The 121,896-nt window shown below is 38.7% G+C and overlaps 2 protein-coding genes across 10 annotated transcripts; one reads left to right on the top strand and one right to left on the bottom strand.

The window, feature by feature from the left end:
* The first annotated feature begins 1,595 nt into the window (after window positions 1-1,595).
* On the top strand, window positions 1,596-64,866 carry gbf1 (golgi brefeldin A resistant guanine nucleotide exchange factor 1). 7 transcript variants are annotated; one of them, XM_053232997.1, is made up of 41 exons: window positions 1,596-1,770; window positions 5,376-5,515; window positions 6,638-6,704; window positions 37,697-37,828; window positions 41,448-41,566; window positions 42,139-42,247; window positions 42,581-42,641; window positions 44,351-44,405; window positions 45,783-45,818; window positions 46,280-46,424; window positions 47,168-47,385; window positions 47,646-47,814; window positions 47,908-48,119; window positions 48,217-48,315; window positions 48,446-48,640; window positions 48,758-48,950; window positions 49,045-49,185; window positions 49,510-49,598; window positions 50,020-50,222; window positions 50,646-50,769; window positions 51,457-51,582; window positions 52,789-52,871; window positions 53,039-53,275; window positions 53,401-53,494; window positions 53,580-53,756; window positions 53,945-54,009; window positions 54,595-54,721; window positions 54,840-54,911; window positions 55,087-55,181; window positions 55,357-55,510; window positions 56,184-56,409; window positions 56,540-56,688; window positions 57,257-57,503; window positions 58,576-58,778; window positions 59,312-59,462; window positions 60,093-60,223; window positions 60,310-60,411; window positions 60,518-60,631; window positions 61,257-61,434; window positions 61,569-61,733; window positions 61,853-64,866. In XM_053232997.1, exons 1-41 carry the CDS (start codon window positions 1,611-1,613, stop codon window positions 62,107-62,109), a joined length of 5,820 nt encoding a protein of 1,939 aa, XP_053088972.1. In that variant the 5' UTR covers window positions 1,596-1,610; the 3' UTR covers window positions 62,110-64,866. The 7 variants fall into 7 exon arrangements, with proteins under 7 accessions (XP_053088972.1, XP_053088971.1, XP_053088970.1 ...); XM_053232996.1 differs by lacking the exon at window positions 45,783-45,818 and adding an exon at window positions 44,776-44,856 and having other exon boundaries at window positions 58,576-58,766; XM_053232995.1 differs by lacking the exon at window positions 45,783-45,818 and adding an exon at window positions 44,776-44,856.
* A 204-nt stretch (window positions 64,867-65,070) lies between these two features.
* On the bottom strand, window positions 65,071-74,026 carry LOC113545539 (core histone macro-H2A.2). 3 transcript variants are annotated; one of them, XM_026944932.3, is made up of 10 exons: window positions 73,874-74,026; window positions 72,787-72,823; window positions 72,507-72,679; window positions 70,821-70,927; window positions 69,622-69,813; window positions 69,339-69,443; window positions 67,802-67,901; window positions 67,169-67,258; window positions 66,875-67,049; window positions 65,071-65,715 (listed from the first exon to the last, which is right to left on the bottom strand). In XM_026944932.3, the coding sequence occupies exons 3-10, from the start codon at window positions 72,676-72,678 to the stop codon at window positions 65,550-65,552; spliced, it is 1,107 nt and encodes a 368-aa protein (XP_026800733.1). In that variant the 5' UTR covers window position 72,679; window positions 72,787-72,823; window positions 73,874-74,026; the 3' UTR covers window positions 65,071-65,549. The 3 variants fall into 3 exon arrangements, with proteins under 3 accessions (XP_026800733.1, XP_026800739.1, XP_026800746.1); XM_026944938.3 differs by having other exon boundaries at window positions 72,787-72,820; window positions 73,874-74,002; XM_026944945.3 differs by lacking the exon at window positions 73,874-74,026 and adding an exon at window positions 73,275-73,749 and having other exon boundaries at window positions 72,787-72,820.
* Window positions 74,027-121,896: the final 47,870 nt, after the last annotated feature.

Raw genomic sequence — 121,896 nt, 5'->3', positions numbered from 1 at the left:
ATATATGGGTTCCCACAACCATTTCTGTGTCAAATTGTTTGAAACAATAATTGCTTAAACAATCAATGTTTTGTGGTCTGAATTTAAGTGGGCAGTCCACATGCACAAACCTAAGAATATACACATCACACCCATATGTGGGCCTTCCTCAAACTGTTGCCACAAAGTTGTTAGCGCACAATTGTGTGTAGTGTCTTTGTATCCTGTAGCATTAAGATTTCTCTTCACTGGAACTAAAGGGACCAAACATGTTTCATCATGACAGTTCCCTTGTGCACATAACGTGGTCCATAAAGACATGGTTTGCCAAGGTTGATGTGGAAGAACTCCAGTCACCCAAGCCTTGACCTCAACCCCACTGAACTTTTGGGACGAAATGGTCACCAGACTGCTCCTGACTGCTCACCAGGCCCTCTCACTTGAGATCAGTGCCTGACCTCACTAATACTACTACTGGCTGAATGAGCACTAATCCCTACAGCCATGTTCCAAAATCTAGTGGAAAGCCTTCCCAGAAGAGTGGAGGCTGTAACAACAGCAAAGTGGGGACCAACTCTGCGTTAATGCCCATGGTTTTGGAATGGGCATATATGGGAGTGATGGTCAGGTGTACACATACTTTTGGCCAAATAGTGTAGGTTTATATATAATGTATATATGCTGTAGATAGTGTTGCTGCCTCACAGCCCCAGGGTCCAATCCTGAACTCAGGTTACTGTTTGTGCCGAGCTGCTCTGCATGTTCTCCCTGTGTCAATGTGGGTTTCCTCTGGGTTCTCTGGTTTCCTCTGACCTCCCAAAGCACTAGACTGGCTATACTAGCTATACTAAATTGCCCCTAAGTGTTGTGAATGTTTGAATGTATGTGTGCATGATGCCCTGCGATGGACTGGTGCCCCATCCAAGTTGTATTCCTGCCTCACATAAAGCCTTTCTGGGATGGTCCCTCGGTTCACCTCAACCTTGACCAGGATAAAGTAGTTATTGAAGATGAATGAAATGAGGCAAAAGATTTTATTAAGGTTTTGAATTTTGAAGTAGTTGATTATATAGCATGGTTTCATTGCTGTCACAGAGTATCCCAGTACACCTATGTGTATTTAGTCATGTGGCATTGCTCTAATAAAGAGCTAATTACAAAACTAGCTAGAGATACTAAGAGAATTTGCAAGCATTCATAACCTGAAAGACTAGTGACTAAAGGTGGTTTTGGTTATTTGGAAAAAGCAGTGCACTGGCTTACTTTTCGTCAGGAGTTTACAATTGGTTCTACAGGTTATTAATCTCATATTAGCCAAATAACAGGCCCCAAGCTAACCCACACACCGGCCCCTGACAGGACCGCAACCGTGACGTCAGAGTGAGTCCCTGCCGCGACCCAACTTCGTCACTGACGTTCAACCGAACTTAATGGTTCCGTGGCACGTTGCAGTAACCCGCCTTAAATTTGTCAAATAAAATAACTCTCCGTTATCGGTTCATTCATGTATAAACATTAATGTTCTTACGGGTTTGAGTTATACACATACATTCTTTAGGAATGTACATGTTTAAGCGCTCTGTTATAAATATCGGATAAGGAACGAATCGGTGCATGCGATTGGCTGAAAAATGGATCACGTCAAAAAACATCAAGCTAGTTTGCACTTCACGCTTTTCCACGTCAGTAAGTTTACTTGCACGACCGGCTTGCTAACCGTAGCGACGTTAAATAACGTTACAGCTTCAAATACAGAGGAACAACCTGGGCATGACGTGAAACTGCTTACACGTAAGACTGTATTTTAATCAGTTTGGCCAATGTCATTACTTTAATGTGCGTCGGAGCGACAAATATTTACATTTACATTCGTCAGGCAGTTAGCTAGTTAGCTTGCTAGCCACTGAACGCCATTTTGGATTCGCATCTGTACAGGTAATGTATATTTTGTGTCCAGTTTGACAGTTAGACATGTACATAATTGTTGGACACCGTGTGTCTCTTAGAACTCTTGGGTTTTGTGGAAAAGTGCTGTTCTGTACTGATATTGTTAAGTAGCTCAATTGCTACAGCTAAACACCTAGCATGCTAAATAGCTAGCTCATTAGAGAGCCAGCAGGAACTCTATCAAGCTACACTATTAATTTTGTATTCACACAGCTTGTAAGCAGGTAGGATTATTAAACGACAGAAGTATGTTTATGCTCCTGAAGTAAACTTGTCCATACTGAGCTGTAGGTGTCAGCTGGCAGAATAGGCTGAGCTGTAGCTGTAGCTGGAGAAACTTTCTGTTAGCACTGCAGAATTTCCTCACAGATTCAGGTCACTAACACAGCTGGCTTCTTTCTAACCCGTGAGGTGGGAACATTGACCGACATATTAAATGCTACATAGAGCTCTTAATATAAATAAGGTTATTCGTTTATTTTTCTCCTTACACTCTCAGAAATAATAGTACCAAACTGTACTTTTTCCTTGTCACTGATAGCATCAAGAGTGCAGCTTTTTGTACCTTTAGTGTGTATCTTTGACCTGTATAAAAGGTCCACATGTGGTGTACCTATTAATTCGCTTTCCCAGTAAAGCTTTTAAGGTGCATGAGTAATCCTAAAAGTCCAATTATGCATTTTAAATCCTTTTAAAAGTTCACTATGTTCAGGTTTACAGGTGAAGGATACATCAAAGTTACAACAGATGTACCAAAGGAAAAGTCCAAATCCATCATTGATGGTGTTTAGTTTCGAGTTTATTCTGAGTTGCTAGAATGGATAATATGGATGCTTCCTATAGCATTTCACTCTCCACGTATTTTGCTCATTCTGGAAAGGTATTAATGCTGTGTCATGTCTGATGATGTGACTGTGTAGCTCTAGAGTTTGAACACTGATGACTGTTTTATAGAGCTTTTCTAGTTAAAGCTGATACAGCATTAAAATCCAGGACTATCCGTACCCTGGTTCAGTTACGTGTGTCCATTTCTCATTGCATCCTACAAAATTTTGTGGGTTGATGACTAGTACTGGGAACACTTGTTGCATAGTCACCTAATATGCAGGTTGTTAACCCTCGTTCCAGAGTTCCCTGTCCCTGTGCTTTATGTTTTAGTGTTTTTCCTGCTCCTTTGACACCTGACTCGACTAATCATCTAATTAACAGCCCTTCCTGAGTTGACATGGGTGTTTTATAGGGATAACATTAAAATGTGCAGGACAGAGGGTACTTCAGGACTACGGTTGGGAACCTGTGATCTAATCAATTATAAAATACTACTTTTAATTTTTCAAATTGATTATCTGTCACAACAAAAGGCATAATGCTTATTTTATGTTAGACTGTGCCTGATGCTGACGGATGTCACTCTCCCAGCACAGTTACTTGAGTACACTATGGCTCACTTGGTAATGGAAACAACAGTATAATGTGGGAGCGTGGATTTGGTAGTGTGCTGTCCAGTGGGAAAGGGCAGGTTTTTGTGAAGTAAAAGAATAAAACTAAGATAAATCATGTCAGATCTTTTCTCACTTTTAATGTGCAATTACAAAGTATACAAATAAAGTGAAAAACAACCAGAAACTTTTATAGGGGAAAGAAGGGAAAAATAAAAAACATACAGTAACCTAGCTGAATAAGTATGCACACCCCAAACTAATATTTTGTTGAAGCACCTTCTGATTTAATTACACCACTCAGTCTTTTTGAGTAAGAGTCTATCAGTGTGGCACATCTTGACTTGGCAAGATTTTCCCACTCTTTCTTGCACAAACATTCTAGATCCATCAAATCGTAAGGGCATCTCCTGTACACAGCAAGCTTCAGGTCACCCCACAGATGTTTAGTTGGATTCAGGTCTGGACTCTGGCTAGGCCATTCAGAAACATTGATCTTTTGGTTAAGCCATTTCTTTGTTGATTTGGATGTATGCTTTGGGTCACTGTCATGCTGAAAGGTGAAATTCCTTCATCTTCAGTTCACTAGCAGACACCTGAATGTTTTGCACTAAAATAGACTGGTATTTGTAGCTATTCATGATTCCTTCACCCTGATAAAAGCTCCAGTTCTGGCTGAAGAAAAGCAGCCCAAAGCATAATGCTGCCACCACCATGCTCCATGTGTATGGTGTTCTTCTGTTGATCTGTATGATAATTACTTTTGAACATGAGATTGAATGGTTCATTCTGAACACAGCCACATCCCCAATTGTGAAAGAAGTGTGCTGCATACTTGTGCAATTGGGTTATTGTAACTTTTTTAAAAATTTTCCTAAAATGTTTCTGATTGTTTTTCCACTTAATTTTTATATGTTGTTAGTTTCTTAGTTTCATTTTTTTAAATCACAATACTCTTCATTTTAACAGGGTTTGTAGACTTTTTATATCTGCTGTAAATAGCAATGGTGTCACTAGTGTATTTGTGACCAAATATCTGGCCAATTCTGACCTGATTCCCCTGCAACAGCGCTGACTTTGGATTATGCTGCATTCAGCTTACCTCAGAAGTGGGTAGTCGGAGCTCAGAAGGATGTAATTTTCGACCTCAGTGCATTCAAGCTACAAAGTGGGAAAAAAATGGACGCCTCCATGTTCATCTTTTGTTAGCAACAATCTAGCCAACTGTGTTGCGTGGTGTTTATTTACCTCAGAACAGCAAACTATGTAGTCAATGTTATAGATTTAATAAGCGAACATGTCTGTGTTGACTGATCTTAAGCAAATACTTGTATATACAGCATCACTCATTTAAAGGTAAAATGTGCTACTTTCTTGAATTCTGAAGCTGTGAGCAGCCATGTTGACTTGACGTCACTTGCTGAACTTGGAGGAACTCGGAGTTGAGGTGACCATCTCGAGTTCAAGAATAGGAATTCTGAGTTGAAAGGGTGATTTCTTTGTTTCTTAGTGATCAGAGTTTGAGAATTACGAGTTGTGACCTCTAGTCAAATGCATCAGTACTGTTACAGGATTGTCAGGCGTCTCAGCGGCTCAGGAACCTCTGACTCAATAATCATGTAACACTGTAGCTTTAGTAAGAGTGCAAACTTGTCTCTGATCTCTGGACACACCTTTATGCCTCTTTTGCTTTATGTTAAATATGTTACTAAAGTATTATGTGCATGACATTTCTGTAGACAGACTCTGAGGAGGACACTTATGGATTATGGAATCTCTGCTGCCTCAGTCCAGCACCATGAGGCTAATCCAGAAATCTTTAGTTATCTGACATAACCCTTCCTCAAATATTAAATAGAAGTTCAGCTGGTGTGGTTCAGTTGCTTACATTACCTATGATGAACAAATTGTAGATGTACAAGTGACATTGTTTGACCTTCAGACTAAAAGATATATGAAAACGGTTTAAATCTTGAGTAAACACACACCTTTCTGCTTTTCAATCCTCAGTGCATGGCCTAACTACGTTCTCCTGTTTCATCTTCAGATTTGCAGTGATGGACAAGAATATATACATCATCCAAGGGGAGATTGCAACAGTGGTTGGTGCTATCAAGAGAAACTCCAGATGGAGTACACACACACAGCTGGTAAAGTGACTTTATAATGTTTAACTCATTTATGTTTTAATTTGATTTAAGTTTCACAAGGGGCGGTTTGACGTGCTAAAGAGCCAATACACCCTTTTCATTTTCAAAGTAAACATTGAAGCATTTGTACCCAGACTTTCTAGATTGGATAGAATGATACACAACGAGATTTAGGGATGCACAATTAATAATATTTCAATTGTGATCATGGCATTTTGGCTTCTTTAATTAATTCAGTATAATTGGCTGTGATATAGATGAGCTAGCTAGCTAATTGGCTAATGTCCTTTGGGTTTCATTTTTCATTAAATTCTTTTTCATCCCAGCTCCAACGTTAGAAACAGATACCCTGTCTTAATGTTTATTGAATAAAAGCAAGAATCCCTGACACCTCTTTCTTCAATTAAGCACTGAGTGTTGTCTTCAAAAAAGGCTAAACACAGGCATCAAACAATCAGTGTCTTTTGCCCTGCTGCTTCTGATTGGATATCTCTGAATCTATGAATGAATATCTATGAATAATAAGGATGTCTATGAATGAAGATACCAGAGAGCAACGTTACATATTAACACAATCTGTAATAGATATGATATGATATGATTGATGTGATTGACATTTTAAATGATCAAAAATGATCACGCATCACTAAAGAGAGTAGTCACACTGATATGCTATGTTATTCAGCTGTTTCTGAAAGATATGTTCATTCATGCTAATCAGGATTGCCTGCTCACTTAGATAAGTGCACTTATTTCAGGCAGAATCTGTGACCTTTTGGTTTCTTTCCTTTATGCCAAAGACATTCAGAGTGAAAAAATGTCATGCATCTATGTTTGGAATAAATTTTACTATCAGTGATGACGGCCCCTTTTTATGATAATGGCTAGAGTTAAACTTTGATGCCTTGCTTAAATTCTTTTCAAGCAAATGTTTTTAAACTTAATAAATAAATTGTTGAGACATATGTGCAGTTTCCCTTATTGGTTATATGGTATTCTGGTTATATGGAATTGCCTGCATTTAGTGCCATACTATGTTATAGTGCCTCCTTTTTTTTTGGCTTATGAAGTTCTCAGAAGTATTGTATGAAAAGATAACTGATTTTGCCCATCTTCTTACAGGATGAAGAGCAGGACCCACTTCTCAGCAGTTTCAGTCACCTTAAGGAGACCCTCAACAACATCAAAGGTTATACATAATCACACACTCGATTTCTTTCGTTAGATAGTGTTGATAATTTTTTTTTAATTATTTTAATTTTTTTATATTAGTAACAGATTCAAAAGCTTTTCAATTCTTTTTCAAAATTTTCCCTGCTATACAATTACAGGTAGCGTAATCCATTCAATACAGTCTTATACAGACGAGCCACTTGTCAGCTAGCACTGAGATAAGTGTATGTCTGCCTATTTAGCATTCACTAATGTACGGCCCTGCTACAAGCATATTTAATCAGGTGTGCAAAATGTCCACTGAGAAAAGAGATGGCATTTTCAAGTTAGTCAATATTATCTTCTCATTGTCTTATTGTTGGATTTTTATTTCACCTCATGATTTTAGGGTGTCCCATGGAAACTATGTCAGTGTTTGTTCATTTAGTTATCTAAATGATTCATAATTATCCTGACTGCCAAAGTAAATGTTATGCAGTCTTGTGCAAGTGTTCCTCTATTTAATATAGTGAAAATGATCTCCTAAATTCATTGGTGAGAAAAGTCTGTGCTAGGTTTGAGTGGTGTCCACGTTTCTCAAGCCATTAAACAATCCTCAAATATTGCCCCAATATCAAGTATTACAGGGGAAGCCTAATCCCCCACCAATAGAAATAAAATTTCTGTATCCAGAGTTTTAATCTCTGTCACACAATTCATGCTAAATTAGTCTGAATACACCGTTGCCTAATAGCCCCTACACACCAAAACTGTCAAACATTTTGCTCTGGTAGTCTGCTAATACATATGAAAGTCAATTATTCAGAAGTTTTATTTAAAAAGTCAGAAGACAATAGACCTACACTATTTCACGTTTACTTGTGATGCGGTTCTAATACAAGAGGCCTATAGACTGTGTGAAAATGAATAAACCGAGTTAAATTTGTGTGCCAATAATAGGTGTAATTATTATGGCTTTTATAAAAAATATAGAAGTTCTGAAACTGTATTTTCTTTAGGACTACTGCTGATAAACAAGTAAATGGAAACAGCCTGTCATAGCCAGTAGACCTGTGTATATATGTATGTGTAATAAAGAAATATGTCTGCAACCAAACTGAGCTACTGTATATTGAAACAAGATTTTAGTCCTACGTCAAGGTGCTCTGTAAGAAAACTACGGTAAGGTTCACATTACCAGGTTGAAGTGACACAAATCCAATTTTCTGCCTTAATCTGACACAGATGTGATTTTTTTAGGACTGTGTGGACACAAGAATCCAATCTTTTCAAATCTGACATATGCCACCTTTGCATGTGGTGCGATTTCAGATACATATCTGATGTGTGGCCATGTGACATGAATGAGTAGGGATGGGAATTCTGATGAGAATCCTGTTGGGAATTCATGTGGCTTTTTCCCTGTGCGCATATTGCTGTTGTCATCATCAACGAGTGTCAGCAGCATGTCAAAACAATAGTAGAAAACAATAACAGTGGTGACTGTATTCAATGGGAGGATGGGGAAATCGGTTATTTACTTGATATTTAGGGAAGTGAATCGATTACTACCCAAACTGAGTAGTGTTTGAAACAGTTACCCAAGAAATGGCAAAGCACAGCCAAAAATGAACTCTCCTGTATGTATACTCTGTGAATCCCTCCACACCATGGCCCTGCTTCTCCCTTATTCACACATCAGTCAGTGCCAGCCATAGTTGTTAAAGCTAGCCATCTGCCCTTTTTTCCTCCTTCTTTACCTGATCACATACAGCTGATGAGCTGTTTGCTGACCTCCAGAACAAAATGCGGCACAGTCTTTGGCTACTAGTGCATTCATTTGTTGCTTCTACTATGGTTGAGTGTATCACAAATAAGAATAATTTTTGTTGTTTGTGACGCATGCTAGTCATGAAAATTGATATCGATGTGTGCAAGTGGGGTGTTTCGGTGTGCGTCTGCATTAAAGATGGATATAGGTCACTTAGTGTTACCAAGGGGAACCGTGAAGATAGACAATCTGAGCAAAAAATCTGAATTGCTCAATAAAGCTTGTAAAGACCGTAGCTTAAGAGTGTTTTCAGACTTGCACTGCTGTTTGCATGGTATGTTTGGCCAAGTTTGAACGCTGTTATTGAACCTGGGTGCAATCCAGGCACCCGATCTCTGGTCCACCTGAAAACAGTGGTCTGGGGTTTGCTTGTAGTGAACATGAGGGTACCATGTGTGGAAGAGATCCATTCCTGAGCACTGCCACTAAATAATGTTATTGATTGAGCTGGTCATATTACTTCCTATTTCAAGTTTTACAATGTCTTGCTGATATATGAAGCAAATATGGCACTCAGAATTCATCCTGGATTCTGACAGAGCAAATATTAACAAAACAAACATTTCCTGCTGTGTTGAACATTCACTATGATGGCAAACTCAGGCTTGTAAAAAGAACAGAAATCACTGATATTGTTGGCTTCTCAAATGCCATGTCAGCCAGGCCCAATGACAGCTGTATTTTTTCCTGCAGGTGACTGCTCAAAGTCACTTAGGAAGTCCAGCCTGTCTGTCTCTCTCCTCCTCTTATTTTCAGTGCATCTGCTGCTAGTTCCCAACTACCTCCTCAGTGTTCTCATCTCATCCCTTAATCAAGCCTTTATCTCTTTTGAAGAGATGTTGTCAGATTCATATCCTCAGTGGTACTGAAAGCAGAGGACTTCATCACTTCTTCCAGCTTGGTGACTGTTCCACCTTTTGTGCCTTTGGTTAACAAAACTAAACAAAAGCAGTTTTTTTTGCAGGCAGTGTATTTTTGCTGCACAGCTAAGGTATGGGGTGTATAAGGAAACTGGAGATGTAAAATGTAAGTAGATGTACTAGTGCACTAATGCCACACTGATAGTGGGCAGAAGACTGCTTTGTATTTTGTCAGTCAATGTGGCTGAAAGCCTGTGTCTGCTTAAACCCTAGTAATACAGCTACAGTTATCAATAAGTTAATTGATTAATTATACAAGCTGTTTGAATGATTTGCTTCTAGCCAGCTAGTACTGAGGATCAAGTGGATCATGTTTTTAAAGGAAAGTTTTTCCTCTGTGTGGAATACTGTTTCTTTGGCTAGATATGTTGCTAGTGTACACATCTACCATTGCACACTGTCCCTTGTGTATTTTGAGGACATGGTTTTGTGATGACCATGTTGTGGATTGTTTAGTAGCAACGGAGGGGTTCTCTGAGGTCGATGTCAGGTGCACCCATGAAACAATTTTAAGGTGGTACATTTTTTACATGGCAGTGCATGTTAGAGGTGTTTCCATCTCTGGATTTATGTTGCAAGAGCATCTACAGTTGGGGTCATAAGTTTACATACGAGTTGCAGAATCAGCAAAATGTTAATAATTAAAAAAAAGAAGGATCATAAAAATTGCATTTTGTTTTTTATTTAGTACTGCCCTGAGTAAGCTACAGTCACGTCCATAAGTATTTGGAAAGTGACACAATTTCCGTAATTTTTGCCTCTGTACACTCCCACGGTGGATTTGAAATGAAGCAATCAAGATGTGATTAAAGTGTAGACCTTCAGCTTTAATTCAAGGGGTTTAACAAAATATTGAATTAACTATTTAGGAATTACAGTCATTTTTTACGTAGTCCCTCCATTTTCAGAGGCTCAAAAGTACTTGGACAAACTAACATAAATATTAGGATTATTTTTATTACTTGGATGCAAATCCTTTGCAGTCAGTGACTGCCTGAAATCTGGAACCCATGGACATCACTAAATGCTGATTTTCCTCCCTTGAGATGATTTGCCAGGTCTTTACTGCAGCCAGCTTCAGTTGCTGCTTGTTTGTGGATCCTTCTGCCTTCAGTTTTGTCTTCAGTAAGTGAAAAGCGTGTTCAATTGGGTTGAGGTCATCGGACATTTAAGAACATTTAATTTCTTTGCCTTAAAAAGCTCTTGGGTTGCTTTGGGTCATTGTCCATCTGGACTGTGAAGCACTGTCCTATCAGTTTTGCAAGATTTGATTGAATCTGAGCAGAAAGCTCTATACACTTCAGAATTCATCCTGCTATTTCCATCAGCAGTCACATCATCAGTAAACACCGGTGACCCAGTTCCTTTGGCAGCCAAATATGCCTATTCCATAACACTGCCTCCACATGTTTCACAGATGATGTGGTATGCTTTGGAACATGAGCTCTTCCTTTCCTTCTCCATGGCCTTTCCTTTCTTGAGTGTTACCAGTGGTTTGCATCTTGAAGTGAACCGTCTATATTTACATTCATAAAGGCGTCTCTAGGTTGTAGACTTTGACAATGATACACCTACCTCCTCCAGAGTGTTCTTGACTTAGCTAGATGTTGTGAAGGAGTTTTTCTTCACTAAGGAGAGAATTGTGATCATCCACAGTAGTCGTCTTCCGTGGTCTTCCAGGTCTTTTGGTGGTGGCTCGCCAGTGCATTCCTTCTTTTTAAGAATATATCAAATTGTTGATTTGGCCACTCCTAAAGTTCCTGCTATCTCTTTGATAAGTCTGTGGATCACAGATTGAGATTTTCCATGAACACCAAATGCAAATTTAACGCTTGGAATTAACTCCAGACCATCTATCTCCTTAATTTGTCATGAAATAACAAGGAAACAGGCCACACCTGACCATGAAACTTTTTTTTTTTTTTTTTTTTAACTTTTGAGCCTGTAAAAATGGAGGGACTATGAAAAAAATGGCTGTAATTCCTAAACGGTTACTGCAATTTTTTTGTTAAATCCCTTGAATTAAAGCTGAAAGTCTATACTTCAATCACATTTTGATTGCTTCATGGTGGTATACAGAGGCAAAATTATGAAAATTGTGTCATTGTCAAAATACTTATGGACCTGACTGTATTTCACATAGCAGATATTTACATATATCTGTATATATTAACATATGAATATGAATATTAACATATATATATATATATATAAACATATAACATATATTACATATATGCCTTGCAGAATCTGCAAATAATTTTTAAAAAAGTAAGGGAGATCATAAAATTGCATTTTGTTTTTTATTTAGTACTGCCCTGAATAAGCTATTTCACATACCAGATGTTTACATATAGTCCTCAAGACACAATAATAACTGAATTTACATAAATGAATCAGTTCAAAAGTTTACATACTCTTAATTCTTAATACTGTGTGTTGTTACCTGAATGATCAGCGACTGTTTTTATGTTTTGTGATAGTTGTTCATGAGTCACTTGTTTGTCCTGAACAGTTAAACTGACCACTGTTCTTAAGAAAAATCCTCAAGGTACTGCACATAATTTGGTTATTATTATTATTATTATTATTATTATTATTATTATTATTATTATTATTATTATTATTTTATTGTAATTATTTTGTTTTCTGGGAAATATGTAAATATCTTATGTAGCTTCTGAAAGGTAGTACTAAATGATAATTACACCCCCCCGGCTCTTAATGTATCGTGTTGCCTTCTTGAGCATCAGTGAATGTTTGCACCGTTTGTAATAGTAGTGTATGAGTCCCTGAGTTGTCCTCAGTGTGAGAAGATGGATCTCAACATCATATAGCCACTGTTGGAAAGGGGTCAAATATGCAGATGATGTTGGAAAAGCAAAGAATGTGCAGGACCTGGAGGATTTTTTTGAAGAGCAGTGGGCAGTTTAACTGCTCAGGACAAACAAGTGACTCATGAAGAACTATCACAAAACATAAAAACAGTCAATCATCCAGGTAACAACACGCAGTATCAAGTGTATGTCAAGTGTATGTAAACTTTTGAACTGTTCATTTATGTAAATTCAGTTATTATTGTGTCTTGTGGACTATATGTAAATATCTGGTATGTGAAATAGCTTATTCAGGGCAGTACTAAATAAAAAACAAAATGCAATCTTATGATCTCTCTCACTTTTTAAAATTTTTTTAACATTTTGCAGATTCTGCAAGGCATATGTAAAACGTAAACTGTCGAAGTGCTTTTGAACTATTTTGATAACATAATGTTATTTGAACATCCGGTGTGGCACACTGCCATAAAATTTGGCAGCTTATTAAACTGATGTGGAATTGTCGTGATTTTTAAATATCAAGTACTATGCCCTGTTACTAAAGCTATTTCTTATTCAATACCTTATTGCTGTTGTACTGTACCTTCCAACATTTGCTTTTGGCAGTGAAGAAGAATTTTGATATTGAGAGTTATGAAACTACACAGAATCCTCTTTTTTTGTATCCATTTTTTTTTCTTTGCTGATCACCGCCACATCACTTACTCTACTACGCCTTGATTATTTTGCACTATTTTACTTAACTAAAAGTTTGGAAAACACCTTATCTTAGCATAACTGAGCTGAATTCAAATGTTAGCTAAATTCACTTGGGCAGCAGAAACGTTCTGCGCAAATAAGTGGGTTTAACATGAGCTGCATTGGGCTCGGCTTATATAAATTTGACAACATCCACTCTGTATAACAAGACACTGCCTTTGTCAACACATTTCTATCCAGAGTTTCAAATTTGCCAAATTGTCATCATGCCCTCTCTGGTCCATCCTGTGGAATTTCATTGTATGTATTTTATTCCACTGATGGCTCATGATTAATGTGTCCTCTGAACTGAGACAGCCCAGTGGCCAGCCTCGATTCCAAGCTGCAGTGAGAGAGAAAGAATGAGAGAGTTAGGGGAATGGAATCTGTGGGAGTCTGTGGGATGTGAAGAGTGTGCATGGGAAGTTCTCTCAGTCTCTCCCCCCTCCCTCCCTCCCCCTCCCCCCTTTCTGTCATCTCTTGGGAGTACTGGTAGATGGACAGGAGCGCCTGCGTCTGGGGCCTGGGAGGAATCCACCATGCTTTTTCACCCTGAACCCCACCACAACCCCCTTTCTTTGCCAAGCTGGAGCTCAAACCCCAGTCTCACATACTGCTTTATAGTTTGAGGTAGGAAAGTCATCAGTAATTGGGGTTTCTGGAACAGTAACGGTCTGATGGGCTATAAATCATAGCTTATCCATATATGTTGGATGTTATAAGTAGTGTACAATGCATATTACATGCATATTACTTACCTGTAGTAAGATGCTGGTATGTTGAGGACACTCCAGGGCATTGGTATAGCTGCATGGCAGTTTCATCCTGATTTGAGGGCTGAAAACATACTTTATAGCCAGTACTCCAACATCCTCTCTCTTAAATTTCAATTTACTGATTTTGTTTTCAATTGTATTATGTTAAATATTGTCATTAAATATGTGTTAAGCTCAATATTTTGTTTTTTAACCAACTCTTGAGTCACAAGGCAGGTTGAGGGCTTAAGGTATGAGCCATTTACATTTGAACCATTCTTTTAGTAAAATGAGGTTGACTCTGTTTCTTTAAGGAACACTTGATTAGCTCATCTTATTAGTAATTTCCTTCAGTGTAGTGTTAATTTTTATGGTGGTGTATCTCTGATGATTAGCGTTGCATGGACTATAGTTGTCTGCTCGACAAAACCTCATTAATTGCATTCCTGCTGTGTATATATTATCTTCTCCACAAACTAAGGGCTCAGTACTTTCTTCAGCTTGATACAGGTCCTGTTCTCCTCTACCAGCCGTATGATTGGCAGGAGCATGTGCCGTACGGCGGCAGCGTGCAGCTGTAAGTATATCATCTGCAGCTTTGGTTGGGTAAATATAGCAGAGGGACTTGTCAGACTGGGAGATGGATTGTTCTGGGAAAGGAAGTGTTGTCTCTTCTTCCACTTGTGGAACAGGAACTTTTTTGTGTGTGTTTCTGAAACAAAGAGTAGTCTGTACAGTTGTGGGTGTTGAGCATCAGTTGCATGTTTGTGTCTACTTTCTACATCCTAGTACCTGGTCTTCCCTTGGGCTTGTTAACAGTGAGATGTTGAACACTATTTTTTCCAAGCTTTTTTTTTCTGTTGGGTCAAGTATTTGGATTTCCATGAATTCAGTATTGTAACTGTAACTGGATACTGCTAAAATGCCTAGTATCTTCTCTAATTAACGTATCTTCTCTAATTTCTAATTAACGTTATTTACACACACACGCACAGACACACATATATTTATATATGTACACACACACACACACACACACAGAGTGATGCTTGAAAGTTTGTGAACCCTTTATAATTTTCTATATTTCTGCATAAATATGACGTAAAACATTTTGAACTTTTCAATTTTAGCCCATTCCTCTGTACAGAACAGCTTCAACTATGGGATGTTGGTGGGTTTCCTCACATGAATTGCTTTCTTCAGGTCCTTCCACAACATTTCTATTGGATTAAGGTCAGGACTTTGACTTGACCATTTCAAAACATTAACTTTATTCTCCTTTAACCATTCTTTGGTAGAACAACTTGTGTGCTTAGGGTCATTGTGTTGCTGCATGACCCACTTTCTCTTGAGATTCTGTTCATGGACAGATGTCCTTTAGAATTCCCTGGTATAATTCAGAATTCATTGCTCCATCAATGATGGGAAGCTGTCCTGGCCCAGATGCAGCAAAATAGGCCCAAACCATTATACTACCACCACCATGTTTCACAGATGGGATAAGGTTCTTATGCTGGAATGCAGTATTTTTCTTTCTCCAAACATAATGCTTCTCATTTAAACGAAAACGTTCTATGTTGGTCTCATTTGTCCACAAAACTTTTTTCCAGTATCCTTGGTTCCTTCGTGACCTCATGGACTATTACCCCTCTTGCTCTTGGAGTGATTTTTGTTGATTGATCACTTCTGGGGAGGGTACCAATGGTCTTGAATTTCCTCCATTTGTACACAATCTGTCTGACTCTGGATTGGTGGAGTCCAGACTCTTTAGAGATGGTTTTCTAACCTTTTCCAGGAACCTCCTTTGTTTGTGCCACAATACACTTCCACAAACATGTGTTATGAAGATCAGACTTTGATAGATCCCTGTTCTTTAAATAAAACAGGGCACTCACTCACACCTGATTGTCATCCCATTGATTGAAAACACCTGACTCTAATTTCACCTTCAAAGTAGCTGCTAGTCTTAGAGTTCACATGCTTTTGCCACTCACAGATATGTAAGATTGGATCATTTTCCTCAGTACATAAATGAGCAAGTATAATATATTTGTCTCATTTGTTTAATTGGGTTCTCTTTGTGTACTTTTAGGACTTGTTTGAAAATCTGATGATGTTGTTGGTAATATTTACGTGATGGACTTTAAAAGGAAACATGGCAAGCACATCACACATGACACTGTTGCCAAACTTATTAACAAATTCAAAAAGACTGGAAGTGTTGTGGACCAACTCAGAAGCGGACATCCATGAACATCCCCTGATGAAGGCACAGCTGACGTGGTGCTGGCATACATAGTCCCCTTTGTGTGGAGACTTTTGGGACACCCTGTGTGTGTGTGTGTGTGTGTGTGTATAAGAGAGAAAGAACAACAACAAGGAGTTGTTCTCTGAAGGGGAACAACAGTGTTCCTCAGAAGGTTGAAGTAAATATATGCATTAACTGTTGGCAGTTTTCTTCTCTTCTTGCAGAGCAAAGGCATTGATACTTTTATGTCAGTTATATTTCTATATATAAAGTTGTCACAGTGTTTTTATATTTTTTATGTTGCTTTTTTAGTTTTGATATTTTGTGGAGGGAATTTGTATAAACTGTATAAACACACTGGATGGAGCTTGTATAAACTGTATAAACACACTGGTCTGGATCTAATAAGATAAAAGCTTGGTGTATAGTTGTCGCAAGTTTTCATCATTCAGATTCTGTGGCACATATTATTTTTCACTGTCGACAGGGGTAGCCACTCAGACATGCGTTTGCTAATCCAGAGCCTCTCTGGAAGCACAAACAAGTGTGTTAAGGTGACAAATGGATGTTTGAAGATGGGGTGTTATTTTTCAGGAAACAGTTCTTAGGATCTGTAAAGCACAGGCATAGACTTTGGCACCTTTGTCCACTTATCTAGCGTTCAGGTCAAAGTCAGACTGCTCAGTAGATCCCTAGCATTTGTTGTGAAACGTTCTGGATTTGAGGGATGGATAAACTGTGAAATCACATTCGGTGTCGAGTTGAATAATTTCTGTGAACCACTTCTGCAGTGGAGCAGTATAACAGTGAAGAGGATTGGGGGGTTGAAAGTGGTGTATTGATTGACAGAAAAACGTTGGTCTCTCCTTCTCCTGCTCACATGATTTCTCTCTGCTTTTTATGCACCAGCCAGCCTCAACCTTAGCCCGCTAAATCTTTAAATCTTTCTGCTGTCTCCTCCTCCCTGTCTGATACATTGAGCGTCAGGTTTTTGAAAAATCTGTTGAGGAAAGTGAAGGGCTAAATCCCCTTATTTTTATTCATACAAATACAGGTTTCATCTGATTGACAGCTTTGCTTTTCTCTTCCCCCACCTTTATTCCCTTGCCCATTTATAACACTGGGAAAATTTACAAGCCACCCCAATTGACTAGAAACACCTGAACCTTATGGCTGATTAGGATGTAATTGAACTGTAGAGCGCAGCTCGGGTGATGCTTTCATCACTGACCTTTATTTTGAATTATCTCCTGTCCTCTGAACAAAGGACAGAGCAGAGACCGCTTAGCAAGGTCCTCAGCTTGATCAAATTAGTTGGCTCGCCTTTTATCTGTGCTTTTCTTATTCAGAGCACAGTGTATGCCCTCTGACGCTAGTGAACAGCTGACTACTACTAGCCTCAGTGTGTATGAAGTACTGACTCTCGATTCCATGCAAGAAAATTAAGTTTGCTTGGCAGTTAATTTGTTTTAAGTACGAGTATAAGCCCATGTTGTACCCACCTTTTATCTTAAATTATGATGGTAATAAAACAAGATTAGAACTGTCCGCTGTCTTAGAATCTCTGCGGTATAGTCTGTGATCTTAGGTCTCTCTCTCTCTCTCTCTTTCTTTTTCGGTCTCTGCCAGTGTCTCGCATTCTGCTGTGAAGCCCAAGGTCAAGTGCAAGCCGTCTTAGATTCACAGCTGTGCCTAAGTGCCAGTGTCCCAATGTGGCCTTCACTCAGTATGTGGGTATATCCTGCACTCTGGAGGCCTCATGCTGCTCATTTGCCATTTGATATCTGCACATATATCTTTCCCAAATGAACAGCAAGAATGCAATTTGGCAGACACAGTGTAAGAAGAAGAGCCATAACTCAAATCAGGCAACCGCATATGCAAATATGTTTACTCATGGTGGCATATGCTGGTGTGGAATGCCCTTGTGTGAATCTTTTGAAGAGGTCGGTAATTTATGTAACGTGATGGAGTTATAAATTGTGAATGCTCATTCCATGTATGTATGTTTTTTTTTTCTTTTTTTTTTTATACTCTCTGCTATGATTAGGATTTGAGGTCCCTTTTTTAAAAGTATCATTGTTAATGCTAGAGAGACGAGATAGAGGCCTTGACTTGTTGAGTAACGAGAGTTTAACTAGAAGGAATTTACAACTACTCTCCCCTGAGGAGGGAGGTCTCCTATCCATTGGGCCATAACCAGAGACCAGGGTTTCTGTTACACTACAGTTCTCAACTGCTGCATGTGAGCAACCGAACTCTGCTGGTGCACATTTGGAAATATAGGGTTTAAACTGTCTGGTTTAATTGTAGTGTAAATCATTAATATGATAAATAAGTAGTTATAAATGTGTTCTACATGGATAATATTCAATGAAAGGGCTTCCATTTAACTGAAATGCTAACAATATTAAACAAAAATGTTATATATTATATTGAAACATTTTAGTATTCCTTTTTCTGCCATAGACTAATCTTAAATTGTTTATTTACTCTGTTAATTCAGAGTTTTTCTATATTTGACTCATCAGTCCATCAGGTAGATTTATCACCGACTTGAGCTCAGTGCAGCAGTGAAACACTCCATCAGTAATGATGAATGCTTGTCCCCTATCTGCCAGGCAGCCACCCAGCGCTAGTTAGTAGCTGTAAATCTGGCCAGTTAACAGTCCACTAACCGGCGACTGACAGGCGGGACTTAGGTTTGGTGTGAGGATGGGATGCAACTGTTGTTCTGTTTCAGAGCCTCTCAACAATGTGCTGAGTGCATGGAGAGGCCCGGCACAACCATTAATCACGGACTTGGTCTGCCGGTGTAGCAAGCGAGCAGAGTGCGAGCTAGAGGTGGGAGTTTTATAGGATGGTGGGAGGTCCGGATGTGCTGATGGGAAGGTAGAGAGATGTGTGCCTGCTGCAAGGTTAAAACCGATGCACTTCCCGCTCTTAGGGTTCCTAAAAGGTCCCAAAGCACTTGCCTCGCAAATTGCATTAAAACTCTTACTGAGCAGCCCGCAATATTTCAGCATAAATGCTTTTCTTTAGTGGAGAGAATTTTACAATCTGTGTTGAACATTAGGAACCATTAGGGACAGAATATGATTGTTGTGTTCAGAAGCTCATTGTGGAATTAAACAAGCACTGAGAGAGAAATAAGTCTGAATTCATTATAATATGGGATTTCCAAAGTATTTCTTTGGATTGTCACTGTTGTGATTTGGAATACTTGTGTTTTTTTTAATTTTTTTATTGGTGAACAGATAGAACTTGCTGGGTTCTGTTTTACCAGCATATTAATATACACTGCTAGTTGAATGCATTGGTTTGAGGGGGAAAAATATTTGTACCTCTTGGCTTAACATGCTCTCAAAATAGTTGAGCTGTTTATGTAGAGCGCATATAAGATATGCAAATTTCTTCAAGTTACACTCAGCTTTTGTTGTGAGGGCTGTTCTAATCCCTCATCAACACACCAAATGATTTTGAGCAAACAGAGCTGCTTAATTGCTTTCTGCTTTCTGAATTAATATTACACTAATGTAAATATAAAGTCTCCTCTCTTGAAGTTCAGTTAAACATGAGGTAATGAATAAAGGACCATAGTATCCTTTACAAAGCCCAATAAGAAGAAAGAGTCCTCGAAGACTAAAGACCAAGAAGTCTGACTGAATCTTTGTTAATACTAGCTTAGCCATGAGGAGCGCATCGGTACTGGGATCCCGTGGGACCCAACAAAAAAGTTGCAGGAGCAGGAGGTTTTATGCCCGGTGGGAGTGGGTGGTTAGATGTAAAGGATGCAGTACAAAAAAAGGCCACGTTTATTAACTTATTTTATGTGGCATTGCACAATGTGTTTACTGCATCCAATCATTCGTCTTCTGTATCTTCTTTGCCCTGGTCAGGGTTGCTGTGGTTTAAATGACTCATTTCTGTATATTTTGGATTAGTCAAATTTTCTAGGGGGAGTGGGCGGGATTGGGATTTTGTTCACTGTGTTGTTGGTAATACAGTCTGCTGATCCACTGTGGCTCTACCTGGCTCTATTGTTAGATCAGATCTGCAGGTCTGGCTGATTTACAGCCAGATACGGCTCGTTCATGCTTCAAGAAGCACCTGGACATTCTAAACCATTTCAGGTGGTGTATAATGTGCTGCATCTCAGGAAGGAAATGCATTGAAAGATTAGAAATATTGCAAAATGAGAGCTACGTGTTTCTGTGCACAAATCCTTAACGCAGTGTTGCATCAGAGCTTCCAATACCTTTGTGCTGACAGTTAGGAGCTGTGAGGTGCAGAGGTTGTGATGTGAATCTGGGCTCAATAGCAGGCTAATCCTGAACAGATGGGGAATGGAGAGGAGTTGGGGTTTGCAGAAATAAGGGCTAATATTAGTATTGCAGAGGCAGTGCCTTGTGTGACGTTGAGATCTTAAGCCTAGGGCGTCCTAGTGTGAATCCCAGACTGCCTTTATAGATAGGGCTAATAAACCTCACTCTACACACACAGTGCACACAGCTGCTTGTTATTTCATGCCCCATAAGGACCCTGTGACCATGAACATTCTAATACACATATCTAATTGTGCATTAGATTGTTAGTCTTGGTTTGCCACTCTCACACTTTTTTACACACAAACACAATGCCTGACCATCATATTGGCATATACAGTTTGAACAGTGCTGTAATTATGTCAGTGCCATAAAGATGTTGATGTTTCCTCTGTTGTTTTCGTATACACAAGTTAATTTCTTCTGCTCTACATGTCCCAATCGTTCCAATCTGATCTATTCAGTCTAATGTAGACAAAGCCTGAAGACTTTCCTGTGGAGTAAAACTTAAAGGGATGGCTTTACTTTTGACTGTTAAAGCGCTGATACTGGAGACTCATCCATAATTGATAAATAGAGGTTTTCTTTCAGAAAGTCTCTGCATATCAATACCTTCTGACCAGTAAGAATCAAGAAATCAACAGCACTGTGGTAAAAGCTACCTTTAGTTAATGTAAGTTACATCATGATAAACATATACATAACATAATTCACAATCAAAATAATCCACAAAATTATTTTCCTGAACTTGGCTGTATACCAACTATTATGAACATTGATTAAGAAACATGATACTAGCTAACCTAAAAATAAGATAGGAATTGTCAAATTAAAAATAAGCTAAAAATAATATAACAAAATCATAGTAAACAATAGTCACCTACAGTTGCAATCGGAGATATTTAGTCCCCCTCACCTTAAAAGGTATTATGGTGATGTGTATAGAATTAATTGAAAATACACTAGTCTCAGTAAACAAATAAAGAATATGTATTGGTACATACAAATGATTTTGATAACGTAAGTTGACAGAATTTTGAGTTTAAATGAAAAACATCTAGTTCTCTTGGCAAACGTCCATGTGCACTATTATTCAACCCCCAACCTCAGTACTTGGCGGAGCATCCTTTTGCCTTGATATCCATGATGCCCATCACAAGGCCAAGATTACCAGTTACTGCAACAGAAGAACATCTCCACATCATTACTGACCCACCTCCATGCTTGATCATGGGGATAGTATTCTTCTGGTCATAAACCTTGCCTTTCTTGCGCCAGACAAACCGCTGATCCATATGGCCAAATAATTCCAGTGTTGTTTCGTCACTCCATATAACTGTGTCCCAGAACTCTGCAGGCCTATCCAAATTCCTGCTGCCATATTCCAGTTGACCCTTCTTGTGCTTCTTGCTCAAGAGTGGCGTGCGTCGTGGAGTCCAGCCATACAGTCCTTGGTTGTTAAGTGATCATCTTACTGTTGCCACTGACACATTTGTCCTAGCCTTTATCGGGTCATCCTGTAAGTCTTTTCCAGTAACACAGGGATTTTTCTTTGTTGTTCTGATGAGATGGCTAAGACATCTTGACAAAGATTTGGGCTTTCTCCCATGGCCAGGCAGGTTTGCTGCTGTGCCATTAGTTTTGAACTTTCATACAGTGCTCCCAATGGTGTCTCTAGGAATGTTCAAGGTCTTGGAAATCTTCTTATACCCATTGCCCTTTTGGTGCAATGAAATTATCTCCTCTCTCAGCTTTTGTGACAGCTCCTTAGTCTTCACAATAGTTGCAGCACACCTTAAACACATCCCTGGCTGGTATTATATAAACACATCACATCTGAAGCAAATTAAGGGTCATTATTGAGTTCCCAATGGATAATCCTTATTTTCTTTGGGGGTTTGAATATTTCTGATTGCAGCTGTAGCTTAACTTAACTCCTGTATAAATCCCTTATAAAAGAAAAATGGTGTCATCACTTTCACTTGTGATTAATGATTCCTTGGTCTTTTCCCTTGAGGTGATGTTGTTTGTTACAATTAAATATTACGACATATGCCAGCATTATTGGAGAAAACTTTACTTGAAGCTCCTAACTCAGTTGAACTTAATGATTTTGCAAAGTTGCTCCTAAAAGAGGGCAGTACTATTGATGTATCTGGTTTACTCTAATGAGACATCTAACTTTTTATATCTATATATTTATTGTTAGGAGTGTTTTAATTTTTAGATGAGCATAAGAAATACCTATGCCAGCAAAACGATCAACTTTTTTTTTTTTTTTTTTTTTTAATAATTTTATCTATCATTTCTCAGTTAATAAATTAATCTGTTAATTAAATAATCAATTTTAGCTAACAGTAAAAATATTTCTTAACTATTATGTGCTTTCTGTTCAGCACAAATTTATTGACTGGCCTATTTATTGTAGTGTGTGGGATTTTCCTCTTTGGCAAGCAAGGAAGCAGGTAAATTAAACGTCACTGATCAGCGGTTGATGCATAATGCACTGTGTTTATTGGTTGCTCTCTTTGGCTTCTTCATTAGTGGTTGTCCTTATAATCAGGGCGAATCAACACCCACCATCCCGTTCTATGTAACATTAGATGTTGGTGAAACGTCATTAAGGTAGTTATCTCTTCACTGTCAGTGAAGTGGTAATAGGCCACCTGTGTATGAGAATATTCACTAGTGATTCAGGTGTTTAGGTGGTGTTGTCTCTGTGCTCATCACCTTCTTCATTGAACATGTCCAGCTCACTCTCAATTACTCTCCAGTGAATCCTATGACAAAATTAGCCTGTACAGCCAAAAGCCTTTGAAGTCCTCTCTGCCTACAGTTGGCACGTAACAGACCTCTGGCAAAGGCAACAGCATTCAAGTGGTGGCCTGGCATTAAAAAAAAAAAAAAAAAGTTGTTCCTATTTTTGGGCAGCAGCTGGTTTTGAAGCAGAGTGCCATTGTAAAGGTGACATGGTTCAAAACTTTCTTGTTGGCGTCAGGGGCATGGAAGAGGAACAGGCGCTCTCAGATGATTAAACAACTGCCAGCCATTCGGGGCACACATATTAATATTCAAGCGAGAAGGGTGACACATGTGGTCAGCCTTTTAAACCTGTTGACGAGTTTTTCTTAAATAGAATGGGATCAGCACTGCTGATTACATATTTTAACAAAAGCCACTATGCTGACATAGATGGGAGGCTGGCAGAGAGGAGGCCCCCACAGCTGACCAGGGGACATGCTAACAACCTAGGACAACAAGGAGGTGATGACTGCTCTGAAAGCAAAATAGACCTGCCGATATACAGTTACGGCAACCCCCCCTTTCCCTTAACGGCTGCTCACACTTTTTTATTGCTTCATGTGGTGCCATGCTAGCTGGGTAATTTACTGCCAGTCAAAATGAGTGGGTTATGATTCTTTGCTGTTTAAAGATCTTAACTGGATTTTGTAGTTGCTCTGTGTCATTTTGATGACTCTCTTAAGAGATACTGGCTAATTAAATGGCTTAAAGGTTGTTTTTACCAGCGTCAGTCAGCTCATTACATTACTTGCTTTATTTATTCTTTAGCAGACATGTAGTGGTGTATATTATATAATAAATCCCACCAGCAACTAGTTTTGTTTATATGAAATCTGTTCTTTGAGCGTGTCTGTTTGTGTGCATGTTTGTGTTCTGGTGTCTTTTGTTATGGTGGTTTTGGAAGGCTGTACTACCCTGACTTTTTTTGTTAAGCAATTTTTGTATGCACTCTACAAATTCTAGCCATCTCAGTTATGCACATAAGCCTGTGTTGGTTTTAAACTGTAAAAATTCCTGCTATACTGACACGGTGGTAGTAGCCATGAGTGATGAAATCTTGTCCCAGAATTTATGACCTGGGAGCACTTGCTGAGTAACAGCGTGGATCTTACTCTTTAAGGAGTGAAGCACAAGGTCACAGCATACTGAAGCTCTAAGCCAGCACACGGCACTGTTACTGATTGTTCCAGTATAGATGTGCGGATTAAAACATAGGTTCTTCCTTATTCAGCATTAGATGTGTATAGATCTGCTCTTAAACCATCTCACAATTGTTTTTTTTTTCAAAGAAAAAAGCAGACCTCTTCACAGCCACACACCACACTGTGTTTGTGATGGACTTCTTTTTAATACGTGGATAACGTTTGATGTTATCTTACATGGTCCTTCTTGCGCTTCTTGTGAAATAGAATTCTTGTGCGTATTTTTAAAGGGAATTTAGTTTTCTGTATTTTAACTCTGTCCATTTAAAATGCATTTAGTGCATAAACATAAGCAGAGGTTTGAATTCATCTCGGGTCACTTAAGGCCAAAGACAGCTCAGCCCTGACCTTAGCACGGCCTCTCCTAACCCCACATGAATGCTCCAGAGACCTGCTTTAATTTAATATTCCACCATTGCCTACCTTCCGAACTTTTAACCTGCCTCATGAACTTCTAACCTGCCCTATTCTCATTGTCAACATTCCTTATAACATTCAGTATTTAAACAATTTACTATTGATTTCATCTGACTTTGCTCCACTCACAAATTACCCCAGTGCCTTCACATGCTTAATCCCTGTGTCCTTTTCCTACTACTTGAACATCACATGTCACTGAGGTGAGAATTTGAGTGTTTGTCAATGTTAAAAATTTTCTGTATGTGATCTTTGGAGATCTTTTCCTTTATCATTTTTCCTTATGTGCTCTCGCTCATTAAGGTTCTTGAACCATATCATTATACAAATAAAGCGTGATTGGAATTGAAATTGCCAGGTTCATTGTGTGATAATGTCTTTTTTAATTTAATTTAAAAAAGGTTGAAAATCAGTTAACTACTTAATTTTTATTTATTTATTTATTTTTAGGTTATCTACGTCTGTTTTGTAACTAGTTTGCGTATATTTATTTAACTTTCAAGAACCATATCTAATATAGTGGTTATAACACTGTATTATTGGCTGTTTGTTAATGGTAAAATGATAGATATGCATGCTCTTTTTGTACACCTCTTTCTCATAAACAATGAACTATTTTCTTTAAAGGTGACAAAAAGGGTAGTCAGTTGTTTTCTGTTTATCCGAGGTGACATGACCAGTGGCGCAAGTGTGTGAGGAGACGCGCTGTTGCCATAGCTAAATATACATCCCTGACAGCTTCATAATGGGTTCCAGGAAGTTCAGTCAAAAAATAAAAACAAAGCAACATTTCTAGCTGATTGGTTTTGAAAGGGCGTTTTTCCTTGCTGAATGGGAAAAATGTGGACTTCAGCATTCCATGGCTGTGATGCCAGTTGGATTGGATAGGCGCAGCCTTGCGTGTGCTGAACGAACAGAGAGCGGTGGAGACGCAACAGACGGCAAAAACCTGAATTATGGGAAAGTTTCTGTTCGAAACGAGAGCATGAATAACAAATAAGCTATAATGTATAGCAAAATGTTTTAGGAGTATAAATATAAAATTATTTTATAAATATCTGCTTCTTGTTTTTCTTTAGCTGTAAATAAAGTTGTTTTTCATATTAACAATCACATTGATAAACCTGTTAATGGTGTCCAAGTCAAAATTCAGGTTTTGTGACAAACCTATAGGCAGCAGAGATGTGTGAGCCGACAAGGCAACACATTAGCTTGTTTAGTTTCATTAAAGGCCTGATGTGCTGCTGTGTTTTCCTCATGTACAACGGCTTACCAGTGCAAGTTTGTAGGCTGGCCAGCTGAGCGTGTACATGGAGTTTTTGAAGTTAGATACTCATTGTCAGAACGAGTTTTGTGTTTGGACCATGGTAGGAAGCTGCACTCGTGTGCAATGGAACTGGAGGGTGAGTCTGTGAGTCTCAGTGACCTGGCTGTATACAGCACACTCCAGTAGGAATGTTTCAGCATTTAACACACATACTTTCTAACACGTTGAAATGCTTTCAAAACTCAAGAGAGCTTTAATTATTAACGTTGTATCACCTGTTATTAAAATAACTAAAAAACCTTTAAAATTTTTTTTTTCTTTAGCTTTCCCTTGTTTGTGGAGGGATAGGAATATTTCGTTTGTTTGTCTTATTGCTTTCTTCATATTTGCACATATAAACTCTGGTCAAGTCTGTGTTGGTCTGTAGACAGCAAAGAATTATACAAACACTGTACTTTTATTGAATGCTGGCACTTAGTAAAAGGTTGTGTATTGGCAGAATGCTAGAGGAGCAAAAAAGATTTCTTCAAAATAAGTAACGCTATGTTAGAACTCCATCTGTACGAGACATTCTCATGTGAAAGGAGCATGAATGTTTACAAACACCTATCTGGCGTTTGCTGCCTAAAAAGAATTTTGTCATGAATTCATAAAGATAATGCACTCCCTGGCGCAGGGCCCATGTGCTCAGCTGTCCCACATTACCAAACAATATGGTGGAGGAGCCACTTAGTGCTGCACGGTTTAAAGTTACCACACTGCTGGCAAACGGCTGTAGAGTTTTACTCCTCCGCCACTTCTGGAAATTGTGTTTGTATTTCTTTTTTTGACTCTCCAGTTTTGGGTAAATTGTGTGCTGAGAGATGTTTTATGACAAACAGCAAACCCCAGGGAAGTGCACTTAGACATCACTCGAAAGGACCGGGATGGGATGTGAATTCAGCTCAAGTACTTTAGTGTTAGATCTTCAGATTCTTAAACTCTTAGGCACAATTGAGGCTGGCCATGTCCAACTTAATTAGTGGGTTTATTTATTTATTTTGCCTCCCCCACTGGAACTGTATTTAAGTAGAGGGACTGAAGAAGGCCTCTGTGAGCCTCTGTGAGTGTGGAGGGTACACTGCGCTCTCTCAGATCTCCTTTCCCTCACACGCTGGGCCGGTTACTATATTGTAGACATGCCGGCACTCAGGGGAGTCATTTTTGACATTTGTCGCCTTGGTCTGCTAAGCTGCACAGGGCATCGCCTGCCACTCTCAGAGTTACGTTTCAGTGCCCCACTGGGTTTAAACCCGATCTGCTCTTGTGTTTGCCCACTGCAGTGATCCTGCGGCATCAGCGCCCAGAAATGTTGTCCCTCAGCGTGTGTTGTCCAAAGTCATCAGCTGTTGCTATGGAGAGCGAGATTGACACTTGATAGCACAACCCTTTTGTCCTGGCCATATTATTACCCTGCAAAACCTGTTGAGATCTTGCCTGAGTGTTTTAGTACACCTTACAGAGTTTTAAGTGGGACTTTTGTTCTCTCAACATTAATGTTAACGTTAAATTAGCAGTTAATGTTAACAATAGGTTTGAGCAGGATTCATATAATGAAATTGAGAAATAATTATAATGTCTCACCATTGATCCTGCATTAACACTCTTTTACACTGTTTGGGCCATTTTTCTGCTGCTTTCTAGCCCTATCACACATTCATAGCAAAATGAAACAGCTCAGATTAAGATTAATCCTCGTTAATGCGCCTGCTCATAACACATTCATTAGGTGACTTGATCCTAATACAGCCCACCAAACTGCTGTGCTTAATAAAACACACACACAGGATTTACTGACAGTGCTGAGAGACTTAGACATATGTTTTTATGTATAAAATATGGGACAGATTACTACTGATTAAGGCAGTGTGAAATGGTACTATGGTTCTGGAGCTGGAAGCTGGAGGCATTAGGTCAAAAACATACTGCAGGCTACTTTAATAAACTCTCACTGCTCTAATCATCATCCTGTTTAATCACTCATTTTTAATTCATTCTGGAGGTATAGAAGTGCTCGTGATAGATCGATGGACAGATAGATTGATTGATCATCCAACAATATTAAAATAATACAGCATGTTCCTTATCTCTTTATTATCAAAATGGTGAAGAAATTTAGTATTGTTTTTGAAAGAGGGAGGATAAATTTTAGTTACCATTATGTATTTGATGCCAAATTCTGGGGGGAAAATAACAACGAGACAATGTGAGTATCTAATTTTCATTCATTCCACTGCATTAATAGATGTTTCTGCAACCTTTTTGGTAATAGGATTTCTAACACACACACACACTTTCTGCTCACTCTTTGTTTGTGCTTTCAAGGCTCAAACAGCAATGGAATTGTAGGCAGGGCTTGTTTTAGTATGCGCCTCAGTGTCTGTGGGTATTGTGTTTTGCTAACACAGTAGCTGAGGCCTGTAGTCCAGCTCTACAGTGCATGGTTGCAGGATTCTCTCATAGCCCCTGGGAATGCCATTAGTGCAGAGTTGAAGGAATGCAGCAGGTGAAACAAATAAGGCACAGGCTCTGTCTCTTGTCGGCCTGCTTTATTTCTTCTTCCCCCCCCTCTGTCAGTCTCTCCCCCCCCCCTCGCTCTCTCTTGTCTCACTCTCTCTTTTTCTTTCTTTCTGTCTCTTATTCTTTCCGTGCAGTTGTGGATTGTAGTAGTCATCATGCGGTGTGTGAAATCTGCTCAGAGCCAGAGCATGTGTGGCGGTTTATCCTGCGGCACTGCCCACTGTCCCAGGCTTAACTCCTTACACTACCCCACTGAAGCGAGCCGTCCATCTTCAACCCTCACACACTACTCAAGACACTTCAAAGCTCGCCGATTGTGCAGGATCAAAGTACGAGATGGAAAGTGAGGGCCTTGCTCATACTGTTTGGTTTTCCTCTAATCAGAGGTGCTAATGCAGAGCCATCTCTGATGAAGGTCACACTGTATTGGTGTATATATTGTGTGTTAAAATTAGATACAGTTCTTATGCTGTTTTTTTTTTTTTTTTTTCTTCAAAGAATGAACTGTGCAGTAGGAGGGAGGGTGTAATCACACAGCCATTATAAATCTGAATTCATCTCAAAGATACTTTCAGCGTTTGATGCGCTGTCAAATATCCGCTCCCATTTAATGACTTCGTTTTCAATAGCCGGCATAACGTTAATTTAGCTACACAGAAAGTGGGCAACAATTGACTTCAAAAATATGATGTGCGCAGAAGTTTGTCAGAAAAGATTTAATATGCATTGTACATTTAATCTCGAGACTTCATTAGGATTCCTTCCAAAATTAAAGTTTTATTTTATTTTTTATTTTATTTTAATATAGTACAGTATCAGGCAAAAGTTTTTATACATCCGTGCTGAAGAGTTCTCACTGGCCTCGTGAACACAGGAAGCAACCTTCAGCAACACATTCTTGAGGAAGTATACACACGCTCAGACACACACGCACACATGGACAGCGGAACTGAACTGTGTATGCCTGCCATTCTCTCAAATGTTTTAATTCAGCATGATAAAACATCCGTTATTTATGAGTTGATTGAGCGTAACGCATTTTGGAGCAGAAGTCCATCCATCATGAGCCGTCTGCACACTGTGAAACACATTACTGTACATCTCGGCTCGCTCTGCTCTGCCAGAATAATGTGGCTTCTGTGTAAAGAATGAAGCATAAAAAATACATTTTATTTGCAGGATAACAGGTGTGAGCCGCATGAGGTTTGGATACTAATGAAGTCATGGTTTGTGAATGCATCGTGTTTTAGAATATTTTGTTGTAGCTATTTATTTTTAAATAGTTACACTATTTAGTTATAGTCAGAAGTCAGGAGTGAAATTGAAATGTAAAGGAAGTGAGCAGTATATAGTGTTATTGATGATGCAGCTTTATTTTAATGTAATTGTAATGCTTAGTTAAAACAGTACATTGAATTCCTAGTTATTAGATACTGAATAATAGTAAAAGAGGCAGTAAAAAGTATTATTATTATTATTATTATTATTATTTGTAGCTAATGCTTAATATGCATAATCCATGCCATATATCACTTTTGTTTCTAATACACCACTTTTAAATACATTTTGTGAATTACAATTATATCTAAACAAACTAGTTTAACTGTACAATGGTAGTCTTAAATATACATCTGTATGAAATTATTTAATCCACATTCACTAAGTGATGACTTTCCCTGTCATTTTTGCAGTTTACATTATGAGATTGGTGAAGTCAGTGGATTAACATGCTGCTCATTCCCCACATAAACTATTTATTCTCCGTGTTCATTCTCCCAGCTGCAGTTTTGAACGCTGTCAAATCCTGCAGCATTTCAGTCTCTGGTCAGTATGAGTCCAGAGGGCAATTTGAACAAAGCCCCCTCAGGTCAGAGGTGAGGTGCAGGGCTGCTGTTTGTTTATTTGCACTCTCGCTCAGCACCTTTTTTAATATTAGCCTCAAGGTGTGGCAAACAAAGCCTCAGCCGCTCAGCCACCCATTCAGAGCTTCACAACGAGAGCAGGAAGGAAAGAAAAGGGGGTTTGGATTAGAGGATAGGACTCGCCAAACATGCCGGTTCATCTGTCGGAATTAAAGTTGGTGCACTTCTGTCACTTTCTTATTACACACACACACACACACACACACACACACACACATTCTCTCTCTCTCTCTCTCCCCATAGAGAGCGGTATCGCACTTCACCAGTAGGGTGAGGTGAGATTGAGGATAAGAAGGATAAGTTTAACTGAGGATAAGAAAAGTTCGTTGTCTGATTTAATTCATTTTGATAATTTATTAAAAGAAAATCAGCAATGACATTCAAATCTGTGGGATTTTGTCCAAATCAATCTAAATTAAGAGCTTGAAACATATACTTGCATATACTTAATCATCTTGTCCAAACAATGAAATTGTTTACAGTGGACTGTAAAAGTAAAATCCACAACAAATGATAAACAAGGCAGATAAAATGCTTGCTTACATGATAAATGACACCAAGGTAACAAAAATAACAATTTTAAATGATTATCAAATAAGATTTCTAATGACCAACTGAGATTCTGATTCACATATTTTTTTCCATACTTATTCAGTGACTATTGTATTTTAATGGTAGTTCAGTGTAGTCTATGCAAACATTAATTAGCCTTGCAGAACAACACAACGTGCGTGAGAGAGTACCTGAAGAGGAAATGTGAAAGCTGCATGAGGAGAGTGGACTCTGTTCACATGGCCATTAGTAAAGCAAAGTGTAACCACATTGTAAGAGGCAAAATGGCTGGTATGGTTACAGAAGTCACCAAAATTAAGTATTTCTACATTCAAGCTATGTTTTAGATAACTAATTTAAGGCAAGGGTAAAAGCCTCAAGTGACCTTGATTCATGTCAACCCAGTTCATACACTATACAGAATACTGGTACAGATCATTAGCACCTTCAGCCAACGCTTCAGAAGTCCAAAATATAATACTGAATGCTTTAAGAGATCTTCTGTACTTAGCTTTCACAATAAGAATATATGATGTGACCTGTACTCCACTTTCCATCACCTGGACTGGTATAAATGTTATATTTTCCATTATGTCATACCTCTAGGTGCAATACTTCTTATTTCTTAGTGGAGTATTAGTTCATTAATATTCATTCATTTATAGTCTCATGTGCTATCAAGTCAAATTTCTAAGTACTATATTAAAACAAGTACCACCTTTTGTAGAATAAACACCTACGCTTTTACTTTATACAGGTGCGATATTAACAGTACGTGTAAGTCCGATAACTGTTTATTCTGTCTTTTGAAAAAATGAGCACTTACTTTTACTTTGTACTTCTTACTGGCTTTTAGTAATTTTAACTTATTTACTTTATACTCTATTCAGCTTAGTATTTTGTACTTTACCTTTACCTTACACGCTGCTAACTTGGAACACGTGAAGCTTCCGCTAGAGATCAGTAAAGGTTATCTTACCTTTCTTATCTTAAGAACATGTGCAATCTGAATAGGTTTCTGATGCTGCTCAGGTCGCTGAAAGGGTGAAATTGTAACTGACAGCATGCTAACTCACAGTAGGAAATGGAGCATTGTTTATCAAGACTGCAGAATTTAGTGCACACTCTGGTACAAATATGATCCTCATTTAGCATTGATCCCCATGTTCTTTTTTTTTTTAATCACTCACAACACTGAACGTTACCCAAATCTGGTTTTGCAGACGGTCTTAATTTTATTTTGTTTTTAGTTGGATGTATGTACTTACCTACAGTGAAATATGAAAACTTAGGTGTTGGAGGAAAAGATCTAATAGTAAAAGTTATTCAAATTCTTTGTTATTCTATTATTCAGTTGTTCAAATGACCATTTTCTAATTCATTTCCTTGTCAAATTTGTCAAATTTATTGAATACTTTTTTGACCCCTACATATCCGTTTAACTGTTGTCATTCTATGAAATGTAAAGTTGGTTCAACAACTTTGTATGTTTAACTGGTGCATCAAGTCACAGATCAGTTTTTTCCTTGTTGAAAAGAAATGACTGAAGAACCTAACACTGTGTATATAAATTTAAACTAAATTTCATCCCTGGATAGAAGAACCCTGCTGTGATCTTGCAATGTAAAAAAGAGCTGCAATGTGTTACTCTGGAAGCTTCAAGAAAACTTTTAATTTCTCTGGGGCTTTCAAAATTGCCTGTTTAGATTGTGCAGGGCATTGTTCAAAGCATTCATAAAATACCGCTGCGGCTTGTACAGGACAACCATATGGACTTCCATAACGTTGTTACATCCTAATTGCCCTTTTCGACAAGTGCCAATTTCCTTCAAGAGCTAGAGGAGAGGGAAAAGGGGGAGAGAGCTGCGTTGACATGCGTCAAATCCACTCCCACCCCCCCAAAGAGGAGGAGAGAATTGCCGGGCTGGTTGCTGGCAGAGATGAGGGGTCTCACTGGATTTGCTTTGGCCTTGCTGGCCTTGTTAGAGCGTCCCCTCTCCCCCAGAGCAGAATGCAGCAGAGGCGCTGTCTCTAATTCCAGCAGCCGATCAATAAGCATGAGTGCTGGGCTGCTCACAGGGTGACTAACCCCCATACCATCTCACCACCCCACCTCAACATGGGCCAACACTTTGGAGAATTTTTATTGCGATCTTGTAAAGTCTTTTATCAGGGCTTGATTGGTGCACTCAGTGAGTCAGTAAAGAGTTGCATGTTCATTTACACTATGCGGCCAAAGGTTTGTGGACACCTGACTGTAACACTAATATGTGCTTTTTGAACATCTCATTCCAGATTTAGTACCCAATTTGCTGTTATAATAACCTCCACTCTTCCAGGAAGGCTTTCCACTAGATTTTGGAGCGTGGCTGTGGGGATTTGCTCATTCAGCCACAAGAGCATTAGTGAGGTCAAGCACTGATATCGGGCTCCAATTCATCCCAAAGCTGTTCAGAGGGGTTGATATCAGGGCTCTGTGCAGATCACTTGAGTTCTTCCACTCCAATCTTGGCAAACCATGTCTTCATGGACCTCGCTTTGTGCACAGGGGCATTGTCATGCTGGAGCAGGTTTGGGCTAGGCCACTTAGGCCCCATTTATACCTAACATGCATCCTGGGTGACCAGATTGTAAGTGGTCAGCACTGAGTACAGGTGTGAACGGGGTCAAATGCGTCTCGAAGATATTATGATTCAAACCACATTCAGAGGTGGTCTGGGACGCATAGGATCGCCTAATCAACTGTGTCATTGCCGTGCCTGGAAAATATGTAAGCGTTGTGAGACTGTTTGGAAATCATGCTGAATGGTAGAGCTACATGCCTATGGGCTAACTGATAGGCACTGCTTTTCATAGCTTCATTCGTTGTCTCATTTCTCATTGATTTATAAGTTTCATTAGCAGACCATACAGGTACACAAGATATGATTCGTGGGACATTTCTCCCTTCCTGCCTGACAGACTTTCCCCAGTGGAAACGATGTACGAAAATTGATCACAAGTGGTCACTGTCAGGTATGATCCGGATCTCAGTTCCAGTGAATGGAAACTGTAAAGCATCAGCATACAAAGACGTCCTATACAATTAGGTGCTTCCAACTTTTTGGCGACAGATTAGTGAAGGCCCTCATAAGAATGTGATAGTCAGGTGTCCACATACTTTTGGCCGTATAGTGGATATGTAAAGCCAGTTCCTGAAAGACACACATGCTGAACTTCATTTTTAGTGCTATCAAGGAGTTTTTGTCTTCTGGGTGATTTTCTCCATCAATTCACTCATGACATGAACTAAAATGAGAATTTAATTTAAAAAACATTTACAAAACAAATTTAAAAAACATTTTGGGTCTTTATTCATAGCAGTTTTATTGTTTTGAGAAATTGTTGTGAGCATTAGTTTCCATACACAGTATAAAGCAAAAAAGGCGTCTGGTTTGTGGAGGGATTGAAATGAACTGGTGTTTACACTACAAGTGACTGCAGCCAGTGTATGACTGACTAAAATATGTGACACAGCAGTTTGACAAATTAAGTTATTCATTCTTTTGTGGTTAAATTAAGCAAATACAAAGCACTGTCAGCTCCAGTACTCCATCAAACACTGTTTGTATTTCTGGTGCTGTAGTCTAATCATGTGCTGCTCTGAATAGCTGTGTCACCCCCAGCGCGTGCACGCACACACACACACACACACACACACACACACACACACACTTCCTATCTCTCTATCTTTTCTAGCAAACCCTTTATTCTTTCTGTCTCACTTCTCTGTCTGTCTATTGGGTGGTTATTATAGTATTTAAAGTTTTTTTTTTCAGGTGTAATGTGATGGTATTGTGAAATTCTGTTGGGTCCATGGTGGTTGAGTTACCCTGAATATATTTAGCATTACATGTCTGCATACTTCAGCAGTTCTGTCCAAATAACTGACTGGGTTTCTTGAAATGTTCCAACAGTAAATGGTTAAATATGAGGGGGGATATAGATTGGATATAGTGAGGAAAAAAATTCAAAAAGTTTGATTTTGTTAAGAAATTGAACTTTTGAGTCTCAGAAGTGAATTCAGGTCTAACATGTAAATTCATATAAAACTCCTAAGACTGGCAGTTCAAAATTCTGCTGATCTGATGTAGAGCTATTAGAAAATAAATTTTGTATGTTATATATTTTGTAGGTTCTAACTGTGAATTATTATTTTGTCTGGACACAAGCCTGTTTGTTTGTTCGCTAGTAAAAACGGCCATAGCTAATAAAACACCTTTCTTTTTTTGTAAATTACGCTCTTTCTGCTTCGGTGCCAATGCATGTACATTTGTAATGTTCTCCCACAGGTGCTTCCATGAGGTTCAGGGTCTCCTGTGCTCCGGGGTTGTTATACCACCGTACAAGCCACACATGGATGCACAGCCCTGGTGTTTAAAAAGGATTCAGCTCACTCTCTGTTGTTGGAAACTAGCAGCCTCTCTGCACTGGTTTAAATTATGGGCTAAGCGATGTTAATAAGACACACATTTAGAGTTTAGTACTAGCAGATGATTTTTCTTTTGTGTTTTTTGTATTTCAATGTAGAGTATCTCCACTAGTTACAGTGAAATGAAGTACACACATACCCGTTCACGCACTTACACTCATTCAGGTACCTAAGTTGCCTTTAGATGAAATATACATGGAGGGCAGAACATCTTTAATCCCCATTTTATTTTAGACTATGTCACCCAGAGGTCACACTGTGGGATTACTTTGGGATTGTCTCACCATGATGCTCCAACACCTCCATTCTTTATTTATTTCCCTGTGTGGCCCTGGAGAGTTCTCCAAAGTACAGAGTCGTATTTATCCTTTATTTAAGGAGATTGGCCCTCACTTACAGGAGAGAGAGAAAGAGAGAGAGAGAGAGAAGGAGGGGGAGGGCAGCTGATGGAATGTCTCTGCTTGCTGATGGCCTTCCAGATCAATACAACACAATTGTGTACTCCAGCCTGAGAGACTAGGAGCACCATGGTGGCACTTATGGGGTGATCGCCTCTGATGAAGTCTTTATTAGACTCTATTGACAGATTCATTTTAGCACTCTCTCCCATGTCTGTGCACTTCTTTTCAGACCCCCTCTCTCACTGTAAAGTAATAGACACTAAGCCCACCCTTAAAAGTTCCCGGCTTTTGTGATATGATTTAGCACGATAGTTATTACACCCAATGTTTTGACAGCTTAGCGAATATTTCTTTGACTAGTTTTCAAAGTTACTTTTGTTTTTGTTGTAAGAGTCTGCTTTTCTCATGGACTTAAACCGAATGTACTCAAGTTGTCTATTCTTAAATACAGCAACCTTTTCAAAGAATTTTCAGTGCATTAATTCTTCTACAATGCAGCATCGAGCATTTTCTCTAGAGAGTGCAAAGGAAGCCCTGGTCCCGTAGAAACGGCTTGCAGATGAAGATTTGCTTTTGGAGGCTCGTCTGAGAGCGACCTGGCCAAAGATAAAACAAAGTGTGGAAATTTTTAAATTGTTTCATATTTGATTTCCAAACAAGCCTTGGGGATATTAGATATCACAACTAATACTCAGTGGTCACATGTGCTCATCTTAGGCTTTGAAGTCACCAGTTGCTTTTTTTTATGAAGTAAATGTTCTAGAGAGCCTTAATCCAGGCCGTATTAAAATGGCAAGCAGAGCGCCAGCTTAGCGTTTTCACCGCCTTTCGTGACTTGGCTAATTTTTCCCTTGTTGTTTTACCTGGTTTGTGTTTTGTAACCTCTCACCCTCATCTCACCATTGCTTTCAGAAGGGCTGCTTCCCATTCCTGGGTGGATTGGCCCGAGGTGCTTTCCCATCCACACATGCAGCTCAAAGTCGCATTCTGGACGTGCAGTGTTTTGTGCCCTGTGCTGCCGCTGTGATTTACTGGCTCTGTGAGCTTAGGGATTTATATGCAGGAGGCTCTACTATTTTTCATGAGAGCTCATCAGTAACAAATGCTGTGGTTGTAGGTGCATGTTTTTTACTATCTTTTTGGTAGTAGTTAAATTTTTACATGATGCAAAACAGTCATATTAGTTTTTTGGGACATTTTAATGCCTCAAAGGTTTTAATATATTATATTTGAATCTTAAAAAAGCCTACACTTTGCCCTCAGTGCTATTTTCATGCTTTTTTTATTAGAACAAAATTCCTATGTATTATGAGAAAAGGTTTGTTTTCTTGAACAATTGTTACTCAGTTGAGACATTTCATTAATGCCAAATCCTACATTCTATACCACTGCTTTAGCAAAGCTTCTAGAAATTGAATTGTAATAAGATATCCCACACTGCTGCCGAATTAAACCTGCCCCAGGAAATCTTGCTCACTGTTTTGAACTCTCTCACTGTTGCTATTGCTTACTCCGTTTTATTCTTTCCCTCTTGTCCCTCTCTCTTATCTGTGGACACACACACATATATATATATATATATTTTTACCTTGTAGTAGACCTGTTTAGGACTATTAACATTATCTTCAACTCGTAGTAGTTGTGTCATGTTTTGCTCTACTATTGAGGATCTATAGGTTGCTTGGGTCAAGCAAGGAAGTGCTCCTAGGTTATTAAAACATATGTGACCTAAATAAGCCTAGTGTTTTGACATGCACTGATGTCTCATTTGTTCTCTTTCAGACCTCTCTGAAGTGGAGCCCAATGTGTTTCTCCGACCCTTCTTGGAAGTTGTTCGCTCAGAGGATACAACTGGACCAATCACAGGCCTCGCTCTCACGTCTGTCAACAAGTTCCTCTCATATGGCCTCATAGGTAAAATTCATTTTACCTTATTTCCATGTAAATATGTTGTTGCAGTTTCTAATGGGATTTAATTTAATCATAAGATTAATGTGTGTGTGTGTGTGTGTGTGTGTGTGTATGTGTGTATATATATATATATATATATATATATATATATATATATATATATATATATATAAAATATGAATAAAATCCATAATATTGGATTTTCTAAAATGTTTTCTAAAATTCTCAAATGCCCTACCCCTGGGAGGAGAACTAGTTTTGCTAAGCTAGTGATTAGCACAGTCTGTCCATAGCCTTATAGCCTTAATAGAGAAATATTGTGTGATGCTGCCAGTGAATGTCCGAAACCAACACTCAGCTCCAGATGTTAGCCATCCATAATTTTTCTCTAATCTCCCATAAATAGTGGGGGGGTTGTTGAATAAATAATATGACAGCACTTGTCAAGCAACTGTACAGTTTGCACAACAAAATAGAGATGGAGAGACCTGCTATGACCTGAAATGCTACAATTGCAGCAACGAGTTACTTGACCCATCATTTAGTAAGGTTTTTTTTTTTTTTTTTTTTTTTTTTTTTTTTTTTTTTTTTTTTTTAAAGGTAGTAAGGGAAAAAATGTACTAGCCATGACATAAACACATCAGTGTTGAGCGTGATGTGGTGTTTAAATTGAGAAAAATGAATGTAGTTCATTGGAATGCGCAAGCATGTTACATGGATTTGTTTTACTCAAATGATAACTGAATTGCATAAAGTGAACACTAGGCACAGGAAAGGAAATATTCACACATGCACATGCCTAACAAATAAGTCATGGACTCCCAGAGGCCTGCTGTCACTACAAATCCAGCACTGATCTCTTATCCAGCATCTCATCAGGGGGTTCACATGTATGGGTTTCTATGGCAACCAGCCTGGGGCTGTCCAAAAGATGGGCCGTCTTGCCGTAGGAGGGATCGTATACGCACACACTCTGGCATGGCTTGTGTCATAAGCTTAAGTTTTCTCTGACCATTCTGCGTGCTGTTAACACTTCACCACAAATAACTGAGTGAAGTGTGGTTTTATTTTTATTTTTTGGTGTGGTGTTTGTGTGAGTTACAAATGTCTTTAGTTTGTATTTTGTATGGTTGATGAAATCATGTAGATCATGTATTTTTCAAAACCTTTTTTCTGTGGAGACACACACACACACACACACACACACACACACACAGTGAGAGAGCGAGAGTTGCTTTAATCCCAAGTGAACACTTAAGGAGCACGATATCTTAATGCTGTTGTATGAGTTTGTGATTAAATGACCTTTTGGCATGCAAGTAATTTTATGCTGACTGACGGGTTATGCTCATTCACTCGCTCCTAATCTACTATGCAGAGTGACATTATCATTACTCTGAATTAGCATTCCACAGGAAACACACACCTCTCCCTACAGTTCACCGTTTTATAGTTCCAGTGGACTCTCCGAATGATTTGCCCACCATGGCACTCAGCATCTGTACGGGCAGATTTCTAGATTTAGCTCTCACTAATTCAGCTCTTCAGGCTCCAAGCAACATTGCTGGAGTACAGTTAGCCTGAAACGAGGAGGTTACAGACTTAACGACACTTCATATGTCCAGTAACTGTTATTCACTGCATGAAGTACACTGCCATCTTTTGGTCAAATATGGAAATCCAGTCGCCTTTAGCACTCTTGTCTGCATATCAGACACCAACAATTTTTCTGTATTTATACATTTTATACTTGTTTTTGTATTTAGGACAGTTAGAGCTTTATGATTTTTTTTTTAAATGCTTTTTTTAAAAGTTAAATTTTTTTTTAAATTTATTTATTTTTTTTTTTTGCTGTTCTTCATGGCAAAAGATAGTGCACACTGTTTACAGTGCATTCTATCTAGCGCTTGTCTCCTGAGACTTACAGCATGTGCTTTTTATCAACCAGTCCCTGCTGACATGTCTCGTTGTCTCTCACTCTGTGTGTACAGTGAGACCTGAGCCCTTCTAGCGCACTGGGGGGTCTGTGTTTGTATGAGTGAGTTCGTTTGCCGAGGGTTTAATTCCCCTCAAATCTCAGGCCTGAGGTTGGCTGGCTCTGGGGGATGGACGCACTGACAGATTTCCAGATCCCACTTTTCCCGCTTTCCCATTCCTGCTTTTCTTTTTCCGATTTCCTCACGCTAAGGTTTTCTGCTCCGGTTGAACTGAGGTGGCTAGTCATAGGATGAAAACTCATGCACACTGAGTATTTTAGTGTACGTTTTTTGAATGGTGGTGCATGTGAGACATGGGAGACTTGTATAAGACAAGGGCTTCATATTATTTGGTGATTTTGAGTTTGGGGGAAAAAAAAAAAAAAAGAATATATTTACTTGATTTTTATACAATTCACCTAGACATGGCTTGATCTTAATGCTAATTTATCACCATCTGTATAGGTGTGGTTTAATGTTAAGGGTGCGCATCATACATACTGTTCCATGATGTGGCATTCTCAGTGATGATAGTGTCTGAATGTACTTTGACTTACCCTCTTACTACACGACAGCTGTTTGAGCCCCACTCTCACACACGTTCTCTCACACACATGCACACAGTCCCTCAGCCCCACCCGTACTGCTGTTATTTCAACAAGGACCCTGCCGCCTGTCTGTGTAGCTGGTGCCAAGTGAGGATTAGTATTTTAGATGACTTCTAATGTTGTGCTGAATAGCCCATAGCTCTGGTTTCCGTGGAGATTGGGCATTTGGAAGCGCGTCTCATGTTTATTGGGGCCCTTGTTTCTATATAAGTGCTAAATTCACTAGTGCTCATAAACCTTTTTTGCCATGTGGTTTCCATAAATGGTCTTAAGAATGGGTGATTTAAGAATGGGTTAAGAGGTTTCCCATATTTTCTTGATAAATTTAATGTTCCTCGTTAACCTCATTGTAAGTTTTAGACTGTTTTTTTTTTTTTTTTTTTTTTGCATATAGAGCCCAGTATTCTTTGGAAACAATGGGATGCAAGAGTTTATTCTCCAGGCTAATTAAATAAAACTCAGGAAATTGTCTGCCATTTGAAGCATGACTTTTGAAGCAGCAGAATGAAGGCTACCTTTTCTCTACTCCTTCCTCTTTTGTGTAGCTAATAATAAGTGAAATGTTTCTCGTCTCGGTACTCTACCTGCAGCAAGAGCCCTGGTTTCCATTCCAGACAGTTTGTGCTTATTAGTTAATGAAATACTCTTTAAAGGCGTTGGGAAAGAAAAGCAGCCTGGCTGCAGCTTGCGTTCTGGCCCAGCTTAGGTTTCAAAACACTGGCTCCCGTTGCCTAGACAGCCAAATTACCCACCTGCCCACAAAGGACACATCTGGTGATTAGATGTCAGATGGCTGTGATAGACCTTTCTCATGGAGTGCTGTGAATGGAAGGGGTGTGATGGGATGAACCAAGCTAAATGTATAAGATTTATTATTTGATTTCCACACAGTTTTGACACTTCACCACAGTCAGTGCGCCTTCTGAATGCAGTATGTTCTTAGTCCTGATGATATTCCTTACTATGCATTTGAAGCTTTAAGAAATGCCTGGCTCCTTTAAAATGTTATGACTTTTTTTAAACTCTTGTCCATTGCAGATGCCAATCATGAAGGCGCAGCAGAGGGGATTGAGAACATGGCTGACGCGGTCACTCATGCAAGATTTGTGGGGACAGACCCTGCTAGTGATGAAGTGGTACTTATGAAAATCCTCCAGGTAATGGCCTGACAAATCTTAAAATCTCATCCAGACAAAAGTGTTGGAAGTACACAAAAATAGGGCTGGGCGAAGTGGCAGTGTGCTACTTGTAGTGTGATGTATTTTACCACAATACTCTGTACTGAAATCTAACAGATATAATCAACAGGTTCATAATACTGACTGAACCCACTGTTATCACAGTAAGGAGTAGTTGATTGGACATTAAAAATGTTTTATCTGTTCAATATTTTTTCTTTTTTTTGTGTTAAATAATTTGTGTGTGTGAGACTGGCGTCTCATCCGGGATGTGTTCTGGCTTTGAGCTCAGTGTTCCCAGGATCCATCGCAACCCTGACCAGAATACCGCAGTTATTGAAGATATCATTAATATCATTATACTTAGTTTTTTGTTTTCTTTTTAAATGTATGTGCACACACTGTATGTCATTTACTGTGAAAGTATGATGTTATGATGATGATTTGCTGTATCGTCCACCTCAACACAAAAATGACTCTGTAACTATTTGCTGCTATGAACTCACTATTCCCTCACATAATTCTGACTTTGACTGGTTGTGACATTTCAGGTTTTGAGAACTTTGCTGCTGACCCCAGTGGGAGCCCATCTGACGAACGAGTCTGTGTGCGAGATAATGCAGTCCTGCTTCCGTATTTGCTTTGAGATGAGACTAAGTGGTGAGCCAAGCAACTGAGGTTGCTACAGTCCCCTTGAAACATTATTACCAACTGTATATCTCTAAGTGAACAAGACAACCAATGCAGCCATGGTTATTATATTGACATTTTCAGCTGTTATGTTGGCACAGTTAAATCTTCAATGCTGACCCAGTGTATGTTAGACCGCAGTTCACAGCTCCCTGCCCCCAGTCCCTGAGCAGGGCGCTAATAAAGCCTAGCACTAATCCTGGCCAAACAGAGCGGGGCTCTCGGGTCCTGAGCTACTGCTGCTCCCACTTTTCTAAGCTAACCTCCTGCTCACTTCATCCGTGCTCTGTCTGCCCTCCACAGAGCTGCTGAGGAAATCAGCCGAACACACGCTGGTGGACATGGTGCAGCTGCTCTTCTCCAGGTAACCAGAGAGAGGGCAATGGATGAGTGTGAAAGAGAAAGACAGCGAGTGAGGGGGTTGGAGGGGATTAAGGACCCAGTTGTCTGCTGGGTGTAAACATAATCAAACTGAACCTGAGACCAAACACAGCAGGAACTTTTGTGTCCTTAACGGTTTCCAATTTCACTCTCAGATGATTCCCTAGATTTTCCACTTCCGATGTACAAAAGGTTCTTTGCCAGCCAGACGCTAATGAGATTGCAACACTGCGAAGCTTTGCAGGATGCAGACTGCATTTTTATTTTTTATTTATTTTTTTTATACATTACGTGAACAAACCCCCGGAGGTTTTAACCATGCATGGCGTTTAAGGAAAAACAGGCCTTGATTTAGATTTGATGTCTTTATTTAGTACACTATTGTGCTGCAATGCATGTCATCAAATCGTGTGCAGCACCACTTTGTCCTGCCTTTCAGGTCATAGTGCGCTGCTTCTCTAATGCAATAACATGATTATGGGATGGCATTTATCAGAGGTGCGTATCCGTGGAGACAGCACTTGTATTAGGCTTCCAGTCACATCCCACACAGACAAGAGAATGAGCCTACAAAGCAACCTGGTCTACCATCTGCATATAGATGAGAACTGTACATACACACACACACACACACACACACAACTTATACACAGAAAAATGCACAAGAAAAAAGCACAAAAAAATACACACATTTTTTTAAAAAACAAATCATAGTTTCTGAGAGCTTTTTCTCTTTTTCTGTTTTGTAAGTACATAAATATATGCTTAAGCCCAGTGTCCTTGAGATGACCATCAGTAACCTATTTATATGGGACTTTGTAATTAAGCACCTTTTTATCTCTTCGATATGCATGCACACACACACACCTTTGCTCCTGCTGTGCTTGTATTATTTCTTAAACCCTCTTGTCCATGATGTCTTTATAATAAGGGTGAAAGGCCTTAACAATGAGTATATATTTGTGTGTGCATGTATCTGTATATGCATGCACGTAAGGGAGAAGGAGCAGTAATAAGCAGTGGGTGTCGTGTGTGTACGCATGCGTATGTGTGGCAGAGTGGGAGATGGAGTAATGAACAGCAGATCTTATTGAGTGCTCTGGAGGAGGCTTAAGCAGCCTGCTGAAAGCATTAGGGATGTTAATCTGTTGGACTCACAGATCATCCAATAATTGAGCCAGCAAGACAACACTCTATTAACGCAGAGCAGAGTTAACATCAGGTCTTGTCTCTCCCACTGTGTGAGAGGTGATGGCTTATTTAAGGCAAAGCTGCAGAGTCCACACAACGCACCATGAGAACATCATCTCATCTAATTCAGCTAATGAACCGGCAGCACAGGTCAAAAAGTCGTGACACTCGAGCAAAGATGGCAGCTCTGCTGACATATTGTCTTCCAACCAGACCTTGAAGGGCCTCTTAGAATGAACAAGACTTTTAATTTGGTCCAGCTGGGCAAGAACCACATTCCCCCAGTTCTTAATCTCAGCCAAAACTACTTTAAAATTTTCTTTGTACTAGACATTTGTCTCACATATAGATATGGTGTGAAAGTATGTCATAGCATGGTGTGTGTCCATATAATACAGATGTCCTGTTTCATTTCTGTGAGTAAATTCAAAATTTGTTAAAAAATTCTCATTTATCATTCATTTTCTCATTAACTGTGCTCTCATTCAATTCTTATTGCAGATTACCACAGTTTAAAGAGGAGGCTAAAAGTTTTGTGGGCACCAACATGAAGAAGGTAAATGTCAAAGATGTGTTGAGCGACTGAGTTGAGTGTCTCAGTTGACTTTGTCTCATCTGTCTGTTTCTTCCCTGGTGCCTTAATCTTAGACTGGCTTCCCTTACATCTGTTATCCCTGCACCGCTTTGTACAAAGATACAGCTCATTTATCATCATGTCCCATCATTCAGCTCTTGCATTAATCATTTGTTTTGACATTGATAAATATCATATCATATTATAGTTATATTAATATGATTGACAATACTGCATCTGTGGATTGTTATTATTGTTTTTTGAGATGCCCACATTACCTTCCTATTGCTATGTTGCAGTGTGTCTCTTTTCCTTTCCCATAGTACCTTTCTGTGCTGGTTCTTTTCTACAGATCCCAGGCTGTATCCTGGACACACAAGATCTTATTAATGCAGATCACCCTAGAAACGCCAATCAGAGTGGTTTAGACAGGGTACTTTTCGTTTATATAAAGTGGGAGTAATGATTGGGCCACAGCTAGTGCATTTAAATACACTAGGTGGCATGGCTTAAAGCAATGAATGCATGGGTTTTTTGAAGTGCATTCTAAGTAACAAAGGCTGTAGCAAATTTTAGTTGTAATTCAAAAGTAAATACGTAAGTAAAATAATGAATATATTATATATAAAATGATGTAATGACTGTGTTGATAATGCCAATAATTAGCTAGATATTCTAGATAGTATTATGATGCAATAATACTTAAATATGTGATATGAAGTCTGACGTACACATTGCCCAAGGTTTAACTAGTTAACAGGATTGCTTGCATTACCCTGATATCTGTGGCTCTCTGGTTCATGCTGTCTGTGAATTAAGATAGAAGATGAAAACCACTTTTCTCTGAATATACATAACATGTACATATGTTGTTTTTATTGTATAATGTATATAAATGTTCCTACTCTTTATATATATATATATATATATATATATATATATATATATATATATATATATATATATGTCATAGCCTGCACATGATGAGTGTTTGTGTGTTTGTCTGCAGTGTGTAATTACCCCTCTTACATGTTCTAAAAATGCATTAGGTTCCCTTTTGTGTGTTTGTGAGGGTGTCTGACAGGTTATATTATAGAGAGCCATGTGTGTTTGTGAATGTATGCGTACCTTCATAGGAGTTGCATGCGTGTTTCAGTATGTAGTACATAGAATGCCACTGAGTATTTGTATATGATAGGGTGTGTGTGTGTGTGTGTGTGTGTGTGTGTGTGTGTGAGAGAGTGTGTGTGTGTGTCAGCTGTGTGCATGGTGTAGTGCACTCTGCTGTCATGCTTCTGTACTGTCTGCATGTGTAATGTGTTCATCACTAATCCTGGGGCGTGCCCCTTCTCTCCCGAGGCTTACAATATCTTATGGAAAAACAAACGAGTCCAGGTAAGGAGAAGAGATTGCAGTCAATGATCAGTGTAACTTCCTCCATCCTGTCTCCTTCCTGACCCATGATTTTCCAGTTTTTCCACTATTGTATGTGAATGACATCTTCTATTGAATATCAGAAAGAAAAATAGACAGGCCTTGTATAGCGGGTGGTTTCATGGTGTGGCTCTTCAAAGATACTTTATAGACTAAATACATGTCTGTGACCAGATATACTGTACATGAGTCCTTGATAAGGTTTTACATGTCAGGATTTTATCATTGCATGTTCAACTGCTCCTACCTTGTCACTTCCTGTCTTACATATGCAAGTTATGCCATTATCTGAGGACTGCATCTACACAGAGCTTATTTGAGGCTATCTTCATCTTAACAAGTGCATGTGGATGTGTTCCAGAAGAAACTATTGGCATTCTTTGATTTTCAGTTCCTGCACTTTAATTTTGTCTGTTTTTTAGCTGAAGATGCGTGCTGGTGGAATGAGCGAGTCATCCAAGTGGAAGAAACAGAAGCGTTCTCCTCGTCCCTCTCGTCACATGGTGCGCAGCCCTTCAGGACAGATGGACCAAGCCCAGCTCAGCGCTCTCAGCAACAATCTCTCAGGTGAACCCTTAGCTCAGACACTGTCAGCTATCTTGCACATCAATACAAATGAGTTTTATTTGTTTGATGGATGGAGAAAGACTCATTGTATATTTATTGTGAAGGATCTCCATCATCGAGGGGTGGCAAGCATCCCTTTATTTCCTTAAGGAATAGTATTTTTACTTCACAGATCCCTAAAAATGGCATGCAATAGTTCCAAAGACTACTTAAAAATCAGAGGAAGAGAAGACACTGTTAATAGACCAGTTAACAGCCCACATTAGAAAATGCACAGCTAAGGAAATTTTTAGACTTCATTAGTAACTAAAGATCATGTGATTATGGCCTGTTTTTACTGATCATCCAAAAAAAAAAATGCAGAAACAAATTTTTGTCTGTCTGTTACATAGCCTGTGTACAGTGGCCTTTAGTTAACATGCCCCTGCTTGTGAGGGATAAAATGGATTCTGGTAACTATCACATGGTTAAGTGATTGCCATTTTTCCTGTGTAATTGGCAAAGTTTCCTGTGTCAGTCCTATTTGGCTAGGTCCGTTACTGCACTCATGGGCTCACATATCAAAATTGGAAAAATAGTTGTCTGGCTTTTGTTGGTGCAGCCTCTTTATCTCAATTCTGAAGGGATTATCTTCTTTAACTCATGTAAATCAATACAGTAAACCATGAGGTATTTTGGGAATTCAAAATTCAACTTTACAGACATGCTTGTAAAGTGATAAATTATTATCTGTGTGTCTCAAGGTGGAGTGCCATTTTTTGAGCAACAGGGTGATGGTACTGCAGCGCTGCCTGTTTCTGATAGTGCAGCCTCCTCCATCTCCAACCCTACTGCAGACAGTGGACTGTCCAGCTGCTCTAAAGCCACATCTAAAGAAGACCTCACAGATCTGGAGAGCTGCTCCACAGCCACCACTCCCAGCACAGCAGCCTCCACTGATGCCACCATGCTCGACATGCAGGTAAAACTCTAGTAAATCATTTTCAGCAGCACCAGAGCTGAATATGCCTGTTTTTTCACAACATGACTATAACATATGATGGAAATAATATGCTGCTGTGTATGTTCTATTATTGATGTTCTTAAAAATCTTTTAGCTTTTAACTTCCTATCAGGTCATGTTATGTTTTAATATCATTCCTGATGAATATTATGGTATATTTTTGTCTTTTTGTTCTGTGATAATTGCTGAGAATTGTTTTTGTTGTGTTTTGTCGACAGAGTGAGGGTAGACAGGTAGAACGTACTCAGTCTGCCTCAGTAGAGTCCATTCCTGAAGTGCTTGAGGACCGAGATTCATTAGTGGATCAGTCTGACTCTGCATCTGTGCATGACATGGACTATGTAAATCCCAGAGGCGTGCGCTTCACTCAGTCTACTCAGAAAGAGGGTACAGCTTGAATTCTGTTCTAAGCAGTTTGATAAAATTAGTAAATAAACCCAGTGTTTCCAAAACGCTCTTATTATATCCCATTTCCATCAGGTGCAGCTCTGATCCCTTATGGACTCCCATGTCTGAGAGAGCTCTTCCGCTTTCTCATTTCTCTCACCAACCCGCATGACCGCCACAACTCAGATGTGATGAAGCACATGGGTTTGCAGCTGCTCAATGTGGCTCTGGAGGCCACACACATCGCTCCCTACCAGTCACTGCTGGTCCTAGTCAAAGAGGAACTCTGCAGACATCTCATACAGGTTGACCTTTTCTCTGTGGGTTTTCTTTTGTGATTTTGTGTGTATTTATCTCTACATAAGGCAAAATAATTCAATAATGCTTTTTTTTTTGTTGTAGTTATTAAGTGAAGATCGAATCAATTTGTATGCTGCTTCCATACGAGTCTGCTTTCTGCTGTTTGAGAGCATGCGTGGACATCTCAAATTTCAGCTTGAGGTATGTGAACATTGGCACAAATACAAATTTCTAGATGTAAATTCTTTAGTATTAATTATAGAGACCTCTCTTTAATTTTAAAGCATGTTTGATATAGTGTGAAATCACTAATTAGTTCTGTGTCTTGTAGATTTATTTGAAGAAGCTAATGGACATCATTACCTCAGAGAACCCAAAGATGCCCTATGAAATGAAGGAAATGGCCCTTGAGGCAGTTGTGCAGCTGTGGAGAATCCCTAGCTTTGTGACTGAGCTGTATATTAACTATGACTGTGATTTCTACTGTTCCAACCTTTTTGAGGACCTCACCAAGCTGCTCTCCAAGGTGATCCATCACAACCTTGATCTTTAGATGACTGATCAGCATCAAGCAGCAAAGACCCTTTGAAAAGTTCATTTAGTAAACACAGCTGATTGACTGATTTGATCTACTACTTTGCAGAATGCTTTTCCAGTCTCTGGACAGCTCTACACAACCCATCTTCTCTCACTTGAAGCCCTGTTAACTGTAATAGACAGCATAGAGGGCCACTGTCAGGCCAAAGTGATGAACAGAGCTACTGAGCAAGAGCATTCAGAAACTTTAACAGCTGAAGGAGAGGCCTCTGTCGACAGTACCACAGATGCAGTCACAGGTTTGATGATGATCAGTGTGCTGATTTTCAGTAGTCACAGTATTTGCTCAGTTATTGCTCAGCTTTTGCTAATCTTATCCTTTTTTACTTAAAGAGGCTGGCAAGGCTTTATTTGGATCAAATGGACAGACTGCAGTAGAGTCTGGAGTGCCATCAGTATGCCCTCCAACCAGTGGACATCTCATGGCTGAAAAGATGAGGCTGGGTAGACAAGACCAGGAGGAGACTGATACGGGTACTGTACTTACTGTGTATCATCTAAATAATGCATTATTTATAATGAGCACAATAGTTACATATACACTGATCTTTATGACCACTGACAGGTGAAGTGAATAATATTGATTATCTCGTTACAATAGCACCTGTCAAGGGTTGAGATACAGTGTGTGTGTGTGTGTGTGTGTGTGTGTGTGTGTGTGTACATACATATATATATATATATATATATATATATATATATATATATATATAATAGTTATGCTAACCTTTTTGTTTGGCAGTAGAATAATCTTTTTTTTTTCTTTCCTCTTTCTTTTTCTCTTCCAAAATATTTCAGCTGAAAAGAAAAGTCCTAAAAAGCCTCAGCGTTTCACCAGTTGTCTTCCAGACTCCCAGGAACTGATGAGTATCAAAAACAAGAAAAAGGTAACAGAGTTCTTGAGATTTCACAGAATATGCAGCTTAACAGACAGAATAAACAGCTTAACGGTGTATAAATAGGATGCACAATTACGAGCTACTTATATGGACGATATTTGTAGTACTGAAGTAGCAGAGTATAAGGGTATTTTCAACCACCAGCTCACATTTTACATGTAATCCTTTGAGAAGCAGCCGCAAGTCAGCTGCATTTGTTTCGTCATAGTGGAGTGCTTCCAAAGTTAAAAAAGTTTTGATGAAAAGTGCTGAGTGACGGCAAGTGATTTTTTTTAAACCTCCTGATGAGTAAGGTCACATGTTACGGGCAAATGAGAAAAACAGACATGAAAGACAGAGTGCTGGTGAAAAATTAGCCTTGTTACTGAGCAAATATGAGCAGCCTAATGCTTTTGCTCTGTTTTTGTAGCTTCTCATCACAGGCACAGAGCAGTTCAATCAGAAGCCTAAGAAGGGCATCCAGTTTCTGCAAGAAAAAGGTATTCTGAGCAGCCCAATGGACACCAGTGAGGTGGCTCAGTGGCTAAGAGAAAACCCCCGACTGGACAAGAAGATGATTGGAGAATTCATCAGTGAAAGGAACAGCATGGAGTTGCTAGACAGTTTTGTCAAGTAAGAGTAATTTTAAGATGTACTTCAGATGTACTTAAGATGTACCTCAGGTTATAGTGGATGATCCTAATCTGACCAGTTTTAGCTCATTGCAGTTTATTTCAGGGTATGATTTATGTTCAAGTTCAGCAGTTGCGGTAAGAGAATTAACAGCAAGGTGCTTGACTTTAAGACACATTGTTATAGCTTCCCTTCAGTTTAAAGTAGTAGTGCTGATAGCAGTGTGCTGCCATCTGCTGTTGTGATATTATACTTTCTAAGTTGGAACTTAAGACACATTTGCTCAAGATTGTGTTTATTTTGCACTGATTTGCCATATCAGTGTCATTTCACTTCTGTAGGTCAATGTGAAGAAAACATAATCAGTCTCAAGTTGTTAAAATGTACGTATGTATATGTAATGGAATCGTTCTTTCTTTCCAGCACGTTCACTTTCCAAGGGCTGCGTATAGATGAGGCACTGCGTTTGTATCTGGAGGCTTTCCGACTTCCTGGCGAAGCGCCGGTCATTCATCGGCTCTTGGAGACCTTCACTGACAACTGGCATGTGAGTCAGCTGCCATACACACATTCACCTTGGCAGGGACACAGTAACACAGTAACACACACACACACACACACACACACACACACACACACACATACTGTAAATAGAGTGTAGACTGCTGTCTCACTTGCACACAATTACTAGGACACACACCACTTCTTCCATTACCACATGCTAAGTCAATCCTTACCACCAACTGGCCCTATCATCAGGTAATTAGTGAGTGTGGAACAGCAACCCAGTAGGGAAAAGGGACAGGCACATTAGTCATGCAGGTAATCAGGGATGAGGAAAATGTTGCAGCAGGATGTGTGACATAATCGATCTGCCTTGCAGCAGGAGACAAGGCTAAACCAAAGAAAGGGAACATTTAGCACACACTGCTTAAATAAGCTTGTATGTTCTCTCTGTGTGACCTGGAAAGTATTCATAGTAATGTCTTTTTTAGTCTCAGTCTGAAAAAAGCAGATGAGCTCATTTCACACAGAATAGATACAACAGGTTTGTGCCCATCCCCTTTACATCAGCTTATTGTAACAGGAAAACGTTGTCTCTCTGATCTTTTGAGAGTTACGCCGGTCTCAGACAAATTATTGGAACCTATAAAGATATTTTTACTCTTACTAGAATTATTAGATGGTTTTTTTTTTTCTGTGCTCATTGTATTGCTCTGTTCTCTATGTGCAGAAAGTAAATGGGAATCCCTTCTTGTCAAATGATGCTGGTTTTGCTTTGGCCTATGCTGTCATTATGTTGAACACGGATCAACACAACCACAACGTTCGCAAGCAGAATATCCCCATGACTGTAGAGGTGAGTCTGGCATCTCGAACACACTGCTGTGTCAGTTCAGTATTGCAGTATTGCAGATAAGGAAGGCTTTAAGAACGTTCACTGTTAGTGAACCACTAACATAGCTTTTTCTAGAAGTGTGCATTCATATAGGTTTAGTGATGAAGGTAAATAGATTTTATGCATCTCTGGAGCCACTAGACAGTGTGAATGTTATTTGCAAGAGGTCATTCTGCTCTACTACACCTGTTGAGTGGCTTGCCTTCAAAACCATCTCAAAAATAGAAGCTTGCAGCTTTGATTACTCAACATTACTGCCGTGTGTTTTTGTAGCGACTTTCTCAGACGATGTAGTAACATCCTTGACTACTTCACTTGCTGTAATTTTGTTTGCATCGATGACAACAAAATGTGAGCTTTAATCTATGGCTGCTTCATATTTACTACCCTGCCCCTGTAGATAGCTTAGAAACTCTAACTGTTCTAAAAAAACCATAAATGTCATTTTGGGCAACTTTCAGAAGCACTTTTGAACAGGCTTTAGTGTACACACACACACACACTTGCTTCGTATACATTTGGCACAGTTGGAGGTTTATACTATAGCCAGACATGTCAATAATATTTTAGTACCATAATAATTGTGAAAATCCATCTACAAAGGATATAAAATGCATTACAATCTCTTGGAAGTTAGTCCTGGGGTATGCCCACACTGCATACTTCAGGGATAAGTATCGGAGCAGAGTTGTAAGTGAAAGTGGAGCTCTTGAAGCTGAGAGGTCGCAGTGCTGTTTGGCTGACGTGTGTGAGGGCAGCTGTCTCGTCTCTGAGGCAGCTATAGTAAATGTCTGGACCAAAGCTCCAGTATGGAACAACACAGGCCCAGCTGGCACTTCCCCCATTCTCCCTGTTTACTCCAATGTTTATTTCTCTTTCTGTTCATCCTTCTCTCTGGGGAGCTTAGCTTTCCCTTGTTTTACCTGCCATTAAGAAGGCATGCAGTAAAACAGTGGCCTAACGCCATCACTCATCAGCGGATGTGTTTGTTTATTTGGGCTGAGTTTGGCTTTAGACCAGTCTGCCCAACTCTAACACTTAAGGGAGAACAGAAACCCTAAGACCCATTATTAGATTTGAAAGGTGATAGGAAAGAGATGTTACTGCAGTTAGCATGAATTAAGGAATTTTAATCTGTTTCTTCCTGTTTCTTTTTTCTTAATGTAGCAATTCAAGAAAAATCTGAAAGGTGTGAATGGTGGTACAGATTTTGATCAGGACATGCTGGAAGATATCTACAATGCCATCAAGTAAGATAACAAAGACATATTGTTTTAAATAGTTTAGTTACTTCAGTCTTTAGTGCTTATTGGAATTGTTGTACTTCAAACCATCTTTGTTACCTCATACCTTAATGTACTATTAGCCAAGTAGTGTTTTCAAATTAAATTGTTGGTGTGTGTGATTTGTCCTGCAGGAATGAAGAAATTGTTATGCCTGATGAGCAGAAAGGCTTGGTGAAGGAGAACTATGTGTGGAGTGTGTTGCTACACAGAGGGGCCACTTCTGAGGGGATCTTCCTCCATGTGCCTGCAGGCAGCTATGATCACGACCTGTTCACAATGACCTGGGGCCCGACAATCGCTGCCCTTTCCTACGTGTTTGACAAGAGCTTAGAAGACACCATTATCCAAAAAGCCATTACAGGCTTCAGGTATATGTTATAGAATGGAAAATGGCTCATTGTCGAATGCTAATGAATCTCCAAACCTAATTGATTATACCTGACTATTAGTGATGTTTACAACACAGTAATGTTCTAACTTTTACCCTTTCCAGGAAATGTGCAATGATCTCAGCACACTATGGCTTTAGTGATGTTTTTGATAATTTAATCATCTCCCTTTGCAAGTTTACGACACTCAACAGTGAGGTAAGAACAATGCCAGTCGATCACACTCAGCTCTTCATTTGAGATCATGCATGCTGGATTTGTGACAGCGTGTTGTGTGTGTCAGTCTGTAGAAAACCTGCCCACGGTTTTTGGCAGTAACCCCAAGGCTCAGATAGCAGCAAAGACTGCGTTTCACCTCGCCCATCGGCATGGCGATATTTTGCGAGAGGGTTGGAAGAACATCATGGATGCTATGCTGCAGCTCTTCAGGGCTGAGCTCTTACCCAAATCCATGGTAGAGGTGAGAGAAGGATCTGCTTGGATTCTTTCAACTCTGTGTAAATGCAACCACAGGAGTAACATAATTTTTGTCTGGATTTTTAAGTTTGATGCTCTGGTATCCACTGTCAGGAAGGCAGATTTAATATGAGTAGAAATGTTTAGTTTGTTTAAAGACTAACAATCTCCTATTTCTTGCTTTCTTCAAAGGTTGAGGATTTTGTAGAGCCTAATGGAAAGATTTCTCTACAGCGTGAGGAGACACCATCAAACAGGTAAATTTATTTCATTTATTAATTTATCCCTGTAATGGATTTTAGACAAAAGTTAATTATGAAATGAACAGTGAGGACCTGGAGCTATATGTTTTCATGATCATAATAAAATAACTATTATTTTCTTTACAAACAGAACTGTACGCTCCTGGGCACAAAAATGGGCCAAATGGCTAATATTAAGCTTTTACTGGTCTTAACAGCAAATAATTGGTTAGATAACTAGCAAGAATTAAACAAATGCACTCCTGAGACCTCCTCTGCCACCATATCATCTATCATCTCATATTCATCTTGTGAACTCAAACCCAAATGTTTTCAGTGTATAGCAAAAACAAAAGGATTGGCGTTGCTGCTCCAATACTTTCAGAGAGGACTGTTCTTAAAGCATGATCGTAATAAAATGTTTATTTACAAACAAAACAAGAATAAAGTGAAAATTTTTTTCATAGAAGGTTTTTACTCAATACTATAAGCTCTGGTTGAGAAATAATTAAAATTAAATTACAACATACTGTCTTATTGCTGGTGATAACTGCAGCTTTAGAGCATTAATAAGCTTACTAAAGATTGTATTTTTCTCAGGGGAGAGTCGGCTGTGTTGAGCTTTGTTAATTGGTTGACACTGAGTGGTGGAGCGGAGCAGTCAGGACAGCGCGGCCCCTCTACTGAGAATCAGGAGGCCAAACAGGCTGCCCTGCTCTGTATAAAGGTATGCGCACACTGTACACACTATATCTCCCCTTCATTTGTGTGTTTTTGTTTCTTTATTTTTTTGCTGAGGGGCTCAGGTAGGTCTTGATTTTTTTTCCACTTTTTCTTTCTGACAGCATTGTGACCCTGAGAAACTGATCACAGAAAGCAAGTTCCTGCAGCTGGAATCTCTGCAGGAGCTTATGAAGGTGAGGCCCGTTCCTTCAACAGTGTCAAGCATTTCCACTGTCTGCTTACATCAGCTTTCTCAATCAGCCTATGAAACTGAAAGATTTTATCCAGTATACTGAACAGTTCCTCAAAGAAATTGTTTATGTAAATAGTAATGTATATGTTTATAATAGATTTACCAATATGTTCCAGGCCCTCATCTCAGTGACACCTGATGAAGAGACCTATGATGAAGAAGACGCTGCTTTCTGTCTAGAGATGCTTCTGCGCATTGTTTTGGAGAATAGGTACAGTGACTGTTGAAATATTCAAGAAAGTGTTATTACATAGAGCCTCTCACTGTTGTACTCTCAAGAGATTAATGAAGTAATGCATTAGTTCCTATGAAGCTACTGGATATAGTTAAAGCATTGCGAAAAATTTATGATTTTCTTTTGTATAATGTTGTGTGGGTACCTGCAGGGACCGGGTGTCGTGTGTGTGGCAGACTGTCCGTGCCCGCTTGTATCATCTGTGTGTGCATGCCAATGAGAGCTGCTTCCTGGTAGAAAGAGCTGTAGTGGGATTGCTGAGACTTGCTATACGCTTGCTGCGCCGAGAGGACATCAGCTCACAGGTATGTTCACTTTTTATCTGCAAAACTACTGCATACACACCTGTATCTATCACACAGACAAACGCAATCATAAAATACTGTGGCATGATGTCTGCGGGTTCTTAATGTCTGAACATGTCTGAAGTAACGTTTTACAAATTGAAGACCTTAATTTGTATCTCACATTCATATTTACACTACAAACATTCTTAATCAGGTGTCATTTTTATTTTTTCAAATACAGTTGATTAGAAAACATTTGACATCAAGTCACACATACACAAACACACTGCATTATACGTGGTCATTCAGACAAGGTAGGGATATGCATGAAACTGAGGCTAACATTATTTACCTGCTGTCGAGCTAACATACAAAGACATTGTGTATAAATCCACACCCTATTAACTATATTGTGTGTTTGCCATTTTATATTCCAGCACACTAATCAAACCCCATGATGCACTGTAATATGTCCTTACAATGTAGTCTAATGATTGTGGAGGGGAATAGGGAGTAGGGCACCATATCACATTGAGAGACATGCTGATGAAGGAAAATTCAACCAAAAATGACTACAGAAGAGCAAACATCCAAAACTGGTTACCTGTGTCTGCCAGGGGCTAGTATGCAATGAAGTTGACTGCACTCTATGCCATAAAACCTGTTCTTCCCTATTCTTCTCTTCTTGCAGGTGCTGCACTCTTTGCGCCTGCTCCTAATGATGAAGCCTCACGTGTTGTCCAGAGTGAGTCGAGAGGTTGCCTATGGTCTACACGAGCTGCTCAAAACCAATGCTGCCAACATCCACTGCACTGAAGACTGGTACACTCTTTTTACGCTGCTGGAGTGCATCGGTGCTGGAGTCAAACCTCCAGCTGCACTGCAGGTCACCAGCAGCAGCCCTGACAGTGACACAGGTAAAGAGTATGTCCTATACACTGCTGGAGATCTATGTAGATCCTGCTGTTCAAGGTGCCTGACACTGAGTCTGAACAAAAGTGATATGGCGTGGTAATAACTAAATCTTGCATGCATTGGGTTCTCTAGGTGCTCAGTCTGACAGTGAACTGAGCTCATACCACCAGAGTGAAGTCACTTTGGACCGAGGCTATACCTCTGACTCTGAGGTCTACACTGAACACAGCAAGCCCAGAATACCCCGATCTGCCACTGAAGTTGAAGTGGGATGGCTAGTGGTGAGTACAGACAAACACTACACACTTTTTGTCCTGCATACCTTTAACATCATATGTAACGTATGCTTCTGGGCAAAAAAAAAAAAAAAAGGGCCAAGCCCAAAATGGCAAATAATAAGCTTATAATGGTCTTAACGACCAATCACTGGCCAGAAAATTAGCAAGAAACGCACTCTTTAGACCTCCTCTGCCACTATTTGATCCATCATCTCATATTCATCTTGTGATCTCACACTCAAATGTCTTCAATGTCTAGCAAGAACAAAAGAATTGGCCTTGCCATTCCAATAGTTTCAGAGGGGACTGTACTTAAAGCATGTTGTAAATTGTTGTGACGGAACACTGATGTACGTAAATGTGACAATACAAAGTCATAAATTCTGCCACAACACAAAGGCTGAGAGATTGTAAAGTATTGTGCTAGAGAATAATACATGATAGGAGAAATAATATAAACTGCTGTTACCAGACTTCATGTGATTAGATTAGACTCTTATTTTGTCTCAGGAGACAATGTGAATTAATGTCATCTACACTTAGTATACTTTGTGTTTGTGTCTTTTGATAGGTTGGTAAGGATGACCTGGACAGCGCTAAGGCACCACTTGCTCCAGACTCTAAACCTCAGACTCCTCTTATTAACCAGTACAGTTTGACCTTGGGTCAGGACATGGGCCTGCATGATACCAAATCCCTCATCAAGTGTGTGGAGTCACTCTCTTTTATTGTACGTGATGCTGCTCATGTCACACCTGAGAACTTTGAGCTTTGCGTGAAAGCCATCCGAGTGTTTGTGGAAGCCAGTCTTAATGGAGGTTAGTGTATCTAAGTACACATCGTCATCTCTGTTATTACTGTCACACTCATAATGGTCATTGTGTCTATGACTGCCTACAGGTCAGCACTTTGGGTCACATTCATGCTAGCTATTTAGCTAAGACATAGACATCAAAACAACAAAAGCAGTCTTTGCACCATGATAAGAGTTTTCTTTTTTTTTTTTTTTTTTTTTTTTTTTTAATATTTGTTCCTTCATTCAACCACTTTTGGGTCCCACTAAAATATGTTGTTTCAGGGGATTTGGTGCCCTTGCCTGAGAGAAATCTTAGTGGGAATAACACAATACAATAAGTAAAAATCCAGTGCTGTCTTACTGTGAACTGACATCATAATTCTGTTTCCTTGGGTTTTCACTTAAGCAAACCACTATAGCAAGCCTTAAGTGTGTAGACCAACTCCTTTTCAGACCTCATATGTGCAGATTGACTCCTTTGGGATTAAGAAGTCTTTGTGTGGGTCGGTTCCATAGCACTGTAATTGGATGTGTCAGTGCCTGGAAGCTCTTTGGTTGGGTATCTTAAGCTGTGCTCTAAGGGTGAGTCATTTAACTCGGGGCAATCTAACTGCGTGACTTGTATACCCTCTCTGTATATCCCTCAGTTTTTCAATCCAGCCATCTACAGCAGGCTTAGTTAAGACATTCAGCACTTTTTGGCTCTGTGATTAGACATGGGCTTCTTATTCATCAGAGGGCTCCATGCACTTTTGTAGATACCTGCTGTCAACAGGGCTTACAAGCTCACTATGAAAGCAGCTTGATCAAAGTGCATAGTTCTAACATGTAAAAAGCTAATGGATACAGTGCTATAAACATACAGCATAGTTGTTCTTTGTATTCTGTACATCAGGAAACAGAAAAAAAATATTTTGATGTATTTCCAAGGCAGCTATGATGTTACTGAAATGCACTGCTGTTGAAAGATAAAAGATAATATTATTCTGTCAAATTATTGAAAAGGCAGGAAGGACTGGTAGACAAGTTGACAAAACGAGGTTTAACTCTCTGTTAACTCTCTTTCTTTCACTGCATTCCTGTGGCTTAAACAGGTTATCGCACCCATGAGAAAAAAAAGAGCCACAAATACGACTCAAAAGCTAGTAGGCTGCGGAAGAAGCCGCGAGAGAAGGATGGTGTGTCCCGGCGAGCTAAACCCACCAGTCAGCGGCCCTCCCGTTCCCACAGTGACGATGAGGAGGACGAGGGGGTGCCAGCCAGTTACCATACGGTGTCTTTACAGGTTAGTCAGGACGTAAGTACCGCAGCCCTTTCCCTACTACCTTTACTGTGTACGTGCCTGCTGCTGTAGGGTCGTGTGATAGTGAGGTCCTTTGCGGCAGGAGTGTTGCTTTGTTTTTCTTTTTTTGTTGCAGCTCAAATTTAGGGGTACAATCACTGGTGATATGTCCTCTAAACTTTCTGCTGTATTTTTATTTTGAATACCTAATCCAAATTCAAAGATAATGAATTACCCTATTAAATGAATTACAGAAAAATAATACACACATTACAACACATTCAGACCTCTTCACCACCAAGATTTTCTTAGGAATATTAGACTTCTGCTTATTTCTGCCCCTACCTTTGTTCCACACTGTTCGCTGCATCTCATTTACCCACTTAGATAAACAGTGATGCATGTTGATCGACTTATCAACACATAAGTTGATCTGTATATTTTTCAATTTGCTATTTCCAGAGGTGTTTTGGTCATGTATTATTGATGGAAAAGCCAAGTGAATTAGTTCAAAATACTGTGTGGTTAATACAGTGCTTCCACTCTAGTTGTTAGATCTGATGCACACACTGCACACGCGGGCAGCCAGTATCTACAACTCATGGGCAGAAGAACAGCGCCATCTGGAGGCCAGTGGAAAGAAGATTGAAGCTGACTCTCAGACACTGTGGTCAAGCTGCTGGTGTCCTTTGCTCCAAGGTCAAACTTACAACAGTCTCATGAAACCAAGATTTTGTCAGTTTTGTTAGCTGTATTATGAATCTCCCATGCCATCCTGTAATACATCAAGTTTTAATTGTAGTAAATTGCTTCCTCTCCCTGTTCAATGCTAAGGCCACTTCAAAATTTTCATTCAGTCTACTTAGAAAGATTTAAATACACACAGAAAAGCCTTAAAGTATGCATGAACAGTAATTTTAAACCATTATTGTATGTTTAAACCATTATTGTATAATCAGCCATTCATTAATTATCAGCATGCGGTTTCTTAAGTTAAAAGTCTCCAGTTACCACATCATGGTGTACTAATATGGAGCTAAGAGAGTTTAGAGCTGTGGAGCTTAATTTGCAACATCACAAACTGAGCTTATACATAATTTTAAATTAGGTTTTAGAGAAATATTGATCAAGTATCTGCCTGTTTTTTTTTTTATGGATATTAACAAACAAATTTGAGCCAAATACAAATCAATGAATCAGCTGTCCGCATGAAGAACATTTAAGAAGCACATTTCTGAGTTTGTGGGTTTGTTAATATTTTACTGTCATGCACGTATATGTGACAGCCTGCAGCATAAGCAGAATAAAAGACTGAAGTGACCCCTGCAGGTATGGCCTGGCTGTGCTGCGATGCTCGGAGGCAGGTTCGGATGCAGGCTCTCACTTACCTCCAGAGGGCGCTGCTTGTACATGATCTGCAGACACTGGATGCTGTGGAGTGGGAATCCTGTTTCAACAAAGTGAGACAATCACATGTGACACAGTAGTTAAATACAAGTCAAACACCCATTTATACTGACTCAGCACTTAACCCCTTTTATATCAGGTCCTGTTTCCACTGCTGACTAAGCTCTTAGACAACATCAGCCCAGCAGATGTCGGGGGCATGGAGGAGACCAGGATGAGGGCCTGCACACTGCTCTCTAAGGTCTGATAGATTTAATATTTTGTGAAGCATAACTGTAAATAGAAAGTGAATTTGATGGCTTCTGCTTGAAGCTGCTAAATGATGTCTGGTGCATTGGCCTCCTCAGGTGTTCCTTCAGCATCTCTCGCCACTGCTTTCTCTGCCCACATTCGCTGCTCTCTGGCTTACCATCCTAGACTTCATGGACAAGTACATGCATGCTGGCTCCAGTGACCTCCTGGTGAGAAACACTGGCAGTATTATTCATAGTGTTTGGTGTTTGTTATAATGCACACAGTAAATCCAGTAAGTAACTGGACAATGACACAGTCCGTGGCTGCGTTGTACTCACTGTTTTAATTTCAAATGCCGTGTCTGTGAGGTAGAAGCACAAGATTAATTATTGCTATACCATGTTTCTGGCCAAAAAGTCGCTGTAAAGTTCATGATGCACCCTTTTTTTCCCTTAGAAAACATAAACACTATATATATTGTTTTGTTATATACCAAGTATTTTTATTTTGTACATTGTACAACTTGGAAAGGAGAGGAATTTTTCAAAACCCCCTGCTTTTATAGTCTAGCTTAGTCCTGTCTTGTTAGTACTGCAGCTGGTCAAGTGCACTGTATTGTGTTGTGAGCTGAAGCTGAACCCTTTACTTTAAGGTTTCATTAACTGACATTATTTAATGCAATATTTAACATGAACGAACAATGAACTTTAGCATTAATACACCATACGTTTCTTTTTATAATAAACCAAATAATCAATACCTTCACAATTTCCAATATTTACATTTGGAGACCACAGTCCAATTAGTTATCAACATTAAATAAGATGCTGTAATTATTTTTTTACTATACAGTTGGAGGCGATCCCTGAGTCTCTGAAGAATATGCTGTTGGTAATGGACACAGCTGGGATCTTCCACAGTGCAGACTCGCGTACAGGCTACTCTGATCTGTGGGAGATCACCTGGGAGAGGATTGACTGCTTCCTGCCCCATCTCAGAGAGGAGCTTTTCAAACAAGCTGTCATGCCAGGTATCGCAATGCACAGATTTAACGTTTCACCTCACAGTCTATAATACACCCTCTCTTTAGAGTGCATATGATTTTCAGGTTTTCTGCCTGTAATAATCACTCTTTAATTATTGGTGTACCCTGACTGTGTGCAGAACCTGTCCCCAGTGTACCTATAGAACCTGCTCCCGCTTCTGTTCCCATTTCTCCACCCTCCCATTATGTGCCATCCCCTGCACCAGTGCCAACTGCTCCCACAGAGCCAAAGACCCCCAGCAGACCTGCATCTCCTCAGGACATACAAACACCCAGTGCCAATGGTGAGCGTAGAACAATGCTTGCTACCCCATGCATATGCATGTTAACTAGACAATGAGTGAATATGATGTACCGTGGTTACCAGCATGCTTACCTGATCTTTTCTTTCTAACTCTCACAGGAACTGATAGATCATCTCCAGTGCCCCCCTCTACTCCTCCAATGCCCACTCCAGTTAAGAGCTCGGCTGACTCCCCGCCCACTCTCTCTCAGTCTCCTTTAATACTCCAGCCCCTAGCCTCTCCACTACAGGTGGGCGTGCCCCCCATGACACTGCCAATCATTCTAAATCCCGCCCTCATAGAAGCCACATCGCCTGTACCCCTGCTTCCAGCGCCTCGTCCAACCGAAACCGCTGACACTTCAGAGGTCAAATAGAAAATGCAAGATTGTTCTGGAGCATCTAGAAAGAGGACATTGGAGGATTGGAGACCCTCTCATGCTGCTGTTCTCTCTCTGCATTAACATGCTCCAACTTGCCTCACGATCAGCACAAATGAATACATTACATAAGGCCAGGACCTGGAAAGAGTGATGGAGAGCTAAAGAGAGAGAGAGTGCAATTGACATGCTCCTTATTTACCCACATAAACCATGTCCACAGTAAGGTATATTACAGCCAGTGCTGTTGATCATGCAAGTCTTCATTAATCCAATTTGCACAAATATTTATTCAGATTAGCAATGTGCACCTGGAACATGAAGGACAGATATACAGTGATGGGACCAGGTATGACACTGATTCAAGTTTATATTTCTACCCATTTGAGCAGATTTAATATATTGAAGCTACAGTGTCTTTACACTATTCCTAAAATTTATTGGAACAGATATAGCAGTAAATTATTTGGTTTAGATTCAGCATGATCTGTACTGAATAGTATTTTATTTCTGGGGTATAAGGACTGCAGGTAAATAGAACTATAGAAATGGATCTAGCACTAACTCTCCACACCACTCAATATAATTTAAACTGTATAGTAACATTAAACAAACATAATTTATGTTTACATATTTGCTTTCTTAGACTTTTACATAGTTATCTTGTGTTCTACATTGACCACGATAACTTCAGAAATGTTTGTCCTGCATTTCATCATTTGAAAATATCTGTCAAAATGTAGACTTTTTGATGAGAAGTAATGAATATACATTCTCTTGAGAGCAAACCCAAAGACAGAGGAGATCCACTTGTTCAGTGAAAACCACAAGTAGAACATTCCAGATTTGTTCCTAAATCAAGCCTGTCAGAGGTGGTTTAAATGGGTGAATGTGCTGTCCAGGGAAATCTGCATGCCAGGTTTTTATTTTATTTTGTTTTTAGTCCTGATAGGTCTTAAAGAGATTGTTAACTGAGTACAGTTTTGGAGTCACATTGTGTTACTATTTCTGATGTTGGTGTAATTCATTTATAGATCACATTTCTTAAAAATTCACCGATCAGCCTTAACATTAAAACTCCCTGCCTAATATTGCGTAGATTCCCCTTGTGCCACCAAAATAGCTTTGACCAGCTTTGTCATGGCATGGACTCCACAAGACCTCTGAAGGTGTGCTGTGGTATCTGACACCAAGACATTAGCAGCAGATCCTTTAAGTCATGAAAGTTGAGAAGTGGGGCCTCCGTGGATCGGACTTGTTTGTCCAGCACATCCCACAGATGCTCAATTGGATTGAGATCTGGGGAATTTGGAGGCCAGGTCAACACCTTGAACTCTTTGTCACGTTCCTCAAACATTCCTGAACAATTTTTGCAGCATAGCAGGGTGCATTATCCTGCTGAAAGAGGTCAAAACCATTTGGGAATATCATTGCCATGAAAGGGTGTCTGCAACAAAGTTTAGTTAGGTGGTATGTGTCAAAATAATGAATGCCAGGACCCAAGGTTTCCCATTAGAACATTGCACAGAGCATCACACTGCCTCTGCCAGCTTGCCTTCTTCCTATAGTGCATCCTGGTGCCATCTCTTCCCCAGGTAAGCGACACACACCCCCAGCTGTCCACACGATGTAAAAGAGAATGTGATTCATCAGACCAGGCCACCTTCTTCCATTGCTCCATGGTCCAGTTCTGATACTCACGTGCCCACTGTAGGCGCTTTCGGTGGTGGACAGGGGTCAGCATGGGCACTCTGACCGCTCTGCAGCTACGCAGCTCCATACACAGCAAGCTGTGATGCAGTGTGTGTTCTGACACCTTTCTGTCGTAGCCAGCATTAACTTTTTCAGCAATTTGTGCTACAGTAGCTCTTCTGTGAGATCAGACCAGACAGGCTAGCCTTCACTCCCCACGCGCATCAGTGATCCTTGGGCGTCCATGACCCTGTCACTGGTTCACTGGTTGTCCTTCCTTGGACCACTTTTGGTAGGTCATAACCACTGCATATGGGGAACACCCACCACGACCTGCAGTTTTGGAGATGCTCTGACCTAGTCTCTAGCCATCACAATTTGGCCGTTGTCAAAGTTGCTCAGATCCTTACGCTTGCCCATTTTTCCTGTTTTGAAACACATCAACTTCAATAACTGACTGTTCACTTGCTGACTAATATATCCCACCCCTTGACAGGTGCCACTGTACTGAGATAATCAATGTTATTCACTTCACCTGTCAGTGGTTTTAATGTTATGGCTGATCGGTGTATATACAAAGAAAATTATTTGGAATGGATATAAACTACGAATCTAGTGAATCGAGTCCATTTTGTTTAATAAATCAGTTTATAACCTCAAGAGCTCTGTATTATTGTACCTGTTATCCCAGAATAGGTGTACAGAAGACTAGTTTTTGCTCTGGGTCTTACTGGATTTTTGCTGACTTGGTCCATATCAAGTTGCTGAAAACAGCAAGTATTGCCCATTTATGAGAAGAGGACATACCTTGTGTGTTAAGTTGGAGTAATCAGGTTGATGTCTTTTGCTGCTGAAGCTCAGAATCATTCAGAAATCAGTTGCTTTAACTTGTGAAACTAGGATGCCACTGCCTTGTGTCAGACAAAATAAGTCACCACCCAAAATTAAGGGGCAATGGAGGGATTTTAGGTAATTCTCTAGTCAACAGGAATGACATACAAATATGTATATATGAATAAAATGTACTTTTTACAATCTAATAAATATGATATTATAAACAAAGTAACTTGTATGGTAATTGATATATTGGAAAGTCCATATAATTAAAATCCCACAAGTCAGTGTTTCTATTCTGCATCACACATCGTTACATTTACAACTACAGAAAGCAATACATTTTCTGTGTGCGTGCGTGTGTGTGAGATGAAGATGCAATGAACTGCATTATAACTAGAAACACAATTGCTTGAAGACAAGAGCCTAATATACAGTGTAAAACATCTGTGTTTTATTTCAAATCAAAATGACAAACACATTTTTTCCCCTTAATAAACTAACTGTATCAGAAACTACACAGGAACTCTAGCTGAAAAAACAGTGATTAAAAGTCTTTATACAACATGGAATGTTAAAACAAGCTCAGTCTAAGAACAAAAATGGAACAAATGAACTTGGCCTACTCTAAATGAGTGTCATGAAGGTAACAGTGTAACATAAACGCATATAGTACGTCACTCACAAATACCCTTTTTATATACCTTCCAAATTTGTTCCAAAACTACAGCATCTTTAGTCAAACAGCACGTCAGCTGGAAAACGAGCCGAAATTCTGCTGTTAGCCTGGATGCTAACATCTGTCAGTTCAGTTTTCCATTAAAAAAATGGTCTACACAGAACTCGCCAGATAAAACAGACTAGCATCCAAGCTATGCAAGCTACCAACAAAAGAACCCATAGCGCAATCATCACTTGACATCCATCTTGGTCATTTCCTGCAGATAAATCCCAATGCTCTCACTGTCAAACATCACAAAGTAAATGTTCTTCAGTGAGGATGTGGTTGCTGAAACAAAATGGTTTGAAATGGCCTTCAGTATCAGCTGGGCTGCAGTTTGCTTTGGGAAACCATTCCTGAAAAAGATTGAAAGAGAACCGCTAAAAGACAGAATGAGTCATTTGTCTATGAATATCACATGCTGATTTAAACAGAGATGACCACATCAAACAGTGACATCTTGACTTGTTTCTTTTCAGATGATAAATACAGGAAATTAGGGTTATGAACAAAGGCATGCTGATTTATTCGCAGAGTAAACTGGAATGTGAAAGGGACCATGTACCATGTTCTTATAAGTAAAATACGAACACTAACATTGTAATATATTTTATATATCAGAAACTATGCAGGAACTCTAGCTGAAAAAACAGTGATTAAAAGTCTTTTTACAACATGGAATGTTAAAACAAGCTCAGTCTAAGAACAAAAATAAAACACATGAACTTTGTCTACTCTAAATGAGTGTCAAAAATTTATATGGTTTAATTTTTATTTTTATATGGTTTAGTTTCTTATTACATCAAGTTACATTATATATTATTATTATAAGAAATAAAACAAGATGGGCATGCTGTTAATAATAATAAATGACAACTCTTTATAGTTACATTAAATGGTGTTAGCAACATCTTTTTATCACTGACATTATAGCAGCTATAAACAGTTCCCTCACCAACCTCTCCTTTTTTCTCTCTCTTTAAGTTAATGTTACCAAGACACCACATAATACCTCCATCCTGACTCTCCCGTGGCAGAAAACTTAAAAACAACAAAAAAACAGCTTTACCTCTGACTGTTAAAAGTTCTGAAACTACAGATTCCTCCAAGAAAAAAAAAACAACTAAATAAACATCAACAATTATACGCTTTTGTTTGTTAAATAATATTCTTTAACATTTATTATTAGGCGTGGATTATGTGGGACAGCTGTCAAACAATCCCTGTGAATGAGTACAGAAATAGAAATGTTAATGTAGGCTATACAAATGTTAACATATTGGAATGAGCACATTAATAAAAACCTGTGCTTTGAATCACAGCTTGCACTATTGTTAGAGCTGCTGTTATTAAAAAAATAAAAATAAAATCAACATCATCTGACCGATCAGTCTTAAACTACAGTACTGTTGAATTTTTATGGTTATTCTATATATTATATTATATTACTTATAATTAATAATAATAATAATAATAATAATAATTTAATTTAATTTGTGTTGTATAAAGATTCACCTTCCAGTAGGTAGAGAAGGGAAGGCCACAGATTTGAGCTTCTTCTCCTCTGCAGCAGACAGGCAGTTCTTCACGGTCTTCTCCAGCTGATCCTCACACTTCTCAGAGCCCCACTGAGGGACATTGCAGTGGATGATGAAACGTGCTGCCATCCCACTGGCCTGGCTAACTGCAACTGGGGTGGAGAAAGCAAAAAGTCAGAGTTCACAACAGTTTGCAAAGAGGAAACAAAAGATGGGAAATAAAAATAGACAGTGCACTCCCACTCCTTCTGTACGAATGTGTAAATCCTACCTGACGCAACCTCCAAGGGGCCTTGTGTTTTCCGCAGTTCTTTTACAGCTTCCAGGAAATCTTTCCCTCCAGCCTTCTCCAGTGCATTACCTGTGTCACACAGTAGAGAAATATGGATAATGCGGGTACTAAGGAACAGCCAACATATCATTAGTTGCATATATCAAACAGGAGTCACTCAATCAGCCAATTATGAATTATGATTTACTGTTAGCTACACTGTTCCTAGTGTGTGACAAAGGACGAGATGGTAAACGTTATTATTTTTTTCCTGATATGTGCCAAGCGACAGTCTGGTGTGATCGCTACTAAATAATAAGTGGCTCCTCCAGCGAGACCACAGTCCCTCCTTCTTATTTTCTATTAGCTTTCCAAGACTCATGAATTCACAGGTCAAAGTTCACATAGATAAAGTTGGTGCAAAACTAAAGTAAGCATATGTGTGTCTATCTCCTTTGGTGAACTGGCTTTTCTGCTTTTCTTTCTTTGTTGGAATAACTGCTGCTTTAGCTGAGAAAGCAGAAGAGTGTAGTTTTTAAGTAGCTCCTGTATCGCCATAACAAGGGATCAAAAAATTAGCCACAGCTAAACCGTAGATGTTGGCACTTCTGCATCATGTTGTTGTCTACTTACCGATTCCATCCTTCAGATCAATCTCTGCATTTGTGGGATTAATAATTCCCTCAACTTTGATGGTTCCAATTTTGCTTATGTCACTCTCTGCAAGAGACAGCTGAAACAGATGACAAATGGCATCAGCATTATTTACCAGTATATCAATATTCTGGTAATAGTAATCTTATTAAAATCCCTGGGAACATCCATCTATACAGTGCCTTCATATTTGTCTGGATTACAAATGACACTTACATAGATTGTTCCAGCCAGTATTTTTATTGCAATCCAAAATGCTCTTAAAGTAAATTTTCAAACTCAAAATTAATTATTTGTCATCAAATCTTAAAAAAAAAAAAGAAACTAAAAATGCTGCTTGCATAAGTGCTATAACTTACTAATTTCAGACTACTACTTAGCATAACCATCTTTTGCTGCAATAACAGTGTTAAATCTCTTGGGGTAAGCTGTTTGGGAGTGATTTTCACCCATTCTTCCTGGGTAGATTTGCTCCAGGTTGGTTAGATTTTTTTAACTGCAATTTTCATACATTCATATTTTCAGACTTTGACTTTTTTTAACCACTATATTTTTTAACCACTATGTTAACCACCACGTTGTTTTTAACCATTATGTTGCTTTGGCCTTGTGTTTGGGACTACTGTCCTGCTGAAAGGTGAAAGTTTCTCCCAAGCTTTAGTTTTTGTTTTGTTTTTTTTTCCTTCAAACCGAAGCAGCCTTTCTTGTAATATTCCCCTATATTTTGCGCCATCCATTCTCCCTTCAGTTTTGACAAGACGCCCAGGTTCCGTGGATGAAAAGCATCCCCGGTGCATGATGCTGCCTTCACCATATTTCACTGTAGGGATGATGATGATGATGATGTAGCCCAAATACAGTATCTTGAGCTTGGTCTCATCAAACCAAAAAAAAAAAAACATCTTCACTGGGTCACTCTTGTGCTTTCATATGGCTTTTCTTGAGCAATGGTTTCTTTCTAGCCACTCTCAGTTCGCAATTATACGGCGCTCTTCAAAGAGTGGTGTGATTTGGCTTCCACTTCCTCACTATTGCTCCAACAGTGCTTACGGGGATGTCCAACCTATAATTTCACACCCTATTCCTAGGTTATAAAATTCTATTACCGGATCTTTAATATCCTTAGACTGCTCCTTAGTCTTCACTCTTTTCCTTCTGACTTCCATGACAGTTCAACTGAGGTAGGTTTAGTATTTCACAGGTGAAGCCCAAATATAAGTTAATTGTGTCCTCGTTAACACTATATCTTTCATCGGGAGCTTCAGGAACCTGGGGGGTTGAATACTTATGCAAGCAGCATTTTGTCAGTTTTTGAGTTTCTTTAAAATACTTGCTGACCAATAATTAATTTCGACTTTGAAAACTCACTGTAAGAGAACATGAGCATGTAATAAAAATTTATCTGATAAATCTGATAAATTCCGGGGGGGGGGGGGGGGACTTTTGCAAGCCACTGTATAAATCACACTGTTAATGACCGAGTAAATGACAGTTAGCTGCACTGTCAGAACAATACCTTCTGTCCAAGGAACAAACTCTTTGCTGCGAGAACAGTGAATCCTTCTCCTGGTCCATCTTCCATTGTGCTGTTGGTTCCATCTTTGTCATTCTCTGCACTCTTCTGCAAACAGACAAACTAAACATAATAAGTGTCTTCTTTACAAAATACAACAGTTTCAAATGTCATAAAGAAATGGACTGATAATAATGATAATAAAAAAGTGTCTCCTGAAATCACAAAATCACCAGTGTGACTGTGTATAGATGGTCTTGTTGAGAGGAGGTAGCACTGGACTGACCCTTGGTTTACGGCCTGGTTTTCCTCGGCCCTTTTTGGAGGACCTCTTGCTGCTCTTGACCTCTTTGTCTGTCTTCTCTGGTGCCGTCATCTGAGAGTCCACCTTCACTCTCCCTCCTCTCTTCTTGGAGAGCAGCTCAGGGTGGATACGGGGCAGGACGCCTCCGTTTGATATGGTAACCCCTCTGAGTAGCTGCACAAAACCACATCAGAATAGAAATTACATCTTGTTTTGAAAAGTATGTGGACTCAAAAAAAAAAAAAAGCTAAGCTTTAATTGTTGTCTTACTGCTGTTCAGTTAGTCACACACCTATTATTTGTGTGTGTGTATGCATACAGCATTACTGTGATTAAGAACAAGCTAATGACAGCTGTTTCAGTTAAGGTCCTGAACACAAGGCAATAACAGGAATGATGCCAGAGTATATTACAGCTCTATACCAGCTTATAGTTAGACTAGCTTGCATGTGCATACATGTTACAGCATATACGGTTAATGCTCTTTTGTTATAATTAACCTTGGACAATTTTATCTCTAAGCTACCAAAGTGTGAACTGTGTGATGTATTACTGCAACTGACATCAGTGACTTTAACTGTTCCCTGCTACAGAATTTAGTAATTTCTGTTGATACATGGATTGTTTTGCCATTTTGGTAAACAGGTGACAATAATGTTATCCTCCACAATAAATTGTAAATTAAATTATGCCGTTTTTCTTCCTGATATTTGCAAACCACCTGCGAATCCTTCAATTCCAGAACTGTTCATGATACCTCTATGGCCAGAACAATGTGGGATTCTGGGTTCATTTTTAAATCTGAATGATAATAACAGACTGTAAACAAAGATGATGAGAAGCAGCTTTCATGGGATAAAAATCTAAATCAACCTGAAATAGTTCTGTGCACCGGGGTAAGGTTGTCACCATCATGTGCATGTAATTTTAAAGTCTTTTGTTAATGTGCTATTGCTATATAGCAGCTATCAGAGTTACACGTACATTAACTGTTACTATAATAGAATGAAATTCAGTTGATAACTGAATATTTTATTCACGCAAATTTTATTTACATTTGTGGAATTAAACTGATTACGTGTCACTGCAATAAATAAACACTGCTTTCATCTTTGCAAAACAGGAGGGAGGATGTACATTTTGTCCAAAGTTAAGACCATTTCTTCTAAGTTGTACTGTACCTGGTTAAGCTCTTCATCATTAGCCACTGCTAACTTGATGTGCCGTGGAGTAATTCGTCCTTTTTTGTTGTCTCTGGCCGCATTACCAGCTAGTTCCAAAATTTCAGCTAAGCATGATGGAAATAATAAAAAATAATATATGTATTTATATTCATCTCAATATATACCCAGCAACTAACTGCAGTGTATCTACAGTGGATATAAAAAGTCTACACACCCCTGTTAAAACTGTAGGCTTTTGTGATGTCAAAAATGAAACCAAGATAAATCATGTCAGATCTTTTTCCACCTTTAATGTGACCAACAAAATTCAAGTGAAAACAATGGAATAGAAAAATAGAAACATTTTTAGGGAAAAAAGGAAAATTAAAAGCTTACAATAACCTGGTTGCATAAGTGTGCACACCCTTACACTGATAGTTTGTTAAAGCACCTTTTCCTTGTAATACAGCACTCAGTCTTTTTAGGCAAGACTCTATTAAATTAGCACATTTCCATGCATAAAATAGCACGATTTTATTCCATGCTTCCTTGCAAAAATGCTCCAGATCTATTAAATTGCGAGATGATTTCCTCTGCACAGCCCTCTTCAAGTCACTCCACAGGTTCGACATGATTTAGACCTGGGCTCTGGCTGGATCATTCCAAAACACTGATCGTCTTCTTCTGAAGCCATTCCTTTGTTGACTTGGATTTGTGCTTTGGGTCATTATCATGCTGGAAGGGGAAATCTTTTCTTCATCTTCAGCTGTTTAACAGAAGCCTGCAGGTTTTGTACCAAACGAGAATGGCATTTGGAGCTATCCATGATTCTCTCTATTTTGAGTAAAGTCCCAGTCCCAGCTGAAGAGAAGCCGCCCCAAAAGCACGACGTTGCCACCATCATACTTCACAGTGGGTATGGTGAGCTTTGGGGGATTAGCTGTCCTGTTTTTGTGACAAATATATCTTTTACAATTATTCCCATAAAGTTCTATCTCTGTCTCCATGACATATTTGACCACAACATGTTTGCCAAATAGTTTGGGGTGATTTAGGTGGGCTTGGATGTTTTGTTGTTGTTTTTTTTTTTTAATTAATTAATTTTGTTGTGAGAGAGGGTAGATGTTCCTGTAGCACATTTAATGTTGTCAGAGGTCTCTTGGCAGCCTCTCTGATAAGTTTTCATCTTGTCCTTTCATCAATTTTGGATAACGATGGCCTTCACAGTGTTCCTATGTCCTATCTAATGTTTTGGAAATTCTTTTTTACACCTCTCCTGATCGATACCTGACACTGAGATCCTGTACATGCTTTGTAAGTTCTTTGTGGACCATGGCTTCAGCAGTTACATCAAACCAAGATGATGTCAAGAAAAACTTACAGAAACAGCTGATCAGTTGTGGTTAATCAGAATCACTTCATTGATGACAGCTGTATGATAATTGAATATGATTGGTTAATTCTGAGCACAGACACATGCCCCATTAACAACCAGGTTATTGTAAATATTCTTCTTTTTCTCCTTAAAATGTTTCTACTTGTTTTCACTTGAATTTTGATTGCTATATCACATTAAAGGTGGCAAAAAAAAATAAAAAAAAGATCTGACATGATTTGTCTTGATTTTAAATTTTTTTTCACATGGGTGTGCAGACATTTTAGATAGATAGATAGATAGATAGATAGATCTGTGTGTGCTCTCACCTGCCAGGTACTCAATGACGGCTGCCATGTAGACAGGAGCGCCCATACCGATGCGATATTTATGAGTGCCTGTGCGTAAGTACCTCATCATCCTCCCTACAGGAAAGATAACGCCAGCCCGGGCCGAGCGTGACAGCTTGGTGGTCTTTTTTTTTCCTCCTCTGGCTGACATGCTGGGAAAAAAACAAAACAAAACAAAACATAACAAGACATTTTATTAAAGGCAGTCTTATAGACTCAGAGCACACATTTAAATTTATACACTGAGCAGTGACCTCACCTTTTTTTGGTTCACAGTGTCACTGGATGATCACCTACTTGAAATACAGTTACAGTAAGTCAATGGATGAGTAAAATCCTGAAATCAATATATAACTACAATCTTTTTATTATAAGGCAATATTAAGTTTCAGAGCACAAGTTATGAATTTCCTATTACAGGGAAGAAGAAAAAAAGGATGAGAGTATGGCCATGATTTTACAAGGGAATACTAACCAGACATCCCTCAAAACATACATTTGTATTTCCAGTAAAGAAATGACAGATGCTGCACTGAGTAGCAGGAGCTCAGCACCAGTACATCACCTGTCAGCTATAGCCTTACAGCCAATACATAATTCAGTGATCATCTCCACACTGTACACATATGGGCTTTTTTTTTCATTTACCATACCAGCTCAGCAGTCCTGCATGAAATAAAAACATATGATCGAATCTGCTGGATAATGTAGTGCACCGAGTGAAAGCAGCACCGAGCTGTGCAGTACCGTTAATGCGCGAGCGAATAACAGCCATTGATCAGCTACCGCTGCTGGCTGAAGACACACAGCAGCTTAAAGGAAGCCTGCCTCTTTACACATGCCAAACACATATAAACGCGCTGAGATTTATGTGATCCTCTTCAATTGAAAAAAGACAGGAAAAAAACCAGGAGAGATAAAACCGCGGCTGATGCAGAGAGAAAGAGAGAGAGAGAGAGAGAGAGAGAGAGGGAGAAAGGCGCCTCCTTGCTTCCTCGCGCGCAGCCGGGTCGAGCTGCAGTCGCTACGTGGGCGCCATGGAGGAGCACAGCTCCAGCCTGCGCACATACCCGCGCGCGCAGCACAAAGGCCTCGCTTATCAACCGCAGCGCTTTACATGGCAAACAACACTGTCCGCTATCGGATTGATCAAAGCGACAGGCTGGAGAGAGGCCACAGCGTTTCGTTTTAAAGCCGCTCCGCCCACGAACTAACCCCCATTTTGTTTCGCAGCCGCCGTGTACAGTAGCGTTAGGCTGAGGCTAATGTGCACACAGGAAAGGGGAACTAGTCCCTCCATCGCAGCCCTGTTCAACACCCTGGCGTTATTCATGCCTGCAATTTACCTGTTGTCTCCTACTTAACGCGACATATACAAGACAGATATTTCGTTTGACGCTCCCACAAGCAATTCTTGCTCTTATCCGTGTTCTGTGCCCTTATGCTGAGCTCCTCTTCTTCTCAAAAAAAAAAAAAAAAAAAAAAAAAAAAAGGATAGCGAACTGGAGCCAGTAGCAGCGTGCCGGCGGTGGAGGCAGGCTCATGCTACTGATGCTGCTGAGGGGCAAAATACAGCAAAAGCCCTCACATACACATTCGAGAGGAAAAAATCCTAACATTTAAAAAGGTGTTTTAAAAAATAACAATAATTATAATAATAATAATAAAAAAATAATAATAATTTTTTTTCTACCCAGAATCTAATCCGTGTTTTCATTTTTATAAACGCCATGTCCCTGACTGGATATATAGAAGCAATCCATTAATCCTAGATTGGAAAAGTTTTTGACTCAGAATTAAATCCTCATTCACAATTCCTTTAAAAGAAGGACATCTGACCATTCTATTTAGTATTGTGCCCTGTTCTCACTGAGGGCTGTGTCTTACTGAATGTATTGTAGCTTATACACGTTATACAGTCTAGATGGGTTATTAATAATTAAGTGCAGATCTAGTGTATTACTTATCTCCACTGTCTTGCTTACTGTTGCCTACATGAATTTTAACAGGGCATTACTGCACATCTGAACGTTTCCTATGGAGGGCAGCAGAAGACCACTACAGACGTGTGTGTGTGTGTGTGTGTGTGTGTGTGAGAGAGAGCACTTGGCTAACTTTCTTCCCAGTTTGTCTGTGCAGAACCCTGTGTTCTACTTCCTTTAGTTCCAGAGCACAAAAGTGGTTTCTTCTGAACCAGTCGAGTTTTCCCATTTGCTAGATTCCTTGCCCAGTAGCAAAGTCTTCAACACATGGCTGTGACCATGACCTTTCGTGTGTAGCCTATAAAAGTCCCACTTCTACATCATGCTCATGCTCTGTCTCATTCTCGCTTTATCAAGGAATTGAGGAAGTTACACTCGTAATTGTTAAAACATTCAGCTCCACTTTACTGTGTATTTCAGGCTAGGATTCGGAGTCTGTCATGATCAGAGCAAAAAATTGGGCTTCGTTTATCAATCTTTTATCAATCTTCTATTTTTGCATGTGTTATCAAAAAGCATACACTGTCTGCACTGGGGACTAGAGTTACATAAATACTACATACATACTGTGGCTGAAACTAGCAATCATGCCAAAATATTGATGCTGCAATATAATGTATAAATATGCAGTAAACCTATCAATCTTTCTGCTATTCTAAATGAAAACTAGAGTGAGAGCTATCAAGTATTATGTGGAAGTGACTGCCAGCTGTTTGTCTTCTGCTTGAGTTTGCTGTCTGAGACAGATTAGTCCACTGGATGACGTAGTGATTGCGCAAGTATACTTCAATGCAGATCAAGAGGATTGTGCAGATTTCTGCCATGTTTTCTGCCAGTGAAAGAACAGGGACAATGGAGTTCTGATTGTCGGCTTGTTTGAAAAACATTTACATAAGAACTATGTAAATGGTACCATTGAAAAAAGGAAAATGAGTACTACAACACAAAGTGATGCCTGAAATCTTGTGAGGCCCAAAGACTGCAATGTAACTAATGATGCCATGTTCAAATGACAAATCAAAAATGTTACACTGTCTCAGTACCAGCACCAAGGTTCTCCCAGATCCTTAAGATAAACAATATATAAAATTAAATACAGCATATTGTACTGGGTACACTGTTGTTATTTAAAGGCTTTATTTACTGCAGTACCAGACTTTGCCTTGATTCCTGGTTAGGGCTTTAAACTTCTACATTACTACTAATAATGTCAAAGAGATTTAATGTAATTATTGTGAATAAACTATGCAAAAATATGCACTAAAGTATTTTAATGTTCATGTATGGTCAAGTTAACCCAGGAAGTGCAGTGGAATGCTTGTGAGATACCGACATTTAAGAATTGGAATGGATTGGATTGGATTGAAAAGGTAAGGCCTCTCCTTGCCTTTTTAGTCCAGTCCAATCCAATCCAATCCCTACCAGAATCAAATCAGCAGACAGAAGAAGAGACGTCTGTCTGTTGAAGACACTTCCATGTCAGTCCAGATGGCTGTTATAGGATCCAATGAGAAAGGAAGCAGACAGTTCTGGACCTAAAATTAGGCTTAGTCATAGAGGAAGACTCCGAATCCTGTTTAATAATTGAATGTCATACTACATCTAAGTGTGCTGTATAGTGAAATCTGCAATACTCATTGTGTGCGAGAGGATGTCTGGCAATGACTTCCCCAGCCGTGCACTGCTCTTCTGGGGACGTTTTTAGGGGGTAAGTGAACATCTTGCCTTAGAAAGGGTCCAGGGTTGTGTCGGGAATGGGGGCATGCACTCTTAGTCAGCAGCTACAGACTGAATTGTCTAAACACCTGGTTTAAGCAGTCTAAACAAAAAAAGCCTGCTGATGATTGCACTTCGTCCACAGGGACCCCAGAGGCACTAGCAACACCCACTTTGCATTCACTGGAGTTGACAGAGAGCAGTATGTAGCTCGTCACCATTCTATAATTTAGCAACATTTCAGTTTCTTACATGTTCTTCAGTGCTTGCAATAGTAAGAAAACAGAATCTAGTTAAAAAAAATGTCTTTGTTAGTTTTAAAAAAATATGGAATGATAAAATTAATAGCATTTACAGTATACACAAACAATATCACATGGTTATGGAACAAACTATTCAGATTTCAAAACTGTGTATACTGTATGTGTGATACAGGATATCTTGAGAGAGAAGTATTCTCCTGTTCTCTTGGTGGGATTTCCCTCCCTGTGAGAGTGAGTGAAAGGAAGCACTGTGTTTCCTCTATGTGTGTGTTTACACACATCTATCATAGTAAACTGGGCACAGGTCCTGTTTACACCCATGCTTACAACTGAAAAAGGTGCAGCAAGAGAGTGGTACAGAGTTTGGTGATCTTCCAGGGTTGTAAAAAAGGCAACATGCAAGATACAGCCTATATGTAATGTGTAGTAATAGGAGTATTATTCATTAAATACAATCCAACACATTTGGTAATTTAGAGTGCATCAATGTTATGATTAAGTAGTTTAAATTTAACCCAGTTAATCCAATCAGTGTATTACAGCAATTTTATTTGAATGTTATAGCACTGTAATTAAGAATATCCCTTGTTATTTTCTACTTTTCCATTTTATGTTTTACCATTTTACTTTTCCTATCTGGTGATTTACCCCTGCAGCCATGGGAAGGATTCAAGTTGGTTCCTAGAAGCACTTGAAAAAGCCCCAAAACTGCACAAGTGTATATTTGCATTAAATCTCCATTATAGTCTTTTGTCTACCAGACAAGAGCACAAGAGCATGCTTTTATTTGTTCGTAGCATTCCTATCATACTATGCAAAAAGAAGTTCCGTAATATAGATATTCACTATAGGTGTATAAATGATATACAGAGCCAACTGGTATATTGAGTTTCCATTTTTTCATTCATTCATTTTTCATTCATCTTCAGTAATCTCCTTATCCTGGTCAGGGTCGCAGTGGATTTGGAGCTTACCACAAGAACACTGGGCAGGAGGTGGGAGTAAAGCCTGGATGGGTCACCAGTCCATTACAGGGCACCATGCACACACACACTCATTCATACCTAGGGAAATTTAGCATAGCCAATCCACCTACTGGTATGTTTTTGGCAGGTGGGAGGAAACCAGAGAACTTTGAGGAAACCCATGCAGACACAGAGAGAACATGCAAAACTCTGCACATACAGTAACCCAAGCTCAGGATCAAACCGGGGACCCAGGAGCTTAGAGACAGCAACGTAATGTGTTGAGCAACTGTAAATGTGTTGCACCACAGCTGTACTTTTTATACACCATTCATCATACTAGAGATCTATGCCCAAGTACTCATATTTAATTTCAAAAGAAAAGTTTTAAAGATATATTCAAACTAGTTCAACATGGTGGTTAATTTGGGGGGTCTTCTTTGAGTACGTACTGTTATACGACCTGATGAGACCCCACTTATAAAAACAGGCCTCATCACACACTCTCAGCATGGTCACCTTGGCCAGGTATTTATTGGTTTCAGAAAGCAAATGGCTAGCTGATGGAACTTTCACTCTCCAGGGCCAAACTCCAAAGGACCATAGTGCACCACATTTGTTCAAAATCTCCTCCATAAGTGCTGGTTGAGCACAGAGGAACTGAAGAGAGTTAAAGAACAGGAGAGAATTATAGAGAAGTAGTGACAGAGGCAGAGAGAGAGAGACAGAGTTGGGTTACAGTTAGACAAGGCTGTCGTGTCAAAATAGGCCCTCAAAGTGGCGACAAGCCCCAGGCCAGCGACCTTGCCCCTTTTGCCAAGCCCCAAATTCCTGATGGGTATTTTTAGCGGTGGCATTTAAAGTTGGCAGTGCATCAACTTCTAGGCTTCTGCAGTATTTCCTGTTCCTGTTAAACATGGAGCTCTGGGACATAGGCTTCCACAGAGACTGGGACAAAACCTGAGCACATCTAAAAATAAAGATTGTATTCAATATTCTCTTTCTGATTCAACACAAACTTTACTCCCAAAAAAGGACAAATAATAATAATGGCTTCAATCTCTTCCTGACAAGTGATCACTTGCAAACAGAACGTATATGAAATGTCATACAAAGGAAATTACACAAATGCATTCACTTATATACATATTCATCTTAATATTATTTATTTTATTTTATTTTTAATTCTAAAAATTCATTAATTGTGAGATGAATTTCAAACAGATCAATTTAACATTCACTCCGATTATGTAGATTTTAAATAAGAAAGTCTGTCAGCCTTGCTGAATGCGAGCAGGAAGAATCTAATATGACAGAAGACACATTTCTTATGCAGTTCTGCAGTGATTTCAGATAATGGCAGCCTAGCAGGGAGAAACCCGCTGCAATATCCATAACCCAAAGAATTACAAATCCTACCTGTCACCGTCCTTCAGTACTGACCAACTGGCAATGTGGGGAAAGTTTGTCAAGATAATCTGTGACCAGATAACATAATGTGTGGCAAACTATACATGTCCATAAGCTTTAATGTGAAAAAAAAAATAATAATCGGCATTAGATGTATGTACAGTCCTGTCCATAAGTCCATACAGTCCTTTCCATTTGGACAGTGACACGATTTTTGTAATTTGGCCTCTGTACGCCACCACAATTGATTTGAAATTAAGCAATCAAGACGTGATTGAGGTGTAGACTTTCAGCTTTAATTCAACGGGTTTAACAAAAATAGTGTATTAACTATTTAGGAATTACAGCCATTTTCACAGGCTCAAAAGTAATTGGACAAACTAAAATAATCATAAATATTAGGATTATTTTCAATACTTGGATGCAAATCCTTTGCAGTCAATGACTGCCTGAAATCTGGAACCCATGGACATCACCAAATGCTGAGTTTCCTCCCTTGAGATTCTTTCCTCAGGTCTTTACTGCAGCCAGCTTCAGTTGCTGCTTGTTTGTGGGTCTTTCTACCTTCAGTTTTGTCTTCAGTAAGTGAAAAGCATGTTCAACTGGGTTGAGGTGATTGGACATTTAAGAACATTTGATTTCTTTGCCTTAAAAAGCATTTGTGCATTTGTTGCATTTGTGGTATGTTTTGGGTCATTATCCATCTGTACTGCGAAGCACCGCCCAAATAGTTTTGCTGTATTTGACTGAAAGTATAGCTGTATACGCTTCAGAATTTATCCTGCTACTTCTATAAACAGTCACATCATCAATAAACACCAGTGACCCAGTTCCACTGGCAGCCATAAATGCCCACGCCATAACACTGCCTCCACATGTTTCACAGATGATTTGGTATTCTTTGGATCATTTGCCCTTCCTTTCCTTTTCCATACTCTTCTTTTTCCAGCTCGTCTTGCATCAGAACTGGTCAGGCTTTTTTAGAGGTTTTTTTAGCAAGTCTAGTCTGGCCTTTCTGTTCTTGAGTGTTACAGTGGTTTGCATCTTGAGGTAAACCCTCTGTATTCACTTTCATGAAGGCATCTCTTGATTGTAGACTTTGACAATGATACACCTACCTCCTCCAGTGTGTTCTTGACTTGGTTACATGTTGTGAAGGGGTTTTTCTTGACCAAAGAAAGAATTCTGCAATGAACCACTTTAGTTGTCTTCTGTGGTCTTCCAGGCTTTTTGGTGTTGCTGAGCTTGCCAGTGCATTCCATCTTTTTAAGAATGTAATAAATTGTTGATTTGGCTACTCCTAATGTTTATGCTATCTCTCTGATCTCTCTGATCTGGTCTGTTTTGTTTTTTCAGCCTAATGATGGCCTTCTTGTCGACTTGCAATGACACCTCTTTGGACTGCAGAGATTCCCCATGAATAGCTACGAAATGCAAATTCAATGCTTGGAATCAACTCCAGACCTTTTATAATGAGGAAACAGGCCACAGCTGGCCATGAAACTGCTTATCAGTCAACTGTCCAATTACTTTTGAGCCTGTGAAAATGGAGGGTCTATATAAAAAATGGTTGTAATTCCTGAACAGTTAATGCAATATTTTTGTTAAACCCCTTGAATTAAAGCTGAAAGTCTACACCTCAATCACATCTTGATTGCTTCATTTCAAATCCACTGTGGTGGTGTAACACTGTCCAAATACTTATAGACCTGGTTGTATACTATACTGCTTTAAATTTGAAAAGCAGTATAGTGCGCATTTATACTTGAGCTTCTACTGTCACTACTGTGAGCTGTAGAATGGTATACTGCTCTGTGCTGGACTGGCAAAATATTCTCCACTGCAAGGTTGGATCTGATCTCTTTCCATATCTATCCCCAGTAACATGTCAGATATCATTCTCTTCTAATAGCTATATTAAGCATAATGAGCATATAGTCACTGATACATTGCTAAAAGGAATAAAGGAAGCTGATTTAACGATCTTGGGACAAAGTAATAGAATGTAGAATGTTTCACTCTCCTTCAATAAAAAAACAATACTAAACATTTACTACTTAATCACAAACATGACATTCATATTCATACTTGTTATAAAGCTTTTTCTATTACCTTATATCAGTTTAAACACAATTTCACAACAGTTCCACAATTAACATTAACTCCAGCTTTTTATGCTTCATAAAACAGTTTATTTTTAATTTAAAAAAAAAAAAAGCTTAACCACTGATATTTAGCTTTGAATTTGCTATGATTCATGTATATGGGACTTGCTTTTATTAAATACAAATAAAAAATACAGCTAGTCTGTAATTAGCAGTCACTAGTTTTATACTGAAGTTCTTGCAGGTGTACCACCGTTCATTTACTTCCACCTGTATTTATGTTTGTAGACACATCTGCCTTTGACATGACAATACACGCTAACACTCATAATCCATCTAAATTATCTATCACAGAGTTCTGCAGGACATGAAAATAAGTCCTCCACCTAGTGTTTGCTCCATGCTTGGAGAAGTGTGTGTCACTCAGCGTGTATCAGAGCAGGACTGGGCCATGGAGTGGGTCAGCTTCCCGTTGCAGTGCCGCATACATCTGGAAAAGGAGTCAAGCCCATAAATCACAGGGTAAGAAACGGGGGTCTATTGTAAAAAAAAAAAAAAAAAAAAAAAAAAAAAAAATTTAGTAAGCAGCAAGATATAGAATAGTCTCCACAAATGCAGATGTTTTTGTAAGTGAAGCTTCTTTTTCAGGGATGGGATCTGTTTTAATGCTTACATTTTCTACGTATGCAGCCTTATGATATTGAGTTTTACTGGAATGAAACACATACTGTATATGATTAATAAAAGAGACCTGTGCAGTATTAAGGACATTCTACAGAGTCTCTGAGAAGTCAGGAACAAATGAGAGTACCAAGAAGTACCAAGAAACACTATCTCTACCCTTTCATCTAATGTTAATTCCATTTTTCACCTGTAAGGAAAAAATACATTTAAATGTAAATATACAAAATCTTGTATATATAGTTTAAGTCCTATTACGTCCTGACTTTTCAGACACCCTATAATGTTCACTTATTAAAAAAATAAAAATACAGCTGGTCTGTGAATGGAAAAACTAGATTTGATGTATAACTGCTTGTGAGATGCAGTAATAACTGTTTACGTAACATGTAATGAGCACATCTATGTTTGTCACCAGCTGCTATTTCATGTTGCGTATCTTTGTTATGTTGTGTAAGAGGGAAAAAAATGTCCTGTTTACTAAGCATCTCTGGAAGAGCCTGTATGTCAGTATTGAGGCTTTTTGTTTATTGGCTGAACACTTTGATAGGCAGTCACCCCAACAACATCACATAACAGTGTTAGATTTCAAAGCCATGCGGTACACTAGCTTCACATGTGTGCATCCCTTTGAAGCTCATAGCTAGTACCTGATTCAAGCAATACTCTGTAAATACAGAGGCTTTGCCATCAGGTATTACATCAAACCTCAGAGCAGGGTTTTTGTCTCTCCACATTAAAGACTGAAGACAGACGAATGGTCACACAGTCAAATGCTATGATTATAACGGTGACAAAAAGATTTCAAATCTTGTGTCATAGTTGTTAGTTATCAGTTGTGCCTAGACTGTGTGTAGACTGCACTCTCTCCTTTGGAGATATTTTGAGCTGATTATCACCATAAACATTGACATCATTGTTCCTGGCCCAACAGGGTACATTCTTATATAAGTGCGCCAGCACCCCTGTCTGCTTACACATACAAAGAAGAGGACATAAGCTGCCACTGACTGTATCTATCCTCCTTTTTTTAGCCATAACCACCCCCATGCTGCTTTTAAATCAGTGTCGGAGCATGGGAGACACACCGAGAATGGAGGGGTGACTCGCAGACTGTGTAATCCAAGAGAAGTCCTTGACCACAGGGGGAGAATGTTTATATATGCACTGACCTGTGATCCTGGAAGATGGTTGTACCAAAACCCACTGTGGCCATCAAGCATCACCGTAATTCCTTAAAAGGGTGTAAACAAGTGCAAAGCAGGCATGCAGTGGCATTTTTATTCAGCCAGAGAAAAAATAATAGCTGGTAATGATACACCTGTCACTCAGATACCCCAAGGGTTTATTACATAAAAATTACTCACATGGAGACTGCAATATGTTCACTAATTTGACAATATTGCAGATATTTAGAGAAATTGCTTAATCTATACTTTATTCCACTTTCTTAATAATTCTTAATAATAAACTTAATAACTTTCTTATAATTCTTTATTATAATAGAACTTAGTAGTATACAGTATATCATAGTTTTCTTTAAACAGATGGTATTAAGTCATTATGCATTAAATTTGTGCTGCCATTTTCTGTGCTGCCAAGTTCTTTGTAATATTTATAACATAAAGTAAAGTATTATCCTGAAACATTATCTGCTGTAATAATTTATGTCACAGGAAGACAGAAAAAACTAGTTTGTTTTGCATATCACTGTATAAACAAATGACATTAGATAATCCTTGCGACTGAACTTCCTGTGCATATGATGGCAAAGCTTCTGGGCACAGTAAAGCCCAGCAGGCATTGATTTATGAATACAGCTGTGGATTAGTGGCAGAGACACCTGTCCTGTCCTCTATCAGCAGTAATTCCCACACTGCAGCACCCCGTGCTAACCTGGACAGGAATTTCACCCACTGGCCTTTCTAAGGGCAAAAGGTGGATGTTTTGTTGACAGTCACATTGTGACAGTGCAGTGTATAAATGAATACAAAAGTGGGAAAAGCTAAGTTTGAAACAGCATAATGCAAAATTTTAACTCAGAAGTCATAACCAGAGCAGCACTGATGAACAGAAACAGAAGCAAAAGATAAAACAAATCAGGGTCAGGGAAAAATATATATTTTTTTTTTTTGAAAAAAAACAACAACAAAAAAAACAACCAAAAAAACAGTGCACTAGTTGGTTACACTGGTTTTGAACTCAAAGCAGAAAGAAAACAAACACATACTGTACATCTCAACAAGAACCTATAAATGAGTGTTTATATGCAAAATTGACCGTTTGTAAAGTACTTGTAATGTTGCTAGCCAAAGCAACTTGCTAGATGTAGTAACGTTAACTAATTGCAGTGACTTTAGCTGATGTACCCCATGTTAGCTGCATGGTAGTTACTGAATATATTAACATATGTTTTTTCAGTAATCACTGAGGAGATGTGACGATCACAGTATCAACAGGGCTAAATATGTGTCTGTGGTGCAAGTGAACAGAGGGAGGATTCAGCTTTTATTCTGCACATACACACAAATGATCCTTTTCTATTTGAGAGACGAGCTTGGCAACTGCACACAAATTCTCCAGCAAGGCAGATAGAACTTTGCTGAGGTATGGAAAGTGCGAGGTGAGAAAAAAGATCTGTTTACTACAAAAATTACAATAATATTAGTAGAATTCACCTCTTTCAAAACTTCATTTTTAACCCTGTTAGAGGACCAAGAGATAAAAGGAGGATGAGCAGAGGATGGACAGAGAGAGACCTTATTTTTACTATTTAACTCAATGAAATCTAACTGACATCAGAGCAGATTGTGGAAGAGTGGATGTATGGAAGAGATTAGAAATTATCAACTGGTGTAATACACATTCAGCATTATGGTATGAGAAGTAGGTCACATTTCTGCAACGTGGACCTCACTACAGTACTGTACTACATATAATGTGCATATGACTTAACAAATTATCAAATAAAATAAGTGCAATCTAAGGGAGTATTTAGTCTAATATAAAGACTAGATATTTAACTGACACTCAAGTCATTATGTCAAACCTACATTATGCAGCAGCATTATGAGTTGTGGATTATGACTTGCAGAAGTGTTTACACACCTACAGCTTCTTCAGCATGTGCAACCCTGCCTCATATCATGACCCACTGAATTAATTGAACAATTTTAGCATTATAATTTCATGACTCTATGACTTGATTAGTGACTTCCCTAGCCTGCAATTTATTAACCTGTCAAATATTTAATAAACTCATCGAACCTCCAGTACATGAAACAGCCATGTGTGCAGAGGTAAAAGTCCTGGAGGCTCACTTACAACAATTGCAGAAATCGCATCTTTTTAAGGAACTGGTATATTTGGAAATCACCCACAAACTCAGACAGAATAAGATTCTCTCTCACATTCAGCTCCTATTTCCATGCTTCTTGGTACCTACCCAGAAGAAGGTTATAACAAACCACACATACACATAAGCCAAAAATATGACAGTTGTGGGAATGCTATGTGCATCCCATTTCTCATTTCAGCCACCAATCTATGGTCTACCTGACAGACAAGGTAAACTTTACTTTACTTTATCATCTTCTTACAGCTACTTGCCAGAATAGCACCTGCATTGGCTACCACAGGAACAGTCCTATTTAAGACAGTAATTTACATAGTTTAATCCCTTCTGGTCTGGAAAAAAATGCTTGTGAGTAATATTTCATATTTTGCACCCTGGCTGCCAAACGTGTGTGTAATACGCCTGTAAGCTACTGCAGAGCCCTTAGCAAAGCTGTGTGAGCTGAATTAGCCTCCAAGGAAGACCAGCTCTCAGTTAGATTAGATAACCTGCTACAAGCCAGATGTCCTCTGTCTAAGACCACTTCTGTGTCCCTACCACCTGTCTCTGTCACTCAGGAATATGCTATAGATATTGTTCAGGTGAGGTTATGTGTTGAGCAAAACACCAAGAGAAGAAAGGATTATGTCTGTACTACAGTCTAAATAAATACATGAATAAACTGTTCCAAAAGCCCCAAACCTCCAGTACCACAACAGATTTTCCCCACAGTATATAATCTACTAGAAAATATAAGACTGACACTACCTCTCAGTATACCTTGGTGTCCTTAGGTTTGACACAATGGCCACAGGAATCTTCACTGATTTGGATCTAGCCAGACAAATAAATAATCTCCCCAGCTGCATGTTAATGTGCACTGGGTAGATTTTGGGCTCTAGCTGTTACAAGGTTAATTACAAAAACACTGAAATGATTAGTTTATTTGTTGACTCCATTTCCAAACCAAGGCAGTTACCTCAGTAGCTAACTTTCCACTATCTCACCCTACTAGGTCAGTTATGACAAAGTCAGTTAGAAGCACTCAAAATACTGAGTGGTTAAGAATGACTAAGAAAGAGAGAGGTATTTTTTTAAGCATTCTATTCCATGTTATTAGATTTCCTGAGACCCAACCTGACCTGGGTCATTTTTCTTACATTCTAAAAAATAATTAATTCTCTGTACTCTCAAAAAAAATTGAGGCAACAATTTGCATGCATCTTTTTAAGCAATTATGTAGATTATGCATTAATGACATTCATTAATGATTTTCTTCAACTTTAGAAAGGTAGATTAAATTGAACCAACTTAACATTCAAGGTTAAAGCAATACAACGGCACTGCTGAAATTTGGACTCTGGTCTCCTGATTCCAAGGCAAACACATTACCACTACATTAATCAATGATTACTGCTAACATGCTTTGCTTGCACTCAACAGATTGTTAGCTTAATGTACAGTCTACTCTTTCCAAATTCAAATATTTATACTTGTCAGTATGTATAAATCAGGCCATTGAAATGTACCTGCCTTAGAACTAAGCTACTGTATATCTCACTTTCCACTTCCTCAACTGTGAATGGCTTGCTTTTTATAGAGAAAAAAATGGCACCTGCAAGGAGCACACTTCATTCATTCATCTTCAGCAACTGCTTTTTCTTGGTAGGGATTGCGTTGGATCTGGAACCTATTCTGGGAACACTGAGCACAAGGTGGGAGAATTCACCCTGGATGGGATACCAGTTCATCACCAGGCATCATCCACACAAATTCCCACACTCATTCACACCCATTTAGCATAGCCAATCCACCTATCTGCAAGTTTTTGGACAGCAGGAGGAAACCCACACAAACACAGGGAGAACATGTGAAACTCCACACAGACAGTGACCCAAGTTCAGGATCAAACCTGGGACCTGGGAGCTGTGAGCCTCTGAATAAAGTACACGGTTTTGAATTCCATTCCAGAAAATGATCATTACCTAATACTCTTAATACCTGTCTTGTTAGAACGAGTAAAAGGGTCAAGATTGTGCTCTAATTTAATTCACTATTGTGAGGGGGACAAACTTAGAAACTATGAATAACTTGTCATGTCTTATGGTTTAGTTACTTCCCCCCTTAGTTCTACTTAAGACATATTAAATGGCTTAGTGATAGTTTATAAAATTATATATATGTATTGGGTCTGCAAGCAACTTCTGGACAACAACTTATAAGTCAGTCAGTAAAGGCAGTCCTGAAGAATTGGAGTGGGAGTGCAACATTTATTCGACTTCTTGCCAGGCTTGAAGGCTGGTATCTAAAAAGATGATTCCAGCATGGTGAAATTGGGAAATTATGGTGGAAACTCATAGAGTGCAGGATTCAGAACTGGTGCCAACAGAGTATACTCTTTCACTAAGACCTACATATACAGTTTGGTTTGTAATCATCTTGTGCCTTTCGTGTCATATTTGTTCCTCAAAGCCCAACCCATATCCACAGTAGAGCATGTATATATTTAGATCAGTGTACAGCAGAAGGTTATGCTTCCGATTGCACCATAATTTTAAAATGATTGTGAAGATATATCAGAGTCTGACATTTTCCCCATCTGGATTTGTTTGGCAACCTGAAATAAAAAGTTCCATATTGTCCAGTAATGTCCAATATCATTCAGAAAAGTGAAATGAATACAACACTGGGTTAATAGTTATAAGGCTAGGATGTGACCTGCTCACCCTCACTCAGTATGTCTGTCTGTTTTTCATCACATTTATTTGTTTCACTTTGTGTGTTCCTCATCTTCCAAAATGACTAAGGCAGACATGTGGAATCTGGAAGAGGTATATCCTCTGAAAAACAGTATAGTGGCCACACACAGATGTTAAAACAGTTTTAGGATGTTGTGCATCACTACTTTAACCTGCTGCTCACAAATAGGGCTGGAATTCTCAAAAAAGAAGACTTTGATCACACTGGAGAATTTAGAGCAACAAATTTAGCACAGGTTTAAGATTACGTTGTGTTACAAATATTACTAAATAGCAGTTCCTCGACATGGATTTTGGTGCTGTAGTTTGAGGGATATTATAACAATCTGAATACTGCTTAAATTTACAGTATATAATTCCAGGAATTCTCTGTTTATCACATGCTCTGTGTGCAGCATCAGAGTCATCTACAATCCTTATGTTCCACCCTGCTTTCCTACATCTTTTCAGTCTTCTTCCCGAGAGCTTGATCCCCATGCTGCCAGCTACCACAGTCCTCTGCAGCAAAGCTCAAGGCTTCCCTGCTTCCCTATGCTGTAATTACGGTCTGGGTAACATTTCAATAGATGTGCTTACTTGAAAGCTTTTCTGTTTCTTTTTGAAATGATATACTGCCTGTCCTGTGCCCCTTAGAACTAAGAGGGTGATGAAAGGTCTGCGCCAAGAATGGCTCTCTGTCGGAGATGCACTCTGACCACAGAGAACTTTTAGCATCACTAGAGCTTCACCAACATGCAATGTTTTGAAACTCTAGCTACATCCATCTGATAGCGTAGAGGACATACATGCAGATTGCCATTTGCTTATATGACATAGTTTGAATGACTGTACAGGAGATGGAACCATTTACACAATTGAAGGAGCAAGACAGTGCTCAGTGAAATATAGCTTCAGTAATAAGTAGCCAGAGTGTTGATTTCTGAGTTAAGTAATATTTTTGGTCCTAAAGATAATGTCTACAGTAGTCTGAAGACAGGCTTACTACACCTGTACTTCACATTACACTGATCCACAAGACCAGCCTATTTAGAAAACCTTTAGTATCAACAAGCTCCAAACATAGACTCTCGGCCATGAGATTAATGTGTGCAGTGGAGGAAGAGAACAGCACAAACCATGTTACAAAATGTTCTTCCACAAGTAGCAACAATAATATTTTGTTACCACAGATGCCAAACTTCCAAAATTACTTCAGCTTTAAGTACAGGAAAGAAAACAAAGGAGAGGATCTGTGTGGATTTTGAACAATCATCTGACAGGAATTATAAACTGTAGACAGACTGCATGTCAGTTATTGGATGACTGACGGCTTGATAGTGGATATGGATAGAATATGCTCTTGCCTTAAAGTTAGAAAACTCTTCATACATGGAAGGTGTGAAGAACTGCAGGTGAAGAGATTGGAAATGCAGACTCAGCTTCCCAAGCTCAGATGAACTTCATCCTTGGTTTTCAATGGTACATTTTTTGTTAATAAAACCATTTTGCAATCTTTATGCACAATATATTTGATATAGATCTTGCAGAGTTATATGTGTGTGGCATCCGGTTGTTTAATCTGGTTGTTTAATCCGTGCAAAAAAAAAAAAAAGCTAAATTCAGAGTTCAGATGGTTAAATATTATTTACTGAAGAACAATGGTTTTATTTCTAAATTTCCTGCACATGCAAGTTATTAACATCACTTTGCATTTGTTGTTAGCAGTCTGCAAGTTATATTTCCAAATACTAAACCTACTTGCTTTTTTGTGCCAAACCAAGTTAGGCTTAAAAAACAGTAAAGCTTATACTGGATATCTTAAACATTTCTTTGAATTTAGAAGGTCTGTAAGGCCATTTAACTGATTTGCATTTTATTACTTACACTGGGCTGATTAACTAATTATTTTTACTTTTAAATTGTTCTTCCTCTTAACTGGAACCTGCCAAAGAGTCTAAATTGTCAAATATATACTGTAATATTTTTGTACAGTAATATAATATATATACTGTATTCATGATCACTTTCATAAGGAGGATATGAATATATATTCTGAGAGAATATGAATGCTTTTATAAAAACCAGTGACAGCTGGTTGTGATATTGAATGGGAGGACAAAAAAATTACTATCCATTACCATTACAGTTGAGCCGTATAGCACAGGATCTCATCGTAAATCTATTCCTCATGTATATAGAACACACCCATTCCTTTCTAAGACAGAGTAGCAATAACATTCATGCTTCCTGTTTTTTCTTTAAGTCAGGTTCAAGTCCATGATCATGCAGTGTCTCTTTCAAATAGCAAGCACAGTAAACAGCTCTTGTTGTTAGCTCTTATGTTCAAACCAATAAACCACCCACCCCTCTTTTAAATGTATGCTTACTCTATTTACATCTAGTTTTTCCTCCAGACGCATTTTTAAAATGAACGACTGAGAAAATAATCCACCTCTTTCATGTTTATTATACCCGCTATTGTATATCACATGTGCAATCATTAATGATGATGTATTTGAATATGTCAAAGAAGACAACTTACATAAATAAAGTCCCAAATTGAATGGCATGACTATTTACTATATTTTGTGTGAATGTACAGTCTCAGCTAGGACGAAATCAGCCCTAGCCTTTACTTTACTTCACTCACATGACATTGGCACTCAACAACACTAGAAATCCCCATCACCAGAATAATAGCCTCCTTCTGGTTCACCTAGGTAGCCTGTGATCAATCACTTCTTCATTTATGGACACTATAAAGACTCCAGATGCTCATGTACACTTTGCCAAGTCTTGCATACGTTCATGTGCTTCATTTCTGAGTCGTTTCTTTGTTTGAATTACATGGTATTTGGATGTTCGGACTGTTCTTGTTATCGTTGTGCTACTTTGGATTTATCTGACAGATTGTATTGGTCTCTGTCTTTGGAACTTGTCTGTGTTACCAACTAGGATTTTTGCCACAAATTTAGCTCAACTGCTAGCTCAACTAGCTTGCACTGATTCAACAACCGCCACCACTGAATTGACTTGCACTTAAAGATTGTATTAAAACAATACAAGCTAGTTGAGCTACTTGTGGTGGCTCAGTGGTTAGGCTTTGAGTTACAAAACAGAAGGTCTTGTGTTCAAGCACTGCCAAACTACCATGGCTGGTTCCTGGAGCAAGACCCTTAACCGTCAGCTCAGTGTATCCTGCATCAATTGCTTTAAATACATCAGCCAAATGAGCGAATGTACTGGATTATGTGTTAATTTATACTATGTAAGATACTACAGTACTTTACTGTAGATACATTTTAAAGTTGTTCACTGTAAATTTTACAATGTTTTGCTGGCAACCCTTCTGCCAGTAAATTGCTGTAAAATTTAAAACTATTTTTTTTTTACAGTGTATCCTATTTAAATAAATTTGAATTAATTTCTTTATGTGTAATAATGATAATAATAATAATAATGATAATAATAATAATAATAATAATAATAATGTTCCTCGTTCAGCTGCTCCCATTTGGGGTCGCCACAGTGGATCACCCATCCGCATATTTTAATTCTGGCACAAGTTTTACGCCGGTTGCCCTTCCTGATGCAACCCGTCCAATATCTGGGCTTGGGACTGGCACTGAGAGTGCACTGGCTTGTGCAACCCTCCAGTGGCTGGCATTGGTTCCCTGACCGGGAATTGCCCCTGGACTGCAGCGATGAGAGTGCTGCATGCTAGCCACTAGTCCACCAGAGAACCAATAATAATAATAATAATAATAATAATAATAATAATAATAATATCCACATTAAGTTAATAATGTATAAAATGTTAGGTACATAAGACTCAGGATGTGCCATAATGAGCATAAGGCATTAAGAAAGAGGTTAGCACGTTCATTCAGGGGTTTGCCTATTCATGATGCTCATTATAAATCACAATAGAGCTATGCATTCTGTAACTGTTGCAGTGAGTAATGAGTTCACCAGCAGAAAATTTTTTCCTGACAGTCTGAATGCATGTAAATGTGAATGGCATTAAAAGTAGACCCATGTCTATCTTTAGGGCATGGTTCACCTGTAGTCATAATACTCCCAGATGCTTGGGAACTATCAATTACCTGGCTTTAGCACTCCAAACGGCTAGTTGTTAACTCCTCTTGGAAAAGGATGTTTGTCTTATCCACTTTCTGGACAAGTGTTTCCTGATATGTGCTGAGAAACCTTTGTAAGCAAAATGGACTTTATTCAATGTTGAGTGAGTCATTGTAAGCTTAGTAAACATTAAGCTATATAGACCTGGGAGGTTTCTAAACACTTCAGTGTAGGGAAAGCTTTTCAGTTTCACAAATTACCAAATGCTGAAAGAATCATTTAAGAACATGTAGTATGTTGACAATTAACTAAGAGTGAAAGTTATTCATGTGGACCACCTCAAAAGTCATAATGTCTTTCTTCACCAGTGAACTGTAGGAAATTAATTAGTTACGGTGGGGAACTTTTGCCTATGGACACTTCTGCACTGCCCTCAATCACATCCTGTGTCCCACCCAGTCTCTATCCCTGATCTGAACCCTTTTGATCTCTTCCCACAGTAGGCCACCTCACGGCACAGGATGGCTGCAAAAACCATCAGCCTGTCCTGTTCAGAGGAGAATAAATCATATTGTAATAACATACATCAGCAAGTAAGAGAGGGGTGGGTGGGTTTTAAGCTACCTGCCATAAATCACCTGATCGGCAAGTTTCTGTGTTGGTGTGGAAGGAAACGTGTAATCCATGCGGCCACAGGATCCGCCTGAGTACTGTGTGATTTAGAGCTGTGAGAAATTTGAGGGCCTTTGTCCTCCTTGGCCTTCGCTCTTAAACAAAGCTATTACTGAACTATATTATCTAAGAACACAGGTGATTAATGGCTGAGGACCGAAGCACAAAAACTCTGTTGTGTTTGAGACAGAGACACAAAATCATCGCTGTCATATCAGAGGAATATTAAGAAATCTGCCACAAAGGGAAAAGGAAAAGTTATGCATATTTGGTCACTATATATCAAGTTCCTCTGGCTTAGTGCACTAATTCACTCAACTCAATATACAATAGGAGTTCTATGTAATTGTACATAATTATGTAAACGTAACTCTAGATAAGTCTACATAACTACGTAACCACACAGTATATTGAAATTTTTAAGTATTTGGACAGTGACACAATTTTCGTAATTTTGCCTCTGTACACCAAATGAAGCAATCACGATGTGATTGAAGTGTAGACTTTCAGCTTTAATTCAAGTGGTTTAACAAAATATTGCAGTAATCACTTAGGAATTACAGCCATTTTTTTTACATAGTCCCTCCATTTTTGGCCATATAGTGTACTGTTTGTACTAAATGCTTTTAATCAGTCAATGTGTTGGTGTCTATAAACACATGGACTCTGCAAATCTTTAAATGCAAGTTTATCCCTTATCACTTTTGGGGGTAACCAGACTTTAAATGCCTTACCCCCAGGTAAGAGGCACACATGCACCTGGCCGTCCACAGAATTCATCATGATGAATCGTGATTCATCAGACCAGGCCACCTTCTTTCATTGCTCCATGGTCCAGTTCTGATACTCACGTGCCCACTGTAGGCGCTTTTGGCAGTGGACAGGGGTCAGCATGTGCACTCTGACCGCTCTGCAGCTACGCAGCTCCATACACAGCAAGCTGCGATGCACTGTGTGTTCTGACACCTTTCTATCATAGCCAGCTTTAACTTTTTCAGCAATTTGTGCTACAGTAGCTCTTCTATGTGATCGGACCAGACAGGCTAGCCTTTGCTCCCCATCAGTGAGCCTCGGGCGCCCATGACCCTGTCACTGGTTCACTGGTTGTCCTTCCTTGGACCACCTTTTTAGGTACTAACCACTGCATCCTGGGAACACTCCACACGACCTGTTGTTTTGGAGATGCACTGACCCAATCATCTAGCTATCACAATTTGACCCTTGTCAAAGTCACTCAGATCCTTACGCTTGCCCATTTTTCTGCTTCCAACACATCAACTATGAGAACTGACTGTTCGCTTGCTGATCTCTCTCATCAACAAAGCGTCTTTGCCCGCAGATCTGCCACTCACTGGATGTTTTTTGTTTTTAGCACTCTACTGTGAAAATGAAAATCCCAGGAGATCAGCAGTTTCTGAAATACTCAAACCAGCCTGTGTGGCACCAACAACCATGCCACGGTCAAAATGACTGAGATCACATATTGTGTGTATTTTTTCCCCATTTTGATGTTTAATGTGAACTTTAACTGAGGCTCTTGAACTGTATCTGCATTTCATGCATTGCACTGCTGCCACGTGATTGGCTGATTGGATGATTGCATGAATGTGCAGTTGTGTAGGTGTTCCTAAAGTGGACAGCAAGTGTATATCCTCTACTGACAAAAAACATCTGTAGACTGTAGACAAAAAACAACAGGTGATCAGTGATTTATGACAGTCTAAAGATGGTTTTAAATAGTCTACATTGGACTCTCCAATTTTAGTCTTTCATGCATTCCCAATGCACTTTCCTATTTTCTATAGAAGAGAGGCATGTGTTTATATTACAGTCATTACGTTTATAGGCCATCAAAATTATATTTTATATCCCAACCTACAGTAACTTACAGCTGTACAAGAAGGACAGTGGTAATAAACCAATGGACCACTGATTGGAAGGTTGTGAGTTCAAATCTCTGCAGCACCAAGCTGTGGATGCTGTGTCCTTTAGCAAGGCCATTAACTCTCAACTGCTCAATTTATGTCATAAAATGAGGTAAATGTAAGGTGCTGTGGATAAGGGCATCTGCTACAGTGCCATAATTTTAAATGTAGCAATAGAAGAAGCAATAGTTATGAACTAGAGCAGCATTTCGGGCCTATTGGTAGCGTTATTTGACATATATCTTGCTTTTCTGGCAGGTTGGGAGCAATGTGGTACTGATATTGCACAGGCATCTTAGGAAAATGCAGTGTCTAGAAACTAACTTATGTATATAAATGATTCAAAATGGACATAATTGTACATATAGAATTATATACAATAATATATAATAATCATTATAAATTATTACATAATGTCATTAAATTCTAATATATGAATATACTATAATGTAATGATAAGTCATGTTATAATAATCTATTTTTGATCAGGTTATGTTTTAACATTTTTCATTTCTATATTAATTTTAATTTGTGGTGATTGAGCTACCAGATGTGAGAACAAGTTGTTCCATAAGTAACAAATAAGTCTCAAGTTTAACTCACAAGTCCAGAGTTAAGTGCCAAATAAAGATTGGCAAATCAGAAGTGAAGTCCAAAGTCCTACATCCTAAGTCAGAATGCGATTTCAAAATTTAACATTATATATATATATATATATATATATATATAACATTATATATATAAATATATATATATATATATTAAAACATAAAATATATTATAAAATATATAATAGAATATTAGATGTACATAAATAATGAATACTTGTTTATTACCAGCCAACAAGAAATCCATAACAACACAGATCTGTTGTGCATCTTTAAAAACAAACAAACAAACAAACAACAACAACAAAATTGTACAGTTTAGATGTACTACTCTAAAATCTTTTATCCAAAGATCTAGTAATGGCTGTTGAACCTGCTGTGGAATATTTGCACACCTCAAGAATTTAAATGACTTTATCGTTTCAAATTCACACGTTTTAAACATTCATATTCATGCAGGTTGCTTGCAGTCATGCTTTGAACTCAGAGTTGTACTTGCGCTTCTTGCTTTCACAGGTGCCCAGGAGAGCAGAGGACAGGTGGAAGCATTGGAAGGGCTTAGTGACTCAGTGCCCTCTCTCATAAAAACACAGCTTTAATACAAACACCCTATATCTGTGTAAAAGCTATAGTTTGCTCCCATCTGCTGTGCATGTGAGACAGACTGCTGAGTTCTGAGGAAGGCAGATGTGTTTGTGCATAAATATTGTAACATTAGAGCTTAATGCAGGTGTTAGACTGGAGGTGTACCGGGTACAGGGTCATAGATGTCAGGTAATTTTCATAAGGTGCTTGACCTGTTACTGTGAATAACCCTGACAGCTGATTGCCATATGCAAATATTCAGCAAGTAGATGGGGTGTAGATTGAAAGATGATGGCATGGACTAATATATGATTCATCAAGTGTTTAAAATATACCATAGATCTACAGACCCCTGGTTACTTGCCACTCTTTTCCCTCTCTCAGTATTTATTATAATTAAAGCCCACTTGGAACTGAAAAAAAAAAACAAAAAAAAAAAACGTATTGGAAAGTAACTGCTCTGTACAAAAAGAAGGGAAAAATAAAACTAAAAATGGAACCAGAAGTAGAAATCCTAGAACTGTACACATGTAAAAAAATTAACAAACAAACAAACAAAAAAATAAAACAAGTAAAGTAAGCTATTTTTCCCTGTGCATGCAAAATAATGTTGTTAGTTTGGGGTCAATTTAACTGGTCTCAGAACAAATTGGAAGTGTTTTAATGTTTAATTGAGAAAAAAACCCACTAATGTTTTAATATTCAGTTGAATTCAACTGAATGGGAGTATCAGCCAAAATGTCATCTTCATCATACATATTCATGGACTGATGATTGGAATGATGGATATGTGTATGCACATAGTTAATCTGCAAATAGATTAGTCTATGTTGCTTATTTTGCTAAATTTGGAAAGCATTTCTTTTAAGTGAAAGTGAAATTACAAGCTCTCCCAACTATGAAGAAACTTTTAAATCCTGCATAAAAGGTAATGCCTTGAGCGGATATTTCATCAACAATACCAGCAAAGTTAACATCTATACTTGCCAGCTGTTTTCACTTTTTGCTTAAAGTTCCACTATTTAATGCTTTAGCATGCTGCTTTCAAGCTGTGATCTCTCAAATAAGTGATGGATCCCATCCAGGTCCTCGTGAGGTCCTCTTGCATCGCAGCAGCATTTAGAAGCTTAGAGGAAGCTAGAGTCTGTGTTCCAGCTGAGACCAATCAGAGCAACACACTCATTCAGTATTTACTTCAGAGTGTGAGTAAAGTGCTGCTTTGGCCTCTCCAGCCAAAAGCCACTGCATGACTTCAAGCTTCGGGCAAACACGTAATTAGCCAAAGATATTGCCCACATAAGGAATGCATTTGAGACGAACTGGCTTTTAAAACAGGTGCATGATTTGACCCTTGAGTCTGGTTCTTTGTGTTCTTGTGTGTTAAATTTCTGTCCGTAAGCACCAGTGGTTCTGTTAAGGTAAAGTGCCCATAGCACTAGAATTTATTGGAACACATGTTTGAGCTTGTGATAAACTGGGTTATACAATAAATGTTCAAACTTTTCTGTTTATGTTTGTGCCATGCATCTGTGTGTTTCAGGAAGGCTCCTAAAAGCAACAACCTTCTGATTATTTCTGTGTGGCATCAAGTCATGGGTTTTGAGAATGGAGAGGATCATACTTATAAAAGTAATTAATTAAACTCTAGATATTGGTTATTTTTAATATAATTAAACTGTCTTTTGGCAAAATGCAATAAGGTATAATAACTTTTATGAACAGTAATTAATCACACAAAATATATTATCTGAAAATATACTTAAATAACTTTAAAAGCATTTAACAATAAAGTGTCTTTTTAAATTTAACATTACGATAATGTTTCTGGTTTAAAAAAAGGCAACATTTTATTACACTATGTACAGATCTACAGGCTGTCTCCAGGTAACCATAACAAGCTATGAGCACTAATAAGAACTTCTATCATTATCTTCTTCTTTAGGTATTATGTGTGGCATTGAATAAATTGCAATTTTATTATGCATTACGCATGCAGGCTTCATAGGAGGCATTACCACTAATGTTTCTTACTGTTTTATCTACATCACATAATGCAGCTTGTTCAATTTGTACAATGTTATTGTTATTAATAATGCTCCTTTTGTCTCATGTGGGAAAAACTACTAAATTCTACATGTAATGTGGAATGATATGAGGTTGAATGTATGGGGATGCTGTATAATTTTAATTTCAATATTTATTCAAGCATAAAAAAGGTTCTTAAGTACTATACCTTTTGCTGAATAAATAAATATATATAATATCTGGTAAAGCCTTTCCTGGAGAGAAACATAATACTGAGCCTCTTCCTGAAATGTCTAACAGCAAGGTTGTGCAGAGGCCTTCAAGCAGGTGCTCCTGGATCAGTATTTTAAAACACCACTATAGCAACCAATTTTAAAACAGAACATAAAGATTAATCACAATATACTGTGTTTTATTGTTGCTCACATGCCAGTAAAGCATGTGTACTATTAAACCTGTAAGTTATAATGTGAACTATAAAACGTAAACCCCTGAGCAAAAATACAAGTTGCAACAGCAGAGCTATTGAGCTTATTTTATTGCTAAACTGCACTCTGATCTTGTTAGCCAACAAGAAACAGTAGAGTTTCTGGAGACTGAGAGCAATTTCTTTAGAGGTGTTGATAATTTTTACATTTGGTTTTAATGCGTACATTACCTTATGCTGCTTCTCTTAAGGATATGTTTCATAATCAAGATTAATCAAGATTTATTCATGTTTTCCATATTCTATTACTGTTATTCACAACATGTGTTAATGATTGTTAGTTACACATCAGTGTTGCCTCTGGATTTTGGCAGTGACCCAGTAGAGAGGGGAAGGTTAAGAGGTGTCAGAGGGCTCTGACATCACTGGGTCATACCTAATTTTTACAATAGCTGCCAAGTTTGACCCTGAGTGGCAGAACAACTGGAATGATTGATTTCTCCACTTAGCTGCTGAGGTCAAATACAGACTCTACACTTTAAATTTTTCATCTGAGGCACAGAAGACAGAACATTTTTTTTTTAATAGGAATACAGAATGTTTTGTTTATTGGTTATTAGGTAGACAAATGAATAGTTAGTTAAGGATATAGTGCCATAAATATGTAAGTAAACACATTATAGTAAATTAAGAATAGTAAATTAAGAATTTGTCATACTGTGCATTAGCACTGACAATGATACAAATGCATCCTGTTCACAAAAGTGCTGGACTCAGGAGAAGGTTTATGATCCACATGCAAGAAAGCTTTATTGACAATACTAATACACAATCCAAAATCCCAACCAGTAAAGCAGGCAGGGGTTAAATGATTAGGCATCAAAGGACAGAGCCAGAGGATAGTCTAGTGAGCACTGAAATGATCAGGCAAAAAGACATGTTCAAAGTTAACTTATACAACTAGAGAATTGGCAAAACTTCACAATGAACTACTGTAGTACTGTAGAAAACTGTAAGCTTATATAAGTGAAATGAGGAAGTGAACAGGAAATTGGGGTCAGAGGTCTCTTGAAAGGACCAGTGAATCTGTGGCTTAACGTTCTTGACAGGAGTTTCAGATGAAGGTACTTGGCTTGAGTGTAGCTGTGGGTGAGGGTGCCATATTTTGTCCATCTGTATCTTCTGTCATCGTATAGTTCATTGTAATTGAATAATGGTAATTCCTATGTTCAATGGTAGTTCATCCATTTGTTGACCACAGGGACGTCCGACAACTTTCTCAACCAGGGAAACAGTGGAGGCTGACAGCCCAGGACACACTGGAATAGGGTGAGACCAGTGTAGGAGCCTAAGGAAGATAACTGATCCAATCATGTTGGTTACTTCCACAGTACCACACTAGGCTATTGATCAGAAGGTTGACAGTTCAAATCCCAGCACCACCAAGATGCCACTTAACCCTCAACTGCTCTTCTGTACCCTATCTTATTTGTAAGTTGCTTTGGACAAAAGTGTCAGTCAAATGAGTTAATGTCATAATGATGAAGGATGGGAGAGCTAGTGAACTGGTCTTTCACATAACTTTCCATGGCTTGGGTCCCAGCTACTGAGAGACCTCTGTAAAAGGTCTGTTGCACAGTCCCAAGGTCAACGATAGGGTAATTTAGAACTTTACTCATCTTCTCTGTGAGGACAGCATAGGAAATGGGGATTTGCATTTCTTTATTTGTTTCTGGGCTCTCTAATTGTGCTGCATGACATTGAAGGAAATGGCTTACATGGTGACACAGAGAGCTCCAACTCGTGAGTTCTTAAAATTTCTATGCCAGAAAATGCCCAGGATGATGGGGATATGAGGATATTTATTAATAAAGAAGGAGATGGTCTTGGTAGAGAGTCCTGGGATATATTGCTCATTAGTGCTTTTGCTTTGCCCAAGGGTTAATGTTTTGAGCTAGTTATACACACATTTTATTAAGCCACAATGTAAATAACAATTTAATTATATTAGTTTTGCTTTGTTGACTTCAGTGATTTCTGCATTACTAAAGAGCTAGTCAAACAGCACACAGAGCAGATGAGACCATCTGCAGAATTCACATGGTTTCCTCTAAGGTCATTGTCTGAAAAAGGCATCAGCAGCAGGGCTTAAAGGCAGTATTCCGTGAGAGGGCCGTAACCCTCTTAGTATAGTGGGCTTTATGCATGATGCCCATTCTCACATATCCCACTGTGAGACAGGCTAGCATTTTTGTGATGTTTTCACAACAAAGTGGAAAACCAGATCACTGGAGAGCTGCTGGGAAAATAGCACTTTGGCCTTTGACAGTGTCTGTTTATGTTGGGATCAGCAAGAGACAAGTGAGGTTACAGACGTAACTCTAACTGATGTACTGGATTATTGAAACGTATTTTCTAAATAAAAGCTCAATGTCTGGTAGTTTGGAGGAAATAAAAAAATCACAATACAGTCAATATCCTACTGATACAGAACGGAGAAATGCTGGTTGATGACTTTGAGTGAAGTACATGGCAAAGACAGACAGCCTGGCCTGGAGACTGGGAAACTGATCAAGAAAGTGATTTGTGTTTTTGTTGACTGTTTTATTACAGGAATGATACTCAGTTTCTAATTAGCTGGCAGGTTTGAGGCTTCATACACAGGAAGAAAGTAGTTTACCAAGTACTTGCCAGTGGACCCTGGATTTTAGAAAGGGTCATTCTCATTACCAGACCATCTTCTACTAAGAGGCAGGGAGTTTGGGACACTGAATTAGGAATGTTCCCACTCATCTTGCTATGATGGACTTTGCAGGTTTAGATAGATGTTGATGGGTGACACTGAGTGAAATTTAGGCCAGAGATTAAGCCTTGGGACTGGAAAAGCCATCAGGAAATTTGATAGGGCTCGTAATTAAAGTGTCTTCCTTTTGTACCTCATTGCACTCTCTCTTTATCTCTCTTTCTCCTCTTTCCTAAGGCATTTAAGTTTCTGGTATGTATTTTAGCACATATGCTTTGAATACAGCTCTCTTTCTCAATACTCAGAATATCTATATCTATTCCCTATATTCATCTTCTGCTCTTCTTTCCGGTTCTGTTAAAGGTTCTGGTTTCACAGAGGATGTGGATGTGCGGTCATCAGTGGGTGGGTGTTTCTGATAGACAATTCTGTTTACTGCAGGAAGGGGATCACTATAGTTGATCCCAAAGCATGTAAAACTGTCACGCACTGGATAATGGTGATGAAGAGCCACTGTTGATGAAGGCATGATGACTGGAACTGAGATACTCCTTACAATATGGACTGAGTGCATTGGCCTGTCAGGATAGCGCCAAAGGGGTGTTGAACTACACTTCCCATCAGCCCCAGCATGTCACACATTTTCAATCACTGTGTCTTGTTTCACCCTGATTAGCACCATTATATACGTTCCTGTGTTTCAGTGTCATGTTGCATCAACCTCCTCTTCAAATCCCTGACATGCCCATGCCTTTAAGTTTCTTATTGTTTTTATAAAATTGTAATTTATATAGGTTTCATGCTTTCTTCCTGAATGTCACCATGCGAATCTATCATTAATGAAATGCATACATCCACTGCACATAAGTATCACTCAAAACAAAAGTGCTCTAAATCATTTGGCTCACAGTTTATCCTCTACCTTATACAATTAAAAATGCTCATGAGTATGAAATAGTTATACTAACGGGTTAAGGCTAGTGGTTGCAGTTGCAGCCGTATTTATGAAATTTAGTGTGAGATGATCTGACAAGTTCCTGTTTTAAATAACTTCTTTTCAGTTAGTTATTTCAGTTTTGTTTCACCAATAATTTCACATGTCTAGAGCACTATTTCAAAGTAAGAACAGATCCAAACAGGAACCAGAAATTGGGGCTCTAGTCATTTTTTCACCAACTTGAGAGATGACTGGAGTGGACTGGAGTAGTTCTAATGACGACAATTAAAACAAGTGCATCATCATTACGATGCAAAAATGATGCCAGGTTTGACATGGACTAAAAAGGCCTAGAATTATTTTGTCAGCCAATTGGTTAACCAGCTTATATTAGCCGTTATGTTTGTGCAGTAAATAAACATTGTTTATGCTGTTATGGTTCTTTTAGAAATTAAAATTGAATGTGGAGCAGCATGGTAGTGGAGAAGGTAGCATTGTCACGTCCCAGATCCCGAGTCTTTTCAGTTGTTATCTTTGTGTCGGCATGGGTTTCTTTGGGGTGTTCCCACTGCTCCTAGGTGCGAATGAGTGTGTATGGACTGACATCTTGTTTAGGGCATATTCCTGCAGTGTTGCTTTTGAAGGCACAAGCATAACAGCCATAAATCATTTTCTTATTTTTCTGTCTTGTATTATTTACCATTTCTGTGAAGATATGGTAACATTATGTGACAAGGTATGTGTAACCAATCAGAATTGAACAATGCGCTTAACTTTTCCCCAAGTCAGTTCCTTTTGATACCAGTCTTGAGCTGGAACCAAAAACCATACATCTGGAACATTTGGTACTGGACTACTGGCTAATTGACATCATGCTAGTTTTCTGGTGACCAGATCCTTTTTCCTGCATTGGAATAAGTCTTTATTAACAGTGAGACCTACAGTGCTTTTTTAATGCATTTATACCATTCTCTGTGTCCTTCTTTGATTAGTCCTCTTAAAGTTCCCATTAGGGTCAAAGGGAACTCAGATGTCTGAGGCCAGGCTTCTTTGTCCCCTCAGGGGGTAAAGCAGTGGGAAAATAGTGCTCCTGAGGGCCGGAGTCCCTTTAAGTACTGCTAGATCTTCTGGGCCCCTGCTATTGTGAGAGCAGGATTTGTCCATAGAGCACAGTTGCTATGGACATGTGTTCTTTTAATTTGCTTGATAACTGCCAGATGATGAGAGGGAGGCCAAACAGCAAGTAGAGGAACCCCTCCTCTCAGTTGTTAAAGGACAGGATAAGCTCAGTCTGGAGATTGTGACAGTGGGGAAACTAGAGATATGTTCCTGGGATGAAAGCCTGCTTCCACTTCCTGTATCATGGAAACTGTTCCACTCACCTGTCTCTCTGTGAACCTGCATCTAGTTGGAGACTGTATGCAGATAACATGGAAGAAAAGCTGTTAGACTACTAGTCAACACATGCTTGCATTCAGTTTTTAATATGATTTAAAAGCTTGCAATCATTAATGAATTGCATTTAAAATGTTTAGTTTAATAAGTAATAATGAAATATCCACTTAAATGAATGTCATATATATATATATATATATATATATATATATATATATATATATATATATATATATATATATATATTCTCAGGCACACACAAAGAAATGCTGTAGAGCAAAGATGCCTTCAGAAATAATGAAAATAAATGTTTCTACATTGAAAAAATACTATAAATAGCAGAAATAATGTCTATAATAAATGAAATAATGTCTATATTTGGTGTGATGACCCTTTGCTTTAAAAAAAATAATAGCAGTCGGTACATTTTTGCAGTTCTTTAAGGAAATTAGCTGGTAAGTTTTACTGAGCATCTTTAAGAACCTGTCACATGTGCTTCTTATTTTTGCAGCAAAACCCAACAGCCTTCATGTTTTTTTTTGTTCTGCTGTACTGCACACAACCACCTATTCTCCCTTTACCTGCCTCTATAATACATGCCAGTCATATATCTACTGAAGTCTTCATTATGTTTTTTTTTGTCTGAAAAGTGGTTTCTTACTGACATACAAACATTTTTCTGTAACATTTAATTTTGTGCTGGAAAATGTGCTGTTTGGAAATCTAAAATGTTTTTGTACTGACTCGATAATGTTGAAGTCAAAAATAAAAATCTATAACAAAGTTTGAAATTGAAATGATTAATTTTATATCAGGAGCATTCAGTCATTTAACAGGTAGTGCAACTGAATTGGCTTGAGGGTTTTGCTCATGGACCCAGCTGTGGTACAACATGTTCACTCCTGTCAACATCTCTCTGTCTGGGTCACAGTCTTCTGGTCATGGGTACAGGATTTTAATGACCGAGCTCCCACGGCATCTGTTCTATGTTGTATTTAGTCTGTTCCCAAATGATCGTTCCTTCTTGATGGATTTGGATCTTCACTTCCTCACCAGACAGTTTTGGTTGACATGAAATCATGTTAGATCCTTGTTCTCTAGACGTCCTCAGCACTGATCATTCCAAGAAAATGTTCTGCTGTACTGCACACAACCACCTATTCTCCCTGTACCTGCCTCTATAATACATGCCAGTCATCTATGTATTGAAGTCTTGGTTTATAATGCAGGAGTCAGTTCTCATTAGTACCTGGAGTTGCTTTCCATCTTTTAAACAAGCAGGTTTTCAGAAGTGGCCCGTATCTCACCCTGTTCATCAGTCCTCTCTCTCTCCCAGATGTATGTTCAATTAGATCCTCCAACCCCCACTGATGACACTGTTTAGCAATCAGCAGGATGCTGTGCACTATTATTTCGGATTATTTCAGTCTATTTCAGTGATGAGTCCAGCAGTTAAAGGGCACCTATAACATTCTGATTAGCTCTATTAAAGTTTAAAATCCATAAAAATAATGTGCTGTTACTATGATTTGTAATAGTGTATTATCCATTAATATTTAACCTTTTATATTTGTTAAACTCAATATTTCTGACAAAGCTTGCTAAATGTGAATAAACATCAGTAGAAAAATTGCATTTTATTTCTAATTATATGTCTGAAAAGCTTTACACACAGCTTTGTCTCTTCCATGATAGATTCTTTTAAGGGCTTCCAGGGGAATGACCTTGCAGAGGCATCTCCTGCGCTTGTGATTATCTGAAAGCATGACCAGGAAGCAATTTGTTAAGGTTAGGAAGTCTGGACTTCAGGTCACCTCAGCAGATATTTCCATTTAAGTCTGTCTCATGGGTATTGAGTAGTGGGTTTCGTGCTCACATGTTTCCTCTGGGTGGAGTGAAAAACAAAAGATGCTATAGATGATTGTAACACCCACACACGCCACATTGATATATGCATTAAAGGAACTCTAGCCTAAATCTGATATGTTTTACTGTCATTATAGTTTTAATCCTGTTTACGATGTGGCTATGTGGTTGTTAGAAGAAAGAGATTGCCAGAACCAGACTCCCAGTTCACATAAAAATTTCTGATTTACAGGGCAGTTTTAGTTGTAATTATTCACATTTCCAGAGAGAGATGTTGTTGCAAATGTAATTACACAACAAAGTAAAGCCTTGATCATTCACAGGAGTGAACAGATTTGTCAACACAGTGATGAAAAAATCTGTAATGTTTCCCTTCTGATCAGTCCTAAAGCCTGAGGCATTGTCTGAACCCGAGCAGACTTGGAACAAAGCAATACACAGACAAGCCATTAAATGCATCATGAAAAATGCTTTACTGCTCTTTTTAAGAACACCATTTCAATGCTAATAAAAATATTAAATGGTGCAATAGACCAAAAGGGGAACATATTTTTTTTGTGGCCATATGAGCACTATTTATCACTATTTCAAAGACTGACATGAGTTTTCTTTGTGGATGATCTGTTATTTGTCAGATGTAATCTGACAGCCTAAATTCAGCATCTGTTTGCATGTTGCGTAGTGCTTCTACTTTCACGTAAATGAGATTAGTTGATTTTTATTTATTTTTCCCATATTTGGTTTTTATAAAGCTGATAATGAGTCTACATTCACAATCTCCCACAGATTTAATTTTAATATTCTCGTTAAACAAAAAGAATAAAACAACAACAATCAAGCACTTTCAGTAAAACTAATGAAATTGTCTCAGAATATTTTGGCTTTTTTTAGTAAATTTTATGGATATAGCACTAGGGAAAAAAATTTCAAAACATGCTCAGTGTTCCTTATTTATAGTATATATGCAGTATTTAGGTTATGTCATAAATATTTGTTTCTTTTGTCTATACTCTAACTGTTAGTTGTTCACGCTGATTACAGGTCATACCCACTTACCATCTGAAATTTGCTCATAAACACTTATGGATATTTAAAAAACATGGTGTACTGAAACAGAAATGAGAAACGCTGGGAGAGTTATGCACTACTCAATATTGCCCAGGGTTGCTGTGCAGTTTCTGTAGAAAATATCTTTATGTCCTTGCTTTGAAGTCTCTCCCTACCACCTCAATACACTGATGATTTCACAGGAAGGCAGGAAAAGTTGGACTCACCATGCAGGAGAAGCACTAAAGCAAGAACACAGACATGGGCTGTCATTAAAGACTGCATTAAAGCTAATGTTTCTGCCATGTGCTCAGGGTTTTAACCACAGGATAAATGGAAAATAATTAAAACTCAGCCCATTTAGCCATATGAAAGGTATCTCTGCATTAAACATTTAATGACAGATTAAAGGTCAGTTTGGTCCAGTGACTCAGAAAAGATGCTTCCCATTAAGGTCATGATTAACAACATACACACGATTAACAACATACATAAGCTGCTGTTTGATACAACAAAGTCTGTGAGCACTCTTAGGAGAGATTTATCATTAGATGAATGGTTTCTGATTCTTTCTTGGCTGAGTTACTATGTCCTAATTCACTCAGAGTGAAAGGACAGCTTAGATTACGCTAACGATTAACAGCCAGCCTGATAATAGTCCATGGTAGTAATAAGATGGTTTTGCTGGGGTAATTTTGCACAACTGGTCCCAGAAACCATGAAAAGAGATAATTCAACTTTGACTCAAAGTACCAGTTTAGAAATAAAGAAGAAACATGAAAGGAGCTGATTAGTTGATGCACAGGTTCTGCATGAAAGGAGACAGTCAAATTGACTGCAAAGAGAAGTTTCAACTCAAACATGTGACAAAAGATCATAAAGAAAACTGTTGCTGTATCATGTTTGACATATTTGTCCTTTGGGTGGACACAGGAAATGGTAAGGATTAAAAGAGGACAATATTTTGTCAGACTGATATTATAGTGTCAAGGTAGGCCATAAGTTTATTCTTTCCAAGCAGGTTGTGGCCACTGGTATCTACAGGATATCCCTAATATCAACACAAGTGCCACGGAAAAACTATTGTTTATGCTTCGCATTTGCAAAAGTGAAGATTATATTGTTTTAACCTGCGTCATGTCCAGTGTTTTAGATGACTTATTAACCCTATGTCCTTCAGTACTGGCGCCCAGCACACTTACCCTCTATAATCAATATCAGTTTGATTACGTTGGCTCTCTCTATCTGTAGTTCACCTAAAGTCCTTACTGCATGCTATTTTAAAAACAGCCCTGACATTACTTGTATGAAAAATTTACAAACATGATAGAATTACTTCCTTTAAGTGGCTCCCTGTTCATATTATAATAGGTTGCATTGGGAATTACTCTATTGTTTCCCCTTATATTTGTCCCCTCCAATAGTACAGGCTCCCTCTCTATAGTGCACAGATCCTGGAATACATATAATGAAAAAAACTAACTAACTAATTCATTAACTAACTAACTTTTTGAAAAATAAAGTCTGAAGTATTTGGGCACTGATATTAAAATTAGCTATAGCATTCTTTAGGAGTATGTGTGTGTGTGTGTGTGTGTGTGTAAAATGCTAAAAATAACCATGACCTGCACATTACAATACATCCACTCTGTTTCTCCCAGGCTTTAGTTCTTTGAAGGGAACAAAAAAAAAATACTTTGAACTTAACCCAATGGACTTGATAGCTGCTCATTAGATGTTTCCTTTTATCTTCATACTGAAAGCATTCTATAGAGCTAGATATTTTAAAACTGCTGGTAATTAGACATAACCAGGAGTTACTCTTTTTAACACATCACTTCTATGTCAATACATTTCTGGTCACATTGTTAATTGTTCTCATTATTTATTCATAATTCATCTTCAGTAACTACTTTATCCTGGTCCCAGGAACATTGGGCATGAGGCAAGAAAACACGCCGAATGGGCTGCTCGTCCTTCACGCGGCACCACGCATACACACGTTCACATTAAGGGGAAACTGCCAGTACACCTATTGGTGCATTTTTTGGAAGCTGGGAGGAAACCAGAGAACCCAGAGGAAACAGAACATGTGAAGCACTGTACAGACACTAACTTGAGCTCAGGATGAAAACGGGGCCCTGGAGCTGTGATGCAGCAGCACTACCCACTGCACTAATGTTCTGCCTATTCTTCTTCTTCTTCTTCTTCTCATTACTATTATTAAATTGTGTCTTACAGATAGGCATGTCAGTCCCTCTGGGGTATCTGGAGTATCTTGCTAACATTAAGCTCTATGCTCAAGGCTATAATGGCAGTCGCAAGATTTTATCAGCTGCAATCAGCCCCATGCTCTCTTGGGTCATATCCAAGTTCTCTGACTTCTTGAGTAATTCCACATGCTTTCTTCCTGACACTAAAAGGAGAAAGACAGGCCCAAATTAAAGAGTCCAAATTAGCTGCATCATGGTTTAATCAGAATCATAATAATTCAGTATAGATTTCAGGTAAAATTTTTTAAAAATGTCGAAAGCCCACTGTACCCTTCTACAGTACTTTCTAGTTAGACATGACAGCCTGTGCTGATTATATCATTTACAGGGTCATCAGAGGGGCTACAGTTTAGCATCTGAGTGATCATACTGGGTTAACCATAAAATAAAACATAGGTGATGTGCCTGAGGCAAGCGTGTGAAAGGAATGGTTTGCTTCACAAGCACCCCATTCCACCTCCTACACAATTTATTTAGAGCACACTCTCATCACTTTAGCAGAGACATGCCCAGTCTGCAGGGTGTAACAAGATTAACAAGAAAAGCATAGCTTTGAACACAATTACCCCCCACAATATGGTGTATTAGTCCTTAATGATAAGTTTAGCACCTGTGTCAACAGCATCTGTCCCTGCACCTAATGAACATAACAGGCAGTTCAGTCTGTCAAGTCAAGTGTAGCATGACTGCAATTATCACTCCTCTCTGAGTGTTCATGAAAATGCTTGCTTTAAGTACACACAAAAACATGCTGACTATTTTTGCCCCAGATTTTTTTAGTGTTTCTTAAAAGAGGTTCAATGCCAGGAGAAATGTTAGTGTTGCTTAACTCCTTAAAGGGGATTGAGATAACTGTTTTTGCAGAAGTTATGTCTATAGACTCAAGTCTATTCATTAGCTTTGTTATAGCAGTGTTCTTAAATGTCTCAGGGGAGAAGTAAAAATGAAACAGCATAATCCTGAACATATTTTCTTTGAATGGGGGTCCATTTAAGGCAATGTCTTAACATAAGATCATAGAACACTGCTTTGTTTCCACAAAGATCATCCCCTGAGATGCAACCAAAAAAAAAAAAAAGCATTTATTTCATAAGCCCTATTCACAAGTTATCTAAAATGCTTATCCTAAGTGACTTTCCTTATAAACCATTAACTCTTTATTTCAAGACCTTAATGCATTAGTGAAAGGTCTGTTATTCTTGGACCATCCTTCAAGCTTGAACAGGCTGCTTATCATATGATTCTTATCCTATGATTCTGGGACTTGCTATCTAATCTTCCTCTGAGGTTGCAAAGCTGATTTTGAATACATATACATATATATATATATATATATATATATATATATATATATTATTTTGTATTATTATATAGTATTATTTTGGCTGGTTTCAATCCTGTTGGTCTGTAAAAAATTTTAGAAGTTGTAAAATCCTTGATGATGATGATGACAGTTGGCAGAATGATAGATAAGAATGAAACCCCACTAAAACTGTTAGCAACCAGTAAATGTTTATGTTGGACAGACCGTTTTTCCTGAAAAAAACACATTCATCCACTGGTGAAGTTGTTATAGTTGGCAGATATTATTATGTTACCTGGTTGTGAAACATCTGAAGCTTGGTGGCCACAGAATAATCTGCCTCTGTGTAGTGTCTGTTTGTATATCTGAGAGCAAGTTTCTTAAAGCTTGAAAAGTAAACAGCAAACCGAGGTTTCAGCAGTTATATTTGTTCCAGTGTTTGATTTGCAGGATATAGCAGGAAGGTTATACAATGTATGGAATGGCCTGGTAATGATATCCCTCTGTGATGTTGAATTACCCATCAGCACTACAATAAAGTGGTGGCTCAGTGGTTAGAGCTCTGTACTAATGATTGGCAGGTTGTGAGTTTGAATCCTGTTTCTGCCAAGCTGCCAGTGTTGTGCCCTTAACCTTCACCTGTGATCATTTGCCACAAGGCAAATCAAAACCCGTAATGATAAAATGTGTAAAGCTCTTGAGCCTTTTGATGACCTGAGTCGAACACAACTTGTCTCTTTAGAGAAAACTTGCTGAGAATCAGTGACTAAGTTAGTGCACCATGTCAGCAGTAGAAAATATCTAACTTGTGTCTGATTCACAGTTTTCTTTGTTCTTTTGCTCCTAAAATTTATCTGTATGGGATTTCAGCACTCAGAATAATACAAAAACGACCAACTGCAAGACATGTGTGTTGATCATCCTTTTGGGTGATGATACAGCATTTATGGTTAGAGTGTAGATTTTATTTTGTCATGTGTTGTTGATGGTTTTTACACTGTAAAACTCATGTCTGATCTGCAGGAAAGTTGTCAATAACCTTTTCATATGCATATTTGTATATAAGCTGTATTTGTTTCAGTGTTGTATTTGAATGCTTTTCAAAGTGAAAATTCTTATCATGAGCACAAGTTAAAAATAAAAAAACAAATATATAGGAACAGTTCAAAATAACAAAATAAATAGGAAATAATATATCAATGGCCTTGAATAATACAATGGATGAACGTAAATGGTTATCCAAAAGGAAATGAAGGAAGGGAGGCCATACACAAGACTTTGATTAGATGTTCACCGAAAACATCTTCTGAGGAAGTTTGATTTGTTGTAACCTGCAGTTAGCTTTGGAATGCACTATTAGCATGGCGATGGGTTAACAAGAAGGTATAATGAGTGATTAGAGTACTAGACTAAACAAAATGTTTCGATAATTCTGAGAGGAACAGAGCTTCTCAAAAAGCACCTGTCCCTAATGGATTTTTAAAACAACACACTATGACATAGACAGCAGGCTGAGTTTCTGAGGATATAAAATTTATGGCTTTGCTCACTTACCCCTTAACACTAAATATAAATATAGACAGCTGAGGTGGGACCAATTCTGCTTCGTAGAATTAGTGTGACAAAAAATGATTTATTCTAGCATAAGACCCGCAAAGGTTTTAATTGAGCTTGCTGACGGCAAGCAAAATTTATAAAGCAGCTGCTTTTTATACATTAATCTAACAGTTTATTTTTTTAAAGCAGTGAAGGGGTCAAAAAGGCAGTTTAGTCTATAGTTTTGAACTTCTCCATGCACCCCCACTTCCATTTGTGCTGATTTAATCCACTATTCAAAAGCTAGCTTTAGTCAGACATATAATGGCAGTGCTTTGAAACTAAAACCTTTCCTCAGCAAGCAAAGGTGCTGTGCTGCACATTGCCATGTTAATTGTGAGGAGTGTTTTAGGTGTTGATGGAAAGAACGTGTTCAGAGTGAGTTGCTTTAGAAAGGCATTTCTGTGATGCCTGCAATTCTAATTTGTTTCTTGGGGCATTTGATTAGCCCTTCCACTCTGCGATTGCGAGACAAGCACATGTTTTCTCAGCTGACATTCAGTGGAATCTAGCTGCAGGCCAGCAATTAGCCATCCTCTCTCCTCTAATAGCAAAAACATGGCCCAGCATCCATAAACTGCCCTGTACGGGAATTGTTCCTCAGCAAAAAGGTATGTTCTCTTTACAGTTTGTGATGGTAAGTGTAGTTACAATTATGAGTGTATCTTTCTTGATTTTTTTTTTTTTTGTTAACAAAAGGAAATTTTAACATATTTTCACTCTCAGTGTAATAACAAAATAATTAAAATTGGAAATTGAGAAGAGTGTGTGTGTGTGTGTGTGTGTGTGTGAGTGTGTGTCTTTTGCTGTCCCATCCCCCTTAAGAACAAAGGCTTAGAATTAGCCATGGTTTCACAGACAGTCAAGATCCAGGAACAAATGTCCCTTTAGTCTCTATTACTACAAAAGGAAGGTGAAAGTGGCCATGACAGTTGTTTATTTTCACAGCACTAGAAAAATCCCCCTTTTTCCTCACACAAGCAAAGCTGCTCTCTGCTCATTAAGGGATCAGACAGGTAAGGATAATTTTTTTCTTTGAGCGCATATAATAGTACCTGCAGAATGGCCATTTGTTACAGGATGTGATACAGGATCTGCTACCGGGAATCTCTAATAGTAACTTTATTCACAGTGCATTTTCAAAAGAGAAAATTTTACATTTAATTATGATTTTATTTAACCTTGTTAAAGAGATAACTTGAACAAAGCTTCAACAAGTGTTAATTCCAATAAAACACAGAGAAGTGAAAGGCTGACAGAAATGTTCACAATGACTAGATTGCACAATTTTCACAAATACTTTTGCAGCCTTCACCAAGAACAAAATCAACTTCACACAGTGAGAAAAACATTTAAAAAATCACCACCAGTCAGAATTCTTACTGGAAAATCTTGAGGAACACAGGTACATGACAATCTTTTCTATATTTTCGGTGTTTAATACTTTTAGTCTTGTCTAAGAAAGGTTTAATCTCCTTCTGCTGTGTTGTTCTTACCAGCTGGGAGCTATCCAGTTCACAAAATATAATTTACACTTAAGGTCACAAAATAACTTAACCAGCTTAGCTAAAAGAAGTGGATGTCTAATGTATCAGGCTGATGTGAAATTGTGCTGTCCTACAGACAGAAAGAGAAGATCCCTTATATAGGGTACAGAGGTAGTGCAGAAATGAAGAATGACAGCGTGAAAGCAGAGTCTCTGTGCCATGGATGATGGACTTGTCTGAGGTGCCGGAAACATCCTATTCTCTGTCCTCCCCCCTCTCTCCACACCTGTTTGGTCTGCCTCTGCTCCACCTCAAAATGTGATTTTAGCAGCAGCAGGTTGATGAAAAGCAGAGGGGCAGAAGAGAGAGAGAGAGAGAGAGAGAGAGAGAGAGAGACTATTTTCCACATTAGCCATTCTAAGTGCTAGGTGGAAGCCAAGTAGCACAGTACATAGTAACTGGAGAGGAAGATGGATATGCAGACCAGTGTATTTTTCTCTTATATTTGTCATTCTTGTAATACATTTTGTATCTGGCATTTAACCAACAAAAATGTTCAAGTTTGGCATGATTTTTATATTACAGAAGAGAAAAGAATCTATTTCTAAAGAAAATGTATAATTACAAAGAAAAGAAAAAAATATGTTTAAAATAAAAGATTGTACATCCGATGTTTAAATACATTTAAAATTTATAGGACAGATGTGTAGTGACAAACTTTATTTACATTTTTTATTTGCCATAATATTCTGCAATCAGTCTGTTGCACACCAAGAGTTAAACTCATGTAACTCACATGTAAGTTAAAAGGGTAGCAAAACCAAAGCTCCAGAGGAGAACATTGCATGCACTGCTTAAAAGCATGACCAAACAGCAAGCAGTTTAAACCTGGCCAGGACGAGGCCAGAAGCCGATGCAGACGCAGCTCATTTCACTCAGTCAGGCCACTCAAAACAAACCTCGCCCAATGACCTCACCCACCATCAGCCCAATGTAATTAAACTCTGTGGTGCGGTAATGCAGAAGCCCAACTTTTAATTTTGGAGGTCCAGAAATATCACCAAAGTTCCTATTAATGATACATGGTAATGATATATGATAAGTAAGCGGTTATGTTTTCTTCTGATTACCAGTGCTGATTAGTACAGATGGTAGATTAGAAAATGGTCAGCCAGCAGAATAGTTTAATTTAGATTAAAAAAAAAGGTTTAAATGAAGCACAGCATAAAGTGAAGCCTCTATATTTGCGCTCATTTAAAACTAATAGACATGCCTGCCCTGGAGCTTCACTATTTACTTCAAACTTTATGCAGCAAACTTCAGCATCTTTGGTGTTTATACGAGCCTGGATGGACACAAATATGAACTTTTTAGGTGTTAATTCAACATTGCACATTTTGCTCACTTCTTGTTATCTCACCCTTTATTCCATACCTAAAATAAAATTAAAATATATTTAAAATTGTGAACTGGGTAAGTAGCTTCAACTATTGGGTGAGACACTAAAGGAAAGAAGACAGCTGAAAAAACAGCTAATACTGTATATCAGATGTTACTAGACAAATAAACACAGTTATAATGGACACACTTTGACATAGAAGATCCATACAGTGTGTTATTCAGACAGCTTTAACCTAACGCAATGATCATCTCCAAATGCTTTTCACTATGCTGAGTGATTGTTTTTCTACATCGCAGGCCTTCCATCTGTTAACCACAGGATACCTGTTTCCAATTTGTCCTCCCTAGCACTTTATTAAAGACAGCAAGACCTCAAACAGATGATGGAGTAATGAGTATTTTTTTTAACTTGCTGCTTTGTGGTGCATTACACAGTAAAAACAGTTATGAGAGAGAATCCAGATGTATACAAACTAAATGAATTATAATAAATGATCAAATTGGTCTGTTGAAATGTAATTCAGCAATTGAAATTGGTACAGATATATTATTGTCAATTAGTGTATACCTCCTTGTCAGAAAATGCTAATGTATTTGGTAATATAATTATCTGAACTACCATGAATGCACTAGATGTGAATGATGTGAATGTGATTGAGTGTGTGTCCTGTGGTGTACTAGGCTCCAGATCCACCGCAGCAATGACCAGGATAAAGTGGTAAAGGAAGATGAATGAATTAATGTTTTGTGTAGCTTGCACCTGTGAGACCAGTGAGTAAGTGTTTTATTATATTGTACAATATAGCTGAATTGAATATAAATATGGTATTAGACTAATAACTGTGTTAATTAAACATTATTTACAGTATAAGATGAAGTTGCTGTGTTATGTATTAAAATACATGTGTTTTTCCCCCATTTTTCAGTCATATGGCAGTTTTTGCTGATTTTTCCAGTCTTCGGTGTAACTTGTTTGTCTTAAAATGTTGAGTAAAACCCAGATTGTAAGTTAAAATCCACAATATTGAGTGTGAAATAAAACTTTGAGGGTGGACCAGTGGACAAATTATGGAAGGGTGAGAAAACTACATGGGCCACATGGGGTCTGACTCTGTAACATAAACCAGTGAAACCCGGGAGCAGGGCATACACTGCCATTTAAAAGAGGGCAGATGTGCATTTTGGCCACTTATCAATGACAGAAGTAGGGGAATAAAATATATGTTGAGTAGGGATGATTTGGTTCACAAAACTTTTCATGAATTGGGCTGTCTTTAGAATATATTTGACTATATAAATATATTTGAATATAGTAGATTATGGGACTGATTATCTCATTCACGTAATAGCTTTATTTATACTGATAACAAACAAAATATAACACAAATACACACTAACGATCCACACTGTTATGAACACCAGCACACTCATGCAGTTATCTATCAGCCAATCATGGGGCAGCAGCACAATGCATAAAATCATGCAGATACAGGTCAAGAGCTTTAGTTAATGTTCACATCAAACATCAGAACGGGGAAAAAGTGTGATCTCTGTGACTTCAACCATAGCATGGTTACTGGTGCCAGATAGGCTGGTTTGAGTATTTCAGAAACTGCTGATCTTCTGGGATTTTCACACACAACACTCTCTACAGTTTATACAGAAAGGTGTGAAAAACAAAAAACATCCTGTGAGTGGAGTGAAACACCTTGTTGATGAGAGAGATCAGAGGAGAATGGCCAGACTGGCTTGAGCTGACAGGAAGTCTATAGTAACTCAAATAGGCACTCTTTACAGCTATAGTGAGCAGAAAAACATCTCAGAATGTATAACACATTGAACTTTGAGGTGGATGGGCAACAACAGACCAGCTGATTTTTTTGTTCTAGCATTCAACTGTCCAGTTTGTGTGAGTCTGTGCCCATGATAGCCTCAGATTCCGGTTCTTGGCGTGCAGGAGTGGAACCCAGTGTGGTCTTCTGCTGTTGTAGCCCATCCGACTCAAGGTTCAATGTTTTGTGCATACTGAGATGCTTTTCTGCTCACAACGTTTGTAAAGAGTGCTTATTTGAGTTATCTTTCCTGGCAGCTTGAACCAATCTTGCCATTTTCCTCTGTCCTCTCTTACCAACAAGGCATTTCCACCCACAGAACTGTCACTCACCCAACAATTTTTTTTGCACCATTCTGTTTAAAATCTAGAGAATGTGAAATTCCCAGGAGATCAGCAGTTTCTGAAATACTCAAACTAGCCCTTATGACAGGGGTCACACTTTTGCTTCATGCTGATGTTTGATGTGAACATTAACTGAAGCTCTTGACCTGTATCTGCATGATTTTATGCATGGCCCTGCTGCAACATGATTGGCTGGTTAGATAACTGCATGATTGTATACAGGTGTTCCTAATAAAGTGGACAGTGGGTGTAATTGTGCACAATACATCTCTTGGAAAAAAAAAATTAATGGTTTCCTACATAAGACTCTTCATGTACAAGTCACTGGAAGATCAATGTTCCCACCTTATCCTTATTCACCATATTGCTAGCTCACTGTTATTGTTGTCTATTTTGAATAGATACATGTATTTTAGATTTATATTATATTATCTATCATGAACCCACAGTCTCAGTTGACATGTAGAACCACAGCAAAAAACAAAAGAATCAGCCTCCTCATTTGGAGAAAGGCAGCATGTTTCAAATAAAAGCCACTGATTTTCCTATAGTTCATTGAATAACCACGCAAACGTCTTGAGAAGAAATTCTCTTTTTTCATACGTCAGGTATATCCAAATGTACTGTCTCTGCTCAATTTTTATTTGTGTGTTTTAGTTTAATCACTTTTGATAGTTCCCTTATCATTTTCTTTACTCCATGTATACAACTCATTCTTTATTCCATGGCGAGCTGCTCCTAAATTGTTAAATTGCAGAGTACACAGGAAAAGCTGCTTGAATTCCTAAAAGCTTTCTTCACAATACAGAAGGAAAATGAAGAATGAGTTTTTTTTAACATGGGTGAAAAAGGATCTGATAAAATGTGAATTAAACCTTCTAAAGGAAACTTGGTCAAAGACAACCGCTACACATATGATTTAAATGTCAGTTCCCATACTATTTATCATTAAGCACTTTATTGGGGCCTTTACTGGGCAGTGAGGCCTGACTTAAGGAGTTTAAAAGATGGAAAACGACCACAGGAAGTTGTCATATTCCTGATTTCTCAGTTACTGGGAGACGCATTGATTCTTCTTGGCAGCCGGGAAATGGATTAGCAGACAATCTGCATATAGAGACCTGAATAAGCCTTCAAACACCAAGCATTCATGGACCAGTTCGGAGAGTGAAGGAGGTAAAAATTAAGTAATATTCCTCTGCTTCTCTCTATGCTCTGGAAATGTAATGCAGTAACAAATAACTGAAAACAGACAAACGGTATCTGGGGAATATCTGGGAAATGCACGCCTCACTTCTATTTCCATTTGTATACGAGTCCTACTGCCCCTACCGGACCATGCGGTCTAACAGAGACTACAGAGGTAAAAGTTTATTTTATGTTTAAATAAAAGTGTCCTCTCCTTCATTTTCAGTGCTAATTCAGTCTCTTTAAGAAAAGATTAAACCTTGTAATTTTGGGCTGTAATTTTGTGAAGGCCAGCCTCAGATCATCCACGATTAATGGTCCTGAGAAGCTGTTGAGTTTATTCCATGATTACTGAGTAGCTGCCCAGAAAATTGTCATGTTCAGATCATGTCCAGATGTCTTAAATTTATAATTCTGTTTATGTCTAGGTAAACATGGCATTTTGTTGCATTTATTCATTTGGTTTTCCACTTTTTTCCAGAAACAAGTGAAAGGGAGAGAGGCTGTCTAAACACAAATTAACTAATACTAATGCTACACTAATCACAAAGCAGTGATATTGATAATTAATAGTACATAATAATTGTAATACTATTATTGTAGTAACAATAATAGAGTGAAGAACTGTAAATAACACAGGCCTTACCCTAAACACTAACTGCATGGAAAAAAAGCCACACACATACCTAGTTGGAACATACACACACACACACACACACACACACACCTAGATCGAAAGATAGAAAAACTAGTGTTGTTCTGGACGTAGTACAGCATGGTGGTGGTATTAACAGGCACCTTTTCTTTGTAGACTGTAATGACCAGGATGGTACTTGGCCCTGATGTGACTCCAGCTGAAGTTCTGTTAGTTCATCTTTACTTCATACAAACAGCTACAGGGAGCGCGAATAAAAATATTAAGTGGTTCTGCGTAATGGCATTGAGTGATAAGTGGAATGACTGACTGTGTTATATGGAATTTGTTCTGTTAAAAGGCATTTTGCATGATTTCAGATTTGACAACACCCATGAATGCACTTGTAAAAAGCCCTTTTCCCCCACTGCTGTAAATTGCATGTCTCTGCCCCATGCTGAACCTGAAATATATGTAAGCTCTGGTCCACGCATTAATAAAGTGTTCATTAATATACTTCTTAACTACTGGCTCCAATACGTTATCATTTAAAACGGCTATCTTTTCATTTTCATGTAGAGTTTTCTGGTCTGCTTTTATTATATAAAGCCCTACATGTTCTAATGTTGTCCTATTTAACTGCGCTTCTTCGCCCCTGCTTCCCTGTCTGTACTCTCGGTTCTTCTGCCACTGGACTTCTAGCTTTCCTTAAATTCAGATGGGTCACAGGTGGGGGTAGATAATAGCATGTTCCCTAAACTGTGTAATTCTCTCTCTCAGTCTCTTCAAGTCTGATTTTCAGTCTTTTGCTTTTATATCTTAAACACTATTCTTTTCTCTTTACTTTCATTCTCCTTCTTGTTCCTGTTGATTATGTTTTGAGTTTTGTTTAATTTCGTTAAATGTTATTTTGTTTGTCTTGCACAGTTATTATTGTTGTTGTAGATTGCTGCATGAACTCAATAATTATGTTTCGACTGGAACACTATTTACATTACATTATATACACTGTGTCAATCCATTAATCTAGGCTTCAATTTGTTATACTGGAAAGCAACTTTTCACTCTACCATTTTGTCGCAAAAAAATCATCTAACGTTATGGCATATTCATCATTGGCCTCATTTGCTTCACTCCTGAGACAGAAGTTTATGTTATAATTACAGAGGTTTTCAACACTTGGTTCATTAAATGCATTAGAGAGTGCCTAACCCATGCGGGAAAAAAGCTATCAGATGTTTTAGATGTGGCTGAAAGTGGAAGGAACATCTCTTGGTTTGAATAAATCACAGCTGGAGACAAAAGTCAGGGAATTCACCATTACGTTTTTAAAGCTTTTCTGGGACTTATGGTCCAATCTTCCTGTGTGGTTTTGTAAATGCAGTTTGAGCAGCCACTCCTTAAGTTTGCCATCTTGGTTCTGGTGAGTCAGTGCTCATCTACTCTCTTACTGTAGCCTTAGTTCCTACAGAAACAGTAACCATGTTATTTTAATTACTACTGACATGACCTTTAATGAAAGGATTAATGGAAATCGGACAAAACAGGAACTAAGAGCATGTGTAATTGAGAATGTGTCTTCACAGGCCAGACAAACTGTTGACAGGAAGGTAATGGTTATTACAGCATCTGCCAGTAGTCTTTGAAGTTCTCTTTGTACAGAGGAAATATCATAATTAAGTTGCAATAATACCCCAGTGATCACCAAGAAACCTCTATGGATGACCATTAATGGGCAGTTGGTCTGATTTAGATTGGCCCTTAAAAAGGCATTGTTGTTGGTTCCTTCATTTGGTCACTAAACAAACATTAACTTTTGATCCATATTAAGTTTGATATATTATATATGGCCACAAGAGTCATTTTTTACTGTCTTCAAAAAAGGTATTGAACATATTCAGTAGGAGCTCTAGAAACTTAATGGATGTCTTGCAAAGATGTCTTTTTTCATTGTATACTGTGCTCACCCTGTTGGATCATATGTGTCTGATACTGTAGATTGCAGTGTGCTACAGTCTGCTACAGGACACATTTTGGAAAATCTTCTGAGTTACTGCTCATTTACTAATGGAATGAAAGTCTCTGGGTGCTGTCAGCTGTTGATTTGGCACATATTACACACATACATTCACATGTACCTTATTTTGGGGACCAGAACTAAGAGGCCACTTTGTCTGCTCAGTCAGTCCTTTTCAAGTTATTAACTGCCAAATACTTTAGTATATGCCAGTTCACATGGACTGTGCAGGAGTCAACTATTCTTTTGTCTTCAACATGGAGTGGTCTTCTTGATCTTGATTTTAGATAATACTAATAACTGTTCCAAATATAAGTATGGGCAGTTTTCATTTTTGTGACAAGTGCAAATTTATTGAACAAGTAACTGCACTGAATTGAATTAACATGACTATAATTGGCAAAATGTGTTAATAAAATTAGCATTCTTGTCTACTCTTAGAGGGTGAAAAAAGCGTTAGGTAATCTGCACCCAAATAACTGCGTAGTAATTATTCACTGGTGTACAATAGTGGGTTTTTTTTTTAAGAAAAAAGGTATAGATCTTGAACATGCTACCTTTTTCCCCACACAGATGAATCCAGACAGCAAAATGACATTCACTTTATAATTAGGCTGCGTTTATAATTTGAAGTGAAGTGAAGTGTGGCCAAGTATGGTGACCCATACTCGGAATTTGTGCTCTGCATTTAATCCATCCAAGTGCACACACAGTAGTGAACACACACACACCGTGAACACACACCCGGAGCAGTGGGCAGCCTTTTTGCTGTGGCGCCCGGGGAGCAGTTGGGGGTTCGGTGCTCAAGGGTCTCACCTCAGTCGTGGTATTGAGGGTGGGAGAGAGCGCTGGTCATTCACTCCCCCCACCTACAATCCCTGCCGGACCTGAGACTTGAACCCACAACCTTCAGGTTCACCTTTGGGTTGCAAGTCCGAGACTCTAAACTTTAGGCCACGACTGTCCCTGGCTGGTTTACAATAACTGTGTGACTGGGACTACTACTACTACTACTACTACTACTACTACTACTACTACTACTACTACTAATAATAATAATAATAATAATAATAATAATGATTATTATTATTATTATTATTATTATTATTATTATTTCATTAGCATTTTATTAAAATAAGCATTTTATTAAAATAAATGTGTTTGCAAAACCACACACTTTTATATAGAATATTTGCGCCGCACAGATCAAAGGGTCATTTTATACATGTGGGCTTTTGGCACCTAAATATATCCTGTCGGCGAGGTTGCGGAGAAGCGCGCGGCTCCACTGAAGCTTCAGTTCCACCCAGAGCTGATGAGCAACGATCACTCACACACACACACACACACGGACGCACGCACCGCGCGCACACGCACACACGCACGCACCGCGCGCACACACGCACACCGCGCGCACGGGGAGGAGCTTGGCGTCCAGGAGAGGCGCAGGGCGCGTGAGAGCGCAGTTTAACGGGGAGCGCAGGGCAGAGGCGCAGTTAAAGTGGAGTGTGCAGTGAACAGACTGCAGCTAAAGCGGATTGCAGGGAAGAGGCTCAAGTTTCACAACCCAGATCACTACAGCACTGAGACACTGGAGCTCAGAAGGACACACTCAGATGGCACGACTCATTCCCACGGCACAACGCTAGAGCCTTCCGACCCACCTGTACACATCATCAGGAACCATGCGCTTAACTCCTTTATAACTCCTTTTTCTCCTTTAACGCGACACTAATTAGCCTGCTCTCTGAGTAAGTCTTGGACTAAAGTTGGGGCTGGTTTTTAATTCA

The sequence above is a fragment of the Pangasianodon hypophthalmus genome, chromosome 3 (assembly GCF_027358585.1).
Source record: "Pangasianodon hypophthalmus isolate fPanHyp1 chromosome 3, fPanHyp1.pri, whole genome shotgun sequence".
NCBI classification, from domain to species: Eukaryota; Metazoa; Chordata; class Actinopteri; order Siluriformes; family Pangasiidae; genus Pangasianodon; species Pangasianodon hypophthalmus.
Note: the sequence above shows the minus strand (reverse complement) of the source record. Positions and strands in the feature narration are given on the sequence as shown.

What these genes read in the sequence shown, in the direction of transcription:
- gbf1 (XM_053232995.1), top strand. Translation starts at nt 1,611, where the DNA reads ATGGATCACGTCAAAAAACATCAAGCTAGTTTGCACTTCACGCTTTTC. An exon ending in CTGCCCTGCTCTGTATAAAG is followed by an intron (nt 54,722 to 54,839) that starts GTATGCGCACAC and finishes TCTTTCTGACAG; the next exon opens with CATTGTGACCCTGAGAAACT. An exon ending in CCTGCACACTGCTCTCTAAG is followed by an intron (nt 60,412 to 60,517) that starts GTCTGATAGATT and finishes TGGCCTCCTCAG; the next exon opens with GTGTTCCTTCAGCATCTCTC.
- LOC113545539 (XM_026944932.3), bottom strand. Translation starts at nt 72,678, where the DNA reads ATGTCAGCCAGAGGAGGAAAAAAAAAGACCACCAAGCTGTCACGCTCG. An exon ending in CGTCATTGAGTACCTGGCAG is followed by an intron (nt 70,928 to 72,506) that starts GTGAGAGCACAC and finishes CATCATGCTTAG; the next exon opens with CTGAAATTTTGGAACTAGCT. An exon ending in CCCCTTGGAGGTTGCGTCAG is followed by an intron (nt 67,050 to 67,168) that starts GTAGGATTTACA and finishes TCTCCACCCCAG; the next exon opens with TTGCAGTTAGCCAGGCCAGT.